The following is a 127,687-nucleotide window of genomic DNA, read 5'->3' on the forward strand; positions in this document are numbered from 1 at the left end:
ACAAAATAACATTTAAATGTACCGAATCTATTTTCAAGAACGTGTCTGTATTTGCATGGTCGAAAAGGAGTAGGAAGACGTATAAACTTATTATTATTATTAATAATAATAATAATAATAATAATAATAATAATAATAATAATAATAATAATAATAATAATAATAATTCAATTACATTGAAAAGGGTAAATTATTACTTTTATTATTTTCTTTTGATCTGGTTATTATTATTATTATTATTATTATTATTATTATTATTATTATTATTATTATGTAGCTTCTGATACTTTTATCAAACACTTTAAGGTATTTCCTGTCTTTTTTCCCCCCTGCTCATGTGACAGCGGTTGGAGGGCGGGCTTAGTGCTATTCTGGAAAACATTTTACGTAGCGCATCTGTATCGGCGACAACAGCGTTGAGATGCTGAAGCTCTTGCAGTGTATCAGATAAATGCACTTATTTCTACTTCCACACTGCATCGTTTGCTTACCCGTACAGCTTATTGACGGTAAGGCTGCATTTCACCTTTCATTTGCAGTTGAATTCCTTGTACATATTGTTCGCCGGCTGCAGACAAAGAGCGGACATGGGTGGGATTTAAATGGGAGGGGATCAGCTGGGTGAAGAATGGGCTGCTTTGTCGCTTTCAGCCGCTTTTATCACATCTTGCAGCTTGTCGAAAATCAGCACCATTAGTCTGTGAATCACTCAGCATTTCTGTAATAATGTATCTGCAAAGGCAATGGGCTGATTGTAGCTGAGATACTGATACACAGAGGGGGGTTCGGTGTGCTGTCATGCAAGGCAACACAGACCCCCCCCCCTCACCCCCCTTAAATATATCATGCTTTGTGTGTCACCCATCCAGCGCGATTTGTTCTCTGTAGGTGCGGATGCCACATACCGTTACATCAAAAATAAAGTGACATTTGTGTGATTTTCTAAGTCAGCATCACATTAAGCCACAGAATCTAGGCCAGGATGAGTGTACACAGAGGATTAAATTAAAAAAAAAAAAACTGAAAGAAATTCTGCTTTTCCTAATGGTACCTTTTCTTTTCTCTCTGTTTATTTGTTTTTTTTTTCTTTTTTTTCTACTTTATTTTTAACAGATTTTTACATTTTTTTTTTTAACAAACAAACAGTAAAACAAAAAAGTAAAGACATACGAAACAAGAAACATCAACAAGCACAGACAGGGCACTATCAAAACTTAAAATACAAAGAAGTGGGTTAGTGAGTCACAATATTATCCCATCATGATAAGAGGGTTGAGTTAGTTTGGCTATTGTCCTGTTTCAGTCCATTTCAGATTATTCAGCTATATTCTCAAGTTGCATCAGATCATGTCCTGTAAACCTGCTGACATAATTACATCCATCATTTTTGTAAACATTTGTGCACATTTTCCTGGAATACATATTTACATATGCTGATAGTAAAACACACAGATGTTGAGATTATATGTGTATTTCTCATGGGAAAAAACAAGATGTTGTCCTATTGGGGCATCACATCTTCTGGGATAGATGTCCATTTTAGCCAATAATTAGTAAATTTGTCCAAATTATGGTTCAAGGAGAATGTTATTTTTTCCATATTGTATATTTCTTTAATAATTCCAATCCATTCCTTCTTTGTTGGGGGTTCTTTGCTCAGCCATTTTCTTGTTATGGCTTTCTTACAGGCTGCCATCATTATGTTAATCAGGTATTTGTCTCTAGAATTGACTGTGGGTGGTAGATTTCCAAGATAAACTGTGCAGAAATCATGTTTAATCTCAAACCCCGTTATTATGTTAATCATTTTCATCGTTTCAATCCAGTAAAGCCTAATTCTTGGACAATCCCAGAAAATGTGAAAATGGTCTGCAAGGGCATTCCCACATTTTCTCCAACAATTCCCATAATTCGGTCGGCCCTTTTGCATTTGTTTTATTTGGGGGTAATGAAAAATCTGACAATATTTTTCCAGGTGAATTCCTTCCAATGACCAGAATTTGACGTGCCTGATTGGGTTTTACAAATGTTCCATCAGTCCTTTTCTGAGATGATTATTTTGGCCTCTTTCTCCCATTTATATTTAATATAAAGTGTAGAAACTCCTTTGTTTGATTGTAAACATGAGTAGATCTTTGTGATTAGTTTGCTGGTGACTTTGGATTTATATGCAGCAATCATGATGTCAATTAAGTCCGTGTTTCTGAGTTCCACTTTTTTTTTTTATTTGCTTTTTTCATTTCCCTTTCAGACGTAATTCTAAAACAATCAAACACAATGGATGCGCAAGGCTTGGGATGCTCACAATTCTCCCATTAGTGTCCATAGAATAAGAAAAAGTAGCATAAAGTACAAGTAAAGTCAAAGCAACTGAGAGCATGGCACAAGTGGAAGAGTCTCAAACTGAAGGGGAGGGCAGCCCCCAGATGATATCCCTGAGATCAGACATATCAGGGAACCATGTGGATGAGGGAGAAACAGGACCATCTCTAAGGAGGAAGAGGAGGAAGAAGAAAGACCCCCGTCCAGAGTCCATCATAGTCTATCGGTCTGACATGGAAAGGATGCCCAGTGAGGAGCAAAATGGAGAGGAAGGAGCAGAGAGGAGCATAGAGGAGGGAGCGAAGTTCCTGTGCACACCTACAGGAGAAGGTGATGTTAGACCCCATTTGTTATTACTGGAGGTTTTACACTGTTTACGTTTTGCAGTGTGGTCATGTCTGTGTAGGCCGATATTTGTTCCTGAATTATCAATTTTCTATTTTATCACCAAGGAAATTACATGTAGAAAACTTTAGTGTTCACTTCCAGCTCCCCTGCATTTTTATACACTCAAAGAAGTTTAATAACATGGGAATGAAATGTATCTTAAGGTGTCTGTTTTACCTTTTTAGTGTCATGTTTCAGCACCTCGTTATATAGTGGTAACAGTTAGGCATGTGAACTTTTTTTCCCCACATGAATAAGCTTTAAAAGCTGTGTTAAATAAAGACATGGAATATTATATTTGTTTGACATTAGACTTAAACTCAGACTTACACAGACTTTATTTGTCATTCCAGATTTTACATCAAAATGAAATTTCGATGCAGTTGGCTCACCATGCAGCAGCAATTATACAAACAGGTTCTATATATACAGGATACTATATACAAGATAGAGTAAATATGCATATAAAAACTATAGAATATAGAAAATAGAATAAATATGCATATAAAAAGAACTATGTGTGAGTATAAGTTTAAGATTATTGCGTTTGTACTTGTGAGTTGTATGCAGATCAGATCACATTTTACGGCCAATTCATCCAGAAAACAATGAATTTTCAGAGTTCATATACGTTTTCTTGCTAATGTATACCACCATTAAACAGAAATGGTCTCCAAATATAATACTGATGAATACAAATCAACAAATGCTGTAGGTGTGTGCACCGCATGCACTGAATCTGATGAGATTTACTGAGTATTAAAACAGAAATCTGGTTCTATATGAAATTTTTGGCCTCCTGTTAGATAAAGTGAATTTGTCTGTGCCGTAAATATGATGAAGTTATGTTTGTTTCATGCAAAAATAAAAATCTCAAACATGGATAAAGATAACTGTGATTTATTATCAATATTATGATACAGGTGATGAAGTAGCATCACAAAGTAAAACCATATAAATTTACTTGTATAAACTAAACTGAGGAAACAGCTGTTGTTCTTGTTTTATTTACTAAATCACTGTCCTGCTGTAATTCAGTTTAGTATTAAATAAACAGAAACCATAAGAGCTGGAGCTTTTATTTGCCACCACTGTAACTATCTTATTTAATGTCTTAACAGGAGGAGGCTGGAACCTTCCTCCAGACAGCCGTTATGTGACACTGACAGGAACCATCACCAGAGGTAAGAAGAAGGGTCAGGTGGTGGACATCCACGTCACTCTGACAGAGAAGGAGCTCAGGGACCTGGCCAAGTCAAAGGAGCGTCTGGATGCAGAGTGTGAGGCCGGTGAAGGTTCCAAACGCAGCTGCAGCTTAGGGGTGGGTGAGGGACCCCATGTTGTCCTCTGGAGCATCTCCTGTGTCCCTGTGGTTTTCCTCCTGTCCTTCATCACCTCCTTCTACTACGGCACTCTCACCTGGTATAACGTTTTCCTGGTGTACAACGAAGAACGGACGTTCTGGCACAAGATTACAATATGCCCCTTCCTCATCATCTTCTACCCGATGCTCATCATGCCAATGGCGTTGTCTCTGGCCCTGTACTCAGCCGTGGTGCAGGTCTCCTGGGCCTTCAGTGAGTGGTGGCAGGCGGTGCGAGATCTGGAGAAGGGCTTTTGTGGCTGGGCCTGTGGGAAGCTGGGACTGGAGGACTGTTCCCCGTACAGCATAGTAGAGCTGCTTGACTCTGACACTGTTTCGGGCACTCTGCAAAGCAAAGCCCCCAGTGAACTTGCCCAGACGTCGTCAGTGTAAAACCAAGTGTGGAGGGTCCAGAAAAGGCTGAGGTCAGAGTGTAAAAGTATGAAGATCTCATTGAGGCTCAGCACGAGTTGGAGCCTGCTTCACTATACTATACTCTAAACGACAATTATTTAACACTGCCTGAACTGTCCCGATGTTCTCAACTATTTCTAGTACTGTACTGTAAAGCATTACCTTATTCTATATTAGTAATGCCATTGGAGTGGATACACTGGGTATTTTTTTACTTTTAGGTTACACTTTCCCTCAGGTCGATAAAAGGCCGTCATCCATTAGTGAACAGTGGTACCACCTAAAGATCTTTTGATACATACAGCCCTCAGTGCCTCCTAACTTCAGTATGTTAAGGTGCCCGCTCCAGTACACACACACGAGAGGCCGTGAACTTAAAACCAAGATTCACTTCATCTGTAAATACCTGTATATTAATGTTATTGATCACTGTGCTGTGCACTATCATCAGACATGTTTTCAAAGGCAACACAGTTGTGTATGTGAAATCATCATTCAACTACACATGTAATGAAAGATTTAGGGTGAGGCTGGATTATGTACAGGGTCCTAGATGCACATGTTTTTATTATACAAGTATAGATTTGATTATTTGGAAGTTTCATTACAATATGCGCCAGTAAGCACAACATCAGTTAAAGGACCAAGCACCTTAACTCTCAAAGACCTAAACAGTCAATTGATTTAAAATGTTTAATAACTTTTGAACCACTAATCCTATCAATACAATTACACAATTCATTTAAAATGCAGTCTGTCAGCTTTTTAGCAGCATCAGATGTGTTTTATTTAGATGTTCAGAGGCTCTGCAGTAAACATGGAAACACCCTATTCTTCCGCAACATCGATTCATCAGTAAAACCAATGTAATTTGATAAATGGAAGGGTTGTAGACATTTGTTTTTACATTCAGTTACTTATACATTTTGCTGAAAAAGTCACTTTTTCTTCTGTTCTTTCTGTTCTGATATAATAACCTTTGACTTTACCCTGGGGTTTTATGAACCTCTATATGATCAGTAAATTAAATATAGGAAATGCACAACTTTTACTCAAAAATAGGTTAAAGAAAGGTTAAAAGTAGAGAAAAAAATAATTTGAATTCACCACAATAATAGGTGGGGTCTTTGAGTGTTAAAGTGGGTGCAAATACATCTGTAATGCCAGCTAATACTCAGCTTACAGGCTATTTCTCCATAGACAAAGAAATTTAGAACCTGGGGCCAGAAGGTGCCCTAACATGATTATTTCTTGACCCCTGAACAAATATAATTAAGATGTCCTGTACTGCTGCTGCTGTGCATTCTCTAGATGATTCATAATCAGAGCAGACAGAGTACATAAACTTACTCAGAGGGTGGCTTGAAGGGAATCGATATGGGTTCACACCTTATTTACCCTCAGGGCCCTGTAGCCATAATCCAACCATGATTTGAAGCTGTTGTCAGGATGACCGGGCAAATCTGGCATTCCTTTTGTGCTTCTCTTTTTTTTTTCCCTTTTGGCTATAATTTTTTATGGTTCTGTATTTATTCAGGTTCCGTCAGGTCAGTTGTTTGTAATCGTTAAATGCATGTCTTCACAGTTTTGGTGAAGTAAAATGTAGTTCTCTTTTATTTTCCTGCAACATTTCCATGTTATTTTTATTTAATTTATTTTAAATATTTAAGTGTTTTGGACTCTTGGGACTTTGAGGTAAGAGTACATTGAGGATTGGTCAGTAACTAAATGAAAGGCTCTACATGGATTTGTTTACATAGATGAGATGGTTTTAAAGTTTGGGGGTTTCAAAACGTAAAGTAATGGAATTTTATTTTCATATTACACTACTTTCTATTACAGGTGATATCAGTGATTGTCATGTCTGTATGGGATGTTTTCTTGCATTCCACATTACATATGAATCTACAGGATGCAACACAATCAGTTACACAAATGAAATAAAGTGTTGAATCTGTGCATTGCAAGTATGTGCTATTTTTCCGGTCAGTTCTTCATATGTGTACAGTACTCCTGGTCAAAGGGTGTAAACACATGCAGATGGCTCTCCAGTGACGAGCCAAGTAGTCTGGGGTGTTTGAGATCTGATTAGTGGCACCCTGGTGTTACATTGGTGTAAGATGCTTTCTGAAAAAATCCATATGCCGCCAACAATGCAATGTCAGGATGTGCACCAAATTAGGTAAAGAAATGTACTTTCAGGCTGCACCAACACTTATAAACATAAGCACTGGACTGTGAAATTGCCTGACTAATGCTAAAGTGGCACTGCAATTAATTTAATTATTGGATGAAACCACATATATTTAAAACACAACTGTGTGTAAATATAATTTACTGTTGCTTGTAAAATAATATTAAACAAAATTAACTACAGCATATTACATTGAGGTCTCCACCATGATTTTACTTGGTAAGTGCAGAAAAGGGTTTGAAATATTTGAAATACTCATCCCATAAAACAAGAGAAAATTCGATTTGAGTTTTAACTGTAGAAATCTATTAAATAATCGCCAGTTTATTGACTATAGTAAGACTCCTTTTTTCCCCCACTAAAAATATCCGATTTCTTTCTAAAATATGCAGCCTGTCGAAACGCAGTATTATCTGAAACGCTGGAGGGCGTTATTAGTTTGACCTAGATTTGATTTATACCAACTGCGGAACAGTTCTCACCGTGTGGTGGAACCAAAGTGTTATTCACGTTTTCTCCCCGGACTTATAACAGAGTGACACCCGACTATAGGAAGAGGAAAAATAGAAGATGACAGCGAAAGTAAGTTTATTTCTCTTACATTTTCAACAGGAAATTGCATAAATGGATGTGTGCACCTGTATTAACTAACACATATTTTAAAATAAAAAGTTTTTGAACATTAGATCCGGTTTATTTTCTTTTATTGAGCTTTAAGAGAGCTAGTGACATGTTGAGACATGTTAGGACTGAGGCGAACGCTGTCACGCCCCCTATTGAACGTACACAAATCTTAAATTATATTAATGTTATATCTGCGAAAAATGTTCATATAATGGTATTTGTTAAGAGTTTGAACGGTTTTTTGTTTGTGTCAGTGTTCGTTGAAACTAAAGCACAAGTGTTTGCTTTGTGTAGTCGGCTCTAGTCCTGTGCATGGATGTGGGTTTCTCCATGTCCAACTCTGCTCCGGGTGAAGAGCCTCCCTTCGAACTCGCCAAAAAAGTCATCCAGAAGTTTGTCCAGCGCCAGGTAAAGATCCACACACTTAGAGAACACTGAACCAAATACATAAATCATCCAATTACGTTCGCTGAAAATACTGTTCTGGGGTCTTTTCACAGGTTTTTGCAGAGACTAAGGATGAAATGGCTCTGGTATTGTTTGGTACAGACTCCACTAAGAACCCACTGGAGCAGGATGGACAGTACCAGAACATCACTGTCCATCGCAACCTCATGATACCTGATTTTGAGCTTCTGGAGGAGATTGCAAATCAGATTCATCCAGAGAGTCAGCAGGCTGACTGTATCCAACAGCATATGAACAGTTGGTTACTCCTTACGTGTTAAGGCTGTTATTATATTTAAACAGTGAATGTCATTGTTGCTTAGATATCTGCATAATAAAATGCCACTGGAGTCACCCTCCTTTTGGGATAGGTTACAAGTGTGAGCTATGATACTAGACACACAATCAGATGACACAAATTAGTGAACTGTGTTTTAATATTGTGGCTCCTGTTACCTTTAGCTTTGCATATTGAGTGTCTTTGCCATTTTGAATTTATAGTTGCTGCTTCGGGGTTGTCATTTTTTTGTAGCGATGACTAGGCAAATGATAATTTGCAGATAGTGATCCATCCATCCATTATCCACCGCTTATCCAGGGCCGGGTTGCGGGGGCAACAGTCTTAACAGGGATGCCCAGACTTCCCTCTCCCCAGACACCTCCTCCAGCTCTTCCGGGGGGACCCCGAGGCGTTCCCAGGCCAGCTGAGAGACGTAGTCTCTTTAACGTGACCTAGGTCTTCTCCGAGGTCTCCTCCCGGCGGGACATGCCCGGAACACCTCCCCAGGGAGGTGTCCAGGAGGTATCCGAAACAGATGCCTGAGCCACCTCAGCTGGCCCCTCTCGATATGGAGGAGCAGCGGCTCTACTCCGAGCTCCTCCTTGGTGGCTGAGCTCCTCACCCTATTCCTAAGGGTGCACCCAGCCACCTTACGGAGGAAACTCATTTCGACCGCTTGTATCCGGGATCTTGTCCTTTCGGTCATGACCCAAAGCTCATGACCATAGGTGAGGGTCGGAATGTAGATTAACCGGTAAATCGAGAGCTTTGCCTCTCGGCTCAGCTCCATCTTTACCACAACTGACCGATACAGCGACTGTATCACTGCAGCCGCTGCACCGATCTGTCTGTCAATCTCTCGCTCCATCCTTCCCTCACTCGTGAACAAGACCCCCAGATAGTGATAGTCACCAGTATTTCACTTACCCATCTAATCCAGCACACCCTGATTTTTATGATTTTTAGATCAATCTGATTGTGTAGCTTTATTTGTAAGGTATGTCATTTTTTAAAGTTATTGTCAAATGTCAGAACTCTTTTTCCAACCATTACTCCAAAGAGGTTTAGTGGATCAAGCAGAATGTTTTGAATACCTACCTTTAGATTCCCCTGCAATGACTGAATTAAGAAAAACGTGATTTTCCTAAAACTCTTAATTGAATTTGGTTAAAAGACTATCTGAAACATCTAAAAAAAAACATAAAATTTAAGTGATAGACATCACATTGTGCATTTATATAGAGTAGTGTATTTGAAACCCCAGTAACTACAGCATCTCAGCCACAATTCTTAGTTTAATCCACTAGATGACTCAGCGGTAATTGTGAGTTAAGGATAAATGTTGGGTCTAATTCATGCTTGTCAGGTCCTGTTTGTGCACAGCTCATTGTCTGAGTTAATGTTTTAGAATCTGTTGGCTCCTTATCTGCTGCTCTTCAGGGCTGGATGCTCTGGTTGTCTGCATGGATCTCCTTAAGAAACAAACAGAGTAAGATGCTGCTGTTGGTAATTATTCCTCACAGAAAACTAACTTTTATATATTAATGCCAGTGTGTTTCAATGCCATTTTCTCTAATTTTCAGGGGGAAAAAGTACGATCGTCTCGTCATTGTCCTTCTGACAGACCTTTGTACTCAGGCCAGTCCTGATGAACTGGATATTATTATTGATAATCTGAAAACAGCTGGAATCACCCTGCAGTTCTTGTAAGATTCAGGCACCTTCAACATGTGTAATTTCAGACCTAACATGATCAGTGTGTCATGTATTTGGAACATTTATTTGCTGACATGTACTTTTGATTTCAGATTTATCTGAACACAAACCTTCCCTTGTTTTGCTTTTGTCTTACTATAAACTGTTCCGTCTCAGTTTGCCTTTCCCTGCAGGCGATGATGAGGAAGGTGGAGGTGATGGGGACAGAGGAGGTTCTGGACACCCGGGTGCAGGTAAAGGTCTGTCCAGGGAGCAGGAACAGGGTCTGGACATGGTGAAACATGTCATGCTCAGCCTGGATGAGGAGGACGGCTTGGATGAAATTTACAGCTTCAGGTTAAAATGCCTATTTTATTGTACATGATTATATTGATGTGTATCTTTTCTGTGTCTGTCTGGATCTTGTGGTTGTTATTAAATGACAATATGAGTTAACTTTCCATTTGTTTAACTCTTGTTGTAGGAATGCACTGGAGCAGCTGTGTATGTTTAAGCGTATTGAGAGGAGACCCACTGCCTGGCCCTGTCAACTGACCATTGGCAGTTCTCTGTCCATCCGTATTGTTGGCTATAAAGCAGTAAGTTGACTGTTAGGGTGCATCTAAATACATAGAGTATATCTTCAATAACAAGGAATTTTTAAATACTGTACATGCATGTTCTGATTGACTGCTTGACATGGCTATATATCTTGTCTAAATAACAGACACCCACATATATTATCAGTCCTTGAACTTGGTTAATTATAGTTTTTTGAGCTAAAAATAAATAATGTTAACATTTAATGCAAATTTTGTGCTGAACATGTATTGCCTCACTTGACTGGTGCCTCCTACAGTATTATTGCCTTTTATGAAAAAGCTGACATTTTAAATTAACCTTTCTTTCACTTTGATCCTGTGTATAAATGATGTCTAATCAACAGTAGTTTAAAGGCAAAGTATGTACTATTTCTCACTTCTTCTTGCAAATGGAACTATTCCAACTTGGCTTCTCTCCACGCAGTAAACAAGGGAGACAGAGCTGTAGAGTGAATGGAGAGAGCAAGCACCAATACCAGGAAATAAAGCAGTGACAGAAATATAAAACGCTATTTTCTGATTGTTTTCACAACACACATAAACTCACCCACACCATCACAAAACTCTTGGAACATTCTAGATGGTAATATAACTGTAGCAAACACTTCATCCTGTCTCTTTTTCCTACCTCCTTCTCTCTGTCTGGGCCATAGACTGTATAATTAGTGGACAGTGGAGTTGAAATGTCATCCACTGGTTTCTGAACTGCTGCTTTGAAGTAAGTAGTTTGCAATTTTTTTGGTCACCATGTTGGCTTTTTGGAGCCAGAAGTGACTCAGAGGTGAGTTAATATTCAGCTCTAGCTTAAAGAATCAGTAAAAATGTGACTTTTCATTAAGCATCATGTCAAGATATTTTACAGTCTTGTTAGTGGAACCTATCAACCACAACTGCAGTTACACTGTCTGCCAGGAAAATATGCATCTTATTAAAATTAACAAACTCAGAAAGTCTAACTCGGCAGGAAAGAGAGCTGTCATGCTTAGCTGTCAATCAAAGCTTCTATTTACCCTGAGATCTGATTATTAGAGGTTTCAGATAAAATGAATGAGACCGAATTTACTCCTGGATAAAATGATCAACTTAGTATTTTTGAGAGAAGTTCATTGTAGAGTCTGTTGGAGTCAGTCTGTGTCAGTAACTTCATGTTGAGGCTGAAGTCCTGACCCTTTGGTCTGGTAGAAAGACCCAGAGTTTTGTGAGAAGAATGAACCAGAGACACTTTTTTTGTTTGTTTTAAATTATTCACCGGCTACATGATGCTTTTATTGACTGGCTGCCATCCAGAAATGCCCCAAATGCAGCAAAACACAATGAAAATAGAAAGTACAGGCACAAGTATGGGTCTCTGCAAGTAAACACACGATTGCACATTGACAGAGGATCAGCACCAATTACTCTGAGAGATTATTTTGTATGTTTTTTTTGTTTGTGAGAAAATTTGACATACTTTGCCTTTAAAGTCTTGTCAGTGTAGCCAGGGATTTATAATCTAGGAGTTCAACTCATGTCTTCAAGGTGATGGATGAGAGGCTGAAGAAAACATGGATTACAGTTGACGCTCAAACCAACAAGAGAGACGATGTAAAGAGAGAGACAGTCTACTGTCTGGATGACGACAATGAGACGGAGGTGCAAAAAGAAGACATAATCCAAGGTAGAAATAATGATTGGAAATTAGTATTATTTCAATTATGGCTTCAGGATATTCCAGAAAATCTCACCTTTCTTTTTCAGGTTTCCGTTACGGCAGTGACATTGTTCCTTTCTCCAAAGTGGATCAAGACCAGATGAAGTACAAGCACGATGGGAAGTGCTTTGCAGTTCTAGGCTTTACCAAACAGAGCAATGTATGCTAGTTTTTTCATCTTCTAAAACCATGTAAAACAAAAAAAAAAAACAGTCATAATGACGGACGTGATAACTTGGAGACTTTATTAGGGTTTTTTGTTTTGTGTGTGGATTTTATTGGCAGATACATCGACATCAGTTCATCGGAAATCAAGTCATTAAGGTGTTTGCTCCCAAGGATGATGAGGTAAGAATGGAAGTAGTCAGTATTAAATTTAACGTTCACACACTGATACTAACCTGCTTCTGTTTGCGTCTGTTGGTCTGTCTGAGCAGCATGCAGGAGTGGCACTGTCAGCCCTTATTCGTGCATTGGACGAGCTTAATATGGTTGCCATTGTACGTTACGCTTATGACAGGCGCTGCAATCCTCAAGTTGGAGCTGCTTTCCCCTGCATCAAGCAGCACTATGAGGTGAGATGAACATGTATATGAAGGAGGACATAGGCTGCATTAGAAAACTAATAAGAAGCAAAACTAAGGCCAGTGAGAGAGGCTCGTAGCATGTCGCCATCAGTCGACGCCATCTTGTATATTTACCTATATTGTGTCAAACCTCATAGAACTAACAACCCCTTTCCTGTGTTCTGTAGTGTCTTATGTACATCCAGCTGCCCTTCATGGAAGACCTCTCACATTTTACATTTCCTTCACTTGAAAACAAGAAGTTCGTCCCCACAGGTACACAGTTTTATTGTTTGACTTTTTGCTCAAAAAACTACTCGCAGTTTTACGTTTCACTGACAGAGTTAATAGATACTTTTACACAGAACTGAAAACTGGAATTTCATGTATATGTAAGTCTGTAAGAGGGTCAAAATACGGTATTCAAAATCTCTGACGGGACATTTTAGAGATAATTTTACAGATTTGTGTTGCTAAATGACCCACATTTTTTACTTTTAAATTCATTTTTGTTTTAGTTGGACCATAAGGGATAATCCAAAACAAGGAGCTACTTTATATTAAAATAAATGTTGGAATGGCAATCAATTAAAGTTCGCTCTCTGATGGGACATTACTGTGTTTTGACCCAAGAGTAAACAGAGCAAAACACAACATAAATTGCAGAATTTGTAATATAAATAAATGACTGCAGTGTTTTTCATGAGAGTTTTAGGGCCACATGTATCAAAAGGAATGAGACAAGGACAATTTTATTTTGAATTTCTTCTCCCATGGCACTGAAAAACAAAGTAGTTTGCGTTTGTTTTGCTTACTTATCACGCACTCCTATTTTGTCCTAATTCTTATACATAGGAAGAATGGGCTTGAGAACAAGCTTTATTAGATGCTTTGAAGTGTGTCTGGTTATAGGGTCTATGATCTCCAATTCTCTAGTTTACACAATAAATATGAAGCTGTAAATTTGTGTCATGAAAAAGTCAGTATTTTGTGAATTCAGAAAGTATTAGAACCCCTTATGTATGATGGCGTTTCAAGGATGTGTCTTGTAATTCACAACCAGACCTGAACATTTAAGTTTAACACATAGCAGTTCTCCACAAGAGGGAGCTTTGTGGTTGTTGGCAGACCAGTGCTGCACATAGATCAACCTGCACCACTTCCACAAAAGCAACATATTGTGTCTGTTGTTTGGATGACAGGTCTAAACATGGGACTGTTGCTTCTTTCAGGCAGATGCTGCAGTTTTAACGCTGCTCTAACACTTCTAACCTCTTTCGTACCTGGACCGTGGAGACGTGTCAGCATTTCTACTTCAGTTCTGAACTGCTGCTGTTGTTAATTACTGGTTTATATGTGGCACAGGTTCAGAACTGCAGGTCTTCGACTGCTGTCTCTGCAGATCCACAATAGGATTTTTTTTTTAGTTTTTTGGCTGTGCTTTGCAGTGGTTTACATTACTCTCACTGTTAAGTGAAACATAAGCCACCAACTTCAGTGAGTGATGAGAAGCTAATCCTTTTGTTTTATTTGATTTCTCCAGAAGCCCAGTTGTCAGCTGTGGATTCTCTCATTGACTCCATGATGCTGGTGGAGAAAGATGAGAGCGGAGAACAAAAGGACATGTTGAAAGTCCACCACATTCCCAACCCTGCCTTCCAGAGGCACTTCCAGGTATTGCATTTCACTTCATCAGACACAACCCTTAAAGGTGCGGGAGACTTTCATGACCAATTTTTCATCAAATCTGCAAAATCTCAGTCATAGTCTAAGTATCACAAATCTGTAAGTCTTTCTGTGATTACTCACCTGAATCTCTTGCATAACGGTGAACAATTTTGAAGTGCCACCCACCATAAACAAACCATGTGTTTACAAACAGAGCCAGGAGGTCACTCAGGCATCTTCGGAATTTTGTCGCGATGTGCATCATGGGAAAGGGCGGTTCGCGCAGCTGCCTGGCAGCGGCAGCGCAACCATATGATATTATATAGATGAAACAAACACGATGCAGAAATGGTTGAAACGCGGAAACATCTGGAGGAATGTGCATAGAGGGAAGGGAGCGCCTGCCATTTCCGTGTTGTGTCTGTACTAGTTGCTACAGCCAGGCGGCTGCGTGAGCCTTCGCCTCCCACAATGCACGTTGCGACAAAATTCCGAAGACACCCGAGTTACCTCCTGACTCTGTTTGTAAACACATGGTTTGTTTATGGTGGATGGCACTTTGAAATTGTTCACCGTAATCTAAGAGATTCAGGTGAGTAATCACAGAAAGACTTACAGATTCATGATACTTAGGCTGTGACTGAGGTTTTACAGACTTGATGAAAAATTGGTCACGAAAATCTCCTGTACCTTTAACTCTGCTGTCAGTATGTGTAGGCTGTTAGCAAAGTTTTGGTGGAGGTGAGTAATAAACACCTTTCATGAGACGTCAAAGTCAAAAGTTTTCATTTGCCTGTATTAGTTTCCCCTAGTCATTCTCTCTCGTGTCCCTTTTTTTTCCCCTAAGTGTTTGCATCATCGGGCAGTAAACCCTGGCACCCCTCTTCCCCCCATGGAGCCATGGCTGAAGGCTGCTCTTGAGCGGCCTGAGGTAATAAGTGAACGCTGCCAGGCTCCACTCGAAGAGGTGAAGAGGAAGTTTCCTCTTACAGCAGTGGAAAAGAAAAAACAGCTGAAGACTAGCGCTCAGATCTTTGGCAAAGAGTAAGTTTGGGTTCAGTACAACAGCAGGTGAATATCATGGATGATCTGATTAGTCATATTTAAACTTTTTGATGATTCTATAAAACACTGTATAAATGTATAATGTGCAGGTATTTTTGGTAATGCTAGATAAAATACATGAGATATCTGTGTGGATGGGGTTTCTCTGATGATTAAAACGAACTCTCCCTCTTTACTGTTCGCAGCACGGGGGAGCCAGATGCCAAGAAGGCCAAAGGAGACGAAGAGGAAGAGGACTATAACCTGGCTGACATTGCCGAAGGCTCTGTTACCTCGGTGAGAAGCACAGCAGCTGGTTGCTGTAATAATCCTAGAGAGATAAGCTCATTGCACAAAAATTCCCAGCCATTTCAAGTAAAGTGCCTCACCACTTGTTCTAACAGGCACTTAAAAATCCATTTTAACTCAGTCCTCACTTACGCTAATCAAACTGCTGTAGGTGGGAAGCGTGGATCCAGCCCGTGACTTCCGGACACTGGTCAAACTGAAGAGCCTTCCATTTGGAGAGGGTGAGATTTGTCTTGGTTTACAAGCAAAATGTTGCTATAAACATTTTGTCTGGTTGTATCACAAACTGTCATGATTCATGTTAAGCCCGAGTAATTGTGTTTATCTTTTTTTGTTTGGTTGTGGTGACCCCTGTGTCCTTCCCAGTATGCCAGCAACTGACTCACAGGATAGAGCAGTTGCTTAGCAACAAGAACACGCACTACTACATGAAAAGCATCACCTGTATCCAGGCTTTTAGAGAACAGTCCGTTAAGGTAAATAAACATTCACAATCTTCCATTTGGGAAATGAATGATGCCGAGTGCCACTGTTGTAGGAGTCTGCGTGAAATAATCTTGAAATATCACACCACTTAGTTTTGGCTTTGCTATGGAGATTATGAGTCAACTTGAGAAGATTACAATGCGTCTGTTTCGTTTCTCCCAACTTGAATGGTGGCCAGTCCTTGTGTGAATATGTGTGTGCGCTTGAAGATAATGTGGATGACTGTGAGGTTTTAGAAGACTCAGATGTGTTTTGAATGTTTTAATCTTTCCTAATTCAGCTGGGGAAGGCTGATCTGTACAATAGCTACCTTCAGTCCCTGAAAAGGAGCATCCCGAACAGAGGGCTCGAGGTCTTCTGGGACCTGCTTGTTCAAGGTATGATAAGCCTCTTTGCTCAAGGCTTCAGGATTTTCCCCCCACCTTTTTCCTCCCTCGAGATGACATGTAATTTTTATGCAATTTCTGCAGTTTGGAATTAGTAAAATGAGAAAAACATATTTCTCGTGCTTTAACAGATGCTGTGACTTTGATCAGCAAAGATGAGGTTGAAGGAAGTACTGTATCCAAAAATGAAGCTAATCAGGTGACTAGAAACTAAAATCACTTATTCCCATTACATTCAAGGTGATGTTGACTAACCTTACCTACTTTATCCTCAGTTTCTGATTACGGATGAGAAGAAAGAGGAAGTGGCTGCACCAACCACCGAAGACACTGGAGACGTTGACGATTTGGTTTGTGATCTGTATTTTTATTTAACAGCTCTATTCTGGTCTTAAATACTTGAGCTTTGTTACCAAAGTGTTTTAAGCTCTTTTAATGTGTAACTGGGGGATTTGTATCTGTAACTGATGATTTGTCAGGAGAGTTGTGATGTAAACTATTCAGTGTTGCGTCTTTTCCCCTCTCTTCCTGTGCAGCTGGATATGATGTAAGAAGGGAAGCAAAGGGAGCGTCTGCAGTGGACATGCAGAGAAATGAGAAGAATGCAATCTTTCAGCACAGCCAGACCAAACCACTTCAGCCGTCCATTGTTCTGCCTCCCACTCGGAGACTCTTGATACTTTTGAAACTCTTAATATCAAACATCACAGAGCGTAGTTGTATATAACTGATTAGAACAGTATGAGAGATTACTGTTGCTTCTAGAACTGAGACTTAAAAATGCAATTGTGGAATGTATCATGTCAAAATTACAAATCTCCTTTTGACTTGTTTCTTAATAATTCAGCAGGGAGGAGGATTGAAAACCAGTTCCAGTTGAGAAATCTTATCCCCTTGAGCTCGTCAATTCTGTTTATCAATGCTGGCATGGTTTTCTGACGAGAGCCGGCTGCTAAGTACACTCACCATACACAATATGCAAGGGCAGCAAAGCCGGAGCTCAGTGTTTGTAATAGTAGAGAGTGTTTAAACTGCACTAAAAGATAATAAAACTGCTGTGTTAACGCTGAAAAACTGTAAAGACCGACTTCTTTCCACTCAGAAAATTGCACTCACACTGATAAGCAGAATTAATAATAGCACCGGTATCGATACAATTATGCCAGTTCCCATTCTTACTGGTTCGATAGAGCAGGAGCTTTAAATCTGAAGGTTTATCTGCATCGGATAACCTGTGGGATTTACGGAAAACAGTAGTGAAGTGTCCAACAAACTGCAGGTTTATTGCCTTAAAAATCAGTGAAACTTCATGGTCAATTAAAAAAAGCTTGACTTGTATTTGTTAAAGAATATCGAGGATGAATACACTTTTCCTTACAAATGTAAAGCAGTGGTGTAGTGCACATGTTACAGTGCAATAGCTGAATCATAATAAACCAGTATCATGTTTAGATGCTAGATAAACAAAAGTAGCACCAATGCAAATGGATACGTCCATGTTAAGAGTTGTTTCTGTTTAACAAACCCAGTTGATGAATCTGTCATACAACCTGGAACCCAGTAGACTAGAGAAGTCTACCCCTTTGAAAATAGCGTACTCGTCACCCATCGCCAGCTTCATTAAGACTTCTTGGTCAATGTCACTTCGTGTGGCTATCACCGTGGGGATGACCTGTGCCCCGCGCATGGCACTAATCGCCTCGTCCAGGTTTCTGATGTCAGTGATGCCATCGGTTATGAAAACAAATGAAACTTCTGCCTGGCGTCTCACTTCACCTTGGGCCAGTATGTTGTCGATGGCGTGGAAGATAGCAGAGCCAACATTAGAGGCAGAATCCAAATATCGCAATTCTGCCAGGCCTGCAGTGATTGCATTGGGGTCATGTGTTAGACGGAAGGCGATGAGGTTTTCATTTTCTTTGCCATACTCCATTAGTGCCAAGCGAGCTCGCATACGGTCGTTCTTGGCCCGGGCCAGGCCCAGTCTGTTGGCCACATTCTGCACAAATTCACCTACACGCCGGAAGTTGTCCATCCCCAGTCGCTCTGAGCCATCGAGTAGAAACACCAAATCCACAGGCCGGTGGACACAAGGGGCCACATCCGGTTCTGTAAGAGCAGTGAGCCACAGTGAACTCAACTGATAAAACCTCAGGAAAAGAAAAGATTTAATGTTTAATTTAAACATTTAATCTAGATTCAAAACTAAATTTAGATTCTCCCCAAACCTAAAATGAACAAAGTGTTTTATGTCCTATTAACATAACAATTGTCAGATATTCCTGACTTCCTTGTTTCACGGTATCATCTGTGTCTGAAGACATATCACTGCATTTATAACTGTAGTTGATCAGGACTGCGCTCAGTCAACAGAAACATAAAACTTGTTAATGAGCCAGACTTAGCCAGCGGGGCTTAATTTTCATCTTTTGCCCCTAGGCTGATGTTTAAAAGGCAGTCTACCAACACACACTCTTAATTTGGTGAGTTTCTAAATATTATTCACTGCAAGATTCATTTTTACAGACAATCCAAATAAAACAGTTTTTGCAAGACGCTTATTAAACCATCCATTCCATAAAATACGCTAATATACTAGTTTAGATCTTTAACTGCACTCTGGATTTCCTGTTAATAATTTGTATTCTTGATCTCATGTCGTATTCTGGATCTCCTTTATTCAGGATCTTATTCCCATTAACCCGCCCCACAAAGGGGAGGCAAGGGGTATTGTTTTTGGTTTGGTTTGTTTGTTTGTTAACACTTTAGCAGCAAAACTATTGGTTCAATTCATACCAAATTAGGTTTATAGATTGCCAGTGACCCAGAATAGAGGTCATTACATTTTGGGAAAATTAGGTCAAAGTTCACATTTTTTATGATTTAAAAAAAAATCTTCCCATTTACTTATAATGGGCAAAATACGTACGAGGGGTGGCGTTTGTTGTACCTAGCACCACTTGTTTTTTTTTATTCTGAATATGATTCTGCATTCTAGATCTCATTCTGTATTCTGGAATTCATTTATTTTTATCCTGGATCTTATTCAGTATTCTGGATCCCTTTTATTTAGGATATGATCTTATTCTGGATTCTGGATTTGTTCTTATTTTTTATTCTGGATCTCATCTTTTTTTGTATTTGCCATCGTATTCAATATTCTGAATGCTATGATATACTCTGGGTTTTTTCACATTTGGGATATTTTTGTAGTTTTGATTTAATCTCCTAATCTCTACACTGATGGTCAAGAATCACAACTATACCAGGTACAACATCATATTGTGAGTACACTGCAAAAATCCAAATCTTACCAAGTGTATTCTTCTCATTTCTAGTCAAAATATCTCATCACACTTAAAATAGGACATAATCACCTAAAGAGTAACTTTTCCATTTTATGGAAAAATAGAAGAATAAATTAGAAAAAGAAGAAAGCAAAAAAAAAAAGAGTAACTTTTCAGTGAGATATAAGAACTTATTTTTAGACAATAGATCTTGAAAATCTTATTTCAAGAAATCTTACCAAGACTATATAAGATTTTTTTTTTTCTTAATTCAAGATTTTTCTTTTGCTTAATTCAAGCAAAAAAATCTGCCAATGGAACAAATAAAAATTATCTTGGTAAGATTTCTTGAAATAAGATCTATCGTCTAAAATTAAGTTCTTATATCTCGCTTAAACGTTACTCTTTAGGTGATTATGTCTTATTTTAAGTGTGATGAGATATTTTGACTAGAAATGAGAAAAACACACTTGCAAAGATTTGGATTTTTTCCAGTGATATCTTACAGTTTGAGTGGAGAAATCTCCAAAGCTTAGGCCTTGTAGTGGATTTGTTGTCAACTACATCTAAAAACGACACTTACCTGTTTTGCAGGGGAGTTCTGGGCACACAGTAATCGGGTCTGAAGGGGAAAATAAATTGGTTGAAGTTAAATTCACAAAATAAAAAATAACTGCTAAAACAGTACGTAGTGACAGGCTTACCGGGACACAGCCAGTGCTCCACTTTGATTAGGAAGTCTTCAGCCATCAGCTCAGAGTATCGTTTCATTTCATGGACCTGCCCTCCGCCCTTACATGCTATTGAGTGTAGCGTCTCATTTTGATGCTCGTGTCCGAACATGTCGCCGACCCCGATGGCGTTCACTATCACGTTGTCACGACCACAGAGGTAGTTGTACAGGTCTTCATCGTCTCGTGGATCGGAGCGGCCGTCTGTGATCACCACAAATGCCACTTTGGCTTTGCTCCTCTTGGTCTGCTTGATCAGGTTGTCATAAGCAAACTTGAGGGCTGAGGGGGTGAAGGTGCCACCAGCGATCCATTTCAGATTCTTCACCGCTGCTTTAAAGGCAGATATGGAGTTGATGCTTGGGTCATCGAGACGGACAGCCTCAAACGTCCCGTTGTGGCTGTACTGTACAACTCCAACTCTTGTACCTATATGAGAAACAGGGTGAACATGATGAGCATTTTTTTTAAATTTTTATTTTATTGTGAGCAAGTCCCATGTAAGACCAAACAACAATGCATTGGGCCAAATAAATGAAAGCTAAAAAATGGGCCTCAAACATTAGGTCTGCTTGTAATATTATTGGTCAATCTCCAAACTTTATTTATTTTTTTCCCATTCTTTGTTTATTCAGAGAAGCAAATCATACAAAAAAACTTCCCTTTTGAGTACAATTCAATGTCCACACCTCAAATGTGAACAAAAGAGTGAGCTGCTAATCCGTTACTAAACTGTATTTTTGATTCATTAGTTAGTATCTAAAATGTAAAAAGATCTCCAGGTAATTTCCTTTAAAACTTTTCAGTTTTCTTCATCTTTCTGATGCCTGTTCAACACAGTCTAAATGCGCTGTGTTGCTGCCAGATATGACTGGCCTATTTGTTATTTGTAGTTGAACAGGTGTACCTAATAAAGTGGCCAGTGAGTCAAAAAATAATACAATAGTACCTAGTAAAAACCTCTTTTATGGAGAAAAAAATATTAACTACGAGGGCCGATCAATAAGTTCATGGCCTCACCCAGAACAGAACAACACAGACTGATAATTTATATTTTATTTTTCAACATAATCTCCATTTACAGCAATGCACTTGGTCCATCGATGTTCAAGCATCACTATCCCATCACGAAAGAATGTAACATCCTGTATTATAACAACCAGTATTTCTGGGTGAAGCCATGAACTTATTGAACAGCCCTCGTATCACAAAATATCATGTCCTATTTTTTCCCCCTAAATCTTAGAAACATGACAGTAACGATAATTGAAACATATTTAATTAAAAATGGTCCATTTCAGATTCAACTTCCAAAATTTCACCTGTACAAACTTGTTCTTTTTGCACCATTTGAGTGAGTTTATCAAAAATTTAAAAAATAAAGTCGTGGCTTTAAATATGGTCACTTAGGGTGTTTTTACTGCTTTCAAGTCAAATTTCACTGTAAGATTTAAAATATCTGCAATATGGTTTGAAATAAAACAAATAAGACAAAAGTGCGTGGCCAGTGAGTGTGTACTATTAAGGAAAAATAATAGTACAGTGTTTTTTCCAACACTACGTTTTTTTATATTTTTATTTTTTTATGTTTTTGCTTAAAAAATGTTAAAAACAAGAGAGTCAGCATGAGAGGTGGGTTGTTGACTTCTCTTTATGGAGGTCATCCTTTTTGTATATGGCTCTGAAAATGTTTTTTGGTCATAAAAGTTTACATAAAAGCCTATGGGGGAATCTTAAAGTCTATTAAGGGAACTGAACATATTCTGACACAAACACAGGCTGTTCTTTTCATTTGTTTGTTTTCTGTTCTTTTGTTTCTTTTCTTGCTCCTCAACCTTAAGAGATTGAATTGTATTATACTGATAAAATTAAGAAATAAATAAAATTTGTAAAAAAAAAAAAAAAAAAAAAAAAAAGTTAAAATCAATGTGGTCCTATGACACAATAATGCAGACTTCAAACAGGACGTACTTAAAAGGGATACATTCATTGTTGGTTTTGGTTTGTGGGATTTATTGACTCTGTTTACTGCTGAAAATTAGAATAAAATTATGATTTATGAAGAAAATATACAACAAAGACAAACTCCATGTTGTATTTGCTGTACTGTTTCAGTGTTAGTGAAGAAAGCAGGGCCCAGCCACGCTCCGGTCCAAGCAGTTCTGGATCCCATTGTATACTTAACAGTGGATTTAGTGATTCACACTTTGGAAATAGTTAATCTTTTATGGCAATCTTCAGTCGTTGTCACATGAAACTGTATCTGCAAAAGGATTTACAGGCAGGTCTGTGCTGTGTTTGACTGTACCGTTTTGTGATGCTGGGTCACTGGCCATAGATCCCAGTCTGTTGACGGTGCTGATAACAAAGTTCTTTTCCAGGGTGAAGTTTGTCAGCCCAACGCTCTCTGAGCTATCGATGACAAACACAATATCCAAGGCCCCGCACTGCTTTTCACAGTCTAGGAAAACACAACACAGTCACATTAACCCTTTCATGCATGAATTATGAGAACCTCAATGAATATTTTTTTTCCTGAGTGTTTTTATTCCTCTTTAGACATGAAAAAAAACAATGTGATTGAAATTTTTTTATAACCCTATTTTTCATGGAGTTACAAAAATATCCACTCAGCTGGACACAATGCGTTTAATTTTTGAAGAAAAGAAACATGTATTTAAAACCCATCATCAGAAAGTGATATACTTTGTTAAAATATGAAATAAAAACATTTTTTAATGCAGCTAATCTGATGTTTTCTCACATTTAAACATACTCTAACCCTGTAACGCCAAACGTGTCATATTTGATCCATGAGTTTTGAAGCCCTCTACACGATCAGTGTGATATTTTTTTCTTGGAAAACCTGATATATACAATTAGATACGTGCAATACACAGATAATCCACCGGGGGAGGAACTCTGTCACTAGAGGCCTTTCCAGTGACAATACAAGACTGACATTAATGAGGAAAGAGGAAGAACTGGGACCATTTAGAAAAAGGAATTACCAATTTGTTAGACATATTTGTGTTATATTATGTTTTTGTTTGTTTAAAAATAATAATATTTGAATATTGAGACCCGATGTATCAAATATGATACGAAAATTAAACTCATACATGGAAATTGATATTTGAAAAAAACATTTTTGGTTGTTCAGAAGGACCAATAAAGGCTCCAGTTCCATAGAACTGGAATTTTCTGTCAATGATTTAATGGTTCAGGCTTTACAGGGTTAATACTAGTTATTACTCACTTCGCAGAGATAATATGCAAAAAAAAAACTTTTTGTTGAAGAAAACTGTTAATTACAGTCTAATAACAACTAGCAATTGATTTACACTCAAACATGTCACTGCAGATCAGGTTTATCAAGAACAGCAAAGTTACAGTAATGGTATGAATGTCAGTGTATGAGATGTTGCATAAGTGTCCACTATGTTGTCTGATATGCACATAAATCAACAAAACCCATGAATATATAAGAGAACAGCAGTAGAATAGCTGTCCACTGTAGTGACCACTATGCATGAAAGGGTTAAAATACTGAAAACCCTGCTTTGTGCCATTATGAGTATAAATAATAAGATTTCCATACCACAACATCCACACGTCTCCCTGATGTAAGTCATGACGTCACAATCCTACAGTGACAAGCACACATATGGGACTAATACATCTGGCGATAACACAGATAGTATGGCATAAAGATATATAAAGCTGTTAAAAATGAACTTACAGAGAGCCCAGGATCTCCCATTGAACCAGGATCACCCTACAGTCACACACAGCACAAGCACAGAGTAATGCAACTGGATCTAAAACTACCAAGCATGGTCAAGTCATTTGAGGTGTAGTGCTGGTGCTTACATCAGGACCAGGGTCTCCTCTGGGTCCTCTCTCTCCTGGATGGCCTGCCTGACTCGCCTCCCCCTGAACACAAACACAACATTTCTATGGAAGCGACTCCCTTTCATTTCTTTGGAAGCTGGACTTTTTTTCTTTTTTTCTTTTTTTTTATATTGACCTCCTAGATAGTTTTTTTTTTGTGTCTTTGTGCCAGAAATTCCATAATTACCTCTGCCAAGTGGAACGGCAGAGGTTATGTTTTCATCAGGGTTTGTCTGTCTGTCTGTCTATTTGTCTGTTAGCAAGATAACTAAAAAAGTTATGGACGGATTTTCATGAAATTATCAGGAAATGCTAATACTGGCACAAGGAACAAATGATTACATTTTGGTGGTGTTTGGTGGGGGGGACTGATCTGCCTTGGTGGAGGTCTGCGCTCTCCGAGTGCTTTTCTAGTTACCTTTCAGTTAATTGTTGTTCAAGTTGTCGGAAAGGAAACAGGATTTTCTACCCACGTCTTTGGCTAATCGCATGTGTTTTTAGTCAGGTAGGTGGGCTAAATATGTGATTAACAGCTGTAATTACAACCACTGTGAAGATTTTCTCAGATAGGAATCTACCGCTCTGCTCTTGGAATCTTGGGAAAGTTGTGTCTCTTTTCCACAGCTGTATGAAAAAGGTATCGGGGTATCTATTTTCATGTTCTCAATCTTTTCATATTTCAAATGATGTGGGTTTTTCCCTCTGATTTTAGCTCCTGCAGCTTTAATTGACGCCAACTGTACACAAAGGCTTTCCAAACATTGCTTAAGAACCTGATTTTTTTTTCGTAGAAGGTTCAATTTACAATTCATTACATACACAGTGTTTCTTCAGAATTTCACTTGAATCTGGAAACATCACACTGAAAAAATGCAACCATATATCTTTCCAAAAACAGCGCCTCTGTTAGTAGAGATCATCCAAAGAGCAGCCTCTGTTGAGTTTTCATTGGAAGTGGTTTCCCTCAGTGCAAAGTGGTCATAGCGAGGTCAGTGCATTACCCTAAGCAGCTGGGACACTGCGTTTGGAAAGACACTTTTATACCGAGGGCTGCTGGGTAATTTTTGATGCATGAGCAGAAATTCCACTCACCTTCATTACAGCAAAAATCCCAACACTATGTAAAACTATCTGCATTATGGAAACCCATTTCTGTCACTGTCATTAAAAAGTCAAAATGATGACTTGGTCCCACAAATATTAACTCACTGTCTCAAAATAAAGAGAAACTATCAGAATATGACTTACTATTAGAATAGTGTTTTAAAGAAATGACTTTGACTATGAAGTCATTGTGCTGAGAGTGATTTAGCGTCTCAAAATAGTTATCTACAAGATAATGACTACATTTTAATAATACATGAGAATGTATGTCATAATTTTACCTTTTTCCCCATTGTAGTGGCTGAGATGCAAGCCCAATACAGCCCAATATGATCTCAAGCAACTGGACCAGTAAAATAATAGCATTACAACCTAGAAATAATGGCAACTCCAGATTTTCTCTTTGGTTTAGTGTGAAAAATTGCGAAAGAAAAATGACATTATGAAAATGTTCCACATTAACAAACTATCCTTTCACAAAAATGTGAATAACCTGAACTAATATGATCAACCTGTAAGTTCCTAAGAAAAATAAGTGCAATTTGAACAATGCTATGCCTGTTACAAAATGTTCTGTGTCATTGCAGCTCCACTGTGATCGGTGAGTTGTAATACACATGTGTAAATGATAAACTGAGGTGTAATATTGCTAAAATCACAGTTATTTAAATTATTTCAGCTTCATGGGTGGTCAGGATATTAAGATAAGATAAGATAAGATAAGATAAGATAAGATAAGATAAGATAAGATAAGATAAGATAAGATAAGACTTTACTGATTCCACCATGGGGAAATTTCACAGTTGACAGCAGCAACATACAACACACCAAGAGAAAGACAGGTAGAAAAAAAAAAACACAAGTGAGAATAAAATATAAAAGACAATGGGAAATTTGGTATTTATATAAATATTTATATAAATAGAAAATTAGAATTAAACATTTTTAACATTTAAATAGTATTTACATATTTACATTATTTACATTGTGGTTGTACATGTACTTTTTGTACTAAAACGAAGAGGAAAAATCCAGAGTTGTCATTATTTCTAGGTTCTTATGCTTTTATCATTATTCATGTTATTTTACTGGTCTGACCCTCTTGAGATCATATTAAGCTGTATGTGGCCCCTGAACTAAAATGAATTTGACACCCCTGCTCTAAAGGAACCATGTGTCTTGGTGGTTTTATTCATCTTACCTTTTCTCCTGGTTGTCCTTTTGGTCCAGGTTCTCCTTTGGCCCCACAGTCACCTCGAGGCCCCGCGGGTCCTCTTCTCCCTGGATCTCCTCTGTCACCCTGGAAAAGCAGAGTCACTTTACATTTAAATCCACACATTTCAATGAGGAATGAAGCTTCGTGGAGTTCACAGAAAACCTTACAGTGGGTCCTCTGGGTCCAGGATAGTTGAATCCTTTTCTTCCTTGGTCACCCTTTACGAAGAGGAACGACACAAAGATGACAGTATGTAGCAAGATTTTATACATCATGATAAACATACAGTGTCAGGAAGGTTACTATTGAAATGTGATTGGCAGGTTAGAGATGCCTAATGCTATAAATGCAATGAGTAATTTATTTATTTGAATTACCTTAAGGTAACGTAACCATCTGATTAGTTTTGGGGGAAAAAGTCATAAAACATAAATGATACTCTCACAGCAGTGGGTCATCAGGTCTGGCTGGAGGCTAAGGCTTAATTGATATTTCCAAGGGCATATAGAGTGTATTTTTCAGGCTTTAAAAATATCTTTTATGAAAAAGAATCATTCACCATCACAAAATATCATGTAGTATTTTTACCTAAATTTTAAAAACATGCTTATAATTTTAACATATTTTACTGAAACTGGTCCGTTTCAGATTCAGTCAAATTTGTCTTGGAACAGCTTCCAAAATTTCACCAATACACAGTTATTCTTTTTGCACCATTTGGTTCAGTTTATTAAAAATGGTTAAAGTTCTGGTTTGAAATACTGACATCTGGGGTGTTTTCACTGCTGTCAAAGATTAGAACAAGATACATTTGAGTCAAACACTACATAAAAGTTGAAAGATCTGCAATAATATTTAAAATAATAAAACAAATAAGTACAATTTTTTTGGTTTTATTTTTAAATTTTTTTTTTTTGTTTTGTTTTCATGTGTGAAAACATTGAACTTATGACAGTAATATTACTTTCCATACTCACACAACAATTTATGATATTGTATCTAGTATCATTGTAATTCTTGACCATCGAAACATGGATGTCAGAGTTAAGAACAAAATAATTTCCAAAATGCACAATGATAAAAGATTCAGAATGTAGAGTAAGATGAGATCCAGAATACAGATAAAACAGACAGAATATAGGATGATTCTACTGAGGGATGTAAACCATAAGCACTATAGTCATTTCTATGTTCATGATAAACTGAATTACATTTATCATCTGGCCTGAGATTTTTTTAAGCTTTTAAATGTGTAGACACAAAGCAGTAACTGCAAATTATATCTCACATACTGTATAAGCGTCACTTTTTTCTTACCAAAAAAAGATATATTTTTTGCACATATTTGTTTGCATTTAAAATATATAGTATTTCATCATTTTTTTCTTCAGTAACTGTATTGGAATAATATTCTATTTGTATGTAACTAGTTCCTCCCCATCACTGAAGACAGATAAGTCCAAGTCGTCACCCACCTTTGGGCCAGGGAGTCCAGATTCTCCCCTTGGTCCAGGATCGCCAGGATTTCCCACAGTGCCCTGCAAACATAGATCAGACATTCAGTCTACACTTAATTACACATATTGAAAACCCAGAACTAGATAAGTGCCATTTTGGGTGAAATGAAACAAATTAAAAAAAAAAAAAAAAAAAAAAAAGTAAAAGGGCACAAGTTATTAATCAAAAACTTCATACTGAGGTTTATAATGTCAAAGGTGATTAGAATAAACATTTACTATTAACTTGGTAGTTATTGAATATTACATATGCAGTGGATGATATTTACTGTCATCTTTTTATTATTACAAACATCTTCTCAGTCAGCCTGATGAATGAATGGATCAGATTAGTTTTTATTCAATGAAACTGTTTAATGTAAGGATGTGTTATTTTATTTTGTTACAATGGGTTGTTTCTTTTAAACTCATTAATGCATTTTTTTCATATTATCACCAGATGCTCCTGTTTTATATTCATAATCGAGTGAAAAATTGGTGCTAAAAATGTGTGTGCTGCTTTTTTCCTATAAAAAAAACATAGAAAAACAATATGGTTGGGGAAGAAGTGAAAGTATTGTTAATTATAAACGCTGTCCTCAGTGAATGTGTAAAAAGTTAAAGACTGAAACTAGTACACAAAGTAGTCAGGTCTAATTGTGGCCATTTTTCCTTTTGGCGTTCCTGTAAATTTGGTAAAATGTTACTTTAGCCCCTTGGGTTCGAAGCCCTCAGTAGGTTTTAAGGACTCCAGTCCAAAAAAAAAAAAGAAGATGTTTCCTGGTTGTGAATTTAGAAAGAACCCACATTTCCTCCGGGGCCCCCTGGTGTTCCTGGCGGACCCCTTGGCCCTGGGAGTCCGTCATTGCCCTGAAAGAAACAAACACCAAAGTAAATGTTAATTTCTCCCACCTTAAGTCCAGCCCACAGACACAGCATTGCTCATGTTGATGAAAATTTGGCAATGCACAGTACTGGACAATTGTTATGAGGCTCATTTTTTTTTTCCTTCAGAACACTTTCTTAGGAAATGTGTTTTTAGGATAACAGACTGAGCTCAGGCTGTTTTGGCAGGATACCCAGAACATGAAGGCCTTTCTGTAGAAATAGAGTTTCTGAGGAAACATGCAGATGCTGCTGACTCATCCCAAAATCCACACACAGTCAGATCTCCTCACCTTTGCGCCCTTGAGTCCTTCTTCCCCAGGTTGGCCTCTGCTTCCCGGTGGCCCCCGTTCCCCCTAAAAATAAATGAACGTGTCAGGATTTGTCACGCCCCATTAATCATCAGCCGACGTATACAAAACATACGGGGTGCAGAGAGCCAATGTTACAGCAAAACGTGTAGAGAGTTTTCCTGAGAACTTCATTAGAAAATAATTTGTAGCAACAGTGGAGCCAATCAAAATGAAGGGGAGATGTTTATGGCCTGAATGTGAAACTTAAAGGCCTAACAGAGAATTTTAAGACTCATGGGACTGGACTGGTATTTTTTGCTGAGCCAAGAGAGTCCCCTGTGGTTATTCAATGTTTTACAAACTATACGCTGTTTTCACTTGGCTTTAACATCAAGCAGTCTGACATTTGGCTGCATGTTTCACTTTCCCAGAATTCCCTTTATATCAGACCAACACATTAAAGATAGTGATCAAAGGTATGTAAGTAGATTCTGCTGAACTTGCCTTGTCCCCTTTTGCCCCATCACGTCCTGGTCTTCCCTTTGGTCCAGGTTCTCCCTTATTTCCCTGTTAATATTTATTTAAAAATGGTTCTTCATAAACTGTAGAAAACTGACCACATAAAAATGCTTTATTGAGTAAAAGCAGAAAAATTTTAAATACCACATCTCCTGTTTGCCCAGGAAGACCATCGAGCCCCTGCAAGAGTAGATGTAGTTAAGAGTCATGCAACATTTGTCTGCATTTTTACTTAATTATAATGAAAACATTCTGTACCCGAAACCCCTTGGTTCCAGGCTCCCCTGGACTCCCAGGACTTCCTCTTTCACCCTTTGAAAAAAAAATATAGATGCATATTTTGTTAAATTTTTTAATTTATTTAGATTTTTTTTTTTTTTATCTTGCCTTTGGGGATGATTTGTGTTTTAATTACAAAACACTGGTTAATATAATGCCCTCCCATCTGCTACTGGAGGAAACACATCTGATCTTAAATAAATCAGAAATGCTGACTCAAAATCTGAAATCAGAATTTATAGACCACGTCAAGATTTGTAAAATTGTAAAAAAAACAAAAAAAAAACCAACAACAACTAATTCTCCAATCTTGCATCAACACCTTTTATTGTGTGGTTATGAGCTAAAGATAATATGTGTTAAATTGATCAAATGTACTCAAACATATGAGCAGTAAGCCTAATTAAGAATAACAAAAAACAGTAGCAAAGCACTTCAGCTTGGCTCAAAATGATCCCAAAATGTTTCAGACACTAACTCTTGTTCTTGTGGGTTGTGACAGTTTCCTGCTGTAGAACCAACATTAATCAACTTCATGTTTGAGTTGAAGCATCTTGGTACCTGCTTTCCATTTCAGAAATATATGGATGAAATTGCTCATCATTTCATCACTTAAATCACCCAAACTGGGGGGGTGAAAAAAAAAATATATATTACAGTACAAGTGGAAGAACTGAATTTTGAACATTTTGAAACCCATCTGCTTTAACTAGTTGATCATAATTTTGGGCCTGATTCTGCTCCAATTGCACCAGGGAATACAGGCTCACCAATAATGTTCTTCAATCTGACATCCAATAAATATTACATCTTGCAGCTTTGCGTCACTTCAGACCTTTGCACTAAATTATTTATTCAGGTATTGAAAGCAACTGAAATTTGATCACTAAGAATTTATAGAACTAAAACACTGGTGTGATATTCTGCTACTGGCTGTAGCCTATATTGAAATTCTGATGTCCTGGAGAAATTCTGATCTCAGATTTGGAATCAATATATCTGATTTAGCCAGCTATATGCTTCATCCATAATAGCAGAAAAAAAGTTTTTCCTGTCCAGTGTAAAATCAGTATCAGTGTATTTTCTCCAAATGCCAAAATCATAGTTGACAAATTAAACTTACCTTTGGTCCTGGTTCACCTTTAGGACCAGTAGGACCGGACCTCCCAGGGAAGCCTGGACTACCCTAAAGAGAAAAAACAAAACAACACAATCAGTTACGTAAAAATAATAAGAGTACTTACATTAATGACCTACTTTTAATCAAAATATCTGAATAAACTCTCTTAAACTATCTTGATCAATTTAATAATCTCTGATTCTTTTTACTGCTTATTTCTGTTGCACATGAAGCCATCACACGAAATATGAACAAACATTGCCAAGTCTACATTCATTCATTCATTCATTCATTCATTCATTACATGGATTGCTTAATCCGTAAGAGGGTCATGAGGGTGGCCTGAAATTATCAGCAGTTTATTGCAAACAAATTTGGAAAACTTTTAAACTTTTCAAAACATGAAAATCTGTTTTCATTATGTTTTTTTCTATATTTTAGTAGGAAATGGACTTGGTGTTAATGTAGTGTAAATGTGGCAAAAACACTGATGATCTATTTAAATGAAAGTGATGAAACTAAATTTCTTTGTACATGGAATTTAAGTAACACATCTGCAAAATATAATTAATTTCTCATTTGGTAAACTAAACCTGGAATTCCAAAGCCTGAGACAATAAATAAGAAACTTACAAACTGGTGTTAATTAATGTTACACCCCTCAAAACTTGTAGTTACCTCCGCCAAGGAGGTTATGTTTTTGCCGGTGTTGGTTTGTCTGTTTGTCTGTCCGTGTGCAAGATAACTCAAAAGTTACGGATGGATTTAGATGAAAATTTCAGGAAATGTTTATACTGGCACAAGGAACAAATGATTAAATTTTGGTGGTGATCAGGGGTGGGGTGGGGGCCACGGGGGCCCACTGATCTGCCTTGGCGGAGGTCTGCGCTCTCCCAGTGCTTCTAGTTCAACTGTAATTTCAACACGGTCAAATTTGAGTTCGGAGTATCATGAGTGAAGGGAGGACCAAGACTACTCCCTCAGTTTTCAAATGTCGACATATATAACACACCACTAGCCTCCTTTATCTCCAAGTGTCAAATATTACCCATAAATTACTATGAAAACACTTGCTATTATCTAGACAATAGCATTCCACTGTAACTTATTTAAAGGCATTCTGCCACTCACAGTTTTATGAGCTCAAATATATGCTTATACTTTTGGAAAATAACTAACGGTATGAGCGAGTTATTTCTACGTCTCTGACAACTTTCTTCTTTCACAGACTACGCAGCTCAAACAGGCATTTGGTATCTGACTAATTAGAGTAGACCAAAGGTTCTTATGCAAAGCGAAGTCCTGATAACAGCCTGAAACGTGGTTTGGTTTCACATCATCATTCAGTCTGACATGGTGTTATTTTGACTTGACGTTCTGCCTTCACGAGTCTTACCAGTTTGCACAATCCTTGGCCGCACTGACCTATCTTTAGAAAACCACTGCTAACGAGCACTAGCACAGTTCGACTAAAGTTTTGTTTTTCTAGTGATGAGTTCAAAGTGTGGATGGATCAAACTTAAGAGCACCAAAAATTCATCGAAACATCCAGAACTTGTGGCAGTTGGACTGACAACAGGCCAACATGTCATCTCACTATTGAATTTGATGAACTCCAGTTTTATTCCATCTATGTCTTTATTAATGTGCAGAATTAATTCATCAAACACTGCACTCGTCCTTTAAGTCTAATTTCACCTCCATTCTCATGTCTCATACTCTACATCTGCCTTTGCTGGGACCCAAAAATAGATTGCAGAGGTGTTTTTATTTCATTTGCTGATTGTAAAATACATAACAATAAGATAATATGTGGAGTCGCTTACCAAATTATGCCAAAAGAAAGGAATTATGGCAAATATTTCCCCCACTGATGCCACGAGAAATGGTATGGAAAGGCTTCACCATGAAAATAACATGATGAACATGATGTAAAAGACAAGGATGATATAAAAGATTCCATAAAAAATAATGTAACGTGATAAAAAAAAAAAAAAAAAAAAAAACAGCATAAAAAGACATAAAACAATGGAAACAGAAAAATAAATTTTCACAAGTCAGTTGTGTGTGTTGTGTGAATATTAGTCAGTGATTAAATTACTTTTTTTCAAAAGAATAGATGATTTACAATTTTAATCGACTGTTTTCTGGCTACAAGGACTGAAGACAAAGCTAAAAAGAAAGGTCTACTGAAACAGCAAACAAAAAACAAGCATTTAGAATATTTGTTGAGCAAGAAAAGTCTCAAAGGAATAATCTCCATTTTTTAATTCATGCATTTTTCATGATTTTCAGATTAATCAGTATAATTCAATATATTACCCAGCTCCAGTTGGTGAATAACTAACATTTCTATCATTTTGGGGATGCAAGAGTCAGAATAAACTTCGACATTATGACAGTTCATGACATAAACTTGTAAATTTGAATACAGATGAGACAACATTTATCTTGTGAGTGTGGAGATCCACTGCTGTAGATGGTTTCTGAAAAGTGCTACAACTTCAGAAAGAGACTGAGAGGGGGTTGATGGTCGGCAAAGACAATCACATGACACATATACAGAACCACAAGAGGATCTGAAGAGAACAGTTTAGTTTTATACCCCTTCACCACCTAAAAGACACCCTTTCTGAAGCCCTGATGAGCGCTTCAAACCAACCACACCCATCCGACAGTGACAGTAATTCTACAGCCACCTCCATCATCCAACCTGCTCGTGTTAATAACGTAATTCTGGTGTTTTTACAAGTTATTTAAGATGCAAACTGATAAAGAAACTGCCTGATGAGACAGAAAAGGACGATTCAGTTACTTTTTCAGGGTTCCTACAGGTTTCTAAAGGTTAAATTTAAGACTTTTTTAAAACCTTTTTAAGATGAATTAGAGCAGAATTTAACCCTTTCATGCATAGCGTACAGTTTTCTACAGTGGACAACTATTCTACAACTGTTCTCTTGTATATTCATGGTTTTGTTGTTTTAGTTCCATATCAACCAACACAGTGACCGCTCATGTATCATTCCATGCACTGACATTCATACCATGCTTGAGTGTAAATCAGTTGCTTGTTATTGTTATTAGATTGTAATTAACAGGGTGGGGTTTTTTTTGTTTTTGTTTTTGTCTTTGTTTTTTCGCTGCATTTTTATTTCATAGTTTTCACATACTATATCAGTAAATATGTTTCTTTGCTTCTAAAGTTAAACTCATGGTGTCCAGGTGAGTGGACTTTTTTGCAACTCCATGAAAAATAGGTTAATAAAAATATTTTCAATTGCATTGTTTTTTTAATGCCTAGAGGAATAAAAACACTCAGGAAAAAAAAAAAATCTTGATTAAGGCTCTCATAATTCATGCATGAAAGGGTTAATGCCCATTTACTAGCCTGTTTCATGGCCATACTGACAAAAAAAATTGTTACTCCTAGAATTTAGAAAAATGTATTTATTTGATTCCCACCATTCTGAGTCATTTCTCACCAGGGGCTGCAAAGTTAGCGATAATTGGTCCTAATTTAAATATAAATTGTCAGTTTGGAACGGGTGGAACTGAGTCGACTAACGTCACTTTCTTTGCAGCTTGGACATTTAACAGACACATTTAAAAACAATACAGTGAACAAGTTTATGGCAGCATAACTTAAGACCTATCATATCAAATTTAATATCTTTTAAAGACTTTTTAAGGTATTAAAAGCAGGTTTGTAAATTCAAGGCTTTTAAGACTTTTTAAGACCCCATGGGAACCTTGTTTTTGGAAAATGAGACTATTAAAGGGCAGGTGGGTAAAGGGCACTGAGAGATGTGAGATATTAATCCGTGTATCATTCGTTCATTTGTTTTTCAATTCAAAACCAAAAATCAAAAAAACAAAAAAATGACTCGTTTTTTGTTTTTCATTTTCAAAACCAGAATGAAAAATGGATGACGGTTCGTTTTTACATTTCCCGATTTTGTGCTCAAATAAAAAAACATGGAAAAAACGGATAACAACCGTTTAATCCATTTGTGCTATTTTCAGTATAGTTAAGTTGTCTGACCTGGAAGTATTCGTAACTTGGGAAAAAATAAACAAACGGAATCATGGACGGACTGGAGGAATATTTTGCTATAATTAAGCAGCTGTTTGATACGGAAGCTTATTGCATTCACTCAAAAAAATAAATTCGGCTCTATTTTTCTGAATTAACGAGATTAACAGCAGCTTAATTATAGTAAAATATTCCTCCAGTCCGGCCATGATTCCGTTTGTTTATTTTTTCCCTAGTTACGACTACTTCCAGGTCAGACAACTTAACTATATTGAAAATAGCAAAATCGGATGAGATTTTTGTTATCTGTTTTTTTTTCCATTTTTCATTTGAGCACAAAATCGGAAAATGGAAAAACAAACCATTATCTGTTTTTCATTCTGGTTTTGAAAATGAAAAACAAAAAACGAGTCGTATTTTTGTTTTTTTGATTTTTGGTGATTTTTGGTTTTAAATTGAAAAATGAATGAACGAATGATACATGGATTGATATTAATTCATTCATTCAATCATTCATTCATTCATTCATTCATGTGGGACAAGCTGGAATATTTGAGTGTAATTCACAGAATCACCTGTCATAAAGTTAAATCATGTAAAATAAGTTAAAATGTTCAAAAATGGGTTAAAAGCCATACAGTTAAAAATAATTTAATACCAGTGTCTCCTTTATGTGATAGATGTCAACAAGCTACAGAAGATTATACTCATATGTTTTGGCGTTGCCCATCTTAAAATAAATTCTGGTTGGAAATCTTTGATGTTTTTCAAACGTAATAGGAAAGAAAATTGTTCCAAATGTTTTGACTGCTTTGTTTGGTGTTGTACCTGCTCCATTTAAATTTACCTCTGCTAACAAAGACCAGATTGCATTTACATTTTTATTGGCCAGGAGGCTTATATTGTTAAAGTGGAAATCCTTATCTCCACCAACCTTCTCAAAATGGATCAAGGAAGTACTTTATTTTCTCAAACTGGAAAAAATTCGTTTGACGTTAGCTGGAGCCTCGAACACTTTTGAAAAGACATGGACTCCTTTTCTGATCTATGTTAATAATGCAATCTGTCATATTTCTCCTGACTAAGTATTTTGATATACAGTTTTTTGTTTTTGTTTTTTTTTCCTAAACATTTAAAGTGGAAATTTTGTACTTCTATTTTGTATTTTATTTACTGTTTATTTATTTGTTTATTTTTATCTTTCCTGTGATTTGGAGGGGATGTGTGCCAGGGGAGGGGGGGATTTGTTCCGCTTGTTCTTTGTCTGTGTGATGGACTTTTGTATCATACGTCGGCACTATGTTCTTTTTTTTTATATGTTAAAAAATAACAAAAACCAATAAACAGAAGGTTAAAAAAAATAAAAATAATAAATAAATAATAATAATAATAATTTAATACGATTAATAGAGTCTCTGAGAACCTGTAGAGTTTGGCCACTGTTCCGTTGCTGTTCTTTGTGTTGAGCTAACTGTCTTTTATCCTGATATGTTAGGGGTGCAACATAAGCAGATTTTCATGAAAATATACCAATTTTTATGTATACTATCACCAGCATTGATTTTGTATAATAATAATAAAGTCAAACAACTCAGTTTACAGCTCAAAAGCCATGTTTCAGTGCTTAGTACCACTTAAATACAGACCCTCTCGCCTTTATCGCCTGGTGTTCCGGGATCACCAACGTCTCCAAGGTATCCATTTAGTCCCTTTTAGAAACAGAAAAAGGATTCAGCAAACCAACAAAAACTTCTTTTCAGCGACATGGTTGATTGACCATAAAATGTATAGGCAATAAAACAGAATTTAATCAATGATCTCAAAGATAATAAATAAAATAGGCCTGGGTGTTTTATTCATAGGTTTTATCCCATAGATTGTATATAAGTAGTGGGTGTGACGTCCCTCAAAGGTGTCAGAAATGTTATTTTGAAGCCAGTAGTTTGTGATTTGGTGTTGCCTATTTTATTTTTTTAAAGAGATGAAAGTGACCATATTTGGACATAAGGGGTGGGGCTGTCTTGAAGGGGTCATGAGTGAGTTATTGCTAAATACACTACCTTATTGACTGTTAAAGGTGAACTATAACTTCCTCTTGTTTTTCTTAATCTGCTTGTACGTGTTATTTTTACTAACTGTTTATTATCGAATGTGTCTGTTATGTGTTTTAACAGTGTAAACCTGTGACTGTGTGTTGTATTTACTTTAACTATGTATGAATGTGTGACTTGACAAAATGGGAGAGGGGCAAAGTGTGTGTGTGTCTTCTTTTAAATACTGTTTTTTTTTAACTGATTTTTACTATCTAAATTTTTCTGCATTGTATATTTCCCTTTTTTTACTCAAGAAGTTCCGTCTTTTATAAGCGCATAAGAATTTTGTTTTGTATGCTCTGTGTATACAATGACAATAAAAGGAATCTTGAATCTTGTATTTGCTGCTGTCTATCTATAAAAGAGGTTCTAAATCTCAGTGGGATTTTTCCTGATTAAATAAAGTTTAAATACATTAAAAAAAAAAAAAAAAGTTCAAGTCTTGGTCAGTCAGGAAAAAAACAAATGTTTGACTTTGTGGATATAAAAGTCTTCTATTTGCCCTGAGATCTTATTGATGGAACAATAATTTACAGGTAGACCAGATCATTACTAGGAGGCTTCAAATAAAGGAGATGAGCCTGGAATTCAAAAAAATTTAGTAATGTGTGTACAGCAGGGGTCTCAAACTCATTTTCTTTCAGGGGCCACATTTAGCCCGATTTGATCTCAAGTGGGCCGGACCAGTAAAATAATAGCATAATAATCTATAAATAATGACAACTGCAAACTTTTGTCTTTCTTTTAGTGCAAAAAAAACCCCATTAAATTATGAAAATACTTACTTTTATAACCTATCCAAACAAAAAAGATGTGAATAACCTGAAAAAACTGAAATTTCTCAAAAAAAAAATTTTTTTTTAAATTTAAAAAAATGCAATTTTAACCATATTCTGCCTCAACTTATCATTTCTACATGTGCATTATGGATTGGATCTACAAAGACACTAAACACTTAGTATCAGGCAGAAAATTGTTAAAATTGTGCTTAATTTTCTTTAGACATTTCAGGTTGTTCACATTTTAATGTTACAGGATAGTTTGTACATGTAAATATTTTCATAATTTAATGTTATTTTTTGCTCTAAAGCAAAGACAAAAATTTGAAGTTGTCATTATTTATAGGCATAATATAATATTATTTTTTTCACATCAAACCCTGAGGAAAATATGGAGTCATTATTTTTTGTAGGTTATGATGCTATTATTTTACTTGAGATTATATTGGTCTGTATGTGGAACCTGAACTAAAATGACTTCAACAGCCTTGACTGTGCAATTTTTGCATTGGAACCTTTGGCGGGCCACATTTGGCCCCCTGGCCGCAGGTTTGAGACCCCTGGTGTACAGTGTATGTCTATATGAGTCAGGGCTTCAACCCTAGTGGCCATCTGTGGTACTGCAACATTAACATTCTTCTGCATTAGCTTCGCTGAGGAACTGAAGTCCTTTAATTTGACCAAACTCAAAACCAGGAGTCAAACTTTGAACCACTACAGCGTCTGCAGATACTAACTATGCAACTACTGTAAAAACCTCTGTCAGATGTGACTATGTAAAGCACTGGACTCACCTTGTCACCTGGATCACCTTTGCAACCTGGAGCTCCGATTCTGCCCATTTTACCCTTGAAATAAAATCAGTTAATAACTAATCCATGTACACAATATATTAAAGACATTCTAGAACCTTTACCTCTGTAAAATCATACCTTTTGTGCATCAGTTCCATTTCTGCCTGGTAAACCTGCCGTGCCCTGTCAGACAAGACAAAAAAATTACTTTAGTACACACATATCGATTATAGTAATCATGTATAGCTAAAAAAACAAAACAAAACAAAAAAAAGTATACATTTATATACCTTTCCTCCAGTTGATCCAATGTCACCCTGTTAAGATAAAATACAGCGATGAATTCAACAAGCTACTCTCCAGTTAGCTTAATTTGACACTGCAACAGAAAAGTACAAACGTTTAGCTCCGACCTTTTCACCTTTGTGACCAGTATCTCCCTAAATAAAAACAGAAACAGAGATTTTATTGAGATAGAGCAGATGAAGAGGATGACATAATCGGTATGAGGTTAATCAAAAGCTTTCACCTTTGGGCCCGGTCGTCCAATTGGACCTTCAATGCCAGGATCACCCTGTAAAAAACAAATACTTAGCATTAAAAGTGTTATTTTTCCATAAACAAGGCTTCACATAGTCAAGATGCAGTTATTTCAGTGTTTGTTGGTTTCCTTTATGGTTACTTACCGGTTTACCTTTTGTTCCTTTTGGTCCAGGACCGCCTCTTTCTCCTTTAGTACCCTGTCAAAATGATCAAAAATAATCACGTCTTTTGTAGAAACAGAAATATGCAGTACTATCTATCTTTTTTTTTTTTATTGGTACTTACTTTTACTCCTGGACGCCCTTTTTGTCCAGGGTTCCCAGGAGTCTCATAGCATGGTGTTGAGCGTTTGTAACACTAAACCAGAATCAAAGAAAATAAGACAACAATAAGATAAATATGGAAATACACACAAATCTAATGGCTAAATGTTTTTCTTTTCTTTTCTTTTTTTTTTTTTTTAAATATACATCTAATAGGAATTACATACAAGAGCTGTGCCTATCACTCTGGAACAGGGTCAATCTGGACTCATCAGACCACATGACCTTTTTCCATTGAAACACAGTCCAATTTTTATGCTCTCAATCAAACTGATGGTTATTTAAAGAATGAGAAGCAAATCACTGCATCAGCCAGAGTTAAAGAACTTGTTGCTCACCCAGTGGAAGTATTTGCTTAGTTTAATCTAAATGTTTTTTAGGCCAGGCAACATATAGAGTATTTGTGTTAATGCCACTTTTGTTCATACTGTTATATGCAACGATAATGTAAGACCATGTTGAAATAATAGTCATAGAAGTCATTGAAAATATGTTACTTCCTGTGAATAATGTAACAGAATATAATACAAAGTACATTTAAGGGTATGTATTCTGTAATCTTTAAAATAATGCATATTCACACATATTTCTTACCTGTAAAAAGGCTATATGTTTCTGTAAAGAAAAGCAAAATGGAGTTAATACAGATACAGTCATGCCAAACTAGATGAAAATATAACAATTTAAATGAAAAAAGGAAAGTGATCGAGATTACCATGGCTTTTATGATACGGTCAATGGTATTGTTGTTTATTTGTGGTTTATTATTAACAGTGTCTACAACTATGTAGTCGTCTCGGTAGACATCAGAGGGAGAGCTGGCCATCTCTTTCATTCCATATTTGTCAAAAACCCTGGACGCTGCCACTGCAAAAATCTGGATCCCATGCTCCCTTGCTTTCTCCACCATCGCCTTCATGCCCCCACATGGGTTTGCTGTTACGTGTCCGTCACTGATGATCACGGAGAAGAGAACGGCGTCCGTCCCTGAGTAGTGTTGGGTCATTTGTTCTGTCATGTTTTTGATGGCACAGTCTGTGTGGGTGCCTTTGCCCAGGTACTCGATCTTAGCCAACTGCCTGATGAAGTTGGTCTTGGTCGTGAAGGAGCTGATATCCTCCTTGTCCTCGGAGTAGTGCAGGCCTCCTATGGACCATTTGATCTCGACCCAGCCCATGTAGTCCTCATCATTCAGCTTGTCGACAAAGATCTTAGTGAACTCCTTGACGACCCTAACAAGTTGTCCAGGTGGAGACACTTGCAAGGCGATGGTCTCTGAGGTGTCGATGGTAAAAAACAACCTGATGGGACATGGGATCTTCCCTGTGGACAACAGAGCATCGGTAATTACGCTAATTGTCACAAAGGCGTATTTGTTAGACTGTAACGGAATTATACAGTCGTGGAAAAAATTATTAGACCACCAAAAGTCATCAAAAACAATGGTAATGCAATCAAGTACTAACTCCTGTTTGTATCCTCTGTCTAAAACAGACAGAAAAGAAAACATTGAATGCCTAAAAGCACTGTTTTTGTCAGTACAATGCCATAGCTACTGATGTAAGAACAGAAGTGATTTTGGTTATAATAATAAAAAAAAAAAACATGGAGAAAGCTAGATATCAGCTCTGAAATTAAACTCTTTTGAGCTATTTTTTGTTGTTAACATTATATTTGTCCAAACAAATGTACCTTTAGTTGTACCAGGCATTAAAATGAACAAGAAATTGAAGAAAACAAGGGTGGTCTAACAATTTTTTACACAACTGTACATGGAGCATCTTTGCATTTAACAAGTACAGACATTAAAAACTGGGGATTGACTGATCAGGGCTGATATGAAAACAATTATTATAAATGACAAATAAAACTAATCACTGACTCATATTTGCAACCAGTAAATATTTGTGATAGAAATAAAAATCGGGGTATCAACTTTTAGAGCAAGTCCAACACAAAATTTGTAAAATCAAATACAGAAAATGCTAAATGTTAACAATATTTATTTGGAAGGATGGAGCAGAAGATTGATGGACTGGGGTGGCATTGACAGTGATATGGGCGCTACACTGGTCTGTATAGATATAGATAGAGACAGAGATAGAGATCGACTTTATTTCGAACATATGTGGTAACTGCTGTGGTAATGTGGGACCTGAACCAAAAAACAAAGCTCTTAATTTACTGGTCAGTCTACATTTCTACCCTTATCTATGGCCATGAGCTGTGGGTAATGACCAAAAGAATGAGATCACGATAACAAGTGGTGGAAATACTTTTTTTTCCTGCAGGGTGGCTGGGTTCTCCGTTAGAGATGGGGTGGAGAGTTCACCCCGATCCAAATAAGTGTAGGGAGGGAGGGGCAGACTATAGATAATCAGAAAGTATTATATTAATTAGGGATGGGAATTTTATTTACTCTTTTAAGTTGAATAATCAAATCAATTTAAGCCGATTAGTCATGATTAAGACATCAAAATAAAAAAAAAACCCTTAACATGAAGAAAAGTCAATACTGATAATTGTGGAGGGTGGATTGATTAATTAACAAGTGCAACTAATTATTTGCATCAGACCTGCACATCTTTAATGTTAATATTGTAAACGTATATAAAACTGATGATACTGTTAACTGGGAAAGTGTAAATATCATCTCCGATAACCTGTATTTATCTTCTATTTTATCCACCATGACTGATCATCAGATCAAATACTCACTTTTTTTTATGATTGTGTGAAATTATTAGCAATATTTTTTAAAATTCAACATCTGACAAGTTAAATTCATTAAACCATTTGGCCTCCAGCAACTTGCTCACAGCACCATGAGATTGATTACATGTCATGAGTTTGTCGAAGATGAAATGAGAAAAAGCATTTATTTATTTCCTAGTATACTTTATTTACAATCCCTCCAGTTTAATGGGAAAATCATAAGAAATATTGTTGAAATATTACTACTATGACAGCCATCTTAAAGGCATTTCAACATTGTTTTGGGTTAGCTGACACTAGTTACAATTTTACTGCAGCTGTATGTCATATTGATCTTATTGAATGACCAATAATCAGTATCATATCATCGCTGTTTTAAAGTAATGGCCTAAGTCATAATTTTCAAGTTATTAAAAAAACAGAAGAAACTGAACCAAATATAGAGTTTATGATGATTTACGTTGTTGTTTTTTTAAATCTGAAAATGAGGCCAATATTTTAAGAAGAAGGTGACATTATTGGTCCTTGTAAGAGCCAAAATATGATGATAATAGGCTAGAATGAATGTTTACAAGTTTATTTTAAATCATCATCATCATCATCATAACCTTCATTTAAACTTGGAGATATATTGAGGATGCAACCTCATTTACAATATAGCCGAGACAAAACAAGACAAGATTTGAAACATCCAATGGACATATCAGAAATACCGAAAAGTAAAAAAGTGACAAAGACAAATTTAAAACAGAGAACTCTACTTCAAAACAGGAGCAGCCAGAGGTAAAATAATAAGTAATTAAGGATTTAAATTGTCCTAATGATAAAAGTGTGGTAAGTTTCAGATGGTTTTGGAGAGTGTTCCAGGTTTCAGGTGCACAGTAAGAAAAACCCACTTTCCCAAAAATCAGTTAAAAAAAAAAAAAGTTCACTTACAGTTTCTATTTCACAGTATATTTTAGGGTAATCTGTGCAAACATAAAAATGCCTTATTAATTGTAACATTACTTAATGCTCCATTACAGACAGAGAGTGAGTTATGTGACATCTGCAGCACAATCAGACTGTGCATGGGAGCATACAGCTTTTTACCTCCGCCAAGGAGGTTATGTTTTTGGTGGTGTTGGTTTGTCTGTCTGTTTGTCCGTCTGTCCGTGTGCAAGATAACTCAAAACATTAGGGACGGATTTGGATGAAAATTATAGGAAATGTTGATACTGGCACAAGGAACAAATGATTAAATCTGGGTGGTGATCAGGGGGGTGAGGGGCAGTGATCTGCCTTGGTGGAGGTCCACGCTCTCAGAGTGTTTTTTCTAGTCTAATGTGTGGTATGATGTAAATCGAGTTTTAAACTAGATTACATCTCCTTTCATCCATGTCAGAATGATTGTGCCCACAGCTCATAGGCCTATGTGTTTTTTTGGACACATACAGCCGTGGAAAAAATTAATAGACCACCCTTGTTTTCTTCAGTTTCTTGTTCATTTTAATGCCTGGTACAACTAAAGGTACATTTGTTTGGACAAATATAATGATAACAACAAAAATATCTTATGAGAGTTTAATTTCAGAGCTGATATCTAGACATTTTTCATGGTTTTCTTGATAATAACCAAAATCATTTAAGTTCTTACATCAGTAGCTATGGCATTGTACTGACAAAAACAGTGCTTTTAAGCATTCTATGTTTTCTTTTCTGTCTGTTTTAGTCACATGATACACACAGGAGTTAGTACTTGACTGCACAACCATTGTTATTGATGACTTTTGAAGTTCTAATAATTTTTTCTGCAACTGCAGAAGGAAGGCCACTATAGGCCTAAAAGGAAAATAGTACATCAGTTTATCCCTAGGCTTCATTAGATACTGTGCATCCAAACACAACATTCTAAGTAAATACATCCACTCACTCTGACAGATGTTTGGGGCCGGAGGTGAAGGTGGCCTTGGAGGTGGGATTACTGGTGGACTGTCCTGTTGTCCAGGCACCGGTCTGGGCCCCCGAGGGCCGACTTGCCCGAGTGCAGCTTGGAGTGTGCATAGAAAGATGAACCCTGAAATCTTCAACATTTTCCTGCAACTGGCCCCGGACTCCCCTGAAATAAAACGATACACAGAGGAGCCGGTGGGACAGTTGGTGAAAGCTTTCTTTTTACTCCAAAGTTAAATGCAGGAAATAGCTGTCAGACAAGTGAGTCTTCACAGAAGGCGTCTCCACAGAGCTTAGGAATGTTTATCGTTGTTTTAAACAATGTCAGAGAAAAACCCCCGCTGTGTGGAAAAAGAGGACAATATTTAAATTATATCTCAAATAGAATTTTTTGTAGCTGCAATCACTGATGGGAGAACTATTCCTATCTTTTACATCATACCAAACTGACAAAAAAAAATTCACCACCACAAGTAAAAGTATGGATACCACACTGTGAAAACACCTCATTACAGGAGATGAGATGAACTTTATTTACCCCCTAAGGGAAATAGTCACAACAGTAAGTTAGAAATATGCATTGTGGGCCGATTTAAAGTCAATCAAATGTTTAACTGACATTGAGGTTTGTACAGTCTGATGGAGGAAGCATCTTCTGATCTCATAAGTAAAATTTCTGCATAATTATTAAGTATCTATCTGCAAAATGTACTCAATAGGAAAAGTACGTATAAGTTGCAGTGCAGTAAAATAGTCTCTGTCAATGTTTTACGATTATATATGAAATTTCTGGATTCATTATAGTGCTGTTGAACTTCATTTTCACCATGTAGTTTAATTCCAGCAATCCATAATAATTGAACATATTCACGTTTCTTCACTGGCTGATTTTGTGACGAAGCATTGCGGGTTTCCAAAGACTTTGTGGAACTTTCTCAACCCGTAAAGTAAACACTTAATCCTTCAGTTTATCATAAGTATCAAAACACCCTTGAAGATGCATCATTTTTACTGGACACGAAAGAGGTGGAGACGTGTATCCAGTGGAGAGAAAAGTATAATATTAACCTCTGAGATGAAGTGAAGTAGAAAGAAAAAAATTAAAGTACCTTAAATCTGTGTTTACGTACAAAACTAAAAGTAAAAGTATGTATTTACATTCCATCACAGTCCTGCACCTGTTCAGTGTAAACCCTGAAGGAATCCTATCGGAGTAAATGAGTGTTTGGTGCTGCTGCTGCTGATGAAGAATTTTTACATCCAGCATCAAGTTATTAAAACACACAGTAAACAGTTGATCTTCACCTCAGGGCTTCTCTGTAAACAACACATTTAAAGCAGAACTAAACAACTCGGCACCTGTGTGTGTCATGCTATGGCTTGTTTGTTTATTGTACTGATTAATTGCTTTTTCTCATTTGTATTTATTATTTGGAGCATCTTGTCTATTTTATGAGTCTCTAAATAAAGACTGATCGATTAACTCAGTATATTTAGTAAGTAGTTTCATTTTATGCTGCTTCATGTTTCTACTCCATACATTTCTGTGGGAAATATCTATCTATCTATCTATCTATCTATCTATCTATCTATCTATCTATCTATCTATCTATCTATCTATCTATCTATCTATCTATCTATCTATCAAAAACAAAACAAAAGATATGCACGACAAATGCAGTATTTTGATGTGATATAAAAGATACACTCCATAATGACAGACTTTGACATGTATTTGTAGGGAAAAAAACAATATTCAATTTTTTATTTAATTTATTTAATTATTATTTTAATTGAAATATCTTGTCCATTTTATAAATCTGTAAATAAAGACTGATTGATTAACTCAGTATATTTAGTTAAGTAGTTTCATTTTATTCTGCTTTATGCTTCTACGCCACACATTTCAGTGGGAAATATCTATCTATCTATCTATCTATCTGTCTGTCTGTCTGTCTGTCCGTCCGTCCGTCCATCCATCCATCCATCTATCTATCTATCTATCTATCTATCTATCTATCTATCTATCTATCTATCTATCTATCTATCTATCTATCTATCTATCTATCTATCAAAAACAAAACAAAAGATATGCACGACAAATGCAGTATTTTGATGTGATATAAATGATATACTCCATAATGACAGACTTTGACATGTATTTGTAGGGAAAAAAATAATATTTATTCAATTTTTTATCTAATTTATTTAATTATTATTTTAATTGAAACATCTTGTCCATTTTATAAATCTGTAAATAAAGACTGATTGATTAACTCAGTATATTTAGTTAAGTAGTTTCATTTTATGTTGCTTTATGCTTCTATGCCACACATTTCAGTGGGAAATATCTATCTATCTATCTATCTATCTATCTATCTATCTATCTATCTATCTATCTATCTATCTATCTATCTATCTATCTATCTATCTATCTATCTATCTATCTATCTATCTATCCATCCATCTATAAAAACAAAAGATATGCACGACAAATGCAGTATTTTGATATGATATAAATTATATACTCCACAATGACAGACTTTGACATGTATTTACAGTGATAAAAACAATATTTAATATTATCTAATTAAAAAACTAATGGAAAAAATACAGTTTAGCTGAAATACTTCCAATTCAGAGTACTTACACAATGGGATGCTTATACTCAAGGTAAATAATCTGAATACTTCTTTCACCTGTCATTCAAATAAAAGGAAGCTGATTTTTGCTGTTTGTAATGTTAGTCAACTAAAAACATCAGTAAGAATATAGATGTAATGTGAGTTTCAGACCCAAAGGAGACGCAACATTTTTCTTTTGAGTCTTAGTTTGGGAATTCCGGGTCTAGACTGTGGATGCTCTGGATGTATACACTCTAAAAAAAAAACTATATTCACTTGGAAAACACACAAGTCATAGTTAAACAGTCCAGACTACCAGAAGTCTGATGATGACATGTATTTTGTTTGTGCAAACGCTCCTCACATTGCTGCAAACATTTGGGAAAGTTGTCATAAAGTTGTGGTTTACTCACCGAGTGGAACCCACTGAGGCTGTAAAATCCAAACTGCGAATTCAGGCTCTCAGGAAATTCAAGCAATTTTCACTAACTGTACACTGGAGATAATCATCTCAAACGGAAGGCTCTGTATCAGCGGACTGGGCTCGGTCAGGGTCAGGTCTCAGACCACGGACGCCCGGAGTTATCCTCTGGCTTTGCGCATGCGCAGAGGGTGATCAATGTTCAAGTCAGCGTGTGTTTGGAATATCAGCAGGAGAAAACAGTAGGGAATGAAATGATGGCGTTAGCCCTGCGAGTCAATGGTTTCACGTAAACACAACAGGCTACAATAGTGAATTTATCCACATGTGACAGAAGGTCTTTGCAGACTGTTGGAGTCCACTGCTTCATAGGCTGCCTTACATGGAGACAGCAGAGCACACTCATGGTCTGTTTATGCCTCAAGACCACACAACATAAAACATGTCAAGTTGGAATTTTAACTGCAGAAACCATCCAAATGTCCACTTCATATACCATACAGAATCAAGGCCAAATGGTAAACTATTAGATGCTAATAAACACAACAAATGAATAATGATAAATAAGTAAAATAGAAGAGCTCTCAGTACACAGATCTGCACCTAGGCCAATAGTCCACTATTGTTCTGATTTCACTATATTATTAAACCTCAAACAAACCACAAATAATGATGTCCAGGATGTTTCCTCTTTAGTGTCATTTGGTGTCATAGGTTGTTACCTTCTCCAGGAGGTATTGTGATCACTTTGCTTTGTGTGTTTGTTTGTTTTTTTGTTAGCAACTTTACAGGAAAACTATTCCAACTATCTTTACCAAATTGTACCCACAGATAGGCCTAGGCCCTGGGACCAACCCATTAAATTTTGGGCCAAGTAGGCCAAAGTTCAAGGTCACAGCAAGGTCACAAAATCTCATATTTTCCTATCTTTCATTATTGAGCAATTTTTGAAAATTCATAAAAAATTCAAAATGACTCCGATAAGCCTCCAATTTGATCCACCCGTAGCTTATAACAATATCTTGTATCTGGCACAAAATTGTCCACATCCACTGTGGAATGTGGACTCTGGACATTTCAATTTAACATTGACAATCCCATTTACCACACATTTTTCATTATAACTCAACAAATATTGATTGGAATTTAATATAATTTGACATACATGTGACTGGTACCAAGCTTCAACTTTTTCTGCTGTATGGAACAGCCTTGAAACTGTTTAATTTAAAAAGAAATAGTTGATCCACACATCCACACATGCTTGGCGGAGGTTTGCATTCTCTGAGGACTTGTTCAACAATGGTTTTTTGGGTTTTTTTTGTTATGCTGAGCACATTTTTCTTCAGAAGTGGATTCTGAAGAAATTTTCAGGAAATGTTGATACTGGAACTGGGGTGGGGGGGCTGATCTGGTTTGGCAGAGGCCTGCGCCCACCGAAGGCTTTTCTAGAGACTTTTTCTGTTTTTTCTTTTCATGGGATGATGGAAACAGAATTTTCCCTAGGTATAGATTAAGTTTATCTGTCTCTGTATCTGCAGATATAGGTTTTTTTTGGTCAATATTTCTCCTTCTTTTTCTTCTTCTTCTTGTTTAATGAAAAACGTCTATTGAACTCAGTCCAAATATTTCCTCTGATGTCAGGAAACATCACTTTAGAATAATGGCAGTAAGCAGTTGGAGCACTGACTTTGAATAGAGGGTTTTAATTTTGTTACAAAATGATAAACTGGAGCAGTCACTTAAACTCCTTAGTGAAGGCAATAGAAAGGATAGTAATTCTATTTTTTGTTTTCTTTGAAATTTAATGTGTAAGATTCACATATGGGCATGGTCGGTTGATTGATTGATTGATTGATTTATGTATCTATCTCAAAAACGAATGTCAAAGTAGAAAAAATAAATAAACAAAACACTTAAGCATAAGACATATAATATATATTTGAAAAGGAGTGAGAAGAAGCATAAGTTATAAACTCCCACCCCTTCTCCTTAAATAATTAATAACAGTAATAATCTTTCTAGTCTAATCATATCTATACTATATACTATAATATGCCTGATACTTATCATTAAATAATTTGGTTTCTGGCTTTATATTATTATGAACAAATATAATAATATTTGGATAGGCTACACAATGCAGTCTTTTCACTAGTTTCTATGCAGAGAACACAGGTGGGGTTTTTTTTGGTAAAAATCCTGACACATTTTGTCAGTTTTGTTCTTCATTGCTTTTCTTATGTTCCTCTACAAACACCATAGACTGTACATAAGTATTACAGGGACTGTGACACTACCCACTGGTTTCTGAACTTCCATTTTGAAGCCAGTAGTTTCCAATGTGACCGTTGTCCTGCTGTCTTATTTACTCTGAGTTAAAGGAACAAAACGCAGGATTTCTCCCCAAAATTACCATTACAGTGTTGAGAATAAAGAGCGCTGAATTTCTGCTGAAGATGCCAATGCATGGGATTATAGAGAAATGAACTGAATATATTTACACTGATGGAGTAATGAATCACTCTGCCGGTCTCCCATGGTGAGGAAAACAAACGACAATGGGCCTTTGACCAAAACGTTAGAAAGTGATGAGATGGGATGAGGACCACTAAGAAACAAAGAGATAAAGAAAGTGACAAAGTGATGAAACCTAGAATCACTGTTGTTTTTATCATTGGGCACAGCTCTAAATGAAAAGAATGTATTTGATGCTGAAATGGCAGCTTTTCATCTACACGGAGGGAGTCTGATTATGAGGCTTATGAAGGCATAAAGTTATTATGTGATGTTATTATTTTTGCTAAATTGGCAGTTTGCTGATCCATCATTTAGATTAAACTGTGACAATTCTGACCTTATTTGGGCGATTCCAAACAGGTCTTTAGTGCAGCTACTGACAACACAAACCGTACAGAAAATAGAAGTGATTTGTAGTTTTACTGTGTCTGTTTTCAGTCTAAGAACAGAGCTAAGCTAACAGAGCTATAATGTAAACTATCAGCTGATGCAACACATGAAGGTTATGAGACACTGTGTTATTTAAATCAACTGTTAAAATAAGAAGCTGGGTCCGATCAAGTGAAAGTGAACATCAACATGAAAAAGTAAATTTGCACACATCATTTATCAAGCGGGCTCACTTTTTATTTAGAGAGGAACTGTTATCTTTTTTAAAATACCACTTGTAGAAAAAAAGTTACAACTGATTTTATCGATTGTACTTCTTACACCATAGCCATAGCTCGAATTTGACACTACAAGTTATATCTAAAAAATATGAAAATTTATTCAGTCTGTTGATTATACAGATGATTGTTAAGTTTCAAGAATTACATTTTCATTGTATTGTGAATATTATTGATATTTATGAGTTTGAGTTGTTTAAAAGGCCCTGTCCACGTGTTACCACAAAAATACCAATTTCTAATTTTCAAGTTACTTATAATTCAGATATTTGAGTGAAACTTTCAGGAAATAATGATCTTTTGATACATTTTAGGTGATACCTACACTGGTAAAGCGTTGTCCACGTGTTACTATGGCAGCCTGTCCACATGTTACCACATTCTCATGTCAATACAAAAGAGACTTTTTGATATTTTACTCCAAAATTTATTTTCAGCATAGTTGAACATAATATCTAAAGGGTTTTATCCTACTTGATATCAATTTCTGCCGAGAACCGCATGTTTTGAACGTTTGTGTAAAGCTTAAAAAATTATGTCAGTTTCAAGTCCACGTGTTACCAAGCAGTAATTTGCCATTTTTCACCTAAAAATTTTATCTCCTCAAATTTTGTTATACATAATGTTAAAGTGCTTATAAATACCTATTCAAATATGTATAATACATGCATATAAGTTACTCTGCTTACATAACAGATACTATTGAACACCAAATGTGTCACCGCTTGATTGGACCCAGCTATGAGTTTTAATTTGAAGATGATACCATAATATAGTGTTGATACGTTGGTGGTTTTGCTAGTCCTAAGTATGTTCTGGTGTGTGACTTACCCCTGCTGTTGAAAGTTTGGAATATGATACTGCATATAAACCCTTTAATGTAAGAGATTGACCGGTGGCGAGAATGACATGTTACTTTACAAACACCAGTTTCCATCAAAGGGTCTCAGTAGCTTTTCATATATTTTCCTTCTAAGACTATTTTCCATTTTCCATTTAACTTCCTTTTAGTTTATTAAATGATTGCTTCCTCCCAATATTCACAGGACGATAATAAAACTGCACATTTGAACCTGATGACACTAACACCAGAGCTCAAGCTTTTATCTTGCTGCCATGAGATGCATTGCCTCTTGAAGGACGTTATTCCTTTTAGACACTGTAGATAGATTATTACAGATGACCCGCCTGTCTTTTCATGCCTCTATGATTTTATTCAGTATTTAATAAATCAAGGGCAGGGACGTGTCTTTTCTGCAGGAACTGTCGCAAGGTCACCGACTGGTCCCTGTGATTGAAACGTTATGCTTCATTTAATTTTAGTATTTAAAAACAAGAACAGATATGCGTTGGTGAAAATATTATGCAAGGTGTGGCGTGTGAAGTGTTGAGCCTTACAGCGAGTTTTCCTGTAGCTGGCCAAGGATTCACAACATTAACACAAATGGCTGAATTATTGCAACCTTCAGCCTCTGTGTATGATGAATATATTAATGTGATATACGTTTTTATCAGTGTATAGTAATAATTCACATCTTTATGTCCAGAATCATGGACGCTTCCATTGGTGCATGAATACACCATATTTAAGATGTAGAAATCTGCATGCAGGCTTGGCATGAGGTGTCAGAGAATATGTGAAAAATGTGAACCTCATCTAAACCAGTTGTTGTTTATATAGTTCTCTGACATGCACATTACTTTGGGGATTCAGCTACGCATATTATTTCATCCTCAGTAGGAGGGAGCTCACTGACTACAAAAAGACTGAAAGCTTACAATATGGTGACAAACATACAAGAGGTAGAAAAACAGGCTGTCTCTAGAAAACATTTTTCTGTAAAATTTTGCTGATTAAAACCTTGTCAAAAATGAGCTGAAACAAACTGAGCTGCTTTAGATGTGACGAGAATATGCTGTAACTGTGCAAACCTGCATTCACAATACAAACAACACAGGACAAGCATTTTCAAATGAGGGGGCTTTGGGAATACTGCAATTTCAGATTAGACGTCTACAGGTAAATGCCCCAGTTTGAGAGCTGCATTTTAATCAGGTCACACGCTGTAGTCTGACATTTTGTGACTAACAGTGGGAATGCATTAGTGTACACTGCTGTCTATTTATTGGCATTCAACTGCAGTAAGCCCGAGAATTCCCTCATCAGGGGCTCAATTAAGAGAAATGCAGTGATACTACCATTGACCTGCTCACACGGTGCTGGAGCTGTTTAAAGAGCACCCAAATGTGTGGAGGGTGGGTGTGCATTTCTGAGGAGATGCTGAGTGAGCAAGCGAGCGATTAAGAGAGAGCCAGGCAATGTGAGATTTTCCCTTCTGGGCAGCAGTCGTTTTAAACGCCTGCTGCATCCAGATGAACATTTACAGGTAGAGCGACTGTGCATCAAACGTTACACTGACCTCCACAAATAGGGTCTTATACATTAGTATTATGATGACAATGTGAACTGCACACATTTACATGCACAGATGTCTTCTCCTGTATATCTGGTGACTTCTGGTCTGTTATTAAATGCGTTTTTCTGGGAGAGGATCTCTGAAGTGACTTTAGCAAACCTTATGAGATGCACAACGGTGGTCAAGAATACACATTCAGTCACAGCGGGAAACTACTGAACTAAAAGCACCACAGTATTATGGCACTGTATGCATGTACCTGCCCAGCAGACGTATGCCAAGCAGACCAAGTTAACCAGTAGGTTTTAATAAAGCATAGTGAAACAGCAAGATTTTCCCCTCAGGATTGGGTAAAAATGTGGAATTGTTTTACAAACATTTGAGTAACATAATCACTTTACTGAGTGCGTGTGAATATCTATGAACTGTTCAGTGTAAGTAAAGCCTACCTACTGTATGACATAATTATTTAATGCATGAATTAATACAAAATGCATTATTCATTATGTTTCTACCACATTAGTCTACACGTAATTGATTATCAGTAAAGAAATGTTAATTCTAAGTTTCATCACATAGGAATTAATTAACGTCCAATCAAGTTGGATTTCAGCTTGATAAAAATATATGTAACTGTTATGTGTATATTTTATGTAAATACACCTGGGTAGGGGATTAATAAAACAGTGTGTGAAAAACAGGTCTGTCCTTTATATGACATGATTACTTTTTTCTGTGGGCAGGATTTGTTTTCTCTGTATGCATTTCATTATGTAAAATATTTGTATCCAATAAACACAGCAATGCACCATAAAATTATTATTAATTCATTCATTCGTTCCTTTTTTCATTCGTTGTGTGTATGCCTCTCTATATGTATGTGTAGTTTATGCTTATGTATATGTATGTATATATGTATGTGTATGTGTAGTAAACTGTATGTATGTATATGTATATGTATGTGTATTATGTTTGAATATATATATATATATGTGTGTGTGTGTGTGTGTGTGTGTGTGTATATGTATATGTATGTATATATACGTATATGTATATGAATGTATATTTACGTAGTGTATATGTATGTGTATATGTATATATATGTGTAAGCACATAGTTTAATTTGGTTTCATACCAGTAGTGTATTTTCTTTAGAAAATATTGTCATTTTAAATATTTAAGCATTATTTCTGTCCGCTTTCAGGTTTGCAATGCACTGGGCAAATACATAAATGTGAAATTAAATTTTCATGTGACTGAACTCTTATTGGATCACAGGTCACGTATGAAGTATATGTGGACATTTCTTCACTGGATCCATGAACTGGTGTGTACTAATCACATAAAATGATATTCACTTGGCCATTTGTTGATGATAAACAACAGAAATCAATGATACATCTGCAATAGTTCAAGCCTTAAATGATGAGTAATGCATTAGTTTAATATTACTTAACCCTTACATTCTGTTCAGGGAAGATCTGACCTGTGATGAGTTGAGAAAAGACCTTTTTTTTTAGTCTGGAAGGTAATGATTTTTGCTGGAGAGACCCAAAATGTGCAAATATCTTTCAAAAAAATTCGACCAAATCTGAGATGGACTGGAGGCCTCAGTTTCAATAAAATGTATTTAAGTCATTAAGGTCGTTACGTTTTACAGTAAAAATTTTTTTTCCATGAACAAGTTGTGTGAAACTGTAAGAAGACACTCCTTGTTGTTTGAAACATTAAGGAATACTCATCTATTTAATGCCAGATCAAATATTCATTCAGTTTCAGTAGATCTTTGGTTCTGTTATACAGATACTAGTTTTGAACTGGACCAAACCCTGAAGATTTTAAAGGTTAAATGTCTGATTGCATCTTTATTAAATGTTCCTGTTTTCTGCTTTTGGTCCTCATATGCAGTACATCCATAAACCACCAGGAGGGAACACAAGTTACCAAAACGTGACTAAGAATCACAGCGGATCATATATGACATTACAGATCACCCTTCATCCCTCTACCACTCTAGAGGCTGTTTACTTTAAATAAAACACCTGAATATTTCATGTGAATGGTTTCATTGATTTCCGCTCTCAGGCTCCAATGGTATGGTGACAGCTCAGAGATTAATCCTCCTGTCACCTCCTGTCTTAAATATGGACTTCATACATATGTGAATATTTGTTGTGAATCGAATTAAGTGCTCTCTGAGTTCCCCAATTTCCATGTGTATGTGCGTTTTTTTTCTCTCTGTGATGATTCATCCAGTAGATGGTGCACCCCCTGACCCTGTACAGGAATAAATGCTAGTGCAGAAAGGATGCTCCCCTTTCTGCATTCATAAAGTAAAAGCATCTGACCATGAATGTTAAATCTTCCTCTACTGCAATTTCTGCTAGCATTGTCACTGGCCAGTGATGCTTTTTTGCCTCTCGATAATGTGTGTAATTTTATCTCACATCAACAGGGACGAACGACTCTTCAAAATGCTGCTTTTCATTTTCAGAGAAGTTGCATGGAGTGAATGCATTGCAGTCTGCCAATGTGACTCAGACTTCAGATGACCTGCTTGAATAGCACATTAGCTGTATGCAATTTACCCACTTTCAAAGGTTCAGTGTTCTATATAGTCTGCAAAAAATCCTTTTTGGGTCAATTTTCTGCAGATGAAAGCAATGCTTATAATGGTTTATTACACTGTACACCAACCTGGAGAGGGCCAGCCCACCTGAATCCATTCTTCTCTATAACTTTGTTCACTGATTTTCCCTTACAAAATATACGGATATCTTAAAATGCAGTACCTTAATTTTTTTTGTAATGATCCCTTAAACTGGAATATTGCAAAAGCACTTTCAATTTGGCCTCCTTTTACACTAAAAGAGAAGTGTTAGGGTTATGCAGTGATTACATTAGACCTGAGCCTGAAGAGGTTTTAGTGCTGAAGCTTAAACTGTGAATGGAAATTGTGCCCTGTCTTGTTTTTTAAGCAGGTCTGTTTAACATGCAGCATGTTTTACTGTGAAATGAAATAGATATGAATAGATTAGATATACAGTATATGCAGCGCAGTTATATTTTTCAGCTGCTGAAGGAATCTATCCTGTATTAATCCTGAAAGACAGCATTTATTCCATACATTTCTAACAGTTTTGTTATTTTTTTGTCAACAGTGCCTTTGAGCTTTGTTTTATCAAAGCTTGGTTTATATGTCAGCAGCTGTGAATTCAAAAAGACAAGGTGTGAAGAGAAGTGAGGCAGTTATATTCATGGTGAACTCTCCGCAACCTCGCAGCTCCTTGTACGTTAGTTCTATACAGAAGCTCCCACCCATTGATATCAGCACTTCATAGCTTAAATAATTCAGCACAAAATCACGGTGCTACGTGATTCTGTGCAGATACTATACTCCTGGCATTTGATTATTATGAGAAACAGCAGAGTTGCAAAATAGCTCATCCAGCAGGTAACGTAAACATTAATTACAAATGAAATTGAAGGCTGAACAGAATGTTTTTTTTAGAGAAGCATAATACACTTTACCTTCATGCTTATTAACACATCCAGCTGAATTACTTTGCTCTTTCTGATTGTACAAATTACATCAATGGTTCCCTATGGATATATTAAAGAAACATAAGAGTGAAAAAAAAGTGGAATAAGGTTTGCTTTAAGAATGTTATATCAGATGTGTTTTTAAGTCATGATATATTTTAATGTAATGTGTAATGTGTTCTGGAAAAGGCTCAAAGGCATCTGAGGCACAGATACTGACAGAAATATCATACTGCTGAGCCTTGGATTTGTGCTCATAATGGATAACATTAACATCAAAACATTTCTAAGAGAAAATGAGATGCATTAACAATAGAGTAACGCTCTGTGTGTGGATGGCATGCAATGCAGCATCACAGTGTTAATCTGTAGTTGTGGGAAAAAAACTTAACCGAACCTCCACCACCCTCAACTGTGAAGAACATGTTTATAACAGTGTTACTTTCCTCTTCGAACATGCTTCTGAGATTTAATGCCCCCTGGGATAAAGCTGATCTTTCATGGACATGAAACAAGAGCTGCGAAGAAATATCAAAGAGCATATCTGAATTGGAGAGCCAAGAGACTGGGAAATCACTGGCTTTGTGAGCCAAATATGATCATGAATATGTGCCTAATGGACTGCAAAGTGACACCAGTGCTTTGGAGCAGAAACACATTTTCAGACAAAAAAATACTGGCAAAACTAATTAAACAAACTCGCTGTTAACTGTTCTTACTACAGTTTGCCTTTGTTGTGATGATGCATTGATAGAAAAAAACTGAGAATAAATGAATTCGCTGAAGTCTTTATACAATCACAAGTCATAAAAGGGTGTCTGAGAGGAAGATGTGTATTGCTACATCTTCCTCATAAAAGACACAGAAAAGAACAACCGTCTTTAAAATAGTGCATCTAACCTGCACTGATTTAGCTGATTTTCCTATTGTAAAAATACATTGATTGATGATTGTGCCTCAGCGGTGCGCTTTGACTTCTCTCTTTTGAGCCATTGTTATGCAATATACAGGCTCACATGTCACCTGAGATGCCCTGATACACTCTGAATCATTAGTGAGGGTACCTTTGATCTTGGGTTCTCTTCAACAGATATTGCCTCCAAAAATCAAGCACGAACACTCATGCAGAGGTTCATTATTATTCTTAACTCCCCATATCCCACAAATAACTTTTTTCCAATCAGCTCTGCAAATCAAACAACTTTGACTTTTATTCAATCCATGTAAGGACATCAGAGATGCATTTTGAAACAAACAAGAACATTGTATTAATCCAGTGCAGTTAAGATAAGACCATGTCCGCTGGTTCATAAATCTTCCCCCGTCGCATGAGATAAGGCCTCAACTGACTTATCAGACTGTAGTGACTCGCATGACCAGCTCTCGTGTGCTATTGCTGGGTTGGCCGCGAGCCTCCGGCTGCCTCAGGTGGCTGAGGAGGTGGAGGATGTTGTAGGGACAGTGTTGGTCTGGTACCGCGCTGCCGCTGCTGGGGTCAACATGTGTTTCCAGTCCTGCTGAGGCCGTGACTACCGTTGTAGAAGTAGAACCGGCGGCTGTGGACGCTACCACCATCAGTGAGGAAGTTGAGGTGGACACCCCTATCCCAGTCTGATACCCCTGTCCGGGCTGAGACAGAGTCCTGTCCACACTGGTGTCCTTCAGGTCATCGCTGTCCATAGACTTGTCATAGTTCAGGACCTTCCATTGCTGGTTGACAGCCTGCCAGCGGTGGAAGATGCGAAACACAGAAGGTCCCTCATGGACAATTAGTGCTGTGGAAATCAAAGCATCAATTAAACAATGTCGCTGTCTGGCAGTAGTTTCAATTACACCTCAAAATGATATATATCACTGCAGCAGAAGATTCACTGTGATAATACTAAGAAAGCCTGCAGAAAATATTAGCCACAAGAGTAACACAACAAAACAACTCATCTTTTAGGTATAGCACAATAACCTGATGATAACATCTATATTTCTTAGGAAAAATGGTAAACATGGTACAACTTATGATACAGCAATACTCAGCATTTTTAGATTTAGGTTAGCACAGGGGGCTCATTTGTACTCTGGGGTTGTTCGATAACATCTTATCACAGTTTAAAATTACTTATTGATTCATGTTCAATGAAGTTTGAACAGCAAAAAAAAATGAAATCAGTCTGTAACAAGAAATGCTTGGATCCAAACTTTAACTGTGTTCTAATCTTTAATAAAAGTCATGTTAAGGCTAATACAAGATACAGTTTAATCTACTGAACCTGGATCATCTACTTCTGTATAAGTATCACCACTATAGCTAGTATATCAACGTGTATATCAAAATGTATTCACATCAAACACAAGGGTTGTGACAGTTCTTTTTATGTAGTTCTGGTGTAACACTATGTTCCCATATGAAAGTGTCAAACTATAACTGTAGTGTCAAATACTAACACCACAGTGACAGCTGGAATACGAGTGGGTAGGAAATAATAAACCCTCTATACTTGCATAATTTGACAATAAAATCCTGTGTCTCTTCTTCAGTTTTTCTCTCCCTCTCTAACTTTGTTTGCAGGTAAGTGAAAGTCAAGCCTTTGCTCTTTAATGTCTGCCAGGTGACAAGTTAATCTCTGTAAAGTGCAGAGTTAATGACTCCACAGTCAATCCTTGCCACCACGGCGGAGACAGTCAATCTCCTCTTCCACTCATCCTGCTGTCGGCTGCACTGGCACTCACAGTTTTCCTAATGTGAGATGCCATCACACCGTCATCTAAAACATTTCAGACCCCCGGGCTCCAGAGGACGACAGCGCGCTTAAAGCTCATGTTACATGTTTCAGTGTGGACACCCACACAATTTCAGACAATGCCTAAAACGTGTCCCACTCCGATTTATTTCCCCTCTTACATTATAATAGTGGGTAATAGTCTTCAGAGTTTGCCTGAATTTGGCGCTGCAGCTTTTAAGTAACAAGCACTTGTGTATGCAGTGAAAATACATTCAGATGATGCAAAGACTCTTGAACATTCTGCATCATGTTTAATTTATTAAGTAAGCCTTGACCAGGTATATTATAATACAGTCTATATAACTGAAACTGTAACATAATAAAGATCACAAGACCCATCAATCCAAATCCTAAAGTAGTATAATGTGATGCCACTACATACAAGCACAATAGTAATTTGGACTGTTGAATATGTGGTACAGATTGACTGAGCTCAAAATCAATAGTGTGAATAATTCATAAAGCTCTGAATGTTATACGTACAGCTGGAGGTTTATGATTATTGATTTATCTCAGAGTTTCTCAAACTGTGGGGCAGGCCCTGTGAGATCTGTGAGATCATGCCTGTTTTTAGTTGTTATTTATAACTAACTAACTAACTAACTAACTGTTGTGGTGTCAGTGCATCCTGAACTTATTTAGGGATGTAAAACTAAAACAAATCCACTGCTTGTCAAGTGATCTCTCTCTTGACCAGACAAAGAGTTTAGGTTTGGACCATGGAAAATGTATTTTACTGGGGCGAAAATAAAAATGTCCAACATTTCTGTTTTTGTTGTTTATACCGTTTGCACTTTATTGTTCTGAGAATATGTGCACATAAAACAGGCTTATTGCAGCGACTGATACTGTTAAAACATTCGTCTTTGTTACCAAAAAAAACTGTGTACTGTTAAACAAAATGACTTTATCATTATTATTATAACAAGACGGCACATTTTATATTTTTATTTGGAAAAATGTTGTCCCAGGGAGCTGCCTGGTTGAGTTTATTTGTGTTGTTCAAGCAAAAATGTAAGTTGTTTTTAATATGCCCGATAAATTATTCAAAGAAAAGCAAAAAGAATGGTTACAATGTTGATGCTTCATTCAGTAAAAGTTATACTTGAACCACTTTCTTAATTTTGTTGGTTGTTGTTAGTTAAGGGGACCTGGGAATTTTTCCTTCTCCAATGAGGGTCCCAATAGAATAAGATCCACTGATTTAACTGGACACCTCAGACTCATATGAATGCATAATGTACATGGAACAACGTGACCTGACTGGACACACTTCATATTAAATTCCTGTCTTGAAATGTACAAATTCTTTCAGATAGGTATTAGCATTTGATAAATTTTGGTAAAACCTTATGGAAATTGAGCACCTTACCGATGCAGACTACATCCATGAAGCCATACATGCCGTAGCAGATTTGAAAAAGGAGGTCTTGACGTTGCCAACGGGCCGACGGGCTGAAAGACGACCACACTAGCCAGGAGATACTGGCCATCAGGAACAGTGATCCCAAGATGGCTGCTGCTATCTGCACTTTCTCGATCACTGTCAGGGAGATGGCTTGCCACTAAATGAAGACAGAGATGACACTTTAGTCAGTCTTAGTATTTTGTACTGGTCTTACAACTGTAGCAAAAAGAGGAAGACACAATGAGTGGGTGCAATTATTAGTTAAAAATCTCATTTAAAGCATTGGCATTCAAAGTTAATCAGGCTCATAATTGGATTTCAGAACAATATTGGTAAAATATAAGCTCTATAATTCAGAGAATGCTACCACTGATTCTAGGTATGAGTTGAATTATCAAAAAGTAGACTCTTAAACATTAGTGCCGCCTCAGAAAATAACAGTGTCCAACTATAAATTCCTATATCATTTCACCAAAGTGTGGAAAGAGAAGAGATGCTGTGCAGTCTGTCTTTACCACAGACTGAGTGCAAGCAAAGAGGCCATGAAAATGGGATTTCAAGTATTTTGTCCCAAGCCAATGTTGAATTAAAATGACAAATGCATTCAGGTAAATAAAAGAGAAGGGTCTTGTGTGGTTCTTTCCTAAAACACCACCGGATGAGTCACATTTCAAGAACCTTTAAGTCACAAATCCAAACACACTGCTTTGGTTTTTGCTTTTTTCCCTCCTGTCCTAAATGGCTCCAGCTCACCTGGAGTGGGTTCTTGGTGCTGATGGCAATGACCTGATACTTGTAGTAGCAAAGCTCACAGGCCCAGGACCCTCTCTCACTGATCCACTTGATGAGGCAGGGCTGGTGGGTGCAGCGTACTGACCCACTGCACCGACATGGGCTCAGGAGCTCCCCCTGTAGGAAAGAGGCAGTGTCAGTCAGCACCACCACAAAACAGCTCACTGAGATGTACAGTGGTGGAAAAAAGTATTTGGACAGTCCATGCATTTGTGATGTATTGCATTAAGAATCACTCTAAAGGCATTGAACTCTGCCAAGTATTGTTCCATTCTCCAAAGCCACATGCTCTCTTCTGCATGTGCATTGTTCCATCAAGGTAAAAACTGGATGTTTCAGCAAGATAATGAAACATATCCAGGACATAACTTATTGAAACTGTCATGAATTTAGTTGTTAGTACCCCGCCCCCTGGGGGGAAGGCAAGGAGTGCTGTTTTTGGTTCAGTTTGTGTGTTTCTTTGTTTCTTTGTTTGTTAACACTCTAGCAGCAAAACCATTGGTTGAATTCATACCAAATTGTGTTTATAAATTGACAGTGACCCAGAATAGATCTGATTACATTTTGGGAAGTAGGTCAAAGTTAACATTTTTTATGGATTTCAAATAACTTTTTTTTTTCCATTTACTTATAATGGGCACAATTTCAAATTTCTATAAAAACATTAATTTTGTTTCATTTTGCTTCAAACTTGGCACATATATAGAGGCAACTGATATGCTGACATCAGCACATGCATAGATATGATGACATCAGCTGGATCAATGCCAAAATAAGCTACGTAAGCTACGTAACAATACATGCAAGGGGTTTGTTGTGCCTGGTACTGCTTGTTTTTTTCTTGTTAACACTAAATAAAAAAATAAGAATTTGCAATTGTTTGTGTCTGTCTGATGCAGAAACACCTTTTGAAACACAAAAATGTCTTGTCTGCAAATATCTCTTGATAATATTTGCGATTGTGTGAAAATTTTAAGGGTGTCTCAAAACATTTTTCTACTACTGTATAGAGTCTATCTAAATGAAGGATTATTACTTTCACTGTATATCTACTTCAGTGGACAACCTGTGCAAATGTGAAGTAAAGTGGGATGTACCTCAATATGGCATTGAGATAAAGGAGTCCTGTTTGGATGTCACATTTTTAGTAAAAGCTTAAAAAAAATGCAAAGAAACAGCACTGACTACAATAAGAGGGAAATTGCCAAAACTTGACTGAAGAGCAGGAGAGGTATGTAATTTATGATTCAAAGGAAATATGTGCCTAAAGCAAAAACTGACAGCCTGACAATTTTAGTTTTCTCATCTTCTCACCCCTGGAGAAAGCCCTTTTACATGCATTATATTGCCGGTTACACCATACATATAATTTTTTTGTTGCTGTTCTGTGTTGGCTTATTGATTTTTTCTGAGAGCTTTGCATGCAGTCATGTGACAGAATGCAATCACGCTCACAAAGCATACAGCACTGCACAGACATAATGCAGCCAGACACCAGTTCAGAGTTGGAATCAAAGCTTTGCCAAATATGTATGTGACTGGTGGAACGTCTCATTACCAGTACTGTTGAGCAGTGGAGGATTCATCTCTCAAATCTCTGTCAAAGTGCAAACAGCTACAACGCTGTAAAATACTGCGGTAGAGAATAAAGTAAGAGTGCATCTCTGAATTTAAATCAATATTCTTAAATATTGGACATTGGCCAATCTCTTTTTGCCAATACTTGATGTTCATGAGTGAAAAATGTCAAAATTATATATTGTGTGTGTCTTCTGCATTTCAATAGTTTTAATTAGTATATTCTAAACAATATCAAATGCTTAGAAAAGTTATTGTTGACACTTTTTGTTTAATATTTAATGTATACTAAAATAGACTACCTGGCCACAAAAACCTTCCACACATAATATTTTTTGTACTGCTGTTAGCTATAGGATCATTTTGACAAGCAATATTTACCTCCGCCAAGGAGGTTATGTTTTTGCCGGGGTTTGTTTGTCTGTCTGTTTGTTTGTCTGTCCGTTAGTGTGCAACATAACTCAAAAGTTATGGACAGATTTTGATTAAATTTTCAGGGTTTGTTGGAAATGGGATAAGGAAGAAATGATTAACTTTTGGGGGTGATCCGGAAGAAATCCTGGATTCTGGATCACTTTGAAATTTTCGTTAACATTTTGGTAAATGGGGCCAAAATTTTCGTTTCCCAATATCTTGCTTAATTATTGACCAAAACTCATGAAATTTAACTCAGGAATTGACAATGGGGTCCTCTACCACATTTCAAAGGCTGATCCGGATCTGATCCAGAAGGCGGATTTTATTTAAAAAAATAAATGTAGGATTTGTATCACCGATTATGTGGGGAATTTTTGCGCTTGGCGGAGGTCTGCGCTCTAGTTGTGCTTTTCTAGTTGTGCAATGTCACAACATTTGCTTCTGTCCAGAGTTGAATTAATTTTTTGCAAAGATCTTGTACTGATGATGGGAGATTTGAGCTGCTGTGTAAAATCTTCTCTAGCACATCCTAAGCATCCTCAGTAGGGTTCAGGTCTATAGTGACCAATCCATGTGTGAAAATGATGTCTCATGCTCCCTGAACCACTCTTTCAGAAGCCTGATGAGTCCAATGAATCCTGGCATTGTCTAATATTCATGCTCTCCAGCAAACGGATGATTGTTTTAGAAATGAGAAGCTACTGACTGCATCAGTTAGTGTTAAATAACTTGTTGGAGCTGAAACACATTAATCACTGCAGTAATTATCCAGTGGAAGCTCTTACCTATTTGTGTAGTGAAATCCAGGTGAAGGAGTTTTTTAGTGTCACCTGAACACATTAATATTCTAAAGTGTTGTGTTTAGATTTAGCAACATGTGTTTTGACAGGGTTTCAGGAAAAAGTCCTCCCACAGAAGAACCATGAGACTCCCATCACAGATTTTGACAGCAGCCATGTGCAGTGTGCTCAGCCATATTCTCACGAAGCCATAAACTCATTCTAAGGAACAAATGAGACTTTTATAATCTCTCACAGAGAGCCTTAAGCTCATTGAAATATATTTCTTGTCTTGCCATATGAAATGAGAAGCCTCTTTGGGTTCTGGCCTACAGTTTAAAAAATGATTTTAATAAATTCAAAGCAAAGCCTTTTTGTATAGATGTGTCTTCATCTAAGGGGCCTGAGCACTTGTCTGCAATGAAAGAAAAAATAAATTAGCCAAGCCTGTCTGCTGAAAGAAAGCTCTTCGCCAAGTTAAAGCATTTGATTTCTAAGGTATTGTTGCCCCTCTGCGAGTATCTTCTATCCTTGTCAACTCTGAACATGGCATAGATATTGTAATGAGAAATACAAAACTCAGTGACTCTCCAGATTACTGTGCCATGACATTATTGTGCTGACATTCCTGACAGACGGAGAGGCACCCTGGTTGAGGAGAAAGAAAGGGATAGCGGGGAGATGGAGGAGAAAAGGCCCATCTACAGATGGCCAGGGTGGGAGTGTATTGGCAGGAGCACCAGAACACTTCTGTCACGTCCAGTGGGACTCAGACCACTCACTGTGACCGGTCTGATCGCAGCCAAGAACTGAAACCTAGATCACTCCAGTACAACTGAGGCTGAAGAGAGAGAGCAAGAGAGCTTGATAACAACCGTGGCATTACAGCCCACACATACATAAAGTGATAACTAAATGCCTTTTTGATCAAACAGTGATGATAATTAAAAAAAACACAACAGAACAGTGTAGCCTATTGTATTAAAATATGCCTTTGATAGTCATTCTTGCCATTCAAATTCTCTGTGCTGTATTAAACACCTTCAAAAACACCTCACTGAACCTAATTTTCTCCTTTTAGAATTGAATCAACTCCGGTATACACAATGTCATGAAACTAAATTAGAAATGGCTATTCACATTTCTTACAGGGATTGGAATCAATGCAAGTCAACTCCATTAACTCAAGGAGAAGGAAAACTGCTATAATAAAGTAGCTTCCACAGAAACTGAACAGAGGCTAATTTTTACAATGGCCAATGATAGTGAGGGTCACAAGCATTTTTTCTTTTATGAAACTCTACAATACTGCAGTCATCAGAAAAACAGCCTCATATGTGCAATTCAAGTTAATTTAATGAATGAGAGGAAAAGAGGTGGAATCATTGACTAATGAAATTGAAGATCGTAAAATTTTCAATTTACTGACCTATAATAATCAATGTAAACCATATGCCACTGCTTATTTTACAGGGACAATTTGGCCTACAATGACAGTTAATGACAATTACAAAGCTCAAATAAGATAATAATGTGGGGTATTTAATTTTATGACATTATAGCTCCCTTATATACATTTTTGCGAGGCTAAATACATTTATATGCTTATATAACGTGTTTATATCCCATTCCCAGCAAAAGCTAGATGAGCCATCACACAGTGTAATACAGGAAACATAGTGCCTCAGTACTGTGGAGCCATATAGAAAGAATGATGTTAACTTGACCCCTCAAGGCTTCTCATTGTGCCTTGGACAAACACAGTGTGCAAGTGCATTATCTGTGTTATGATTTAGGAAGGAAAGCCAACATTTTTTCTTCAGCAGCGGGGACTCACACATTCTCAACATGCAGCCAAAGTGAAGACAGGACAGTAGACGCATCAGCCCCAAAGGGCACTTTAATATAATAGTGCATGAAACTCTAGGAAACTATCGCTCTCACATGGGAATACTTAATAGCTTTTTAAAATGTTTTTTGAATATTAAAATAATTTGTACCCTGCCACAACTACCTCCTGACAAACTCCACAATCACACGATATATCAGAGAAATTGCTCAACTGTGAAAGTACAAAAATGCCCCTTGCAGAGAGCAGGCCACAGTGTTTTCTACAGCTGACCTAATACTGATATATGGCTCCAGTTAGCTGTAGAAGAAAAAGCAGATTAAAAAAACTGAGCTGTTGGGGTAAAAGGCATGAATTTATGTAACTTGATGTGTATCTGATACTAGCCAAAATGTTCATAATTACATTTTTGTGTCTGACTGAAATAACCATACAAGTTGCTGTTTGTTGTAGTCATTGCTTCTCTCCACAGCCTGACTTTAATGCAGATCAAAAAGTCTCAGATTTGCCTGCAGCTCTTCAACCCAAACAAAATGAGAGACAAAACACATTCATGTTTTTAATCTGTGCAGTTATCTTGGTACAGTGTTATCCAAAGTAACTTTAGATTAAAGTGTTCCCTTTATGTTTACAGTGTTTTGCAGTAGAGGAATTGCAACACATAGAGAATCCAGCTGTAACTTCTGGCCAGCTCCTGGCTTCATATTAGAGTTCCCTGAACTTTACGATCACATTTTACTATTTTATTCCTTACACTTACATTAGAGTCACATAAAAAGGATTGCGTGTCCATTAAGTACAGGGTGAATGATTATAGGAACCAATAACACTTACATATGAGCACTGGGTGACTGTTTATTGCATTTTAGGGTGTGATATTAAATCAGAGTATAATCATTTTTCAATGATTGCCTCTGTCAAACATTAAAGACCCATCTGAAGTTGGATTCCTTAGGAGAGCCTTGCCTCCTGGTTCATTCTGTACTCTGTCTTGAATATCGTAGTCTTGGGAATGGAAGTGTTTTGGAGGTGAATTGTCAGATCAGATACTGCCTCCCTTGGTCAATGTGACATCCTGGAGGCTAAAGGAGAACAGAGGATAACTAATGTCCCCACTGCCTGTATCACACAGTGACACACACAGTCCACTCATCTCTCTTTTCAACTGGAGCTGCATTCTCCTTGCACCCATTTACACCTCAGCAGATCCATATCTGGACTTCACCCAAACCAACAGAGGAGACAACAGGGAAAGGAAGGCTGGAGATTGATAAGAACTTGCATAATGATAAGAAGGCATAAAATCAAGTGCTATTGACTTGCTGCGATGTCTCATGAAAGCATTGATGAGTTGGAGGAGGCCATGGGAAATACTGCAGAATTCAAAGACCATAATTTGTATGCACTGCAGTGTGTGCTGACTATCTGTAAAGTTTACAAAAAAACAATGATGAGACCTTGTCTTCCTGCTTCATAACTAGACCCCATGTCAGTAATAATTAAGAAGTCTGGGCTCAGAGGTGGAATGATGTACAAAATTGCTCCTGGAGTAATTAGTTGATGAAACATAGATTATAGGCTATACACAGAGCAACGACCATTAAATGATACAGTAAATCTATGCTTGAGTAAAGGAAACCAATCTCAAAGTTATGTTCTACACCTCAGTTATCCTGCTTTACTTTTACCCATTCCTCTTCATCTCCATTACCAATTGGTGAGGTGTGTCATATTCGCCAATGAGCTCTCAAAGGCTCTGTCAAACAGTGTAACTAATGTCTCTGCAAATTGCTAACAGTCTGCTTCTGTGCTGTAATTTAATATTATTTATTGCAGCCTACCTTGGCCATCTTCTTTCAGATTTTTCCTCTCCTGATTGATGTAGTGTGACATTATCATCAATATGGCCCCAAAGGCGGAGGCACACAGTGTGATTAACTTGAAGGCTCTTCCCTTCTGTTCTACACACTTTTTACCGTTTCCAGGTGGTGTGTGAGATCAGTGGAAGGAGAGGGATTATTTGATTTTTTTTCCCATGCATGTAATGTTCGGAGATGAATTCACAGTGTCTGGCTATAATGAGTCGTTACTGCATCTCTGTGTATCCTCCACACTTGTCAACCATGGGGACAAGGTCTTTCATTATCCTCCCACTGCTAGCTACAGCTGTCTTTTCAAGCCATTCAAAGTGATGAGTGCTGGATGCAGAGGGATCCTTACACTGAGAGCTCTCCAAGACACTGGGAGTGGGATTTCTCACAGGAAAAGAAGCTTGACCTGTGAATCATCCTGCCGTTAGGACAAGGGGGTTTGTGGAATTCTATCAGGAGTTGAAGCTAATCAGAATGAGGTGGAAGGATTCATTTTAGATACAACTGTTAACAGACAAAATGTGTAAGGATGATTATTAATGGAATGGCTCCTGGAAAGTTCCTGCACGTCTGGGATGGATTGGATGTTTCTTTGACTTACATGTTCTGGTCCCTGGAAGCAGATCCTGCACACAGGCGTCCTGAAGCCACTTTCCGTGTAGCTGGTAAGGGAGAACCTCTCCTCCAGTTTGCCCTTAGAGCAGTCATCAGAGGAGCTGCTGCAGCCGCGCAGGGCCGCCGACAGCTCTGCAGCATCCACCCAGCCCGCCACTGACCGCTCTCCGCCCGGTGACCCGGTGGCTCCCGCTGCAGGTGGAACAACCCGGTCCCCTGCGTGCTGGTGGCTCCGAGTTAACGTATTGTTGTTGTCGGGGACGGTGACGCCTGTCTCATGGCTCTCGGTAGCTTGGCTGCTCATGGGGGTCAGCGGAGGCAGCGGTGTCGGCGGTGCCGGTGGCCCGAGCAGGAGCACCCTCAGGTCACCGAGCAAGACGCAACAGCGGCTCTTCAGCATGCCCTGGCTGCGCAGCATCAGCCTGTCTCCGGCCAGAAACTCACAGCACCATGAAAAGGTGCAGGAAGAAAACAGCATGTACTGTACGTGACCCCGTCATAAGCAAACACTTCATATGTCGTGAGATGTCGCAGGGGCAGGAGCAGGAGCGTTCCGGTGCTTGATGGGATTTTGTTTTTTTAAGTTTTATTTGTTGATATCCGTCAATTCAGATTCAGTGTCTTTTATTGTGTTCCAAAAAGGACGCAAATCCAAAAGGCAAATAAATCCCATTGATGCAAACAAGTGTCTGAAGCCATTAAGTTCAAGAAATGGAACAGCTAAAAGAGGAAAGTCAAATGTTAGATTGATAGGAATATGCATTCAAGTAATAAGGCTACGGGCCGCTCACTCAGTGTCCACTGTCATTTCACCGCCTGAATAGTCTGCCTGGTCTGTTCAACATAAACTATCTAGACAGGCTTCTCCCTTCAGATTCACGGCGAGTGTAAAGAACAAAAATAAAATCCGCCTCTTGGAATACTAAACCAAATGCCAGGGTTCAATCTTAAAAATTGAATTATCCCAACAATAACAACAACGAAAGCCACGTTTTACGTTCAAGTCAACAGAGCTCGCAGTATATGTCGATGTCTTGAAAGGATTTTTTAAAGCGAATCAAGTCAATCGACGCCGTGCCATGTTAGGAGGCGAAATCTGCCTTACCTGGCGAGCTACACCGATTTCTATACGACTCACAGTTTGAGGATTTTTTCATGGATCCCCAGCCAGACTGCAGGTCGCTTGGCAAGTCTGTGTGAAGCTTACATCCCGATTTATCGAATTTCCATGACCGAGGGACGAGCCAAAGGGTTTAAATCCGAGCGTTAAAATCCAACGCGATTGTCGGACTGTCCTGCTCTAGGTGAACGCGTCCGTAGCCCCGGTTTCTCCTGTGATCATTGGCTGCTGAATCGGTGCTGCAGCTTCAGCACCATGATTCCTGGGACAGCTCCCAGACGCCGCACGTCACCACCGCACAGTGATGCAAGCAGCCAACTCAATACTACAACTGAAACACAATACATCACACTGCAAATGTTTGGACTCATACACACATAATGATCCCATATTGAAAAGGCACAGGAAGTCAGTGTTGACAATAGGATGTTACTGCTTGTTGCCATGCAAAGTATAAGAAAAATCAGAAGACTATCAGCTACTTATCAACAATTAAACAATTTATATAGTCCACACAAAGAAAAACAATCAAACACCTACTCTATTAGTAGCCTAAAATAGTATAATTTATCATGGGTGTGCCACCACAGAAAGCAGGTGACCATTAAAAAAAAAAAAAAGTAATTGAGCTTTAGTTTTATCTAGTCCTGATGCTTTATAAGTTGACTGCATAACGATTAAAATATGTGTAATACTGTATATACAGTCGCGAAAAAAATTATTAGACCATCAAAAGCAATCAAAAACAACGGTTATGCAATCAAGTACTAACTCCTGTGTGTATCATGTGACTAAAACAGACAGAAAAGAAAACATGGGATGTCTAAAAGCATTGTTTTGTCAGTGCAATGCCATAGCTATTGATGTAAAAACTTAAGTGATTTTGACTATTATGAAGAAAACCATGGAAAATTGCAAGATATCAGCTCTGAAATTAAACTCTTATGAGCTATTTTTTGTTGTTATCATTATATTTGTCTAAACAAATGTACCTTTAGTTGTACCAGGCATTAAAAAGAACAATAAATTGAACAAAACAACGGTGGTCTAATAATTTTTATTTGTATCATGATAAAAATGTTGATATATTGTCACATCATGATTTCTTCAAGTGAAGTTTTGTTAATTTGTCTAGATAAATATGCATTATTTAAGGTACTGATATATGTACATTTACATTGTATGCACATTGTAACTAAATATATATTTTTTCTATATTGCTGACTATGGGGATATAGAACTGTACTGTGATTGTCATGATTATTGTTTAATTGCCCAACCCTACTTTGACTTTAATATAACATAACAAATATACTGTAAAACATATCTTTGGTTTAGACAATCGTTATTGATCCATGAAATGTATTCAGCATTTTAACGTATCTACACTATTATCTTATTTAATAAACAATATGGCCAGTGTAAAAATCTTAGTAAAATACAGTGTTATCAGACCAGATATCTAGAGGTGGAAGAAGTATTTAGATCTGATACTTAAGTAAAAGTAAAATGAGATAGTACTCCAATACTAGTAAAAGTTCTGCATTCAAAACCTTAAGAAAAATATGTATAATCAGCTAATAAGTGAAATACTGATGAAAAGTACTCACTATGTAGTAAAGTTAGTCTTGCCAGTGTTTTAAAAGCTATATGATAATTTTGGGCTCTCAAAACAACCACTTTATTTTCTTTAGTTGCCTTTAAAAATATATTGGAAATAAAAACACAATTCAGTGGAAACAAAGGGGATGAAAACATGTAATCTGTAGAGTACCTAAAGCTGTCATCCAAATGTAGTGGAAAAATAAGTACAGTATGTGGCCCTGAGATCTAGGGGAGCAGAATTATAAAGTTGCAAAAAATGGAGACAGTCTAGTAAAGTACATTGAGGCTGTAGAACATCTCTACTTAAATACAGTACTTGTGGAAGTTATTTGCACCACTCTAGATATGAGATAAAAATTGTGGAATAAAAAGTTGGCTACATTTTCCCTGAGTGCATGCAATGAAGTAGAAATGGAAATATTTATATAACTCGGCTACAAGTACACCTCAAAACTGAGCGCAGAGCTTGAGTAGATTTTTCCACCACTGATAAAAGCTAATGCCAGCTTTTGAGAAGGGTAAGAGCATTTCAGCAGGGCTGGGCAGAAAAGACAGATATAGGGGAGAAAACTTTGCCTACCTGTAGGTCAGGGCGGCTGCATGGAGTGACTGAATAATTGTAATGATCACCTGTGGCTGTGTTCCCTCAGCCAACAGAAGTGTGTTCATTTTGTGTTAAAATTTATGTAAGACTGTGGTCAGGTTAGTTCCCATGCTGTGAGCACCGCCAACAGTGAACTGACCCATTAAACCTAGAATTGTCAGTCCTGCTGCTTTTCTATTTCAACCACCTCAATAACTTATGCCAGATGCTATTTGCAAGTGATTGCCTCAACACAGACAGAGAAATAGGCTAGTGCTTGACTAAATAAACCAAATAAAACAGGCGACGATTTTAGTCCAACAAGAAAACAGAATTAGACAAATCAAAACAACAAAAAAATTTATATTGTGACTTACTAATAATTACAATAATGTTTTAAGAACCATAACTCCATTATGGAAGGTACAGGTCAAAAAAGAGGTGACTTAGCTGTGTCTATACCTGACTCATTCTATGGAAATATCCATTTTTCTGTTCAGAATTTACAGTAACAAAAAGTATACTATTTTAACAATTGCCCCTGTTTGAATCCACAATTTGACAATATTTATTTTATTTTGTTCTCTGGAGTTGTCACTAGTGTTATCATTTAACAAAAATCACAATATTTTGAAAGAGAAATCACAATGATGATCACTTTTGACTTCCTTATATATATTTGCCCTTTAAGAATCTGCTTCTAAACAGAACAGAGGAGCTAAACTGATTTTCATTGTTCCTGTAACAGTGAAAATAAAGATCTTTTCTTTTCTTTTCTTTTCTTTTCTTTTCTTTTCTTTTCTTTTCTTTTCTACTCTTTACCGTCTAGATCTGGAGAGGCACATGATTAAGTTGTGACTAAAGACATCCATAACACTGTCTGTTTCACTTACCACAAATGTTTTTTATTTACCTCATGATTTACCACACGCTTTTAGTTGAAATTCTAAGAAAAAATGAATACAAATAGATTAAATTACACAGTTTAGGTGATACCCTGGATTAACAACAGTGGAAATGTTGTAAAATGATGTTACTTTAGGTATGGGGAAAAAATGCCAAAAAATTTTAAATTTTTTTATTTTATAAAAGTACATATTTAAAGCATTTAAGTTTCTGTACAATGACCCAACTATCTGTGAAATCAGATAAAATCCAAAAATTTTTGCTAAACTTAACTAAAACAAATATAAACAGAAAATAACTTTAATCCGTTTTAACTAATTTACTTATCTGTGAAATTATTTTCTTACTTTATATTAATTAATTAATTAATTAATTAATTAATTAATTAATTAATTAATTAATTAATTAATTAATGCGACAATATATAAATCCTTTGCTAATTTTGTAATGAAAATGTGTTTTTATCACCGTAACCTATAAAAACTGTATTTTTCTGTCACATACTGAGATTTCTCTTCAAACAACGCCCACCTCCACGTGCCTGCTTGTTTTTCTACGTCACTTCCTGCGCGGCAGACTGAATAAGCCAGAACAATTTGTCAACTAGCATCTGAGGAGTTTAATCCGTTTCGTGTTGTAAAATCGCATCTCGAGTTCTTAGATTACACTTAAATCGATCACACCGTGTATGAATGAAGACATATATATGTCTAACGTCAGTGTGATGCTCGTGCGATATTTTGTTTCAGTTTTTTACTGTTGCTGCCTGGGTTAGCTTCATTAGCTGCGTTAGCAGAACATGCTGAAGTGTGTATCCAAGCTTTAGCTAAACGTAATTGTAGTACATTGTTGAAGTACTTCATATGCGTCTAGATGGGTAAGTCCTTAGTCAAAAATAAGGTGTTTTCTGTAGATCTGGACTTAGCTGGTGACACCTAAATTAGCAAATAACTGGAGCAGCAAACAGGCGTTAGCAGCAGAACACTTCATCATTATGTCTAATCAGCTGACTGCAGAGCAACAGCGAATGATTGAGGAGAACAGGCGAAAGGCTTTAGAGAGAAGAGCCCAAAGACTTGGATTAGCAAACAGCACAAACGGACCGAGGCCAGCCTACAAGAGCGGACCTCAGCCCCCCAGACCGAGCACTGCAGCGGCTCCTTCCAGCCTCAGTCATCACAGCGAACCACCAGGCCCTGTTTCTGCACCCAAACGGCCCACATTTGTTCCACCTTTCAAGAAAATAGTTTCACAGGGCTCTGAGAATCAACTCAAAATCCCAGAGCCGCAACAGATACCTGCCAGACAGAACCAAATCAGGAGTACATCTTGTAATTCTGTATCTCCCAGACAGGTGAGATCTGACCCCAAATATATAATCCATCACTGTTTTGGGAAATAACTTTCTCTTAATGATTGGTATTGTTCTTTCTTGTAGATACAAGTTATTGATGCCCTTCCTCAGGCTAAAGGTCAACATGTTAGTGCACCTGTCTTGCCCACAGGAGGAACTTTTGATGCAAAGCCGGCTCAGCTCCGACCTAATAACTTTCCCTCCAGCAGCTCAGTAGGTGATGCTGGCTCTTTCTACAAGCAGCCTAGTAAATCTTCCCCAAATCCCCTGGCAAGACCTCCCCCCAACTCCTCAACTTTAAACTCTGTACCTGCAAAAAAACCTGCCATTGCTGTAAGAGGAAAATGTGTACCTCACACAGAGGATCGCTTCAGAGTAGAAGTGGGTTATCATGCAGAACTAATTTCTGTATTCAAATCCATCCCTTCTAAAAACTTTGGTAAGTATCTGCTTTTTAGCCAATTTGTGTTTAGTTTTATTTTCCACTCCATCAGCCCCGACAGTGACTAAAATAAAAACATCATCTACCTGCACGAATAAACTGATAGAAAAACATACACATCTCAATTAGCTACACTTACCTTATTATTTACTTGAAATTTCAGTCAGTCGACGTCAATATTTATTAATGTAAAATCGGTCATTCTTTCAAAATGTTGAGATTAGCTCCTGAATGAAATTTAAGATTCTTTTAAAATATTCATGAGATGTAACAAGACAAAAACACATGGTGATATATTATCAGGTTTTTTTTTTTATTGTTATTATTTTGATTTGATGTTGTGAAAGACCCAGTATAAGAAAATAGTGTATTCAAAAATTATTTTTCAACAATGTACATGATTATTGTTTTATCACCTGGCTCAGCTCTATTTGTAAATAACAGAATACGCAAATGGCAGCATCGGTTCTAAATTTGTTACTAAAGGCAAAATTTCTGCTAAGTCAGAACTTGCCTCATTCAGCTTAATACTGCTATATCTTGAGCTGATTGTGTTTCTCCATCATCAGCTCAGACTAAATGTAGTCAGTAGATAAGTATTATTCACTCCAGCTGTTAAAATAATATACTTATTCAAGTAATCAGGACAAACTGCAAAGTCAAACAAAGCACAAAGTGTTTACTTTAAATAAAGCTTCACAAGTTTCCTCTGTAGCAGGAGTTATTTACATAAATCTGTCATTTCAACCAGCAGCAGTTTTGTAAATAGGATTATTGAACTTCAAAATGTTGGCACTTTGCTTCTGATGTGTTCTTGTTGAATATCTTCAGCTCATGTTTTAATGACTATACTATTATTGTCATATATTCATGTTATTTTCCACTTCAGACCCTGCCACAAAGATGTGGAACTTCAGTTTGACTGACTATCAACAACTAAGTATGTACATTGTTGAAATATTATGGAACTTGCCACACAAAATAGTTGAGACCAAGAAAGCAAAAAGGCCTAGTTTGCAACATTTGTCTCCTCCTCACCCTGTGTTTCAGTGCAGGACGCAGCTGCCATTGCCTCTGTGTCTTTGAGGCCACTTGCGGGGTTTGAGGCTCTGGATGTTCAAGCAGCCACCAGCCAAGCTCGTGACAGTGCAGCACTGGGAGCACTGCTGAAGCTGTGCAATGGCTGGCAGAAACCTGGAGCCATTCTGCAGGGCCAGTGCATCCTAATATCGCCTTCAAAGTTTGAGGTCGATGTTGGTTACCATGTGGATGTCATTGCAGCATTTAAGCAAATGCCAACAAAGAACTATGGTATATTTATATATTTGATTCCCTTAGCATTAATGCATTTTTGGTCACCATAAAAATCATTTATGATATTTTATTTGCTGTATCACATTCCAGATATGAAAACAAGAAAGTGGAGCTTTTCCCTTGAGGATTACAAAAGACTAAGTGAGCAAAAACCTTCTCCTCATTTAGATTAGTCATTTTTGTGTTCCTTTTTGTCCCTGTTACATCTGCCATCTTGTCTTACCATGCTTTGTTTTCCATACCCAGTGGATCTTCTCAGTGGGATAGCAGCAGTGGAGGTGGAGCCTCTGCCCAGGGCAATAGTCCAGGGTTTCTCTGCCAGGTTCGACGGGCCTCAAGCCAGGTCTTTAGACGTCCCAGAAGCAGACCTTTCCAGCATCGATCCGTCGCTTACCAACAGCCTCATGCCCTTCCAGAGGGAGGGAGTCAAGTAGGTGAACTCTTTTTATGGTAAAGTCAAGTACTACCAAAGATGATGATTGAAGAAACATCAGCCTAATACAGCATTTGATCAACTTCACTAAAATAATTTTTCTTCCACTTAATTTCCCTGTTGTAGACTACACCTTATCATTTTTCAGTGTATTTAGTTTTTGTTTGTTTTATTCAAGTTTTGCAGTGTCGAAACAAGGTCGACTCCTCCTGGCTGATGACATGGGTTTAGGAAAAACGGTACAGGCCATCTGCATAGCGGCCTTCTACAGGGATGAATGGCCTTTGTTGGTGGTGGCTCCTTCCTCTGTAAGATTCACCTGGGCAGAGGTAAAAAAGAGAAAAAAAAAGACAGTTTTAACAAAACTGAGTTTTTATGCCTAAAACTCACTAAATTTTATGAGTACAGTTCCCTGAAGACTGTTAGCACTTTTTTCAGTGCTTTGGTTTCATGGGCAGTACTTGGCAATATTGTTTTCAAGCCTAAAATTTCTTAACATCCAAATGCTGATTACATTTGAACAGTATATTTTTCACTGCGTCATGTTTTAGGTTTTTGTGTGATTGACAGTGTAAACTACTCTAGAGAATCAAAGAGGCAGTACTTTTTAAAGACACTATATCTTGGATCAAATGCAATCCAATCAGAGGTTGGAATCGCAGAGACTTGCTTGGTCCCATTAAAGGACACATACTCTGTCTGGCTTGGTCCTTATCTGTACCGTAAGTCTTGTGCATTTGGCCAAAGGTTTTGCAACGCAGCCACTGTAACTTAGTAGTTAAAGTCCAGTCAACAGAGAGAGAGTATTTGTCACAAAAATTTAGGCCCCTTTTTTAAAAACCCCAATTGATCATTTTATACAGAACCACAGCAACGGTAAACACAATGAGTTGTTGACATTCCATCCAATGAGTTTTATGTTTATCATCTGTAGGCCTTCAGACGCTGGCTCCCCTCTTTGAGCCCTGACAGCATCAACGTGGTGGTGAAAGCCAAAGACAATCTGCGGGCTGGTTTGGTCAATATTATCAGCTATGACCTTCTGAGTCGCACGGAAAAGCAGCAGCAGCCAGGAAATCCCTTCAAGGTTCTCATTATGGTCAGTTATGTGATTAATTGATCTCTTAGATCTGTTTTTTTCCAGTTTAAACATTTCCTCCAGTTGCAGCTCTTTGTCGCTTATACATTAGACAAAATCTTTAAAGCGACTAAAAACATATTTTTTGTCATTCTTTGCAGGATGAGTCTCACTTTCTGAAGAATATTAAAACGGCTCGTTGTAAAGCAGCTTTGCCTCTGCTGAAGGTACTTTTCTATTTTATCGAACGTATTTGCAGTTTTATCTTTGTGACCCACCCCATAGAGGTTTTATTTTCTTTTGTTACCCGGCTCGGTAGACTATTTCTCAAAATGAGGTTCAGAGAAGCAGCTTGATTGTTGTATCAAGATATGTTTGCAGGAAAATAAAGGAGGTCAGAAACAAATGTTCAAAAGTCACATTGAATTTTTTTCCTGCAATGGTCTTTATCATTTTCTTCAATACTCGCAGTAACAGAAAAGTGAGTAAAAAGCTTTCATACAGATTTCTGAATTGTGTGCACCTCCTTCTGTATCACAGCTGCTGATATGGCCCAGTACTGATAACACCGGCCTGTTTTTGGTCGGTTGGGTTTTAATTTCTTGCTCTGTCATCTAGACTCTTTCAGCAGCATTGAGATCAGAGTTGCTTTTCTATCCTTAGGCAGCAAAGAGAGTGATTCTTCTGTCCGGGACCCCTGCCATGTCCAGACCCGCTGAGCTTTACACTCAGATTCTGGCTGTCAGACCTACACTCTTCCCACGGTTTCATGACTTCGGGATCCGCTACTGTGATGCCAAACAGGTATCTTAAACCTCGGTTAATACTATTGAGCAATTATTCCAGAACACCTCAGAGAACATAGGAGACTTTAAGTATTTATTCTGGTTTATCTGCTTCATTTACATAGTACAGGCAGCACTTCTTTCAGGGTTGTCTGGTATATGCACTAGAGAGGAAAATTTGAGTGTTAAGAGGATAATTAGAATTGTTAAGGGAGAATTAGTACGCCTCTGTATAAGGATAAACAGTGCTACAACTGCTGTATGTCTTCTTAATTAATTCTAGTCAGCTTAGGTAGGGAACGGGTTGGTGTGAAGGCTGGTACCGTGTTAATTTGGCCTCTTTTGGTAACTGAAGACTGGAGATTTGGTAAAAAGTCAGGAAGATCACAATCTTTTCTTTGTTTTTGAATGGAGCTTTAACATTATTGTTTTTCTGTGGCTGAAATATATGTTCTGTCTCCTAGTTTGTCTCCAGATTGGGCTTTATTAAGATTCATTCCAGCAGAGAATGATGGTAATGACAAAAAAGCAAACAATATCAAAGAGAACAGAAACCTTCAAGAGTCAAGGGTGGGGCTGGATAATAAAACAATCTTAAAGCAGGATTGCAGTGATAGGCCTGTGACATTATTGCTCAATATGGAGAGATCTAACAGCTTATCACTCTGAAGAAATAAATAAAGACACCCACGAAGCGCCACATGCAGGTTGATTTTCCATTTTGCTAGAAAATCACAGAGCTATTCAGCACAGGTAGTCTCGGGTCAGAGAGGAACAGGGATGCATTTTCTGCATTCTCCTCATAAACTGAAATCACCGTTTTGAATAGAAACCATGTGGATGCAGTCAGTCACACACAGCCTACGAACTGAGAAATCTATGTCCAAATGGCCACTAACATTACCTGTGTTTATATACACACTTGTATATGGGTGATTAGACTTGTCTTGGTTTTGATCATGTTTAGGAAATGGAATGTACACTACAAAAAAAAAGTTAAGTTATATTTTCTTTTTTTTTTTTTTTTTTTTTTGTCATTTTTGCCATTTGTAAATGAAACTATGGCTGGTCATTAAAAAAAATGTGTTTCAATTAAATTCACACACAAAAAAGTAAAAAGCACTGTGCAGAATCCCAGCTGAAAAAATAGCCCAAAAATTAGAAATATCCTTAACTTTTTGTTTGTAGTGTACATGGAACGTGTTCTTGGTAAATACTATATATATTAAAGTTAATGTGGTTATAGAGAAAATGGACTTCTACTGGGAGATGGGAGATGAGATTCTCAGGTAAACATGTTCTCCAGCTGTTGTTCTGTTACTGCTACCATGTCAAAAAAGGAGGAAGAAGAACATACACAGCCATGACTAATCCAGAGGGTCGTCATAGTGGAGTTTAGTAACCAGTTTTAATGTTCATCTGCATCGACATGTTTTGGTTGTGTTTTCCACTTATTTCATAGTTGGTTGTTTTACCGCACACTTCAAACAAACACATCTCCAGTGCTTTTTTATTTAATCCGCCAAGTATATTTCATTTTTTTGTTATCGACAGATAAAACTCCATTTCTCCGTCACTCCAGAAGTGAGATCCTTTCATTTCCACTTCCTTTATATTTCTGTCATGTTGTGCCTTCACTGTAATCCACAACTGTGAGTAAATGGGATGAGCTACTGTATCAATGTAACAGTATCCCGGATACTATCGGAGTATTCCAGTTAGTGTATTCAGCATTCTGGATCCGGGTAATTGAAATCGGGATATGATGCACATCACAGGGTTCCCGCGGGGTCTGAAGAAGTCTTAAAAGTCTTGAATTTACAAATCTGCATTTAATACCATAAGAAGTCTTCAAAAGGTATTAAATTTGATATGATAGGTCTTCAGTTATTTTGCCATAAACTTGTTCACTGTATTGTGTTTAAATGTGTCTGGGAAATGTCCAAATTAGAAAGACAGTCACATTAGTCTATTCAGTTCCACTTGTTCCAACCCGATAATATATATTGAACTTAGGAACAAATTATCTCTAATTTGTAGCTCTCTGTGAGAAATGACCACGAAACATTCAGTTCTGTGTGCAGTATGTATGTATATAGTATTCAATATCTGCTGATGTAAATAAATACATTTTCCTAATTCCTAGGAGTCACAAATTTTTCCCAGTATGGCAGTGAAACAGGCATTCAATTCTGTTCTAAGTATTCTTAAAAAGGTCTTAAATTTAACTTGTAGAAATCTGTAGGAACCCTAACATCAGTAAACTGATTATTGCAGGGTTTTTGAAGTTTCCTTTATTTGTGTTACGGCATGTAAAATCAATCATTGTTTAAAATAGGAGAGTTTATATTTCTCTTTACTTTCCTCCCTGTAAATACTACAACATCTGTCATTATTTGGAAAGTATGAAAATGCTTTGGCATGTTATTAAAAAGTTTGTTGATGAATTTCTTCAGCTTTCAGACATTACCAGGATGCTCTTTAAAATGCCGGCATCAAATGATATATTGTGATTAATAATGATGTTGAATATGGGGAAAAGTTTTGTGTTTTTTGTTGCTGTTTTTGTCTGTTCTTATGTTTTCTTTTCAAACCTGCATGTCCATACTTTTCTTAGTTTCTCTCTTCATCCCGTCCTCATTAGATGACCTGGGGATGGGACTATTCAGGCTCATCGAATCTGGGAGAGTTAAAACTTCTGCTGGAGGAATGTCTGATGCTGCGCCGTCTCAAGTCAGACGTCCTCTCCCAGCTTCCCGCTAAACAGCGCAAGGTGGTGACAATAACCATAGACGGCATTAACACTCGTACGAAAGCTGCTCTGTCGGCTGCAGCGAAGGAGTTGGCCAAAGGACACCGCAATGTGAGTTATGGATGGTTTCAGTCCAGGAAAATAAATGAAAAAGAAGAGACAGAATCTTAATCTTGCATTTTCAAGTTTTGCAGAAAAGAACTCAAAAGTAAATCCCAGTCACAGGCGTGATATTTTATTCCTTTTCAGCCACGGCTCCTTTGTTTTTCCAGAAAAATATTGAAAGAAAAAGAAAAGATAGAACAGATATTGCAACGTTGAGCCCCTTGACATGCAAACTCCAATTATTATCCAATTTCTGGAGTTATCAGATTATTCAAGTGATCATATAAACAACATAATATGATATGATGATACCTGAATATGAGAAACTGGATCAAGACACCTAGATTGCTCCCCAATACTCGGATGTCTTTGTGCATGTATACCTGTTAATCTGATTTATTTATTTTATTGACATCTGTGCATGTGTTAAAAAAAGAAAAAAAAAATGGAGAAAGCAGAAGTGATGTAGTCAAACATGAGCGGATGCCAATCATAGGAAGTTTGAGTCTACAGTTACTATGTACATACATACTCTGAAAGAAGTAAGATTGGACTGAAAGGTCTAAACCAAGATTTTGTAATTTGTGACATTTCTGAAATGTATGTAAATGCATCCGATCTGAATATTACAACTATCTGATTACTTCCAGTTAACAGATTTTTATGGCCATATAAATAAGTACACCGTGACAGTAATGACAAAGAAATTTTACAATACTGATGTACCGTAAAATAATTTTTGTTTTGTTTTGTTAATTAGTTTTATGAACAGCTCTACACTGCACACTTTCTCCAGACCCCTGTAGGAAACACCAATGTCAGTTATACTTAGATTGAGATTGACAGACGGGGGTCAAACTCAGTCAAATTCATTTTCATGCAGGATTCTAAAACTCAGGTGTTCCCCCTCATACGAGAAAGTCTCAAACACACTAGAGGTACTTTCAAAATGACCCAGGATAAAGTCTGGGAGTGTATTATAAGTGTGTTTAGACTCTGATGGGAATGAGTTGCTGAGACGGTTCGTGCATAATCGCACTGCTCCTCAGAGTAATGGCAGTCTTATCAAGTCATCAAACAAAATCTCCTGTCAGTTCTTATCTTGTGCGGTTTCTTATCTCTTTTTCAGAAAATAGAGGAGAAGGAAGCCCTCCTCGTCTTTTATAACTACACCGCTGAAGCCAAGCTACAAGCCATTATGTACGTAGAAACCCTTTAATCTGGGGATCAGTAAGTCACATCAGCTTAGACTCGATGAGTGCATCGATAAAATATAAAAAGAAGCAGAACCTTTTGTCTGACCATTGTAAATGTCAGGTTATTTAATTTAATTTAGTGCTTTGCTTTTTGCAGGGAGTACATCACAGATATGTTGGAGTGTGGGAGGGAGAAGTTTCTGGTGTTTGCCCATCATAAGTTAGTTCTGGATCATATCACCAGGGAACTGGGAAAAAAGGTGGGTCGTGAAAACAGATAATTCTTTAAAAACACAAAACCAGACCAGTTGACTTACTGAACCATTCACTCAGCCAGTTTCTTTCATGTGGGTTCAAGTCACCTCTCAGGTCATTTCCATTCCTGTAGTAAAAAGGGGAGGGTGAGCATGGTTATGTGTGATGTTATTACAGCTTCTGCTACTTTAGTACTTATCATGATATGCTTTATGTTTTGTTCTAAACATGGGCTATTTAACCCTTTCATGCATAGTGGTCACTACAGTGGACAGTTATTCTACAGCTCTTCTCTTATATATTCATTGGTTTTGTTGTTTTAGTTCCATATCAGCCGACACAGTGGACATTTGTGCACCATTCCACAATACACTGACGTTCATACCATTACTGTAACTTTATTTTCTTGATAAACCCAATCTGCAGTAACATGATTGAGTGTAAATCAGTGGCTAGTTGTTATTAGACTGTAATTAACAGTTTTCTAAAACAAAATATATTTTTTTTCAATATTATCTCCATGAAGTAAGAACTATTATTAGAATATGAGAAAAGGTGAGAAAACATCAGATTACCTGCATCAAAAATGCTTTTGTTTCATAGTTTTCAGTTTCACTTTCTGATATTGTGTTTAAAATACATGTTTCTTTGCTTCAAAAATTAAACACATGGTGTCCAAATGAGTGGACATTTTTGTAACTCCATGAAAAATAGGTTAATTAAAAAAAAAGAAATTCAATCTCATTGTTTTTTTCATGCCTAAAGAGGAATAAAAACACTTAGGAAAAAAAATCTTGACTGAGGTTTTCATAATTAATGCATCAAAGGGTTAAACCAAGTACGTTGTGAGTTTGAGAATCATATTTGGAAAACAACCAAATTAAAATGTCCTCTTTTCTTTCTAAGAACGTCAGTTACATTCGTATCGATGGGGCAACTCCATCGGCCGAGCGGCAGCAGCTGTGTGAGAAGTTCCAGTACTCGACTAAGGCCCATGTGGCCGTTCTGTCCATCACTGCTGCCAACATGGGCCTCACCCTGCACTCAGCCGACTTGGTGATCTTCGCAGAGCTCTTCTGGAACCCTGGGGTAACACATGGCATGACCTCTCAAAACTATGTGATTTATTTGGTTGAAGACGTGTTAGCCTCCTGGACAAGCTAACATCCACCAGTACAAATTAGCATAGTGTGTGTTTTTAAGATTTCCTGCCCAATAGAAGAAGTAATGCAGCTTTTCACACCTGCGCTCTTCTAACTGAACTGTGGTGTGTGAACTGCCATTATGCAGTTAATTTGGGCAGTTGTGAGCACAGTATTTGCACTCTAGTATGGACCAAAACAAACAAACTACTAGGAATATGATCTGACCTCAGTCCAATCCAACAACCAAACGTATTCCACAAGTGTAGCCAGGTGTATTCAGTGATGTGGCAAAACATAAAGTGGAGCTGTTTGTCGGAGGCTGAACCAAACTGAAGTTTCCCACAGAGAAATATGCACTAGTCAAGCACACAGGTCCTTTGTCCTGAATGTACGTTCTTGCTTCTGGTCCAGAAATTAGTCTGACCAATAGGGATGGGAAGTCATAAGAATTTAGCAATATCATGTACCGATTTGATTCTCCGTCGATTCTCTTTGGATAATGGAATAAACTATAGTACAAATGGCTTTCCTGCTCTATGGCTCGGAAACATGGCCCTTAAACAAGACTCTGGCTGCCAGAATAGATGGCTTTGATAGCAGGGCTCTCAGAACTATTGAAAACATCAGGTGGCCCCAGCGGGTTTCCAGCGAGGTTCTTCAAGCCTGCACATGCCAGCCCAAAGCATCCAGCCTGGCCGCGCAATGTTGCACCCGCTGGTTCGGTCATGTCCTCCGCCTCCCTCCTGACCATCCAACAAGAGCCATTTTTCAATTTGACCCAAAGGCCGCAGGCTGGAAATGACCACAAGGCAAGCCCTGCACCCGATGGCTCGACGTCATTGCAGGCGACCTCCAGCAACATGGAGTTACTGTGGAGGACGCAGAGCAGCTGGCACAAGACCGCCAGCGATGGAAAACACTGGATCACCGGGACGGGACACCTGCCCCATCGCAGGAGTCTTAGTAGTAGTAGTAGTACAAATGGCTTTGTTTGCATTAACTCTTTAATGTCAAATATGCTCTAACATGTGGCATTCAATGTGAAGAAAACTCATACAGGGTTATGAAAGGTGTAGTTACATGGGTCATATTTTGTTAAACCCACTTTTATTAGTCTTTGGTTCATTTATTTGTGTATTTGGACCCTAACAGTTCAAAAAGTTTGAATTTGAACCCTCCAGGTGCTGCAAAGCTATCTTTATATTAATTCCTGCAAAAATCAAGTGAATTTCTAGAACCCATTTCAATTCCTGCTTAATTTGTTATGTTTTATAACTAGTTACGTCACGACATATGCACATATAAGGTCAAGACTTCTGACGAACATTTGTCAGAGTACACCATAATTGTTTATCAGCAGCAGCGGTTGTAGTCCATACTGAAAATATGTCCAAACTTCGAGCTGATTACCTAAAATGTTCAGTTGTTGGTTTTATTAATGTACACAAGTAGCTGAACAGGACAGAAAGCACGGTCAACAACCTGGAGGGGGTGGGGTGTGAAGTGGCTCATTTGCATTTAAAGGGCCAGCGCTCAAAACGACCTTTCTGGTGTCATTACTCAGAAATAGGGCTGAAGATGGACCTGTGGAGTTGAATTAATGAAGAATTCAGACCCAACCATAGCATTTACAGTTTATGTAGATCACAGGGAAATGTTTTGAAATGCTTAATTCCATTTAAAAAAGCAAAATATCACCCCTTTAAAGAACTGTGAGAACTACCTGCTGCAGCTTTTGAGCCTCGTCATTATCTAAGTGTAATCAGAGGACATGGAGATTATTCAAAAATAATAGTGACAGCAGGTTGACACAGTAAAATGGCGCTAACATTAACGGTATCAATAGAACCTGCAACAGAGGACGCCTTACTGTACGCTCCGCTTCCAGAGTCACCGCCACCTTCACTAAGAAGCAAATCAAAGACGTTCCATCGGTGCAGTTTAATTGGATGCTGTGGTTAAATGTTTTTGGATGTTACAGGTATTTCCCAGTTCATTGTAATAGGAGCTCTGCAACTTTTGCAAATGAGCCCTAGTGTCGTCTTTACCGGTGAAATACAACCATACTTTAGAGCGCGTCTGAACCAAAATACAGAAATGACGTGTGTTGCATTTGATTTGATGTCACGGAATCATAACGCAAGCAGACTAACAATTCCCAGGAACTGAACTTAAAGTTATTTTTATAGCCATTTTCTGAGGATGTGTTTTCTGTATTGCAGGTTCTCATTCAGGCAGAGGACAGAGTGCATCGCATTGGACAGACCTGCAATGTGAACATTCACTACCTGGTTGCCAAGGGAACTGCTGATGACCACCTTTGGTACGTATCAATTACTGGACAGATAACAGTGATTGTTGTATCTATTCAAACGGTTTCCCTCCGTCCACTACTATCAGCCATTGAGCTGAAGCTAAAACAGCTGGGTGTAATGTTTGTGTGTGGTCTGCTGTTAATAGTACTTGTTTTTTATCTGTTTAGGCCAATGATCCAGGCCAAAATGAATGTCTTGGAGCAGGTTGGTCTGTCTGAGTCAAACCTCTCAGACAATGCAGTCAATTCAAGCTTCCACTCCAAGGTAAAGTCTCCATGTGCATGTAACCTATGTGTGATTCTGCATAGTGTCTTTGTTTTCCACTGTGGTATTTGGTAAGCTTGATACATGATAATTTCTCAGACGTTTCTATAGATCCACCATGACATTAGCTGTTCAGAGTGAAATATTTTCATAACTATGGGATGACATTTTCTGGTGTTTGGTACAGCAGGGTTTCTGTAAGCCCTTTAGAAGTCTTAAGATCCACAAAATACCACTTTTATGGTTTAAAATGTCTTCAATACAATCTTGACAAGTCAAAACAGCCTCAAAATAACAGATTAGAAGGTTATCTCAACTTGTGCAAATTAGAACCTTTGTAAATGTTTGCCAGCACCCAATTTGACCTGTATTCACGTCAGAGGAATCATTAAAGTCTCAGCACAATATGTGAAAGACAGGGTGCTTGTGCAGGCCTTGAAAGTCCTAAAAAGTTTGGAATTTTGAAATGCTGTTTTCCAGACCTTGAGAAGACTGGAATTTTGCATGAAAATCTTAAAGTATGGAGAAAAGTTTAGAGTATACTCAAGGCACATAATCTTGTAAGATAAGAAATACATGAGGAAAGCATCTAATAAACTTAATATGATTTCGGTACTGGAATTATTGTAGTGACACTTGTTTGTGTGATATCCGTGCACTTTTTGTGATTTTCATTTGTTTTGAAAACATTTGTGTCAGTAAAACATAATTTACTGTGAATTATGCATTCATTCATTCATACATTTATTAAAAAGAACTTTTCTACTACACACAACAGGTACAATGTCAACCAAAAAAGTAGGCATGCATGTATAAAAGTACATAAAGTTATGGTCTTGGAGAAAAAAATAGCAGTTTTGAAAAAGTCTGGAGAAAATTTTTATTTGGATAAAGAGAAAGCACCCTGCAAAGAGGTTTGAAAATCCTGATCATCAGCCTCAGATGCATTAATGTAGTGCTGAATAGCTTTGCTGTTAACCTGCAAGAAGTCTCAAATAGCCACTTTTTCAAGCAAGCTGACATGTTTGAAATGACAAAACACCTCCATTACAATGTCTAATATGAACAGAGCTACACCAAGAATGTCAATGTTGACTCAGTCACAGACCAGATTATATGGATTTCTTTAGGACCCTAATCAGAGGAGCATCATGGAAATGTTCCAGAGATCTTTTTCTGACGACGACATGGACGAGGCTGTTTTATTGGAGGCTGCTAATGACTGGGAGGACACACCACCTGATAAAAGCTCCAGCCAACACCATGCTATGGTTGCACAAAGTCCCAGCAAAAGAAGTATTAAAGACTATTTCAGTCTATGAAATACTTCAGTGTCAACAACACAGAAGTGTGTGTTTGTGTGTGATCTAACTGGGTTTGTTCTTAGCTTTTGGCCTATCATGACTGATGTGATCACTTATTTTGATTTTAACAGAAGCTTTGGTTATTTTTAAAAGATGTAAAATAATACTCAAATAAATGTATATCTTATCCAGACCAGATAGAAATAAATCTCTTGACTCCAGGCTGTTTTAGAATCAATTATTAATAATCTCTAGCTGAGGAAAACAGTATGTGGTCGTATTATTTTTGACTTGCCATATATAAACGTGGAAAGCATTGGATATATTACTGCTGTTTATTTCATGACATAAATATTCAGTTGTTCCTATAATGTTACAGAATAAGAAACTACCAGGTGTGTAGATTCAGGTTTTAATGGTCAGGGTCATCACTCTCTTCTGTTGGTGGACCGTAGGGATTCAGATTATGTGGGTCACCTGTATAGAAAAGGAGGATTATTAGCTTCATTCTAGAAGACAACAAACTGCTCCGTTAAATGAGCTCCTGTAACCTACCAAACAGTTGAGACAGTAATGCAGCATTGCTAAAACTGGCTCAACGTTTTGTTGCTGAAACCTATTTATACTTCAGCAAATGGAGATTACAACTTCTTGTAATAGCACATTTGAATTGAAATTGTTCACTAATGCTTTGAGTGCAGCTGGTCTGACTTCATCTAGATGCATTTCATTCTCTGCACCCAGAGACTGTAAGGGCAGTTTGCATCAGTGTTACAGCTGCTGCTCATGACATTATGGAGATGAGTGGCATCACTTTTCTCTGAATCTACAAAGAACACCCTCCCCCCTTATTCACTGACACTTTGAATTGACAATATTTAGAATTGTGGGTCTATTTTCTTCCTGGTTTAAGTGTACAGAATACACGAGCTGTATGAGATGGGCAAAAATGAAATCATAGTTTTCTGTGTGTTTATGTGCAATATTAACAGGCGTAAGAAAATGGCACTTTGCAACTCTCACACTATTTGTTTAGAAAATTATAAATAAAGTGTCACTGAGAAACATGCACAATGCAGCCCTTGCGACAAACTGGAATCTTTGTTGAGAAAGATGGGTCTCTAGTAGAGCTGAAGTGAGCCCACATTTTACATCATTACGAAAAGCGGCAATTTACAGTTTCATTGTGCATTTGGTACTGGGCAAAAAATGCAAAACGAATGCTGTGTTTACTTTCCAGGTTTATTTATTATTCAAATTTACATTTGTATTTTTGAGTAGGACACATTTCTAAATGATCACTAGTCAGCATTTTGTTAGCCAATCAAGCAAGCAGACTAAAATAGAAAATCCCAAAATTGTCCATAATAAATACATTATGATTTCCTCTGAACTGTGCAGCCCTACTCTCCAGAGGAAGCGTAAACCATGATTTCATAATTTGGCCATTCTTTCACTTGATTAATCAAATTAATTTGATATATTGCCCAGCTCTAATAGTCTAGGCCCTTCCTATTTCAGAACATGCTCAAGTTCCCAAGAGAACGCTTCACAGACTGAAGATCAGGCTGAATCTGGGATGTAAAGGCTCACGCTACATGAATAAAACCTATTAGAGAGGCCTTTTTCTGCTCATTGTGGTCTGTTTTATACATAAATACAAAATTTGAAGCATCTAACTCACCTTTATCAGGAGGAAATCAAAGCATTAAATTACTGACTTTTATCACATACCTTCTTCATATTCTGTTAGAGAGCTTGACATTCCTGTATTTTCATCGGCAGACATGCTTTGCTCTTTTGCTGAAAGAAATGTTAGACATTGAAAGTAGAAATTCATTCCAACTGTGAAATAATTTAACTGAATGAAATGTTTAAAAACAAAATAATGCCACAACACAAGACATTATTTATGTGAAAGCTGATGCCATAATGGAAAATGACAGCCTTACACATCATATATTTACCTAAATTGGTTATGTCAGTCTCTTCATCACCGCTGAGCCCTGGTTCTGAGCAGATGTCACCGAAGATAAAGCGGATCTTCTCCTCTGCATGCTGCTCATTGGAGGAGCCGTGAACTGAGTTGAGGAGGATGTCGGTGGCGAAGCGAGCCCTCAGAGAGTTCGGAGACGTCACCTTGGCTTTGTCAGGGTCTGTGGGGCCCATCATGGCTCTCCACTCCTCCACTGCATTTTCCTTGGTAAGGACAAGCATCATACAGGGCCCTCTGGAACAAGCAGTGACAGAAAAGAATGGAAGTACAGTTTAGTTTAGTGCATGTGTGATTTTGCTCATTTCTGAAGTGTAACTGTAAAGATGCATGACATTAAGTGACAACTGATGTGAACTTTTACCCCATCCCTTGCTAGTAAACTTCCTGTATATTATATTAAACCACCTTAAAACATGCAGGGACTGTTTTCTTATCTTTTTTGTTCAGCGTTACTGTTTAAATTACAATCGAGACTTAACCCTTGTGTGGTGTTTGGGTCTGTGGGACCCGTTTTCATTTTTTATTAAAAGAAAAATGATGAGTAATTATTTTTTAATTAGTTTTTCCTCTCATATTTTGATTATATTACATTTTAAAAAACTAAAGACAAGGGGTACTTTAATTCATAAATGTGATCTAGCAAAGGCAAGAGGCATATATTAAACATATATACTTTTTATATTGTTTTTAATTTGGATGAAGTAAACGTCTGTTGAGTATTTTCACATAAAATTGTTTGATGTTGAATTAAAACCCCACAAATGCAACGGGTCTACCACACCCACGAGCACTGGCTGAATAACAAAAATATGAACACCACACAAGGGTTAAAAAGATTTCACTTGAGTGGTGGTTTTTGGTCTTAAATTCCCACAAAAGTTGCCGACTGTCCAAAAGGAAGACAGTTTTATACCCAAAACTTGCTATGTCTGCTACTTACTGCATGCATTAGACACACAATATCAATTGCAGTTCACACACAGGATGACATCTTGAAAGGAAATATCTTCTTGATACAGAGAACAATTAAACTACAAGACATACAAAGATCATAACAAATTAGGCCACTTATGTGAGACTAATCAGTAATTAGAACACAACTGGGACACGGTCATTTTTCTACCAACATGCATACCATATTCATCCTAGTTTTAATCCAGACTCAGCTGACTTTGAATAAACTGCCAATCCTGAGTGAATTCAAATCACTACTGTATGCGATGGTCAAAACAAACACACAACTGTAGCTAAAACACGAAATGGTACTAAGTGGCAGCCAAGGTAGTTTCTCAGGCCTAAATGTTCAGCAGCACCCATCTTTGTGCTCACTGTATCAGAGTAGTTGTGTAACAGTGAATGTGAAGGGGCCAATCGGAGCGGAAGGAAATCCTAAAGTTTAGATGTGCAGTGGAACAAGGAAAGAAATTGAGATGGACTTATTGTATTAACCACTCGCCTGAGGCTGTCTTGATTCTAAACTATTACCGTTACTAGTGCTATTACAACTTTCTGCGGCAAGAGAAATTAGGGTAAGTGTAGTTATGGTGTAGTCACTTTGCCTTGCTGCTGTGGCCGTGTCCTGTGGGGGATGAACTAACCGACTCATGAATTCCACCAGCTGGCTGAAAAAAGGCTTCTCCTTGTGCTCTTTGTAAAACTCCTCCGCCATCTCCTTTGACAGAACTGTTTCCTTGAGTCGTGTTACAGAGAACCCACTCCCACGGATCTCATCCAAAATCTCCTCTGCTAGGACGAACAGAGCAGAGGAAATAAGAGGAATGTAAAGATACTGATATTACATGTTCAGTATATGTAAAACTCTATGTACTCCATATGATCAGTGGGAACCTTTGTGCCTCTCCATGGCGTCAGGTTTAATCACTGCCAGCGTATGCTCTATTGGGAAGAAGAAGTTGATCTCTTGTTCTGCCTCTTCATGGCTTGCGCTGCCATGGAGCTGGTTGATTGACTCATTCTCCACAGAAAACTGGGCCCTTAGACTGTGGTGAAGGATACAGGCATCAGCATTACAAGTACAGATTGACTATTAGGTACCACTCAAATCTTGCAGCTCATGGTTTCCAAAAATAATTCCCAGGTGAAGTGGTGTCAAAATTACTGTACTTTTCTTCATTTTGGCACTGGTCTACCGAGATTACTTCCTCCTATGTTAGTAATTTCCCACATTCAAGAAATCTCAGGAACTGGGGTAATCAATGAGAAATTCAAGCAAAGAGAAGCTAAAAGACTTTTCAAAAGGTTGCACTTCTGTTGGAAATCAAGCTGTTATCAAGTAGGTTTCTTCATTTGTGAATGAAAAATATCAGTGCAAAATGAAATCTCATACATGTAGCCTTTATTCACCTGCAAAACCCGACAAATTTAAAAGGAAGAGTCAGAATTCTTCAGAACAAGCTGATAGACTGATAAGCAGTGGAATTATACTCAGGAATTAAATGAAAACTGTAAAGCTTTTACATTATTAATCACACCACAGTGACTTCTAAGGACATACATCAGTGCGTGAATCAGAAGAACCAGATGACTCACCATTCAGGACTCTCCTCTTTGGCTTTATTAACATCAGCTGGACCGAGGATGTTCCTCCAGTGTTGAACAGCTCCATTTCTAACCAGGGCCAGAGCTAGAACAGGTCCACTGTGAATATAGGCACATTGAAGTTCCTTAAAGACTTCTTCGCCAAAGACAGGGATTTTGTTTTTAATGTCTGCAAATAAAGTTGCATTTCAAGCATATATACTTATATGTAAAAAATAGAACAAAATCAGCCCAAAACAAGAGCCTGTTGTTCAGCTACATGAACATAATTTATGTTATTCAGTGATGAAAATAAAATAAATACTCATAATGATGACATGAAAACATAAGAAAATCAGAGAAAAGCATTAAGGTATTTAACTTGGTGTTTTCAGTAACGCATGCATAAAAGGAAGTTGGACAGTAATAGGTAGTTTACCTGTAAAAGATAAAATTAATAACACAAATATTATGAAAATGCACTAAGAATGGTCATTCATTTATGGGCAAAGTTGCTCCTCTCACAATTAAGATAGAATTATTATGAACTGGCTTGTGTTGGATTCCCACAGTTTTAAAGGATATGCGAGTCACCTGGTCATGCTCCGAAGCAGTGCAGGGAAATAGTCCTCCTCAACATGTTGGATGTAAAACTGTCTCACCTGCTCCTCTGTTAACATCACCTCTCTTTGAAGGGCCACTGTGAAGCCTGATTTGTGGATATGAGCCAGGATCTTTTCTGCAGAACCACATATAAGGCATATGTGCTTCACAGTAGTTGATACAGAATGAAAGTACGATAGGCTCATGTATAGTATTACACTCTGTAGTCAGCTACAAGCTCTTATCATATACTGATAACTATGTTTATATAGACCATCTTTGCATGTGTTTCTGTGCATACACACGTCTGTACTTGTGCCTATTTGGCACAAACCCCACCTCTGTTCTCTCTGGCAACGTCAGGACGGATGAGAGCCAGTGTCCTCTCCACACGATCTTCCTCCCCATCCTGCTCTGTTACTGAGGCCGTCCTAAAGTTGGGGAAGAAAAAGGCAAGCTCCCTGCTGGCCTGGTCTCTGTCCTCACTACCGTGCACTGCGTTGAACAGTGTCTGCGTGCCGTATTGTGCCCGCAAGCTGCAGGAAGCCAGGGGGGAGAAAGGAGAGGAGAGCAGATGGTTGCTCGGCTGGTGCTCAACGAGAAAGAAGCATAATGTTTGGGTGTGTCTGACAGAGCAGGCGGGAATATGCTGTTCATCCGCTTTTTCCAGACTTTGGACTGAGATTGTTTCACACTGTTGCAATCAGTCGTACAAAAATAGGTGTCTGTACAAATATAAATCTTAACAAATTCACCCATACAGATGTTATTTCCATCATATGGTATCTACAGTTTTCTCAATATAGCTGATGGTAACATCATCACTCTGAATGGGGCATATGAACAATTTCCAGTGACTAACCTCTCTGGCTTCTCTCTCCTGGCTTCTTCTAAGTCCACCGGGCCAATGAACTCACGCCATGCTGGTACAATGTTGGCCGAGTCAACCTGAGAGAGTACCAGAATATGGGAGGGACCACTGGACATAAACTGCACCAAGTCCTCGAAGCAAGCCTACCATTACACACACACACAGACACACAGAGGAGCAGACATGTTGATCTGATGAACAGGTAAAACCTCTTATGTCAAATCAGTTCCAGTCATCAATAAAACCACATTCTTCTCGATCAGGCTGCACTCACAAACTGAGAAAAAGAAATCCACTTGGAATCATTTTAAAAGGCAGATTAAATAAACATTTTGCTGTGTATGTTTTATTTACAGAATTAACATAACTGCTTCACCTGGACACCTTTTCTCACATATTTCTGAATTCTAATCATTTACTCTCATCACAAACAGCATGATAAGCAAAAAAAAAGGTGCTTACACAGCAGCTCTATTTTGAGCCCCGTGCAGAAATGCAGATGGATGTGTGATGTATTGCAAACTAACTGAAATGATTTTTGCACTGGCTGTGACTGCTCTCCTGCTAGGATGTCTTTTGGAAAGTCAATTGCTCAGACTAACCTCACAAAACATCCAGTTTTCTTTCGTTGGACTAACACGCCAGTCTGTGCAAATGTCAAACGTATCTTCTTGGTATGTCTGTGCTGTGGAGTGTGTGCTGTTTTGTACTCTCATTTATTCCATCCTTTCCTGTGCCTTACCTCTGCTGCTTTGTGCTGGTAAAAATCTCGCGCCTCAGCCTCGGTCAGTGTGCGTTCCTCATGGGCCAGGATCTCAAACCCAGCATCTTGAATCTAGCCAGGGGAGGAATGTCAGTATAATTAATTAATGTCAGCAAAAAGGCTTGAGACAGTGTTAGACTGTATGCAGTGTTAGTCTCTGTGTACCTTCATAATGATCTCATTTGCCTTGCCATGAGCAACAGCATCTGGTTTGATGATGGCAACTGTGTAGGATTTACTGGCAGGAACTACATGAGAAGAAAGCAGCTTGAGCAAGGATCAGTAATGCAGAAGACAACATGTAAAATGATATGGTGAAGGAATAATAGCAGTGACAAAAGTTGTGTTTCTATTGTTTCAAATAGTACCAATTAAGCTTTCTTCATTTTCTGACTGCTGTATCGCAGCCTCCTCCTCCTCTTTCCTTTCTTCATCCAGCGGACTGTCATCTTTAATCTGGCAGTGACAAAGAAAAAAGATACCAAACACAAACAGTGAGTCTATACTCTGTATGTAGTCTATATATCGGGGTGCATATGAGCAAACTTGAGTGAACTGTGCTCGTATTCATTTCATTATCAGTTAATGAGTGTATAAAATATTTAAAAACTGCGAAAGATGCCCATCACATAAAATCCAATCTGATTTATGGAAATTGTTTGCTTTGTCTGGTCTAAAATCCAAACATGTCCAGTTTATTAACACAGAGAAACAACTAATTAATCATCAAATCATTTCAGTCTAGGAATTAATGAGTATGAAAGGGTACCTTTATGTAGACGTGTCTGTATTTTCATTTAAGTGCTCACCACTTTGCGTTCACCACCTTGCTCTAGGACCATCTTCTCCTTGGCCAGTTCATCCACGATTATCCTCTGAAGCAGAGGAGCGTTGGCCCCTCGCAGCACAGCCACCAGCTCCCCACCCTGTCCATTTAATTCAAAATTACATTTAACAGTGACATACAGCAGTGCCTGGCTGCAGATACCCAAAGAAGCAAAAAGGGTTACAGGCACATGATGGAGCACATTGCCAACAATAATAATGCGGGTGACAAAGTCAGAGATAAAAAAATATGAAAAGAACACATACAGAAATAAATATAGAAAGAACACATTTAGAAAAAGGACACTAAGGCAAAAACAGACAGGCCTCGTGGTCTATAAATACATAACATACCCACTGTACTGACAAGTACACACAACACAAACACTCACCCCATAAAACAAGAAGGTGGGCTCACATTTCCCTCGATACTTCTCCAGAGTATCAATGTTGTCTGCCTCAGCCTGCAAAACATAGATACAAACACAATTTAGCCACTGCCACATTTGCAAGCTGCTTTCTTTGCATTTAAAGTCTGGACTTACTGTGGCAAAATGCAAAAGGTCATCGCCAAGTTCATTCTTTATTTTTCGTAGAAGACTAACCACAGCTCGACAGGGACCACACCACTGTTGGTATACATCCACAACTAGAGAGAAAAAGAAATAGATGGAAAGATGCACTTCCTCTAATTAAAGATACAAGAATAGAATGCTGTAAGAAATGTGATGAATTAATCCCAAACATACACTCACTGGCCATAAAATGCACCCTGCTCATACCAGGTTAGACTTTTGCCTTTGGCTGTATAACTGCTGACTCTATTCCATGAAGAATTAAGGCAAAGTGTTGGCAAAGTTTCTGAGAGGTTTTGATCCATACTGACATGTAGCGTGACATTTGTGTATATTTGAGTACACTGAACTTATTCAGATAATGTATTCATCCTTTCATGATGTTTACACCAAACTCTGACCCTACCATCTAAATGTCTTAGCAGAAATTGAGACCAGTCAGACCACATTCTTCTGATATTCCATCTGAATTTGGTGAGACCTTGCGAATTGTACAGTGCATCCAAAAAGTATTCACAGCACTACGCTTTTACATTTTCTTGGGTTACAACCTTATTCCAAAAGAGATTAAAATCATTTCATCAAATTTATTAAAAATAAAAACATAACATATACACACACAGTATTTGCTCTAGACGTTGTTGATGCATCTTTGGCAGCAATTACAGCCTCAAGTCTGTTTGAGTATGATACTATGATGGCACACCTATTTTTAGGCAGTTTCTCCCATTCTTCCTTGCAGAATCTCTCCAGCTCCATCAGTTTGGATGGGTGTTGGTGCACAGCCACTTTCAGATCTCTCCAGAGATGTTCAATCAGGTTCAAGTGTGGGTTCTGGCTTGGCCACTCAAGGACATTCATAGTGTTCCTGAAATCACTGCTATGTTATCTTGGCTGTGTGTTTAGGGTCGTTGTCCTGTTCAAAGATGAATCTTCGCCCCAGTCAGAGGTCCAGAGTGCTCTGGAGCAGGTTATCATCAAGGAAGTCTATGTGCATCACCGCTTTCATGTTGTTTCCCTTGACCCTGACTAGTCTCCCAGTTCTAGTTAAAAACATCTCCACAGCCTGATGCTGCCACCACCATGCTTCACTGTAACGATGGTATTAGGCAGGTGAAGAGTGCTGCATGAATTCCCCCAGAAATGACACTTGTCATTCAGGTCAGAGAGTTCAACCTTTGTTTCAGCAGACCATCACTCACACTGGCATCCAGCTCTACGAAGAGTCCTAGTGTTTCCAAACTTCTATTTACAGATGACAGAGGCCAGTGTGTTCACTGGGACCTTCAATGCTGCAGAACTTTTTCTGTACCTTTCCCCAGATCTGTGCCTCTATTCACTCCTGTCTCAAGAGGTCTACAGACAATTTATTGGACTTTATGGCTTAGTTTGTGCTCTGACATGCACCTTCAACTGTCAGACCTTATATAGGCAGGTGTGTACCTTTCCAAATCAAGTCAAGTCAACTGAATTTACCACAGGTGGTCTCCAATCAAACTGTGAAAACATCTGAAGCATGATGAGTGGAAACAGGGTGCACCGGTGTTCAATTTTGAGTGTCATGGCAAATGCTGTGAATACTTATCTACATGTTATATTTTTGTGTTTTATCTTTAATAAATTTGCATAGTTTTAAACAATTTTTTTTTCACTATGAGTAATTGTGTGTAGAATTTTGAGGTAAAAAAAAAAAATTTAATCTATTTGTCATAAGGCTGTAACACAAGAAAAAAAAAAAAAGGAGTGTAGCACTTTGCAGATGCACTATATTGTCAGCTTATCATTCTTAGCTGACACGGATGGCTCCTGGTGTTGTGTTTTGTTGCCGTAGCCAATCTGCTTCAAGGTTCAACATGTGTATTTAGTGATACTCTTCTGCATACCTTGGTTGTAACCAATGGTTATTTCAGTTACTTTTCTATCAGCTCGAACCAGTCTGACCATTCTCCTCTGGCATCATTAAAGAATTGTCTCCCAGTGAAATACTGCTCATTGGATCTTCTCTCTTTTTCAGACACCCAGGATTGGTTGTGCATCAAAATCCTAGCAGGTCAGAGGTTTTTGAAATACTCAGACCAGCCCATTCAGCGACAACAACAATGCTACTTTTCTTCCCCATTCTGATGCTCAATCTGAACTTCAACAGATAGTCTTAACCGTGTTTACATACCTAAATGCACTGAGATTTTGGCATGTCATTGACCTATTAGATATCTGCATGAGCCCGCAGTTGAATAAGTGGCCAGTGAGTGTTTAAACTTAACTGCACAATATGTGACTGCACATTACAAACTGATGAACATGTAACATCACTGAATGACACACATCCTTTTAAGATACATTGCTCAACAAGTCACATTATTCAGAATAGTATTAGTATTATTTTCTTAAGTCATTTTAAAATGATACCATTCCTAAATTTTTTAGCAATATTGTTTGAATTGAATTTAGACAGAGCAAGTCTGCAATTATCCCTGTGAACACGGAGGGGCAGCAGTATACTATAGATTATGGTTGGACTGACGGAGCTTATCCTCAGTCTCCTCTCATCTACAAATTTGAACTCAGTGTTGGACAGCGATGCTTAGTACTGACACATAAGTATTCAGTTGTGAGTTGGTGTAAGTTGTACCAAGTCGTACACTACTTCTACTCTTACCCGTTAAACCTTTAGTTGCGAGCATCTCCTCCCATTGTTCTTGGTTCGTGACAGACGTCTAGACATAAAAACACAAGATTTATGTAAAGGTATGAAGAGAAGTAGAGGAGGGCTAGTCATGTCGTAGAAATAAGCTTGTGTTTTCCCAAACCTGCAGGCTGGCCTCCTTCTTCTTGCCTGCCATTTGAGAGACAAATTAAGTAACTAGATATATTTAACTGTTATGCAAAGCGACAGGTGATATTAAATTTCATATGCGAGCTAAAATGCTAATTTTACGTTTGCTAACGTGTCTGCCGAGTTCTCAGACTCAGCTCGCGCATGTTTGGACGCATGGTTACCTAGCAACGGCGCTTCAATTTCCGGTTTATCTCTCGTTTAATGAAAGCAATTTCATGACATTAAAATATTAGCGTTAGTAAATGCCAGAGTAGGTCACATCTTTTATAAATTACTACAGTTCTGTTGCTGTTTTTTGTTTTTTTTTTTCTTTCTCAGAACTAGAACGTATCTAGCAGCTCACAGCTTTTCACTATGAAGCCTTCAGGCAGCGCTGTTACAGCCTAAAATCCCGTACACTACGCGTATCTTAACACTATCCGTTTTATTTATTTATTATTATTATTATTATTATTATTATTATTATTATTATTATTTTTTTTTTTTTTTTTTTTTTTTTAATTTTTATTTATTTATTTATTTTTTATAGATGTTAAATTGTATGTACATTATTTTCCTTGACAGATTTTGGTAGCAATGTTTAGAAAAAGGAAAGCAGCATGTCTCAAACATATGTCTTGCAACATCATAAAAAAGATGTATTAATTTCCCCTGAATGCAGTATTCAAAAAAGAAATATAGATTTTTTTTTTTTTTTTTTTGCACTACTTAGCCTGTGTAAGACAGCACCAATGCACAATGCATAAATGCAAATGTGCAATATTCAACTCATATATGTCCCTAACTGCATCAAAATAACATTTAAATTAAAAAAAATAGGCTAAGTAAATGTGAATTCACCATCTGTACAGAGTAAGCTGGTCATTATTATTCTCCCTTCTTTTGACACCCAACACAAGTCTCCTTGTAAACATAACATTTTATTTAATAATGGAAAAGGTCCTCCATAGCAGAGATCTGTCCACATACTCTTCACTCATGAATTTTAACAAAATGCTGCACTTAATCAGTTCGGCTCCACAGCCTCCACCCTCCGAGAGCAAGCCCAGAATGACGGCCAATTAGAGTGATTTTTTAAAAGGACAAATCACAGTGCTGTGACAGTAAGTGAGTGAGAGAATTATAAAAAAAAATAGACATTCAATAAGAGTGAGTCCCTTGATGCTATGAACACAGCTGCAGTTTGTTTTTTGCCCAGTGTGCTGCATTTGCCATATGACATGTTTCTATTACTGACCCTGTGTCTTACCCTGAGCTTATTATGCAGCCAGATGGGAACAACAATCACTTCTTTTCCACCATGACAGCTGTGACAAGGTCCTGACACGGCGCTTGCCTGCAGAAATAAGACTCATAAAGTAGCTAATATGCAACTCTGTGTATTTGTGTCTCCTTTAATCAGTCAAATTTGAGAAAATGATTGCTTTTGTTGTGTTTACTCAATGACAAACACTGATTTAATGTTTTTGTCCTATGTGCCCAATTTAAATGTTGGCCTAGGTGTCATTAACTGCCTTGTGTAATAACTACTCTCCAGCTGACTCTGCCGAAGAGATGTGCTGCATCAACCTGAAATGCAATTTTTCTTTCCAAAAGGAGTTTACTGACAAAACACTGGTGCTATCTCATTTATACCATAAAAGCTGAATTGATCATTGAATCAATATTGTACATGTTTAGAAGAAATGTAAGTCTGTTGCACTGCATATGTCCCATTTGATGGTGAGTATTTTTGTCTGTGTGTTTGTCTTTACATCAGGAATGTTCTTCAGTATTTGGCAGCGTCAACAAAACGGGAGCAAATTGGTTTTGGTTTTGAGTCAAAATACTGTCTGACTCATTCAGATTATTCATACAGCTGCTGTCAAACTTCTATGTACTTGTCGGCTTGAGTTATATCTCAGTTTGAAAGCTTTTTTTATGTCCTTAAAGAACTATGTTTCATATACTTCTGACAGTATAGTACCATTCAAAGAATATTCTTGAAACTAGAAGGACACTCAGAGAGGGTATGTATCTTCCAAGGCCACATATTCCATATATAAGCGATATATTGTTGTTTTGTTTGTTTCATGTCATCTATTATATGTAGAGAGCCTGCCTTGGAAGAGCTCTGTACCTCCTCTGCATTGAGATCCACATGATTGAAACATCATAACTCACAAGGTTTGAGAAAGAATAGAATGTTTCTGATTGAGTTTCTATTGTGGATTTCTATCATTTACGTACATTTTGTGCACAGCCTCACCAAAAAGAAAGTCTCCACCTACTGTAGATGTTGGAGCTTGAAGTAACTTATTTAACCCTTGCTGATGCATTGAGCAGGTTCTCATTTCTTAAACAATCATCAATTTGCTGTTTATCATAAAAATTGGACTATGGCAGGGAACATCAGGCTCATCAGGTTTATGAAAGTGTGGTTCAGGAAGAATGAAACGTCGTTTTCACACATGGATTGGCCACCACAGAATCCAGACCTGAACCACATTGATATTTGGGATGTGATAGAGAACACTCTTCTACCCCCATCAAAACAAGATCTTAACAAAAAATGAATGCAACTCTGGGCAGAAATGAATGTTGTGAAATTTACTATGACATTTATTGTGAAATTTATTGCAGCATGAATAATACTGAATGTATCTAGATATCCCAAAGGTCATCTAACAAAATACTGTGTGTGACTTTAAATTTTTTAATGAAACTGTGGATGTAAAGAATGTAACCTTTATTTTGACACTGTATTAGGTGGTATAACGGATGCAACAGTGAATATGTCCTGTAATTAAAGCTAAATGAGGTCTTAGTCCTGTGTCGAAGTCTTTTTTGTGTAAACATACTGACTGGCATATGTGAGTAACCACATAAACTCTATGCCATAGATAATACAGGCAGTCAGGGTTTTTCCCAAGCTAATGGTAGGGTTACTCACACACAATGCCTTTTTTGATATTTGACTGAAAACTAATTATTTTAATAACGATTCTGGACTTATATTATTACAGTAATTAGCAAACGGCTCAAAGAAACACAAAACACAACCAAAATGACCATGCTCAATGCTCACTACGCTCAATTCCAGCTTCACAAATGACAGGAAACCTACCATTTTCACTCTTTGTTTGGGCAGATATTTTGAATAATTTGGATACATGTAGTGTATGGAAAAACCTCAGCAGTTTTTTTCTGTTTCCTGTGTTAGTCTCATAATTATAGTGAAATCCATGGACATGTAAATAACATTTCACCACCAACCCTCAGCTTAATTCCGAGAAACTTACTTAATTAGTATTTGCATCTAGTTGTTTGACTGACTTTGAAAGTCTTTGCCTAAACTTGGTTACCATTGGCGACTAATGTTAGAAGTTATTCTCAACAGACATTCAGTCCCCATTAGGACTTAAAGACTGCATTTACCATTTACCCAAGTGAATTGTCGTTAATCTCCCCCCTGTGATGAAAAACACAGAGGATTTGAGGCTATGACAGCACCGCAGATTAGTTCTCATTAGCTCATCTTAAGCACAGAAGTCATATATAAGCCTCATCACTTCATCTGCCTTTTCTTTTTTGGGCCCTAAGGACTATACTTGTTTATTTGGAAATGTAGAAATCCAGTATTGTTTGTATCTTCATTTCGGTAAGGATATGCTGAAACTAAAAACATGTAATTTTTTTTTCATTGTTTACTATTTGTCTTCTCAGCTGTGAGATGCAATGTACTATTTTTTATCAGATAGTGAAAGGAATGTGACTGTAACTGATGAGGGAAGTGTCCAATTTTGAATTATTTGATAAATAATGAAAAAGTCATTCACAAATATAATGAATATCATATATTTTAGAGGGAAAATGTCAGAAAATAAAATTGAAAAGTGTAGAGTGATTTTGTTCCAGACCAACTGTATACAAAGCAGCTGAATTGTGTGATAAGATATATTGCTTCTTTTCCAAGAGGGCACTGTTGCTTCATTGAAACACCCCTCTGCACACATATAAACACACGCTCTGCTCTGTGAGTTTTTCTAATAGGGGGAAAAGTCCTGTGCTTTCAGTATGCTGGTTGCATGCTTATCAGCTCCCGCAGGCCTAAAACTTATCCCATAAGCAATACAGCAATTGAATACAGAATAGCTTAATTTTTTTGCTGGCATTTGTGTTAAAAAGTCATGGTGTGTAATGTTCAATATTGTCAAACTGAAAGAATTAGAAACACTACTTCATGTGACTCTTTCAGCAGGCTGTGTTGAGCATTTGCAGTTGAGTGATACGCTGCTGGATGTAATGAGAAATAGGCCCAGATTTATAGCTGTCAATATTTCTTTAAGCTAACTTTCTGTTTTTCTCTGCTATAATGTCATCATACATATGGGGAAAGCTGAAAACGTGATGCTTTGTTGCCTTTTTGCAGCGTTCAGGGAAAATGTACACAGAGTGAAGGGGAAATAGTGTGAGCCAGAGGGGGGTTCAGAGGAAGTGTAGACAGGCAGTCAGTCAGGCAGTCCTGTATACAGACAGACAGTGATAATGATTGACTGTCAGTCTGTAGAAACAGGAGGGAGCTTTCGTTCCCTTTTCCCTGACAGGCGGCTGTACCAGTGACAGAGGAAGCCAGTATGGAGGAAGTCATCTGCATCTAAATAAAGACCGCCAATGGCTTTGTCAGAGTCCATTAAGCAAATTGCCATATTTGATAAATGCATCTACCATTTCTTTTTGCAACCCATTCGTACAAAACAGCCTGAGGCAAAAAGGCCTCTTGTGTGCTCCTCGAAACACAGACAACATGCCATGAGATGTGAGAAAAAAAAAGATCCCACTGGAATATTATTTTGATGCAAATTCTGATTGATTCATACATTGTCTGTTGCAGAGATATGAATGGCTCCTATCAGGCTGATAATAAGGGAAAATCACTCTGGGAGACATGAACCTGTTCTGATTATAATGGAAAAATTATTTTGAATAGAAATGACCACTGTTATCTGTTGTTTAGTTGGTTTTTTTTTTTCTTAATTTACACATGTAGAAAAGTTGCAGTTGCAGCACACTGCAGCTAGAGTGTTAATATTTGAGCAAGCTGTCTATTTTTTGCTTTTCTGTTGAATTAAAAGTGTGAGAGCTTGTCTTGTCTGATTCTGTGGCATCATTAAAGGAAGGTCTCTGTTATCTGTCAAAGCTAAAACAGCTCTGGGTTAATAGCTGCAGTCACCCAGTCTACATGTTCAGCTCTGCTGCCTCCAAAAGCCTCATCTCCTACATCTGCAGCATGGTCATGCTGCTCCTCAAGCAAACCATGTTAGTTGAATAGAAAAGCTGAAATCACAAACATGACTTTTTCAGTTGCACATTTCTCTGTCTGTTTTATGTCTTGCTGCCAGTTTCTCTGTATGCATCATATTTTATGGTGTTTTGAAGGTAAAATCGATAATACCCATATGTAGCAGCCTTTGTGGAATCCTGGGCTGATACCAGTCTTTGAAATAACTACTCATAATTAATACCAATTACTGATTTTTTTGTTTCTTATTCCCCTATATGTGCCAGGAAAACAAGTTAATATTCATTATATAAAAGCAACTGGTACAAATCTGAACACATTGCAGGCCTCGATCAAACTATTTATGAATAAGCACAGTCAACCACACACATTTATGAAACCAATATGATGTAAGAGATAATAAACATCAGCCATTGCTATTGATGAAAGTCATCTTACTTGCTGAAGGCCTTTGACAGTCAACAAGACTGAGTTATATTGATGTTGAGCTGATGTATTGCTTCAGAGCATGAAAACCACTGCCAAATGTTAAATTAAATCAATTAAATTCAAATAATGGGGTCACATGTAAAGTACAGTGAGAAGCGGAAGGTTATTACATAACTTGTTTAATGTATCAAATGCTGTATTGAAGGAGTGATGTTGAAAACTTACTCTTCTCACCTCCCAGCCTGTCATCAACACCCCCTACGAAGACATACAAACACTATCAGAACCTCTGAGAGATTGGTCCACTACCACAGATGTGCCTTCAATAGTGATAATGCTGATTCAAAGTGATACCTTGTCCTGGTTGGAGAACAGAGAGCCTGGAGGCAGCAGTCATAGAAAAAGAGAAGAAAAACAGACGAAGTCAAATCAGACCTATTAAGTGGATTACGAGTTATCTGCAGCACAGCGTGTAATTGGTTTTGTGTTATCGTTGCAACGTCAGATAGGTGCTAATTGAAAAGGCAGTTTATTAGTGGGTTGACAGTCTTCTGAGGGTAAGAATGTGGTTTAAAGGTCTTGTGTCGGATAGCCTCCCAAATGATTATAGATAATAGACTGCTTCTACAGAAGCTTGCAGCTCTCTCAGATGTAATTCCCCTGCCAGTTTTCTGCTGATTTCATTCTCCTTTGCCTGCAAGTCTTCGGAGAATAGAACTCACTTTAGAGGTAATAACATGTTTCCCTCTGATGTTAAGATTTTATTTATTGCATTATACAGTACTCTTCAGCATTTTTTATAGCTCTGCAGGGCTCTCATAATACCCGAATTCATACAGAACGTACTTGACCAAAGTAATTTGTCTGTAGTCAGGGTGAGTCACGGAGCAAAACAATCAGCTGCAAACTCTACACTTCTTCCAATCCATCTTGTAGATTTTTTCAAAAGGCTACAGACAGAAGATAAAGTATTATTGTACAAATGGTGCTTTTGCTTCATTCATTTATCCTGTCTGTCATCTGAAATAAGTAGGTCTTAACACAGATATAATGTTAAAAAATGGCTGTGAACGCTGCCAAGTCTTTTGATTTTTGGCATGCAGGCTTTGCGTGGCAGTAGCTGGTTTACTATAGTTTGACCTATCTGGCTAGTGATGAATTCAGATGGACAGGAGTGCTGCCAGCTCAGCCCAAAGTGGAAATAACACAAGCTGCATTGTGTTTACAATATTACCATGCAAAGTAAGATAGTTTTATCTGTAGAAGAATGGGGAAATATTTGTAAATCACAATGGATAACAACCCTTTCCCACACCTGGAGGGAATTTGGGTGGAAAAATATTATAAGATTTGTTTTATTACCCCTGCTCAGAAAAAGCATCAAGGGGTGGGAACTAACCGTTGGAGGTAATGTGGGTCAGCTGTAGCTAATCACTACCATGTGCAAAAATCAAGTTATTTTGGAAGAATATCCACAATTGTTTGGAATCTGTACTTAAGATCACAATCCCATTTGATGCTTTAACACTGTATATGGGAGCCATGACACAGAACATTCAAACTAAAGGAGACAAATATGTAATGAGAGCACAACTTATTGGAGCAAAATAAATAAATAAATAAATAAATAAATAAATAAAAATAGGATAAAATTATAGAAAAGGATAAATTTATGGAAATGTGGTCAAAATGGACTGTATATATCACCACACTAAGGCCAGATTTGACTTGACTGGAGTTGACAAGTTATAACTAAACCGGTTGATTGTACTGGAGCTGAAACTTATGTGGTTTTTGGAATAAGAATAATGAAAATAAGGGGGAAATGTGACATCTTTTTGTTCCAAGGTATGTTTTAACAGAATATAACAAAAAAAAAAAAAAAAAGGGGGGGGGGGGGGTGACTTACTATAAGAACAGTTGTCTTTGTTTTGTTTTTTTAAACAGAGAACTTAAAATTTCATGCTTTACCATTGTTGATTTTTAAACATGGTATACAAATGTGCTATTTGTCTATTGTAAAGTATCTTTCCAAGTTAAAAAAAATAAAAATTATGAAAAAAAAAACCAAAACAATGTTATCATGCTCTCTGATACTTGTATTCTCTGATAACAGTGGTCATAAAGTTAGAATATGTACATTAAATGTTGAATGGCTTTATAGATTTAAAGGTAGGACTTTATTTCTGACAGTGTACATATTTTTGCTTTCATATTTTTCATGTAAACTTATGTGAACCCCTGTAAGGTTACTACACTCAGGTCTGACCATCTGTTTGTGTGTCTGCAGCAGTAACTAAAAAATACAGCACATTTATAAAACTTTACTCAAGGTAGGTCTGTTCCATATCTCAGTCCTCTTAGGAGATGGTCTAAAATTCTTCACCATCTGTAGATAGGTCACTTTTTGACACAAATGACACATGCTGCATGATTTTATATATATATATATATATATATATATATATATATATATATATATGTATATATATATATATATATATATATCTCAACATGATGAAATTTTCACTGATCCAGATGAAGATCCAGAACTGAGAGTATGTTTTTATTTCTAAATCTGCCATATTTTATGGGTGGTTCCTGAGCTCAGCTGTGAAGATAGGAACTTCAGATTTGGTACATGATCATTGTTCATGGTCATTGTTCATTCATTCTTTTTTCTGTGAAAGACTTGTTCAGACAGTATTGACACTGATATCCAAGTATGAAGGAGCTGATCTCATGTACTTGTACAGCGTGTCTCTTTAAGTGCATTCACAACTCTGAACAATTATTATTCTCTCTGGTTGATGGCCAAGGCCTGCCATCAGTGGTTGTCTAGGTTTTCATTTACGTGTTTTCTTGGATTATTTGATTTTAATGTTCAGTGTCTGAGGCTTCTTTGTGTCTTCTTTGCCTTTTAAATGTCCATCATGTAAGACTTACTGGAATTTACAAGGATCTATTTGCAGACATGGAATTTATCCTTTTTTTCATTGGTGTATCGCCACCACAAAAAATAAATAAACAAACAAATAAATAAATAAATAAAATAACTTCAATAATTTTTGTGGTTGTTAGTTACCTTAGAATGAGCCATTAATACCCAAGGTCGCCACCACTATTATTCTGTAGCCTCGAAAAAATTCCTTTTCTATTTAATCCAGCATTGAGGTATTTTACTGTCACTTACAGAACAGAACATTTTTACAGCCACTTTACATAGCGATGAGGGGGTACTCAGTCAGTCGCAACTTAATATCACACTCTTAATCTTTAACGTTTTAGGACCATGTGAACCATTTTCACATGTTACTTTGTAGTTTTGATTAGCTTTTTATTTATAGTAAATCCACCATCAGTCACTCAAAATTAAAAGATGTAAACCACAAACTTAAAGAGACTGAAGAGAGGGGGTTTATGGACATCAAATAATTACTCAATATATTATTCCTGAGCCACAATAAGGTGTATATTTCTATTTCTATTTTTTTTTTTTTTTTTTTTCTCAGTTTTAAGCCAAAACACATACATGTGTCTTAGACTTATTAAACTTTTAAAGGTTACAGTGAACAGACTGAATTACACCTAATAGCCTAGCAACTAGTGATAAACTATCCATGAAGTGACAGTGTAAAATACTGTATTTAATCTAATTTTCGATCCATTTATAATGAAGACGTCAGAGGGAAAGAGTGTGAAACACAAAATAGCAAAGGTGTCAAATCTATGTCACCATTTGTCCTTGTTATATGTGGCAGACATAGACATTTATTACATCCCATTTAGAGCAAGATCCAATATATTGAATTTATTCAAAATATTCCACAGGCCTAAATCAAAGCAATGAATCGAAGAAAACATCTGAGGTTCTGCGACCCCCGTCTCACACTGTCGAAGCACTGCAGCCAAAGGGATATTTTTTGATGATGACTGATACAGAAGACAGTTTTAGACATGCAGAGAAAACCTACGGGATTTCTCAGAGGTCATGCAACCTCATAATAAAGTTTCTCACATGAGCTATAAATCCTCAGACTGCTGCAGATGGTGCAAAACAAGGTGTGAAAATGTAACACGGAGCTGTGATCTTTGTATCTAAAAGCAGAGGGAGCAAAAATGTTTAACTACATGCTCAGCCTCGGTCTTTCATCTCTCAGATTTTCATGTCTTTATCGGCGGTTTGTGCTGGAATGTTGGAACACCTAAGAAGAGGTTCACTTTGGCAGAAGAAATGTCTACTTTCCAATGTCATCTTCAACTGACAACATCTTCCCCTGAAGAAACTGAACTGTATGTGGTGTGGTGTTCACTTTACACAAGAGGGCTATTCAGTCTCAATTGTTTTCAGGTATTTTTTTTGCACTGTTTGCTGCTGCCTGCTTTTTCAGTGTTGATGGATGCAGATGGGGTGCCTCTAGTCTGGCTGTGAGGAGAAGAAATGCCAAAGAGGCTTGTGCATCTGCTGCTGATGCATGCGGCGAGCTAGCATGCATTATTCAAAGACTGAATGCAGTAAAGATGATGCCTGACTCACACTCGGAGGACAGCCTGCCATCAAGAGTTCTTCTAGTCAGCTGTTTTTCAAAACCTATACTTAAATAGCAAAAGAGAGCTTTCACTTAAGGCATTAGTAATGATAGTGCAATTAAATCCTACCTCCTGCTGGCACAAAAACCAACATAAACATTCAAACTAAAGCAAAAGGCAGAAAAACACTGTCGGTGAACTTGTGCTGTTTCTGTGTCTTCTCATATATATTGAAACAGGGCTGCAGCTTAGTTTCTGTTTACCCCAGAACACCAAGGATCCTCTCACAATCTCAGCAATAAATGTCAGTTACCTAGTTACCAGGCCATATATGTGGAAAAGTGGTGGTTAATTGGATTAGTGTTGTCTGTAAAGCAAACTGGAATTGATTGTCACATTCATTCTCATTTGTCCTGGTTGCTTTTATCGCCAAATTGTGTTTCCAGCACAGCTAACATCTGAAGGCTGCGATAGTCTTATTTGCCGCTGAAAGGTGTCCCCTATTCTCCATTAATATACCAAATAACGGATGATTATTGAAATGCTTACATCTCAAATTACGGAGTAGAAATGGCTAATAAAATAAGACTGAATGCATTTAAGACGCATTCATTCATCCCCTCTTAAGAAGCAGGCTATGCACAGCGTCTAATAAAGCCATCTATCTCTAAGCTCATATATGAAATGAGTCATGAAACCATATTCCTTCCAGAAGCTATTCATTCTGTAGGTAAACAAACATCCTGATATACAGGTACAGCTACTCTGAAATACACAATATATTGAATTCTTGCCAGGCTGCTGTGGTGCTGTTTTGCAGCTGTAGGAAGAGAGATGAACCAACACAAGCAACAAGTAATGAATAACAAAAAGATTTCATGTGAACAACTGGGATGCACCGTTGTTGTGTCCCAGGATGCACCTGGAGGAGAAGTTCTCGTCTTATTATCTTACTTATCTCCTCAAAATGTTAAATCACAAAATGAACATTGGGTGTTTGACAGGAGAAAAAGATACTGACTGAAAGAAAATGTACCCAAGGCTATTAAAAGGTTGTTGTTTGCCTGACAAATGGGTCAGTTATTGTGTGCTCATATTTGGTTTTGGGATAAAAATACCGCAGCATGATTGGCTGAAGGTCAAGAGTGAATACAAAGAGTGTGATTAGTTGAGTAGTTTACATGAGTGGATCCATTTGCATATGCACCTTCTGAAACACAAAAAGATTTTTCCACAAATATGTCATGATAATATTTGATGGTGTGTAAAATTTAAAGGTATCTAAAAGGGTTTTTTTCCACTCCTGTATGTAAACAACTTCAGTGTAAACTCTGTTCATGCTCTTTGGTGTGAACTTGGAGCTCTATAAAGGTATTAAAAGAAGGACAGTGGTTCTAGGTGTCCTTCATCATCACACGGTGGTACTGTTACACTACTTGTTAAAATCACTGGTAAGTTTGTGCATTAAAACTGCCACTGCTTTGAAGAATCAGACAAACAGAGTAACAAAATAGAAAAGCACTTAGTCCCCCCCACCAATCACCACCAAAATTTTAAAATTGAATCATTTGTTCCTTGTGCCAGTATCAACATTTACTGAAAATTTCATCAAAATCCTTCCTTAACTTTTTGAATTATCTTGCTAACAGACAGACAAACAAACAAACAAAAAACCTCCCCCTCTGATCACCACCAAAACGTAATCATTTGTTCCCTGTGCCAGTATCAACATTTCCTGAAAATTTCAGCAAAATCCATCCACAACTTTTTAAAGTTATTTTGCTAATAGACAGACAAACAGACAAACAAACAGATGAAAACATTACCTCCACCATTCCTTGGCGGAGGTGATGAGGAAACAACCAGGTCAGAAACCATTCATCAGTCAACGCAAATGGAGACGGATCAGTCACACCTTGAGGAAACATCCAGACAGTGTTACAAGGTGAACTTTAAAATGAAAGAGAGGGCACCCGGAAACACCTGGAGGATGAGATGAAGAAGTGGGGCCACACCTGGAACATGCTGGAGAGGCCATCCCAAGACAGGACAAGATGAAGGAAGGAGACTGTCATGGCTGATGCTCCAGGCAAGGTTATTATCATTAACGAAAACTAACGAAATGACGAAAACTAGAATTGTAAAAACATTTTTGTTAACTGAAATAAATAAAAACTATAATTATATAAAAAAAAGATAACTAACTGAAACTGTATTGTGTGTTTACAAAACTGACTAAAACGTATAAAAATTCTGGATAAAATTCCCTTCGTTTTTGTCTTTGTCAACGTCAGATTGATATAAAGTTGATTTATTTCCCTCAAGCAATTTTAGTTGCTGGCACCATATGATATTTAACGGTCCGTCACTTCTTGTCACTTGTGGTTTACAGTCGTCTTCTGGTCCCCACTCTACCTGGAAACACGGAAACTAAAGTTGGGAGAAAGCAGCAGAGTCCTGTCTGGGATTTGTTTGAATTTGACAGTGAAGAAGATAAAAGATATGAAAAAACTAAAACTAAACTAAAACTAAGCATTTACAAAATAATGAAAACTAATAAAAACTAGCAAACCTGCTCTAAAAACTAGTTAAAACTAACTGAATTAGAGAAAAAAAAAGTCAAAACTAAATAAAACTAAACTATAATGAAAAATCCAAAACTATTATAACCTTAGCTCCAGCTGGAGTTAATTACCATGGTTTGAAAAAACATCTTTTACCTGCTCATTGCTTAGGCAGTAAAACTGACATCATATGCATGTTGTTTTGCTGAGCTTTTGCTTACCCCACCTTTAAGAGATCCAACTTTTATTTATTCTCTTTTAATTTCTTCCCTTTGACTCTTTTGTCTGGTGATGAAGTGGTGTCGCTGAAGATACTTTTTATTCAGTTGTTTTATTTGGTATTGATTTATTGCTCTTATTTTTGTTGTTTTTAATTGTACAGCTTTTTATGTTTTTAATCTATACTTGTATTTTATTCTTTTATTTAGTTTATATCTATTCTTCTGTATTTTATTTATTTATATTTTTATTATTATTATTATTATTATTATTATTTTTTTTTTACAGTTGTTCTATGTCTTTTCATCTATTCTTGTATTTTACTTTGTTATTTTGGTTTTTATTTATTTTTCTGTACAGCACTTTGGTCCACTGTGGTTGTTTTAAAGTGCTTTACAAATAAAGTTGGATTGGATACTACTGTTAGGATTCATGTTCTTATCCAGACGATGGAGGCACCAAGGTGTTGAGGATCTGGATATTGTAGCATTAGAATGCTGTTTGGATATCTATCCACTGACATCTGCCAAACATTTTTCATGAAACCTTCAAACCAAAATCTCACAAAAACAGGCTCTTTGACTGAAAGGGTCACAGAGACTGTTTGCCAGCAACAACCCACCCGACATCTGAACTGTCCTCAAAGGCATCTGTGGTGTTTGGGTTGGTTTTCATTTTCTCTGGTGAATCCACTGTTGTAAGTTGACAGTATTTCCTCTTATGAACCCATTATGAAAACAGTTAACTGCTCTGAGCCAACTGAAAACAGACACAATATTTTTTGACAACCGTTTGTATACAAGGTGAATCCAATGCTTTGTAAATAACATTTTGAAAATACTGATTTCAGCACACTGAAAATGGCAGGCTCAGGGTCAATCTTGGAAGTAAACTTTAAATCAAAAATAAAAACACTAGCTCTAAATTATCAGCATTTTTTCCCATGTTTTTTTTTTCTTTATTTCGATGGTATTTTTGTTTTCTATTGATGACAATAGTTTAAACAGAGTTAAATGTTATTTAAATGTTGTTCTTTGTTGGTATTATGTATGCTCGTTTTGATGTTTACATTATATACATTCTGAGTCCATTGTATTTTAAACATTTCCACGAGTCTGTCTGTGTTGTGAATACAGTGAAAGCAGTTCTGTGTTTTGTGTTTAACTCATTGTCAGCAGGTTCCTGTTGTGCTTTAATTTCTCACTATAATCAGCAATGAGTCCTCCGTTATGGGTAAAGGTTGTGTAATTTCTGGACTAAAGTTTTAAAACTCAATATAGCAATAATCTAAACTAATTTATTACTTTTATTTACCTATATTTTTACATTTGTGATTTTGTATTTGGACACAATTAAACATGGAATAAGTACCTGCAAAACATTTGGATATAAACTTGAAGAGTCATGAGAATCAATGCAATTATGTGAATGACATGTTTTGGTTCGACAAACAACAGGAAAAAGAGGAATAATTATGCTAGAACATGATTATGCACGACTTAATTTTTTTCCAGTGAGGAGTAAAAAGTTAAACTACGTTTATCATTTAGTGTTAACTTCATTTATCTGCAGATTAGTGTTGAGCAGAAACTCTGCAGTGGCTTTACTATAGATTTTTTTTTTTTTTTAACAGCTGCTGTGGCGATGACTAAACTCTACACTCTGTTGAGCTAATGAGATTCTCTTGGTTTGCTTCAACAAGCCAGTATATAACCCAAAAGAATTTTTGTAATAAAAAGTACCCAAGTCTACACAAAAAACATATTCAAACAGAAAGAAAACATATTTTTTGGTAACATTACTGGAAAAAATTCAGGGCTCTGGCAATCTGATATCATGAATTGTGTACAGACAACACGCCACTTTTAATTGGCGTCTTATCTGTATACATTATATGCTTTCAGCGTGTATGTTCACACCGTGTAAAATACCATCCAATTAGCAATTAGGGTTAGCAATTACGGATATGTAAACTCGAGATCTTGGCGTACATTGACATGCGATCAAATGGCATTGAATAACACGCGGAATAACACGGATGAAAATGTGTATATATAGCATGCCATAAGAACTGACGTGACATACATTGCAATTTGATGAGATCACTCTGGCTCTGGAGGTTAGACATCTTTATTTTATGTCTATTTTTTTTAAAAAGTACAGTCAGCCAAGGTAAATCTAGTTTTAACAAAGAGAAAGATGAAATTTATAACAGTTTCAGTGAAGTGAACACTAGAGAAAAAAACATCTCATTGCCATTCATGCCTCAATTGGTCTTGACAGTGACTAATTTTCCAAACTCTGAAATGGAGAAAAAATAATAACTCAAAAGATGTGATTGTAGTCACAAGTAGGATGAAAAAATGCACAACAGCTACTTGCAGAATCAAGAAGAACTGAATGACTTGTGATTAAAATTGCATGTTGAATTATTAGGTGGTAGTTAGGTCTGTCAATGAACACTAACATTTAGTGAGTAGTATATTTAAAACAAAAATGTATAGTGGTCATCTATGATTTTTGATATTGGGAAAAAAAAGGAACTGATTTTACCTAAATACACTGACTCTGAATCTAAAATCCATTTTTCTCCTACATCAGGACTGTGACTGACGCACAAATTAATATATGACTATTGACAGGATATCATGTCTTTATTTTAGTTTTAATAAATTCTAAGACATTAAAATTCAGGTGGCTTCTCATACTTGAAAGAAATATTTGGTGCAGTCCAGAGATATGGAGAGCTGAAAACTAGATGAAAACTGGTGATCTCCTATTCCGTGCAAACCTCAGCTGTCTAGAGTTAACAGCTTGGAATTAATTTGTGCAAGTGGTGCAACATTTTCTGGGCAACTATAGAGTCTACATTATGAACCATATGAGCTGATGGGTCACAGTAGGGTGCTCAAAATTCATTTCCTCCACTCACCTTGATTTTTTCTACCCGGTTTGGGTGAGGATCAGGTGGATGATTTCATCCAACCTGTTGTTTCCTACAGTCAGAAACTGAAACAACCCACTATAACAAGAGACAAGGTTTTTCCCTGTTTAGAGCTGAACTGATGGTCTCTTAGGTTTATTCTTCATTGAGCTGAATGTCCTTATATGTAAGTGAATTTGACCAATTAATCACATATTATCTTCGGATTGTGAAGACATAATAAAATACATGGGTGGAAAATTGAAGAGTTAGAGGTTTTTTTTTTTTGTTTGTTTGTTTTTTAACATGTTTGCATAACTAAAAACTGATGCAGAGAATACATTTTTGATTTCACCTTTGGAGTCATTAAGCTGAATTTCCTCCTGTGACAGAAGATGCAGGATGTAGCCTTAGAACAGGGGTGTCCACATCCAGTCCTAGAGGGCCGCTATCCTGCATATTTTAGATGTCTCCCTCTTTCAGCACACCTGAAGGTCATTATCAGGCTTATGCAGAGCTTGATCATAGGCTTATCATTTGAATCAGGTGTGTTGGAAGAGGGATACATCTAAAACATGCAGGATAGCGGCCCTCGAGGACCGGATTTGGACACCCCTGCCGTAGAATGACGCAAAACCTGCATGCTTTCCAATAAGACTGAGGTTCCACTGTGAAGAATCAGATCTGTATCTGATTCAGGGCCACGTATAGAGGTGGTCTTGATCAGAATCTTACAGGTCAGATTTGTGCTGTCATGAGATAAAAAAGAAATCTGAGTCACATCTGAGAAAATAAATCCGATTTAGTCACTTTTGCATGCAGTCAGAGTGTAGCCTTTGTGTTTAAATCACATCTTACTTTAACATCCGTCAAAAGTGCTACTTCACAATGTAATTTCATGTTAATTTATCTGGTTTGTGCTCCTGGCAGAATATGTTAAAGCCTTATTTTGAGCATAGCTGGGTGACTATTATCTATCATACGGATCTACAATCAAGCCTTTTCAAAAGACGTCTCTGGCTGATTGTCTGATTATACGACTAAATAGCTCGTCCTCCTTGAGCCCACCCTGTTTCCTCCCTGCCGTCCCTCCTCTCCTGCACCCCCCCTGCCATCGCTGCCGCCCCCAGAGCTCTGAACTCTGAAAGTTCAAGGGAAAATCAGCCGCCATCAATCACTAATGCAGATGAGAAGAGCCAGCTCTTTGGAGCAGCTTAGCCTGTTGAACATCACACAGCACAATTAAAACCCCTGAATGCAAATCATCTTCAGTAGACCACTAAATGAAAAGAGCCTACTTTCAAGAGCACTCAATAGTGGCAGGCTTTTCAAAGCCTCTTGCCCATGTGTGCAGTTTAATGATGAAAGTCAGGAAGGAGGCTGTGTCAGAGGGAGACTGCACCCTGCCTGGCAAGGTTGTTACCATGACATTTAGCAACAATACTAGGCTCATGAGGATGCTCTAATGCACTCTTTCAGTGAGTTTAGGTACTGCGGAAGATTACATTGTCTGGTTATTTACATATTCATATTTACCCTTGTACTATATTCGTCTTAACAGTTTCAAAGTGGCACGCATTAGCTAAAACCTTACCAATGAATACCTCAATCAAAGAGTCAAAGATACCTGTAGGGACTCTTTAATTTTGATGTTTTTACGTCAGTTAATTTTCTTTCCATGTTTGACCTTGCAGCATCTGCAGAGGAACAAGAGGTAAGGACTCTGGCCATGACTAAGTAATTAAAAAGTGCTCCACAAGGCCCCAACCTTATTATTTCAGACTTTGCAAAATACCTTGAGATGTTCTTAAATACTCCTCAACGGGCCAGGGTAAGGAAGCTTAATTCAGAAGGACGTCGTGTGCACTATGACGCTTTAGAAGCTGAAAGTCATTCTAGGTAAAAGCATTGCATTTTCTATAGCAGCTTTGTTCTCCTTAGCTCCAGGGTGCAGTGTGTTTTCATGCTGTCTTGCACTTGGTGAACCTCATAATGCTGTTCCTATCCCAAACAAGTCAGCAGTGTTGTGTGGGGACAAATCAGATGAATCCATGTGCAGTTCACTGTTCATCAGTTTCAGACAGCTGCAGAACAGTATCTCTCAAGAAAGCGTGCAGTAATTTCCACAACTGATGATCAGGTTTTTTCAAAATCTGCAATACCTTGAAGGGATAAATCAGCATTTACTGCCTCCAGAATACTAGAGAAAACCAAAATGAGCTCCACTCTTTCATGGTAAATATGGAGCTATAACCTGCATCCAGTTAGCTTAGCAAGAAGACTAGAAACAGGAGAAAAGACTGAGCATGGCTGTGTCTAAAGGTACTAAAATATGGCTACCAGCACCTCTAAAGCTCACCTTTTCTTACCTAGTTGCAATGACTTCTGCAGAGGCTTAAGGAAGTCACTGCTTCTGCCTCTAACCCCAGATAAAAGAAAGAAGATATAGCCTTAGAGGCATTGGCTGGGGAATTCTGATATCTCAGCACACAGCCAAACAGGTTATTTCACACTTTTTTCTGTCTTTTTTCCAAACTAAGATAATCAGTTGGTGGATGAATCTTCCTTTAAGAAAACTTTTCTGAAACACTTACATAAATGTTTAATTCCATAGTTAATGAGTCCACTTGGCACTATTTATTTATTTATTTATTTATTTATTTATTATTACCTTAATTAAATTGTATTACATATAATATTATAGGTATAAAAAAGAGAGAAAAGCACAGTACACAAAAACATGACAAAAAAGAGAAAGAAAGAAAACAAGAAAGAAAGACTGATCCCACTCTTTTTTTTTATACCACTTACCACATACTTAATGAACAAGTGTGCTGTAATAGAGAAATTTGTCATGATTTTCATTGTTCTGTGATTTTGCTAGTTTAATCATAACTTCAATTAATTGTTTAAATTGCCAACAAACAGCTGTTATTTATTTATTTCTGTGTTCTAGCAATTATCAGACTCCAGATACCAATGTAGAAAAAACCTGATATCAAACTGTTCTTATCAGAAAAAGTGGCTGGTGTGGTACACAACTGCAGCATTCAGAAAACTGCCACTGAAAATATGAAAACACTATATGCTATATGGTAATAAACTGTGAGCTCAGGCTGAGAAATAAAATGGTGATGAGGATTTAATGGGGGGTGTTACACTAGTGGCTTTTCCATTGACCCTCAAATTGCGCAAACATAACTTGCGCATAAGAATTTTCCTAATGGAAAAACGACAATTTCATCAAAAGTCTCATTTTTCGATTAAAAGTTTTTATACTGGCAAGTGGTGGTTTTTCAGGCCTAGCGCAAATGGTATATCACAACAAAACTGTAATGGAAAGACCTTTTTATTGCAACTAGAGTCAGGTCAATTAAAAAAACGGATGCCGACATACGTTACAACAAGCGAAGAAGAAGAAACATGTCACGGTATGTGTGGACACACCAGGAAACCCAATCATTTTTTAAATTTAGTACGAGATAGAGGGATAATATATAATAATAATGAATATATCTGTAAATCAACACTATGTTTACGTTCGTCACCATGTTTATGGAATGATTTCTTGTGTCATCTTGCGATAATAACTAAAAAAATCATTGCATTTGTGATTTAATGGAAAAACCGACATTACGTACTTCTATTTTTTCGACATTTAGTAAATATTGGTAAAGTTTTGCACAGATGTCCAATGGAAAAGCGACTACTGTAATGTTATGAACCAAAAAAAAGACTGCAGTAGCATCAGTCATTTGAGTTACGACATAGACTGTTTACAAAAGTCAAGTATTTTCCATGGCGGAGTGCAGATAAGAGTTTGATATGTGACTCCACAGTGTTATGAGCCCTTTGTGTTGGAAACTGCAGGCTGGAAGGGGTCATTAGACTTCTATTGCAGGCACTTGTGTGGACTCTGCAGCCTATAGAATCCAGCCCAGTGGAGCTGTTCAGAATGACCCACTATAGACATAATAATTCTGACCAAAAGTAGTAAGCAGTCCTATATAGGCTGTGAAAAAAACAAAACAGAAATGCTGCAGTGTTCCAAAGATGCCTGGATGTATCCAAATTGTCAGTATGCTTCATCTATCTGTGGCATATTTCATCCCACAATGAAATGTCGACTTTTGTCCAACAGCGAGTTGCAATTTGCATAACCAGTGTATTACAACCACTCGCTCTGTCTGAGTTTAGACTGGAGTTCACTATTACTGTCAAATATGGATACACAGCAGAGAGAAATAGAAGCAAAAACAGGTAAATACTATGAGTAAGACAAGCAAACACACATAGAAGTATGTAGAACTAGTAAACTGTCTGCCTCCAATTGATTATTTGTGGCAAAAAAAGTAGTTTGACACCTTCAAATGTGCTCATAAAAGGTTGCTACCAATTAGAGACTCATTAGAGACCATCATTATACAAGCCATTAATACAAGGAATCATATTTATATCGAACAGTTTTACTAAGATTTATATGTAAAAATATCAGATAAACTTCAGTAACTATCCGCCGACAGCTGGTAGGTAATTGTTTCCATGGTGAGAAGCTTCATGGACATGTGACTGCGTAATAATGGTATAAATGTCCACATACAGCTGTGGAATACACCATGTAGTGTCCAGTATTTGATTCCACATCTGTCCTTTGTCTCTAAGCTCTGCCTCCTGGTTTGGTTCCTTTGTTTGACATAGACTACATTACACCCACACATCTGAGTCATCCACTGACCTTTGACCTCTGTTATTGTTTTACATTGCATTTACCTCTATAATAAACTGATGTAATTGGCACTAACATATATTTTGCTCAGTGTATTTTAAAACCGGCCCTCTAAAGGGTTCAACCAGCCCACAGGATGAATGTGCAAAAATTACACAGAAAAAAAATTGACAGTCAAGAGTGTCATTAAATGTTGACAAGTTAAATGCTATATTTCTCAGTTCTAGATGCAGGTTATTAAATGTTTTGTGCTTTTGTAGATCCACTGCGATTCGTAAATAAGATAGGCATAAAATTGTCAAAGCTGTGCATTTTTTCTTGAGAAATCTCAGGTTGTTGGTGGATATTCAGGTTATTTCCTCTGCCAGGAGGTATTGTGATCACTTTGCTTTGTGTGTTTGTGTGTTTGTGTGTTTGTTTGCGTGTTTGTTTGTTGGCAGGATAACTAAAAAAGTTATGGACGGATTTTCAGGAAATTTTCAGGAAATGTTGGTACTGGCACAAGGAAGAAATGATAAAATTTTGGTGGTGATGGGGGGGGCAGATCTGTCTTGGCAGAGGTCTGCGCTCTCCGAGTGCTTTTCTTGTTTACGTTTTGTGTTTAAGGATAGCTTGTTAATATAAACATTTTCATAATGTAATTTTCCTCTTTTGAACTAAAACAGAGAAAAATTTGGAGTTGTCATTATGCTAGTGTTTTACTATTTTTACAGCTTGCTTGAGATCAAATTGGGCTGTACGTGGCCCCTGAACTGGAATGAGTTTGACATCCCTGATTTAGACTGTCATGAGTTTCATGCGGCAATAAATCGAGTGGCCACTTGGGGAACTGAATACCATGGAACTAATTTTCTTTTCTGTATTCAGCCTATGGGCGAAGGCGGGGTACACCCTGGACATGTCACCAGTTCATCACAGGGCTGACATATAGAGACAAACAATCAGTCTCACACCTATGGGCAATTTAGATTAACCGATTAACCTGTCACTGCATGTCTTTGGATGGTGGGAGGACGTTGGAGTACCCGGAGAGAACCCACGCAGAACATGCAAACACAGGACCCACCCCCATCGACTGGTGTTGGAATCGGACCCAGGACCTTCTTGCTGAGAGGCACAAGTGTTAACCACTTCACCACCGTGTCGCCCTTGTTCATTTACATCAAACATAAAAAAAAAAACAGTTTGACAGAATATCCATTTTTCAAGTCATAACAGTCTGACGTATTTGAGACATGATCAGGCATAGTTTCAGCCCTTTCAGCAGAACCTTTCAGAGCCAAGAATAAACTTGTTTGTAGATTTCGAAACCTAATTTTACCTGGCACATTTTTAAGGCAGATGGCAGATTGCACCCAGGTGCCTCTAGTCAAACACCCTATTTACACCTGGGTGTTGTGTATTGTTTTATGGCATCTGCAAAGCTTTCTGGCAGAGACGCTTTCCCAAGTGGAAATAAATACTCTATTTTTTTATGTTTCAGTTTTGACTAGTGGGTTAAAGGTAAAATATGGAACAATTCTCACTTGCTGTTTGTTTACAGATACAACTACTGCAGACAGATACTAGAGTAGAGACAGCAGACAGCGATGCTAACTACTGTTGACTAGAGGTGCAAATTCACTCCAGAGAGGTCAGCAACCAGAAACATTCCAAACACAGCAATACAAGAAGAAAACAGATAAATACAAACAAAGGGTAGAGTCTGTGCAGGTACAAATGCCATCACATACATACAGAAGTGTACAAAAGTCTTATGCCATCTTTTTTTGGTTTGTTTTTGTGGGGTTAAAATGAGCATACATATTAATTTTTCATTCTCTTTTCCTCACATAAAACAAGAAAGGAGAGGAAATATGTGCCCAGCCTTGAAAGACACACAAAAAACAGAATTAAATGGGTTCTAAACGTTAAAGTCACTATTTAGTGTGACTCCTGACCTCATGAAGGAAATATATTTGGTTATGAATTTGACACTGAAAGTAAGGAAGGGGCAGGACTAGATAAGCCTTTGCTTCTTTCTGTCCCAAATTGTGTTTATGAGTTGATTCATATGTACATTTATGTTAAATTTATTGTATTTAGATACTTTTTCTATGATTAATGACCTTTGATGAGTGCATATGTAATTGACTTCTTGATTTTATTGTTTTGTTCAGTTTTTTTTCTTTTTTATTTCAAAGTTTGAGACAAATAAACAAACAAACAAACAAATAAATAAATGACAAGAAGCAACAGAAACACTTAGAAATATCTAACATATTGAGTTAAACCTGATATAAAACATAAGAAGATTAATGTAATGAATCTCATATTGTCGGAACAAAAGGGTTAAAGATATGCTAAGTGCAAAGCGATGTTAGAAAAATATCACTTGAGACAGGATGCGAATCAAAGTCAAGTAATTTATTCTTGCAATGAATTATACAGCGATGATAAACAAATGCAAACTCAAAGGAATGCCTTAGCAGTTTAATATGTCTGGAAAAACAAAGCACGGTTCGTCTAGGTTATAGTTCTATCTCTTAAATTCAGATCAGTGTTACCTTGACTTATAGTGTATGTTTAGAGGTCACATATTGAATAGGAATTGCAAAACAAGTTCTAGTGACAAGAAGACAAAAGTTATTTTGTCTAAATGGAGATAAAATTAACATTTGCCAGAGGCCTTGGTCCTGAACACACATGAATGAACTCTCTGTTTAACTACAGTCATAAGGATATCATATGATCTCTATAACTTCTACACATACATTGAGACATGTCTAAGTAGATGATGACAATAATATATACTGTACATTTCCCTAATAGGAGGTCACATTAAATACTACCACCTTGATTGATAGAAGCTGTTTTTTCCCCCCTGAAACTTTTGTTTTTACCGCAGTACATACTTCTTATATATCCAGATTGTATCTTAATACTGAGGCAGAGAAATGCTTATGTGTGGTCATTGTAACTTCACTAAACCAACAAATCTTATTCTGACCTAGTGTTTTCCACAGTACTGCAGCTCTAGTGGATGATAATTGAGAAGCATTGCAATGGAGTGAGTCAAAGAATGCGTTTCTTATTATACAATAAACATTGCTTTACTCTGACTTTAATAAAGCGGCAAAAAGTTTTAAAAACCCAATAAAGAATAAGATAGAAGGCATTATTTTGTATCCAATGCTTTATGTCTTTTGAGAATAACTTTATTTTATTAAATGCTGGATAGTTTAAAGCACTTCAAAATGAGAAAACTGCAACTCTCCTCTGTTAATAATTCACTCTATGAAAGACGGTGTAATCCTAGTAGACTCAGTGAGAGGTAAAGTAATGAGGCCACCCAGTTAAATGAACATTTTAATGAGTGTAAAGCTCCTACACAGCCTCGGACAGCTGCTAACAGAACACCTGTAGATTCAATCACTCTGTTAAAGGGCTGCCGTGACTTCCACTATCATTTATCCATCAGGAAACACAACGCGACTAATTGGTGTGTAGGTGGATCCGCTGGTGGGTGTTCATTTGTGTATCTGTCATGTACGCTGACTCTAATTAAGTTTGTTTCCTGGGTCAGGATAATTAGTGTTCTGTATTTAGTTAGCATTGCAACCTTGTTACAATAAAGGTGAAATGAGAAAGTTTACCTATAGGAAAATAACATAAAGTTGTTGTGTTTTTTTTTTTTACCATGTACTGGAATGGTTGAAGTTTTCAGAAATTCCTTTATTTAGTAAAAACATAATTATCACAATGTGAAAATACTCCATTGTATGTAATAGTGATGCATCAAAATGATGATGAATCAAAAAAAGTTTTTACATGAGGTGATTAAGGGGAGGACGGTATGTGGGAATCTGCATATAAATGCAGTTTCCCATAAAGTTGGAATAATTTTGTTTTCAGACCACATTATCACAATCATTTCATGAGAAGAGGTAAATATTTTATCCAAACTTTATTGGTAAGAGTGTATATTAACTGATTCAGCAAAAGATCCACAAAAACACTATTTATTGTTTTGTTCTATCATGCTCTGTATCAACCCAGTGCCCAAGTGCTATTAATGCACAACAAGAACAAGACCAATGTTCAAACAAGTGGTGCCAGTCACAACAAACCCCGGCCCTCATACGTATAGTAGTAGCTTATTTTGGCATGGATCCAGACGATTTCATCATGTCTATGCGTGTGCTGATGTCAGCATATCATATTGCTTCTGTATATGTGGCAAGTTTGAAGTAAATTGAAACAAAATTGATGCTTTTATAGACATTTGAAATGTTACCCATTAGAAGTAAATGGGAGAAGAAAAAAGATTTTAAAAATTCATACAAAAATTTGATCTTTGACCTACTTTTCCCAAGATTTAACTACATCTATTCTGGGTCACTGGCAATCTATAAACCTAATTCGGTATGAATTCAACCAATAGTTTTGCTGCTATAGACATGTGAAATTTCGCCAATTATAAGTGAATGGGGAATTTTTTTTTTTTTTAAATTCATTACAAATTTTAACTTTGACCTACTATTCCAAAAATGTAATCAGATCTATTCTGGGTGACTGGCAGTCTATAAACCCAATTTGGTATGAACTGAACCAATAGTTTTGCTGCTAGAGTGTTAACAAACAAACAAACCGAACCAAAAACAATACCCCTTGGGCGGGATAACAACACAACTGTGCATCTCTTAAAAAATAAAAGCACAAATGCCAACGTGAAAATATTCCACTGGAAGAGAAAGTTATGCTCTGTAAGTAAATAAAGACAATAACCTCCAAGATGATTTGGAGTAGAAGAATAAAACACTGTTTAAATTACATTTGGACAATTCATTTTTCATTTATTTTTTATTTCATTTATTTTTTGACACTGCAAAGCTTATAAACATAGAGTTTTTGCAAGTTCACTGAGGTTCGGCCCCTATAGATTCATCCCTAATTAAAAACATTGCTTAGACTCTGCGTGAAACAGAAAAATATGTATTTTTCGTTAGTCAGGCCACAGATTAATGTTCTGGTACATTAAATTAATTAATGTAGACTGTATAGAAGGATGGTACCAGTGATAACCCCTCAAAAGTGAGGCCAAAGCATGTTAATATCTCCCTGGTGACGGGATGTATTAAACCTCTGTAATCCTGCCTCCTCTTCTCAGTTCCCTATTTTTCATCTCATCAAGTCCTCCACCCCATGACGCTCTTCAGTCTTGATCTCATTTACCTAAAATACATGTCAAGAGTGGTGGAAAATGGAGCTAAAGGTCAGAAATGTGCAGAAGCTTTTTCAGCGATCAGACCCATGACGTGTACAAGAGGCATGACACGTGTCTGGATTATATGTTTAAAACCTTAACCCCCTGCTTTTTATAGTTATAGTCTGTTTATAGTTATACTCCATGTTTATAGTTATATTTTATTCAATTTTATTTTCTATTTTTTGTATTTTTCTACTATGCTCATAGTTGCACCATGGGGCCTTAGAGTGTTGCAGTTTCAGTCTTCTATATGTGCGGTATATAAGGCAAAACTGACAATAAAGCTGACTTTGACTTTTAATTAAATGTACAAATAAACTTACATACATATTAACCTCCTACGATCTAGCAATAAGTTTTTCTCTTTTTTTTGTCATATGAATGTATTTATTGTGTTTTATATTTCAGCATTAAAGTTTGTTTATTTATTTATTTTTTAGCAATGAGTTTTTTGTTAAGTTTTTTAACAGGAGTTTCACAGCTTTATAAAAATAAATAAATAAATAAATAAATAGAGCTGCGAAGGGCATTTATTAAAAAAAAAATAAAACTGTTGTATCATGCTGTTTTCACTCAAGACAAGTTCTTCATGCGAAAAAGCAGAAATTTGTACTGCACTGGGTCTCAGGAGTTTAAATACAACATAGATTTTAAACTGCAGGAACAAAATAACAAACAGACGATGCAACTGTCACATTATATTCAATAATGTCTTTAATAAACAGGTGTCTCATTTTGTTATATTTCTTTTCAGTCAAACTAAAATCCTCAAGTACACTCAGTTCGTTTTTCTCAGTTTAGGTATATTCCTCGGGGGTGGTTTATGTTCACAGTGGCATCTTTCTGATCAGTTTTACTGAATAAGTTATCTAACAGTTGATTGGCAGCTGCAGTGACCAGCTGTAGCTCAGAATCCATCAGATGTGCAGCATTTGGACATGATATTACAGGATCTTTGATGCAATTTGAAGTACGAACAGTAAAGACGCAAGGCATCACATCCACCCTCTCACCAGCTGCCCAACTGGTTTTCATCCAGTGTGTAAGATTTAAGGAGATTTTACTGCAGAAATCAAACAAAAGACATGTAATTATGTTTTCATTTGTGTAGAATCAAGAGAAGAATCATTGTGTTTTTGTTATCTCAGAAGGAGGCATTTATATGGACAGAGAGTAGGTCACTTTTCAGTCTGCCATGTTACACTGTCATTTTTCTACAGTAGCTCAGTAAAAGGTTCTGACATGACTTCACCTTCTTCCAAGGCACAGTGAGGAGAAACTCCAGCAGCACCTAGAATGACTTTATTAAAGCTAGACTGACATGTTTCTGCTGTTGGCCTTCATCAGGGTCATGTAGGTAGACAAGACAGAGATATTCTGTAAAAAAAAAAAAAAAAAAGACTGGAAAGAATTATTTAAAAGAAACAGAAAAATATATAGAAAAATATATCCGTATAAGTGTGGACAAGCTTCAAAAGGGTTTTATGTAGCATTGATATTTCAGTCTCAACAGCAGGAAGACATCACGGACCAGAACACACTTTGGACTAACAAAATCAACAACAAATCAATGCTATGTATTCACAGACTGTATCACTCACTGAAAAAAATATAAAGCTCATTGTTTACAGACATCTGTATTATGGTATCATCAAGTTCTTCTTTAAAGTAAATCTCATAGCTACTTATTTTGACAGTCGCTCAAAACAGCACTACTATCTTATAATTATCACGTGTTGTGCCAGCTGATAGTTTACATTATAGCTCTGTTAGCTTAGCTCTGTTTTTAGACAGAACACAACCGCAGTAAAACCACAAATCACCTCTGTTTTCTGTACAGTTTGTATTATCAATAGATGGACTAAAGATCTGGAATTGTCCAAACAAGATCAGACCTGTCAGTTTAGTCTGAACTGCGGATCAACAAACATCCAACTTAGCAAAGATAATAACATCCCATAATAATTTTATACCTTTATGAACATTATAATTAAACTCATTTGTGCCATTTTATCATCAAACCTTCCTTCTAGCTTTTATCACTTGATTACAACTCTAAAGTTAGTTTCTCTGTGTTTTGGTCAAAGACCCTGTGGCTTCAGTTTTCTTCACCGTGGGAGACTGGCCGAGTGACTCACTACTCCCTCTAGTGGTCACATAAATCCACTGGACCATCAGCGTGAATAGATTTAACTTAAGAGCCCTTTATTTAAGACCAGTGGTTTGCAACCTTTTTCGGCTCGTGACCCCATTTTAACATCACAAATTTCTGGCAACCCCAGACATTCAAAATGGAGACTTTTTTTTTTTGCTAAAATTAATTTGCTTTTGATCATGTAATAGTTTGCTATACTATGTTGCAAATATTTTAGACAACATTTAGGCTATATAATGTATATTATTATGGACGGAGGCAGAAAAGCCAGGTGTAGATTACTGCACAAAGTGAGAATTTGATTTTCCTTGGTCAGGATATGTACAGTCAGTCCAGCTTGGATTTACAAGGCTGACAATTAATACTGAACAAACTATAACTCAAACTACGAATTATGAAAGAGCTGCAGCATCTGAAACCGACCACAATGAACATTTGAAAGATAAACAGTACCACAGTGCTGCAGTTTCAGCTTCAGAGTTTGTCATGTCTTTTATGTATGTGATTGTCTCTGTCAACTCACATACATTTTTTATTAGTAAGTTTATTTATTTATTTATATCAATTCCTAGAAATTTCAGGTGACCCCATTTGAATTCCGGGCGACCCCTCGTGGGGTCCCGACCCCAAGGTTTGTTGTTGCTGTTTTAGACACTTTTAGGTCTTTTTTTCATATTTGAAAGTAGAAATGCTACTTATAGCCACTTTATGTAAAATTAATTTTGTTTGAGTATTGATATATAGTAATTCAAAATGTGATTGTTTGCTCTTTGTAAAACTGAATTGTGCTCCTCCTTGTGCTTCCACCATTGAGCCCCAGATGCCTCCACTTTAGTGTTTAGAGATCAGTGCCA

General features: G+C 37.2%; 6 protein-coding genes across 7 annotated transcripts; 3 read left to right on the forward strand and 3 right to left on the reverse strand.

The window, feature by feature from the left end:
- The first annotated feature begins 375 nt into the window (after nt 1-375).
- tmem169b (transmembrane protein 169b) lies at nt 376-5,350 on the forward strand. Of its 2 annotated transcripts, XM_030125671.1 has the most exons (3): nt 376-509; nt 2,252-2,652; nt 3,831-4,465. In XM_030125671.1, the coding sequence occupies exons 2-3, from the start codon at nt 2,379-2,381 to the stop codon at nt 4,463-4,465; spliced, it is 909 nt and encodes a 302-aa protein (XP_029981531.1). In that variant the 5' UTR covers nt 376-509; nt 2,252-2,378. The 2 variants fall into 2 exon arrangements, with proteins under 2 accessions (XP_029981531.1, XP_029981532.1); XM_030125672.1 differs by lacking the exon at nt 376-509 and having other exon boundaries at nt 2,379-2,652; nt 3,831-5,350.
- Nucleotides 5,351-7,168: 1,818 nt separating this feature from the next.
- LOC115412611 (X-ray repair complementing defective repair in Chinese hamster cells 5) lies at nt 7,169-17,551 on the forward strand. The gene is made up of 21 exons (XM_030125208.1): nt 7,169-7,262; nt 7,599-7,712; nt 7,805-7,988; nt 9,472-9,520; nt 9,615-9,737; nt 9,904-10,083; nt 10,211-10,325; nt 11,847-11,985; nt 12,066-12,178; nt 12,304-12,366; nt 12,456-12,593; nt 12,773-12,860; nt 14,128-14,258; nt 15,100-15,296; nt 15,503-15,593; nt 15,757-15,826; nt 15,972-16,081; nt 16,372-16,468; nt 16,609-16,676; nt 16,753-16,827; nt 17,014-17,551. The coding sequence occupies exons 1-21, from the start codon at nt 7,251-7,253 to the stop codon at nt 17,026-17,028; spliced, it is 2,172 nt and encodes a 723-aa protein (XP_029981068.1). The 5' UTR covers nt 7,169-7,250; the 3' UTR covers nt 17,029-17,551.
- A 183-nt stretch (nt 17,552-17,734) lies between these two features.
- On the reverse strand, nt 17,735-47,702 carry LOC115412610 (collagen alpha-2(VI) chain-like). Its single transcript, XM_030125206.1, has 28 exons — nt 47,551-47,702; nt 44,494-44,679; nt 40,582-41,189; nt 40,461-40,481; nt 39,829-39,900; nt 39,687-39,740; nt 39,530-39,574; nt 39,414-39,440; nt 39,291-39,317; nt 39,139-39,183; nt 39,001-39,054; nt 36,981-37,043; nt 31,305-31,367; nt 30,161-30,214; nt 30,047-30,082; nt 29,888-29,950; nt 29,384-29,446; nt 29,013-29,075; nt 28,185-28,247; nt 26,877-26,927; nt 26,695-26,793; nt 24,369-24,431; nt 24,238-24,273; nt 24,097-24,142; nt 22,804-22,956; nt 20,469-20,924; nt 20,348-20,386; nt 17,735-18,586 (listed from the first exon to the last, which is right to left on the reverse strand). Exons 2-28 carry the CDS (start codon nt 44,651-44,653, stop codon nt 17,994-17,996), a joined length of 3,117 nt encoding a protein of 1,038 aa, XP_029981066.1. The 5' UTR covers nt 44,654-44,679; nt 47,551-47,702; the 3' UTR covers nt 17,735-17,993.
- Nucleotides 47,703-57,893: 10,191 nt separating this feature from the next.
- On the reverse strand, nt 57,894-70,364 carry marchf4b (membrane associated ring-CH-type finger 4b). The gene is made up of 5 exons (XM_030125773.1): nt 69,898-70,364; nt 68,779-69,512; nt 61,645-61,800; nt 60,856-61,048; nt 57,894-58,481 (listed from the first exon to the last, which is right to left on the reverse strand). The coding sequence occupies exons 2-5, from the start codon at nt 69,268-69,270 to the stop codon at nt 58,060-58,062; spliced, it is 1,263 nt and encodes a 420-aa protein (XP_029981633.1). The 5' UTR covers nt 69,271-69,512; nt 69,898-70,364; the 3' UTR covers nt 57,894-58,059.
- A 3,199-nt stretch (nt 70,365-73,563) lies between these two features.
- On the forward strand, nt 73,564-87,946 carry smarcal1 (SWI/SNF related, matrix associated, actin dependent regulator of chromatin, subfamily a-like 1). Its single transcript, XM_030125357.1, has 17 exons — nt 73,564-74,360; nt 74,445-74,799; nt 75,692-75,742; nt 75,853-76,113; nt 76,207-76,257; nt 76,363-76,546; nt 76,728-76,878; nt 77,484-77,648; nt 77,789-77,854; nt 78,291-78,431; nt 81,057-81,275; nt 82,399-82,469; nt 82,623-82,725; nt 83,627-83,809; nt 86,088-86,188; nt 86,348-86,444; nt 87,575-87,946. Exons 1-17 carry the CDS (start codon nt 74,001-74,003, stop codon nt 87,764-87,766), a joined length of 2,751 nt encoding a protein of 916 aa, XP_029981217.1. The 5' UTR covers nt 73,564-74,000; the 3' UTR covers nt 87,767-87,946.
- Nucleotides 87,947-88,094: 148 nt separating this feature from the next.
- nme9 (NME/NM23 family member 9) lies at nt 88,095-98,909 on the reverse strand. The gene is made up of 17 exons (XM_030125358.1): nt 98,730-98,909; nt 98,579-98,636; nt 95,890-95,993; nt 95,737-95,808; nt 95,329-95,445; nt 94,888-94,975; nt 94,685-94,767; nt 94,499-94,591; nt 93,748-93,899; nt 93,225-93,421; nt 92,877-93,021; nt 92,295-92,402; nt 91,593-91,744; nt 91,343-91,487; nt 89,716-89,978; nt 89,483-89,563; nt 88,095-88,225 (listed from the first exon to the last, which is right to left on the reverse strand). The coding sequence occupies exons 1-17, from the start codon at nt 98,760-98,762 to the stop codon at nt 88,161-88,163; spliced, it is 1,956 nt and encodes a 651-aa protein (XP_029981218.1). The 5' UTR covers nt 98,763-98,909; the 3' UTR covers nt 88,095-88,160.
- Between the last annotated feature and the right edge of the window lie 28,778 nt (nt 98,910-127,687).

The sequence above is a fragment of the Sphaeramia orbicularis genome, chromosome 21, assembly GCF_902148855.1.
Source record: "Sphaeramia orbicularis chromosome 21, fSphaOr1.1, whole genome shotgun sequence".
Taxonomy (NCBI): Eukaryota; Metazoa; Chordata; class Actinopteri; order Kurtiformes; family Apogonidae; genus Sphaeramia; species Sphaeramia orbicularis.

Bases quoted from the DNA above. Each gene is read 5' to 3' on its own strand.
- tmem169b (XM_030125671.1), top strand. From the start codon at position 2,379: ATGGCACAAGTGGAAGAGTCTCAAACTGAAGGGGAGGGCAGCCCCCAG. The intron at 2,653-3,830 runs GTGATGTTAGAC...ATGTCTTAACAG, and splicing joins GTGCACACCTACAGGAGAAG to GAGGAGGCTGGAACCTTCCT.
- LOC115412611 (XM_030125208.1), top strand. The intron at 12,179-12,303 runs GTATGCTAGTTT...TTTTATTGGCAG, and splicing joins GCTTTACCAAACAGAGCAAT to ATACATCGACATCAGTTCAT. The intron at 16,469-16,608 runs GTATGATAAGCC...GTGCTTTAACAG, and splicing joins CTGGGACCTGCTTGTTCAAG to ATGCTGTGACTTTGATCAGC.
- LOC115412610 (XM_030125206.1), bottom strand. From the start codon at position 44,653: ATGTTGAAGATTTCAGGGTTCATCTTTCTATGCACACTCCAAGCTGCA. The intron at 39,901-40,460 runs GTAAGAAATATG...ATTCTGGTTTAG, and splicing joins AACATATAGCCTTTTTACAG to TGTTACAAACGCTCAACACC. The intron at 29,951-30,046 runs GTATTTAAAATT...AAATATTAACAG, and splicing joins CTGGGCAAACAGGAGATGTG to GGAAATAAGGGAGAACCTGG.
- marchf4b (XM_030125773.1), bottom strand. From the start codon at position 69,270: ATGCTGTTTTCTTCCTGCACCTTTTCATGGTGCTGTGAGTTTCTGGCC. The intron at 61,801-68,778 runs GTAAGTCAAAGA...TCTTTCCTACAG, and splicing joins GCTTCCAGGGACCAGAACAT to GGGGAGCTCCTGAGCCCATG. The intron at 61,049-61,644 runs GTGAGCTGGAGC...GTCTTCATTTAG, and splicing joins GCACCAAGAACCCACTCCAG to TGGCAAGCCATCTCCCTGAC.
- smarcal1 (XM_030125357.1), top strand. From the start codon at position 74,001: ATGTCTAATCAGCTGACTGCAGAGCAACAGCGAATGATTGAGGAGAAC. The intron at 76,258-76,362 runs GTGAGCAAAAAC...TTCCATACCCAG, and splicing joins TGAGGATTACAAAAGACTAA to TGGATCTTCTCAGTGGGATA. The intron at 82,726-83,626 runs GTGGGTCGTGAA...TTTCTTTCTAAG, and splicing joins CCAGGGAACTGGGAAAAAAG to AACGTCAGTTACATTCGTAT.
- nme9 (XM_030125358.1), bottom strand. From the start codon at position 98,762: ATGGCAGGCAAGAAGAAGGAGGCCAGCCTGCAG. The intron at 95,994-98,578 runs GTAAGAGTAGAA...TTTTCTCTCTAG, and splicing joins CGCAACTAAAGGTTTAACGG to TTGTGGATGTATACCAACAG. The intron at 88,226-89,482 runs GTATGTGATAAA...TTTTCTATACAG, and splicing joins TCTAACAGAATATGAAGAAG to GTGACCCACATAATCTGAAT.